Raw genomic sequence first — 144,179 nt, 5'->3', positions numbered from 1 at the left:
GCGAAGCAAGGCTTCACGTTTTTCTCAAATACCATCGTACATTTTGCAAAGGGAACATTTCATAGTCCGACCCTGAAGCTCAGAAACCTCGGACGTTGTCTCTCCTTGTACGTCTCCCTGCGGTGCAAACACACACAGACACGTGCACACACAGACCCCTTACTTTTCCAAAATGCAGCGACAAAACCCCCCCCAAAAACCTAACTCATAATTCTGGTTTTTATTTGTTTTATAAATCAAACATTAAGCACACACCAACCACCACCACACCACACAGCTCTACACCTCTCAGCTCTCCCATTCCTCCTCACGCTGTGCTTTAAATTATAAAAAAAAAAGGCAGTCTGCCCAGCGTAAAAATTTCATCTCTCGCTGTGGCTGAACAGAGCGGCTGCAGACAAGCGGAGGAGTGGAAATGAGGAGAGCAGGGGAGCGCTGATGTCTGGCGTTGAACGTGTTGAGCCAGAGGTCAGCCCAAGTCGGGTGAAACCTAGAAACAATAACACACACTCACACCAACGTATACTACATGTGTGCCTGTAAATTGTTCCGCTCGCTCATTGAAAAACACTGGGATTTAAATAAACCCCCCCCACCCGTGGTCATAAAAAGCAAACTTTATGAACACTGAGAGATTTTGATGCCTTTATTAAAGACCCACTACTCTTTGAGTTCTTCTGAGCTGTCTCGTGTGATGTCCATGAAACTTCTTATGTGTTGTGAATACTAATGGCTTGGTGGGCAGTGTGTGTGATAAGTGATGAAACGCCTTTGAATGCCTGCGTTGTCCTTGGCTGACTGGTGGGTGCCGCTCCATTATGGAGATTCGCTTTGCTTTGAAAATTAGTAAAACCTGCCAGGTATCAACAGCCTCAAAAGCTGTGTCTTTAAGCACTCGCCTGTGTTCTTTTTAGCCCTTGAACATAAAAACACCCCCCTGAAGACTGAAGACTTACAAGACGCTTAAGTGATATTGATGAGAAAAGTAAATTAATATAAAAGTAAAACGCTTAAAATACAAAACTCAGTTGCCAGGGGTACAGAAAGCTGTCAGGGATGGCCCTGTAGCCTAATGACAGGCTGGGCTCATCGCAAGAGAGAAAAACACAAAGACGGCAAATATTTCTATAGATGCACTTTATAAGAGGATGAAAGACAACAAGCGAGAGAGATGGGACTCTACCGTAACACGGTAGATAAAAGATGTAGTATAGCTAAGCCCAAGACAGCAGAGACAAGTGGTGGGAGCACTGAAACAAAGGGAAATAGATATAGTGAATGAAACACTGTAAAAAGGAATTAAATATTAGTCAATTAAAATTATTTTACATCTGAATAGTTACTTCTCAATATTCTGTCATGGTTAAATTTCATCATCATCATTTGACTACTTTTTTTTTGTAGCCAATTTAGCTTAAACATTTTTAATTAGAATTTAGTTGGGTGTTTGTTCAGTCAGCTGTTGCTCTCATTGGTCCAGTGGAGAACAGTTAAGCTGATATGCTTACCTGAGTGGTTTTTAATGATTATATATACTGCTACAAGACTTGGGACTGAGAAAGCCTCTGTGTTGGAGTAAGAGTTTAACCTTGTATAATAGTTTAGCTAGCTTAGCACCAGTCAGACTAATTGCGTTGACGCAGTTCAGTTCAATTAAAAAAGGAAATTAAATGTCTCTATAACTCTCTAAAGAAGACACTGTTGCTATATGACAGTCTCATGACATGAACAGTTAAATGTCCAGGCAGTAGCGACAATATTTCAACAACACTGTCAGTTGTTGGCAAACACTGTTAATCCTCCTGTGTTTTTGTTGCTCCTCTTTAAATCTTTGGCTGTGAGGTTAGAAAGCTGGGCAGGGAGGCGTTGGAGTCAGGGCTGTGATCCTTTCCTAGCTAGTTTAGTGACAAACTTGCTAGCAAATTTAGCTTCTTTAGCTTGAGACAAGCTCAATGTCATAGAATGAAACTTAATAGTTAAACAACAAAGTATTTGTTAAAATAAATTTAAAGAATTTGTGTCCAGTTTTGGCTAATTTCACAATAGCGCTACTGCTAAGGTTAAACCCGCTTTTTAACCATGAGGTAGCTTGTGTCAGGGCACCACACATTGTAGATGTGGCTGTCAGGGAAAAGGTCTGCATGTCTTCCTGTTACAATAGATTAGTCCATCGCTTTCATGTGAGAAAGAGAGGTTTAGTTTCTTACTTGCTGAGGACTGTTCAGAAAATCCTTTGAATCCAAACCAAACTATGGAATGGATCTTCCAAACCCTTGGATGGATTGACCAAGCAGACCCACGTCAGCATTTCTGGTTGAGCCAGTACCATGCTTTTATCCATTTTTGTAAAAAAATATCATGCTTTCATCCATTTTTGTAAAAAAATATCTTGATATTGAGTGTTAAAGTTAAATAATGAAACTAAAACTAAGCATTTAACCTTTCCATCAAGTTTAAGAAAATCAAACAATCTCTTAAAATGATTCGGTATTAACTATGGAAAATATCTATTAATTTAGATATTTATGTCCCTTTTTAGAACAACTACTTGGAGTTACTGGTATTAGGGCTTTATGTTGATTATTTTGTTCAGTTTATTGAGCTAATGTGTTTTTTATATTGGTGATGATCATGGAGTTGATTCTAAACCTGGTTAATCTCTATTACACATTTACTTTTTTTTTACTTTTAATTGTGGGAGGACGTAGCTTATGAGCAAATGCATTAGTTGGATTTTGTCACGTTTCGAGGTGAGCAAATTCAATTATGCTTTTGGAGTAAGAACTAAAATAGTTCTCTATAAATAGTTAAACACATTCGGTTAAATTATAACCGTTTGTTTTTCCAGAGGATTAAAAGTTTGTACGATTGAAGTTAGACAGTGAGGCCGAGGGGGTAAACCAAATATTCCTTGACTTAATGTCTAATTCCGGATCTGAATATTAGCCAGTGAGGTTTTAAATGTAAATATGTCATTATGCTGTCATTACAGTGTTCACATCCACAGGCCCGTGGGTCAGCCCAGCCACTGTTAATTTTGCAGGCAAAAGCTTTTTTTTTTTCTCCCCCCCCTCGCTTCCATGCGCTCTTGAAATGTTAATAACTTTCTATTAGTTAATGTAGCGTGACTAAAATTCCGATTAGATATAATTCATTTTAATATCTGTGACTGGCCCGGCCTGATCATTTTCCGCCGCGTTCTCCCGGCCCACATTACACGATTCTAAATTGGACTCATTTACATTGGCTGGTTAAATCAAGGCCTTCTCTTGCAATTTAGCCGTCATCAAATCAATTTTGTAATTTTCTTTGCTCTTTGAGGTACGACTGTTTCCGAATTGAATAATATCAGCCATCACATTTAATTAGTTGTTATAGCATGTGTCAGGACAAGGGATGCTGCAACACCTCAAATGCAACGAGACAGCTTTAGCAGCCACAACTTGGACCCATTAGATGCAATATTGCATTAGACAAGTGGTAGTCTTTCTCCTTTTAGCTTTAACAACGAACTTTCTAACTTTAGAAAGTTAAGTCCAAGAATGGTGCCCTGATAAAATAGTACAATTCAATCAATTTAACCATATAAATACAGTTTTGTTTGGATAGAATATAAAGGCGATTCTTTTTTTAAGGTAGTGTTTTTCCTTCTCACTCTTTGTAGGAGGTAAGGTGACAAAGGGGGCCACAGGGATTCAGGTTGCATCAAATCAAAGCTCTAAGTTGGAAAATGTACCAAACTATTTATTTATTTCTATGTTTGCCAATTTTGGCAGGATCAGTCTTCTATAGAACAAAAGACGTTATAAAAACTGGCTAAGTTTTGTAGAAATGAAAACTATCCAAAAACGAGATGGAGGCAAGAGCAAAGAAAAGGATGATGCAACTTATAGAGGCAATATTGCAAATAGTTTAGATGATCTCTGATGCTGAATCAGCAAAGATAGAGGTCATGTGACCAACTATTTAAGAAAATAAAGAACCACAGATGTAGCTGTAATAACCAATGCAGAAGAAGATATAAAGTCATCGTAATCGTCTTCAGTTAAAGTAAGACTGTGTCAAAACCTGCTCTTGATTTTGAATAGTTTGAATAGTTCATCTCACAAGTAGTACAATTTCTTTCTGAGCAGGTTTCCGTGTTTACCATCTGTTTTTCCTAAAAGCCCTGTCTTAGTGGAGCAGATGAAGCAGAGGAAACGGGTCAAGTGATGAGGGAAAGCATCCAAAAACACAACAAATTAGATCTATGTGTTGGACAATGTAAGAGCCGGGATCAAGCTCTAAAGTAAGGTCTGCTGTTCATTAGCAACGACTACCTCAATGTTAAGTAGAAGCCTTTCTTGCTAGTAACTTAGCACCTTAGCATTAGCGTCGAAGCTAACCTAGCTAAAGCTGGACTTATCAGAAATGTTTTCTCCAACGCAGACTCTTTCACAACCACAAGCCTCATGGTAGTTCTTAACGTTTAATAAATATATTCATGCAAAATACATTGCATGTAAATGTATTAATCTTACTGTTCTCTGCTAGATACCACAAACATAAGACAATAACTAACCCTTAATGATACCAACATCTTCAGTTGAATTTCAGTTTAAATGCTAGAATTTGTCCACTATTGAACATTGTTTTCACAAGTTGGATTCAAATATATATATATATGGGTAACATTTTATACTTCCAAATTGACTTTTTATAGTGTAGAAGAGTTTGAACAACCAGCTATAGATTTTCTACGGTCTGGATTAAGAGTCTCACCTGGTCCCTTTGGAAAACGATGATTAGAGTTGGATGTGCAAAGGGTGTTTGGTGAAACCATGGTGGGTGAGGCAGTGTAGTGTGTAGCGCTCCCATGTGGCATTGCTCAATGGTGACTGAACCATAAGAACAGAGGGACAGAGGGCTGCCCACAGCAGGGACTCTGGGATAGCTAAGTCTTCTCCAGAGGACCACTGCCTTGGGTAAGTGGTGATGTCGCAACAGATCAGAGGACAGCCAGGCTTTTAAGGGTAAGGTTGAGCAGGCAGAGTGCTGGGAGAAGGTAAGACGAGGCGGTGGGAGAAGTGGGTCAACCCGAGGAAGAGGGTTCTGGGAATTTGAGGGCAGATCACAGTTGGAGTAGATGTGATTAGAAAGGATTCCCCTTTGACTCAAGGTCTCCATGAGAATTACTCACATCCCAACCATTAAATACAGTTAAGATACTTGTTACTTTAGCCCAAATCTAATAAGCCTGTAATGATTGGAGTAGGACTGTAGCTAGTCATAATTTTACTGATGATTAATAAAGATAACAGAAATTGTCACATTATGCAGATTTTACTTGAGCCATTTTTATACAATATTAAAATGTCTTAAAGTATGCAATTAAACTAATTTAAAAATCCCTTTCTTAGATAAAACATTTAATTCCCTAAAATCCATAAACATAACATTTCTTTAGTGAACACTTGATCTTTTGTCAAAATTGTAAACATGTGAATAGCTCAGCCCAGTTTTCTTTTTTGTCTTAAACTGTTTCCTAATTTTCTCTTCTTCGTGGCCTTTTTGAAATACTGTATATGCCAGTTAATGATTAATTGCTTTCTAAATTAGTTGATTATTTCAATAATCAATTAATTCGATTAACCGTTTCACCCCTTGATTGGACTTACTAAACTTGCCATTACTATGTGAGCACCCTAAATGTGCACTGCATGACAATCACAGACTTCGATGTATTGTAATATTTTTTGTGATAGAGCAACACAAACTACTGCATGATTGCACCATTTTACAGTTACGTTTATGGTTGTAACAAGATTTAAAGAGTGTGGTGTTCCACTTCCTGTTTTTCCAGCACCTCTAAGCTTTTCTGAATGGGGATGCACGTCTGGTCAATAACGCACTTGAGGGGAGATTTGCTAGCTAAATCTCCCTAGGCTGAGATACATATCAAAGCCACAAATGTCAAATGAGATAGCAATGTTGCAGCACTGGTAATCCACTAGCTGCTGTAGGTTTAAGCAACTTTATATGGCTCAGAGCTCCTGTAGGTTTTGGGGAATATTAAAGCAGGTCAAACATGTACTTGATGCTAAAGTCCTGAAAGGAAAGAAAAGCGAGATATACACATACACAAAAAAAAAAATACCTGAAGCTCAACGTTTCTTTTGAGGACTTTTCTCTGCTTCCGAAAATAAACAAAGCAGTCTTTTAAGTAGGATCACAGAGAGCTAAAAAAACTACAGCCTCTGTCCCTTCATATTTTTTTTGTTCACCCGTTCCTCCCCCCTCTTCCTGTCAGTGTTGCATAGAGAGTGGCTGATGTTTTAATCATGGCCGCAGGGCTCATTGTGATGTGCAGCCACCTCTGGGGTCTCTAATTGTCTCAGGCCAGGCTGGCTCTGCTGATCACCCTACGTCTGGAATGGCTAATGACTCACAGTGAGGTGGAGAAATAGAGATGCTTCATATAGAGCCCTTTCAGCTTGTCGTGTGTGTGCTCACCTGTTTTTGTTGTGCATGTGTTTTTGTTTTGTTTTTTTTGATAGCTGTGTGTGTTCAACCACAATCATTCACTGTGGGCCTATGTATGTAAGCACATAATGGATCAGAGAATTAACTGCACACAGCTTGATTACCACCTCTCCCCAATCAAGGCCAACATTATCAACCCTGGTTTTCTCGCCAAAGCTCAGTTCTGCTGTCAGTCTGGGTGCTTTTATAAGTTTGCACAGTAAATCTATAGAACACTATTACTAAAACAAAACGTCAATTTTCAGCTCAGGAATAACTGAGCTGACAATACATCAGTTTCAAACCTCCAGAAACTGCAGGCAATTTTTTTCAAACACTGCTTGGGCAATGCATGCTGGTAAAATCAATAAACTCAACATACACAAGTAATAAATCCACAACTTTTACATGCATAAATTGCTGAAATCCCTTTACAATAATAGAGTAATTAACCTAAATTGTAAATTAAGCCACTAAAAGAGAACAGGTTTACTGTAGGATATTAATAAGAGCTTTTACTGTTGACCTTTTTCCTATGTTGTTACACTACCAAAAACATCAATCTTAGATTTTTAAATTATTTTTAATGTGGTGTTGATTTGTGATGAGCTTTTTTCCTATACACCTAAATAAAATCTGTCTTCCGTTTAATCTGGGACCGGGTTGCAGGGATAACAGCCATTGTAAAGAGCTCTAGTATATTCCCTCTCCATAGCCACTTAGAGGAATCTCAAGGCGTTCCCACGTCCCAGCTGAGAAACATAGTCCCAGACACAACCTGGGTCTTCCTCAAATCCAGCCCCTGAGAGTTTATTGATCCATCCTACAACTTTGACATGCATCCCTGCTCCCACACACCTGAATCAAATGAATGGCTCGTTGAAATGCCTTTTCAGAGATGATCATGTCTGTTGGATAAGGATGCTTCTAAAAGTGTCAGGATGGTAGCTCTTGAGGACTGGACTTGAGCACCCTGGCTCTAGGTCTTCTCCTATTGGAATAATCCTGGAACACCTGACCATGGAGGCGTCCATTAGGGATATAAACCAAATGCTAACCCACGTCATTTGGTTCTCAAAGTGGAGAAGCAGCGAATGACCAAGCTTCTGAAGAAGGGCCCGGACACCCTGTAAAAAAATATATATATTTTGGCCTCTTGTATCTGCAATCTCCTTCTTTCGGTCACTACCCAGAGCTCATGACCATAGATAAGTGGTTTTTATAGTGGAGGGAATTTCCGGTAATCTTCGTAGAACTGGTGGATTGTATAAGTCACGAGCAAACGTTTTAGATTGGGTAAAATTTAAAACCTTAACCGATTTCACGCCTCCAGAAGGTAATCGCTTCTCTATTCCCAGAGCCCAGGTACTCTGGACGACGCAAAGTGTAGTACAAGGGGCTGGTTTTTATGCTCAAAACATTTTTTTCCAGTTCAAAAGGATATAATAAAGTAGTAATCCAAATAAATTCAATGCAGCAAGATCTAATGTCATATTTTTCTAATAAATTTTAACTCAGTTCATTTTATTTTAGTTACTCTTACTCTTGCGAAGTGATCGTTAAATAGTGGGCAACTGTATTAAATCTGTTTTGTGTTTTGAAGCCACCTGACGCCTCTTGATGTCCCTTGTAGAGAGGGAAACATTGGTCAGACTTCCTCCTCAAGCGTTCTTTACTCATGTTGCCGTTGGTTGTTGGATGTAATAATGGAAATTACTTAAAAAATAAATCAGGCTTCGTATTAAGCCTTAGTAATTGCCTTAAACAAGCTTGTGAAAGTATTGGTTGGAGACTGCCTTTGGTGGCACATAAATCATCAAATTACATTCTATATGTCCTGGATGTGAATCCCTGTTTTTATTGGATGCCTGTTTGTAACTTTAATGAAGCCTGTAAATTGGTTATTGCTAAAGAAAATTAGCAATATATAGAATTTAAACCATTTTCTAATTACTGAGTTATATTCTGTGTTGATATCACAAATTAATGGTAGATAATTGCTTCTGAGCGTCTTGTAGAACGATGGTGAAGTTTGCTGACCATGAGCATGAAATCATATTAATCTAAAGCCTTTAAAGATGCTATTCCCTTTTCAGACTGAAATGTTTTTACAGAACATAATTCAGTAGATTTTCAAAAATTAGAAAAGTTGTTGCAAATGTTTTTTTATTTTCACATAAAGGCACAAGTAAATCTTTTTATCCAAGCTGTCAAGAAATAGCACTCTTTTTATACCCATCGACAATTATCTAGCATAATTCTAACTGGGTATTTTACTACTTCTGTCAAAAAGGGTGGAGCTTATTTAAATTGGTTGGACTAAGATTTTGGACATAGATCACACATTTTTCATCAGGGTTAATGTCAGGGTAGTTTCAGAAACTTAATGTTATCTTCTTTTAATTATTCTAAAACCAGTTTTGAATAGAAGATGTTGAAATATGGTGACATGGGCCAAAAGGAAGCCAAAAAAGAACAAAAATTAACATCTTTAAGCATAAGTGTAGATTGCAGCTGCCTCAATGGTCAGACTTTGCAAATATTAAGATATTGGACCTTAATGACAAAAGAGAAATGTTTTGAGAGGGACTGTTTTGCTATACTACTGTTGTATTTCAAGTAATGAAGGACATTTTTTTCCAAATTGTTCAACTTTTCCTCAAATCATTAGATTTTAAAACAAGTATTATTGGCTGCTCCAAAATTAAATGAGCTCCACCATTTCTGATTAGCTGAAGCTGTGGTAAAGGGTGGGCCAATGCCAGGTTAAAGCATTTGTATTAAGAACGGCATGTCAATAGAATTCATGTGCATAGAGGCAAGGCGCCCAATACCAAGCCTGTGGCAATAACAGATTTTACTGGGTGATGAATCCCCCCAAAGATTATTGCAATAAACAATAAATTCTGAGACAATTTTCACGTAAAATATTGATAATGGCATAAGAATGCAAGTTTGGCCTTTCAAAGACCTACAAACTAATTTTGTACAGAACACACCACACTGGAACTAGAAGACATTTTCAATATCAAAAATAAAACGCAACAGTCCAGAAACAATAAATAAAAAGAAAATAAAAACCACACACAACCAAAGCCATAAATAAAATGGATTATGCCGTCTTAACAAGATTACCCTTCAAAACAATATCAATCGGAATGGAAATTGAGCTCATTTTAGTCCATCATTTGTTTAACTGAATAACAGGCTTACCCAATACATTTGGGCAATAAATTAATATATTTGAGCCCGTATGGATAGTTCTGAGCCTGGTTTTCCATTTTCTTCCCAAGTTTGTTGCACTGTACACACCGTAACATCATTTAAACTTGGAAAAACATCACAAAACAACTTAAACTGTAGGTTAAACAGCTAAATCCTGTAGCTAGCATGTTGCTTTATGAATGATACATAACATACTTCTTCATGAGATCCTGGCCTTAATCTCCTTGTAAGCTCCGAGTGGCACCCTGGGTCCGCATGGTCGGCCCATGGATGATGTGGACTTAAGGTAAAGAGGCCGATTGCTTATGTTGCTGATTGTACACCTGTGGATAAGGCTTTCAGGTGCTGCAGACAGAGAGCGCTAAATCCCCCTCCCCCAGCGGCCCATGACGATAACACACTGATCTCTTTCCTCCTCCTGCTGCCTTTCATACAGTCATAACCATTCCTCACCATGCACTCGTGTGCTGCGGTTGTGAAAAACGGTGAATCACTTCATAGTCTAAGGTTCGAGTGTTCTTCAAATTAATCTATAAAGATATCGAATGGGTTGAAAAGCTTGAAAAAGCCACAATTCTTACAATAAACTAACTTTAATTCTCTTTTTTAATTTCTTTAAACAATCATGCATAGATAGTAGACATACTGAAGTACTTTGTTAGACTGTCATAATTCAAAGCAGCGCTCAAGTGTAAGGCCCTGAAAATTAATAAGCAGACTCAAGTCTTGCTTAATAACAAAGCACGTCTCCTGCTCCCTTCCCTCTATTCGCTGCCCTTATTTGCATACAATCTGAATGCCTGGAGCGCCAACAATGGCGGGGTCAGTGCCGCCGGATGGGGTCAGCTCTGAGGACGGCTTGGCAACACGCTCTGTATGTGTCTTTGCATACTGTAGGAAATCTATTGTGGTGGGAAGCTAAGTGGCGTTGAATGCCAGTGGTGGACCTTCTTGAAAATACAAAGCATGGCCTCGCCAATGGTGTTCTGTTCCATTTTGCCTTCTGAAGTGGCAATCCAAGTGCTTAACCCCGTAGAACATTATCTCTCCTCCTCCTCCGACGAACAAGGTGGCCAGCACTCATCACCTAGAAAGAAAAAAAAAAAATCTGTTCTGACGGACTGGTCTGGCCTGCGATAATCCAAATCCACTTTTACAGCGCTGATAAGACAACCTATTAAATGTAATTATAAAAAGGGTGGTGTAAATTGTTAGTGCTGTGGCTATCTTCAGAATGCCTTAATGTCTGGAAATAGCCCCGGTGATTTAAATCATTTTAGCATTTCCTTGCAATTAGCGTTCGCATAATAATACTGAAGCTAATTTCAGCAGCACGTTTGACATTATAAATGTAATTGGCTCCCATTCACATCCCCACTGTGACACATCTATCAAGCCTCGTGGGCGACATTTATGTGTGTTTGTGCGGCTGTGTGTATGCTCACTGTAGCATGAGAGTGCCTCATAACCAGTCTGTTTTTTTTTTTTTTCTTTTTTCTTTGATTATTTTTATTTTCCAATAAAAATCTTATCAGTGCGCCTCTTTTAATTAAGCATTCTCAATAAAAATAAGAATTTACAATGCTTTCTAATTACACTTCTTAGGTGACCTATGTAACAAACGGTTCCCAATGAAGGCCCATTAATTGGCCTGTCATAGTTCAGTTGGAGGCTGTTGTGGCATCGTCCTTTGCATAGACGTGCCGACATGACCAACATCACCGAATGCTCATTTATATATATATATACATATATATATATATATATATATATATATATATATATATATATATATATATATATATATATATATATATATATATATATATATATATATATATATATATATATATATATATATATATATATATATATATATATATATATATATATATATATATATATATATATATATATATATATATATATATATATATATATATATATATATATATATATATATATATATATATATATATATATATATATATATATATATATATGAAGCTCCAATAACAGTTAAAATGCTATTAAAGTGGATGAGGCATGGCTATGCTGCTGCTCCCTTTAATTTGAGCCCCTGACTGGAGGGCCGTGCGGACTGCTCTCTGGGGAAAACTATTCCCCAACTGGCTACAACATATGTTGTGACTGCACACACACATATACACTCACCCGTACGCGCCCACAATGCTTAATATATCCACACACACCTGCTAATTTCTGTTCCAGCGTGATGCTTTCTTTTAAGCAAATCTGACTTGTAAAAGTTTATGTTTTCATCTTAGAACTACAAACGTCAGTAGTCCATCGGACGAGTTGGTGATTCTGTTACTTTAAGAAATTAAAGATTTTCTCCTGGTTTGGTGAGAAACGTTTGGATATTTAGAAAACAAAAGTACGTGGCAGCAAAAAAATGGCTGGGCAATATGGACTTAGATTTATTATGCTACTTTATACTTCTATTGTTATAACAATAAAACTGACAATTAGGACTATTTATAACTACTTTTTTCAGGTGGAAAACAGTGGAAAAATAATATAACGAACTATACGGACAGTTTTAGGGGAATTCAAAAAATTGACATTTTTTGTGACAACAATCTAAATTCTTATTAAAAAATATATCACGATGTATGATAAACAGTGCCCACCCCTATATAAAATGGTAAGTTTTTTCATAATTGGATTATAAAAAATCTTATGATGGGGGGGAACTTCAAACTTTGACTTATGAAGAAAACATTTGAATATGTCTTAAAGAGATTTCATATGACGGACCAGAAAATAATATTTTGTAATTATGCAAAAAAGATAAGATACAGTCTTATTGGACTTGAAGCTTCTGTGAACTCCAGTTTTAAAGTCTTGCAACAGATTCAGGTCCTGACTTTAATAAAACCATTCTAATAAATTAATATGCTTTTTTCCCCCTCAAATTTGTAGCTCCATCCATCTTCCCATCTGATCAGCACAGCTTCCCAGTTCTAGGAGATTTTACCCTCTTACTACTTATTGAAACATACACACCATCATTCAACTTCACTTTTAAGAACTGCTTTGTGTTGGTTTATCTCATCGCAGCTCAACGAAATACATTGCAGGGATTGTAACATGGGAGCATTTTAACTAGTTAAGAGGATTGGAATACATTTGTGAGGCACTACATGCTCATAAACCTTTGCTGATGATTTTATTGCTCATAAGGCATTACTTGCATGGCCGTTCATAACCACGCACACACGCACATCCACGTATGTAAACACAGCATTTGCATGGCAAAAACACTCAGCTGCAGATTAATAAATCTATTATTAAAGGACACACTGGCAGAGCTGAATAAACCAAGAATGTATTCACATATAGTTGTTTTTGATGTGTTTTTCTCGATAGCCACGCTAGTTCAGGGACAGCACAAATTGCTGGCTCCTTGTGAGTAAATAACAAATTTTTCTGCACAAGAGCACATCTTTCACCGATTTATATCCTCCAGAAGATTATTATTCTACAGAAATGAATAGTGAAATAATGCAGGAAAATTTGAATAAAAGGCAAGGTAAGCTTTTGATACAAGGTAGAGCCCTCTGAAAAGCAGTGGCTCTTGATTATTTGGTAATTTCAGGCCACTTTGTTGACAGAGGCTAGCCTTGCAAGGGTTAACAAAGCTGCGTTGTTGCCATATGAAAGTTGTTATGTTTAAGGGCAATCTGTGACCAAGTTTTCAAATGAAATGAATGAAAGAATGGAAGGTTATTTTTCTTGGATGGACGCCAGTTTTTAAGTAGCACTCCTTGCTCAGCAAAGCTCAATTCTAAAGGACCGTCTTTTATTTGGGATTTGAATGGCGCTCAAATGAGTGGACGTCAATCGATTTTAACCAAAGGACGTGAATAACTTGCTTCTCACAGAGTGTCCAGGAAAGGAAATTGTGAAAAAAACATGTTTAAGTGCAGAACCAATTAATACTGATAAACATTCAAATCCCACCCTTGTTGTGCTGTCTTTATTCTCAGAAAAACAGAGAACCAATTAATTATTTCTAATGTGCACATGTTAGGACTCATTTCAGGATCATGTTTTAGTAACGTAGATTTAATGGACTAGTGTTTAGAAAAAGGAAATTCTATACATAAGTAATGCCATTATCTGCTAAAATGACCTTGAATAGATCTTGGTTACATTTTGTTGCTTTAGGTTGGACACATCTTTGCATGCAAATGGACATCGGCAGAGTTTCCATACTCTTCTATATTTTCTTTACATTAATGAAGACAAGTGTTTAGTCTACAACAAAGATATCTTTTTAAAAAATGATTATTTTATGTAATATGGCTTTTAATATGATTCTGTCAATAGCTTGATGAGAATGTGTCGGAGTCATAGTCCAATCAATAGTCCAATATTTCTAAAACCCACTGATATTTACAGTCTCAGTGTTTCACAAGCATCTATAGGAGTAATCCTATAGTTTGTGATCCAAAACAACATGCTGTGGGGCACCTCTATAGCCCAACTGGTACAGGTCACCCTCCCTCAAATAGAAAGCAGAGGTCTTTTGAGGCAGTGAAACCATGCTGTCCAAGGTGAACTAGTTTCAGAGAGAAAAACAAACGACACGCGTATCTCTCTTCGCTGCACGGGCAAGAACGGGATTTAGACCTCCTGAATGAAAGCCAAACGTCATTTATTTCTTGTAGTGGGAAACAAATCAAATCACTTGTCATCAGTACAAAAGATTATCTTAACAAAACGTTCCAATATTATATGTCGAATCTAAAAAACTCACGTCAAGCACACAGATGGTTGTTGCCATGTTTGTTGGATATTGTGAAGCCCTAACACAGCAATTGACACGTTGTGACAGGCTCTACAGAAATAGAAACTTGTGGTTCTTGGGTAAAAATCACAAACGCTGTATAAAATAGAAAGTTTTGAGAGGCAGCTTCTTGTGGTGTAACAAGATTCTGTGATATAAGGCCACAGTATTCCTCTTCAAAGTGAAGCATGTCTTGTGAAGCGTTGTCCGGCTGCTATCAGCACGAGACCTTACCCATCCACTGTTTTTATCAGAGATTGGTTTGTGTGGGCAACCATTCCAGGAGGGAGACGGAAAATCCCTCTACCCAGGGCATCCTGGGGCATCCCAGAGTGTTTCCTGAACAGAAAGGATATATTGTCTTGCGGTGTTGTGTCAGTGGGACATAGGCAACTTCAAAATAATGCACCCGGGAAGCATGCTGATCAGATGCTAGAACTTCTTCAAATAACTTCTTCTAAACTCTAAGGAAGATATTTCATGCAAAGTCCTGATTAAATTTTACATGTCCTATATAATTAGGTTTAAAGAATATGTTTACTTGGTAGAAAATAAATGCTGACAATGTTAAAGGAAATGTTGCAAAATTGAAGATTAATATCTGCTAATATAAGGTTGTATATGAACATTTTCAGTTTGAGTTGTTTTAATCTGCTAAAGTTTACCTGAAATATAAGTAAGATACCCGAGTATCTGTTGGCTTCCATGACTAGGATTTATTTACATGTTCATAAAGCTTTAGAAAATATGATATGGCATCTTTCTATCAGTAGGAAGAAAACTATTACTGATAACTTCACAGAACCTCTATTAAAAAGAGCTTTTAATGGATGAAGCATTTATATAGTTAAGATTCTTAGTTTTACCCTGAATAGTGTTGAAAGAGCTTTCTCTACTATAAAAGATTATACAGCACAACAGGAACAGGCAGTATCGGTGTACATCAGCTTCTGCCTGACACCATCCCCTCTGATTAAAATTCACCCCGTGACAATCTCTCAGCTGCCACTCACCCAGTCATCTGTCAGTGTGATTCACTGCTTTACAATATTATTTAAAAGCACACTTGAATTCCAATGAGAATCCCATTGACAACTTTTTGCTGGAGCCGGCGATGAACATTGATTGAAAAGCGGGTCCAGTTTGGAGTGGAGCCCTCTCGATCTCACCTGAACTGGAGCAACATCACACAGAGGATACGGCTCGTCTGGGTGTACAAAGGACAGCCATCAGTTGGATGAGTGCACCAAAACCTCTTATGGGACACTGATTCTCTGTCCATCGAGGGACGTGCACACACCCAATGCAGCGACAATGCTTGTTTGCCCTTCTTTGATGTGTATATGCACATTATGCATTCTTTATCTGTGTATGTGCTTGTCTCAGTTTGTTTATCCCCTCACCAGAAAAGGGTGTGTTCTCATACTTATGGCCCCTTCAAGTCCAAGGCTGGCACGCAATAACGAAGACAGCACTTTCAATAACCTTGACAGACAGATTAAAAAGAGGATTCAATAGCTACTTTTCCCCATGAGCACTCCATCATGAGGCCGCTATCCTTCAACGCTGCTCCTCTTTGCCTTTATCGTCAGCCCCTGTCAATCACTCGGTGTCCTGGCAGAACGGCCTCTGCTGGCTCCAGAGGAACTCTTCGAAGTTCTTCCTTATCCTCTTGTTTGTGGGTTAGAGAGGTGCGGCAACAGCAAGAGGAATCTTATCGTTGAGCAGAAGTGTTGGTGGTGTGTTTTCCTCACCAGGATATTGCCCACCCCCACTTGCCCGAGGAGAATTGGAGGGGGTCGGACGACATTCCCGTGAAAGGGTCCCACTTGCGCGATCACCCTCTTGACAGTCAAGTCCCCTCTTGTGTAGCTGCTTTCCTCTGTCTGAGCAGTCTGTCCTTTCCTCATGTGGGTGGCCATATCAATCCCCGTTACTCCCTGGTGCTTATGTGATTCCTAACGAACCTCAACCTACCTGGCTTCCCTTTCTGCTGCTGAGCTCTCAAGCTTGCAGGTTTTGATATCCCTCTCCCCCTCTCTTGAGTTTTTTACAGTGTCTTTTTCTAGCGGCCTTTGCAAGTTCACAGCCTGGCTTGGAGGCACAGAGAGGAAAATAAAAGTGCTCAAGGCGGGCTTGGATCATAGGTAAATACTTCAGAAAAACAAATAGAATAAAATAACTGATGAGTATTCAGGAGACATGTTGCCTGAAGACGGGGCAAAGAGTTGAAAGATTTCTTCTCAATGCCACACATCATCTCTCAGGTTCCAGAACGTATTTGTTATTTTCTGCCATGACTATTTGTATCAGTTCAGCGCTATTGTATGGAGCATTCAGGGTTATTTGAGGTGGGAGATTTAACCCTAGCAGAAATATTAGGAGGAAGGACAGTTGTCCAGAGGTTATTCTGAGTTTAGTGTACACAGGCAACCCAAACAATAGAGTAAGTGATATATTGGCTAATTAATGGTTCCAACTGCTCCGTAATTGCTGTACCCTCTGACCTGCTGTTACCCCATAGGAGCCTGTCTCCGCCCCAAGGGCATTGGAGACACCTGTGATGGCCCAAGCACACTCCTACATGCACGCGCACAGCGAGCTACCCCTGTGATCCCTGAATGTCAGACTAAGGGCATCCAGAGGCCAGCAGTCCTTTCAGCCTACCATACCAGGAGTTGATAAAGAGCACGAAAGCACACAGTGGGCAGTTTAGCCACTATAATCTTGGGGATTACAGGTCAAAATGTTTCCAGACACAAGAAAAAAAATTGCGTCGACATCCTTTGCTGCAGAAAATTAATATCACATGAGCTACCATATACATTAAGGTCTGACTCTGGATGGTCATGATTGATATAGATCAGAACATAATAAAGGTATGAAGTTGTTGATGCACTAATACTTTTATTCTATATTAACTGATTGTTAAATTAAAATCAATTTGCAATGTATTGCAAAAGTATTCACACTCTTAGAACTTTTTTACATTGTCATGTGAAAATAGCAAATTCAACACATTTTACTAGGGTTCCTCTGCTCTGTGAACATCTCATAGAGCAGTGTTCAATATGTCTTGTGAAAGACATATTGAACATACGTATTGGTGGAGTTGAAGCACAACTTCAACATCACCAAATCTGACAAGCTGGGACACGATGAGGAATAGGAGGTCTCTTTTGTATCCTTATTTTCAGTTAAGCTGAAGTTTCCTCACCCCCACAAGGCCATGTTCTTGGATAAAAAGTTGCTTGCTCTCGAGAGATTGTGATGACAAATAGGAGAATGTGTCTGACGTGTAGATACAGGGTTTGCTTACTGCTGTCATGATCTCCCTTCTTGTTTGCCACTCATTAGCTGCACTCAACAGTCAGTCAGTCAGTCATCTCACTGGCTGATCTGGCAACGATCAACATGCTGAAATGGGGAGTGATAATGGTAGTTTAGGAACAGAAATAAGGAATAAGGTTTGACATTCTCTGGCACTACTAGTTTCACAGGGAGCCAATAGTTGTCTTAAGGGTCATGAAAGTTGGGATTAGAGGATCATGGGTCACAGTTCGGGTTAGAGTTTGAAGGGATGATTATTCATTTTGGCTAGGGTGTACTCCTCAATTTAGTCTCAATTTGAAGCTCAGCATGTCATTTTCTCCTTTGAATGTTGTGCAACATGGTTTAGTGGTAGACTGACACAATGAGAGCAAGGCAATTTGAATATTTACAGAAAGATGTTACCTAATTTTCACAGATCAAAATTAAGGATCAGAGTAAACTACAACCAACATTCTTTTGGTTGTTGCCATTTTTAAATAGTGTTTTTCATACATTCATCTGGTATTAGAATTTCTTTCTTTAGTAGCAAATTGTTCAACCCTCCAACATGTTATTAAGATTATGGGTATGTCTCTAAATTAACTTTAAATTGACTGGGTTGATGACAAACCAAAGTGGTAATCCTTTCCTTACTCGTAATAAAACATTTTTCATTGCAAAACATGATAAACATATAATATTTACAAGTGAAGGCCCATAATTATCAAGTGTAATCATATCTATAAAGCCATTAGCCATGCAACTGAAACTCATTTTGTATGTTGATGAGATGTGTTTAAAGTGAGAAATAAGGCACTTGGTGGTGGCGTTATAGACGTCTATGTCTATTTTCAACTTCATTAGATATCCGCTGACTGATTCCATTCTGCTGTTTATTAGAGCACTCATGGGATTCAACGCATTAAACCATCCTCTCAAAACTTAATCTTTCGTTTAATTAAAGTTGTCCAGTATGAAAACAGAATCAGCCTGCTAAGAATTAACTTCAACCCTCCATTGTCCCTCCATCAGAGCCACAGACACGTGCGCACCAGCTAATGAAGACGTGTTAAGATACAGATTCGGGCCCATTTGCATGCAATTACAGCACACCGCATAAACGCCAGAACTGTCAGCATCCATGCGTCCGCATATCCTGCATCTGCAGTCCTCTGGAGAATTAGGAACGACCCTGCCCTCCCCAACCCCCCCATGTCTCTCCCACCTCCCTTCCCTCAGTTTCACTAAAGTCATTGCTCTGCCTCTGCAGTTTTGTGGCAAATGGCTGAAGTCCATTCAAACGTGTGAAATTGTAATCATAGCTGTCTCTGGATGGGTGTAATTAATGTGCTCTATCACAGAGATTTTGATGGCCAGTGTGGAGTACGCAGGGAGCCAAGCCAGCGAAGTACGTCGGCTAAATGATGTGCTATTATATGGAGTGTTTGGTCATTTGTAATTGCATGCAGTGCGGAATGCACGATGAGCAAAGAGGAATGTCCTCCTGGAGCTATCATCATTGTGTTCATTAATTGCATTGTTGATGGCTAGCTGGCAGCCCAGCAGGTTGGACGCAATGAGTGTTTACGTGACAAGGAAAAGCCCACAAATCAGATTTAGCCAGGAACTCATGTTTTTGAGCAACTTTCAAATTTAGCCTGTACTTTTTCATTCTTTGGACTCTCCCTGGATGCCGGTGATGCCCACAGATTGATAGTTCGTACAACACAGTCATTAGCCAGCAATATATTAGAGGATGTTGTACTTAAGTGATGGTGTCTGTAAACAAGAGGCCAAGTCAGTGATAAGAAACAGCAGCAAGACGACTGATAGCCCTGCAGGAATTCAGCAGGGTGTCCCATCAGTGTGTGTGCTGTTTCTGTCTCCACTCAGATAAATTAGGATATGGAATGCAGGGTTGTGCATCCTGAGATAATGAATAGATCTCCTCATTGGGACGGATTCATCACCCACGGAGCTAAACATGACAAACAAACATTAATGTCAGGAGCGCTTGGAAAGGAATGAGGAGAAAGGGAGGACATGATGGAGGATAATCTTCACATGCGCCCTGCGTGTGGATATTTTTCATGTGAATTAGATTGAGATGCTTTGAAAGATTTGTGTCTCCTTCCTGAGAAAAAGGAATTTGTCGCTGGAAGCTAAACAATGCCCTTCTGAATTTTATAAACTTATAAAACCTTTTACAAAGCAGTTTTAAACATAAGAAGTTCATTTTCAGTAACTTGAATTACTTCAGTGATTCTTCTCAGTGTATCTTTAGTGGTTTTGCTGATTGCATTGTTATTCTTTGTGTGGAGTTAGCATTGCTATTTTAAAACCTTGTGTGTTCACGCCAACATTGAAAAGCATTTTTTTCTACAGATTCTAGGGATTTTAGAGTTATTTACTCTAAAATCTATTTAATTGGTGAAGAGCAATCAAATAATCAATTCAAAGCTAGTTAGATACAATTTTACAAGGCTGAAATTTAGCATAATGTAATACAGTCTGTACTCCCCGGTAACTTCACTGTTGGTTTCTGGAATTCAAGCGAAAAGTAGTAAGGCACTTGAAAAGTGTTTACAGTTTTTAGATGACATGATAATCATAGAAAATAAAAATAAAAAACATGCCATTTAATGCTACGAAAGGAACCGAGTAGGTTTGGAGCAACTGTGACACTTGTTGGCTGTCGAGACCTCATCTCTGTGAGTTTGCTATTAAACTAGCACATGCTATTTTTAACTATTAAGCCCAAACTGTTAGCACTATACTATGAAACACACAAAAAGGCACAGTTTTCTCTTCAAATTAGCTACAGTAATTAAAACTCTAGTTCTTAACCACCTACTTTTTCCATCAGGTAATTCTCAAAGGAAACGAATGAACTTCCAAAGAATGTTCAGTTCCAGCGTAAGCACGGATCAAATGTGAAAAAATTAGTTGAAATAATGAAAAAGCCCTTTTATCCCACAAAAGTGAGATTAAAGCTCCTCAAATTGGTTTCTGAGTGTTTTTTCCTGCCTCTTCTGTGGTCTATTCATTTCTTCATTGTCACTTGATTGTTGCAGCCAAATGATGAGCCACTTTGTATTTAGATGCAGAAATAGTGGGTTTCTAATGACAGTTTATGGTTCATTTGGAGTTTTCTCTGCATGAGAAGCCAATTCCCTAGAAGAAAATTACAAGTTATACTCATCAACTGATTCAGACCAAAATAAACAAACTATAGGTCTGGAAACACCCCTACAATAAATGGACTTGGCAGTTTTTGCATGTGTAAGATTCATAACTCATGCAAAAATATTTAGACATAAATAGGAAACTTATTTCCTGTTTATTAAGTTAAAATTATTAGTTAACTTTTGCTAACTAATATTAATTATTGTTTAAATTCTTACAATCACGTATGATCAATAATCTTTAGTTTTAATTCTCTACCAAACACTACATTTAGCTGTACTATGGTATAGAATCATGTTTTCCTTATCTATTTTTCAGCGTTATTGTAAATATTTATTTTCAATAGAATATTTAGAGACTAAAATACTATAAAAAAGTCTATTTTTATTTATAAAAAAGGAAATGTCCCTATTAACCATCTGTTGAATTCTAGTCAATGTAGTTGTTAATGGGTTATAAATTTATATATTTGTTATATTAAAACATAATTAAGATGCTATGAAATAAAAACAAAACATCAAACCTTATTCTCATGTTAGAACATGGTGGTGGCAGCAGCATGTAGTGGGGGATTTTTTTTTACCACTGAAATTGTTCAATGTAATTTCCATTATTTATTTTTAAGACTTCCACTATATAAACCTACCAAACTTTAGTTGAATTCTAATATTTTTTTTATGTTTGAATGAAGCAATTCTAACTACTCTATGAAACTTCTCTAGAAAAAAATTATTATAAAAATAATTATGTTAGTTTTTATTTCCAACCTAACCTGGACACACCAACCTGAAAACACCATCCCTTCACAGAATAGTAATTAGTCCCATTGGTATGCTAGTTTTATTTTACATTTTTAGACCAAAAAGTGGAGAACCCAGACTATGTTGGAACTGAAATGAAACTAAAGAATGAACGATAAAAAAACAAAACATATCACCATGGCTACACTATCAGATTGACTGGGAGACAGAGTTGGTAGCAGAAGCATGCTTATGGTCCACACGCAATTCAGTGTGGAACAAACATCATACAGTTGCTGCATCCCCTCCTGTAGCTGTTGGAACTGGTGCTTCAGATCAAGGGACCTGACTGACAAGTGAGGGACTTTAACATCATGCAGACAAATCTGTAGATACACACATCAGTGGTGTTGTTTAAGCACTAAATCATTCTCTCCAGATGATGATGTAGTGTGCCACAAGGGTTACCTCAAGTCACTACTATGCCGTACCTCAAGCTATGCCCCGTGTACCTTTGGTTCCCCATTCCATGATGGCAGGAGTACCAACAGTATGTCCCTAAACAACAGGGTTGATCATCTCCTTATCTGCACAACAGATGGTAATGTGTAGTAATGCAGGTGTGATGCAAGGCCAGTATCTCTTTATAAGCTTGAATCCATTAGCAGCTCAGTCAAATCCTCGAGAAGCAGAAGATTAGCTGAAAACTGTTGTTGAGTTAAGTTGCAGGATGACATGCATTGCTGGAAAGAGTCCTTTGCCTTTGGAAGGTTAATGGAAGGTATAGATCAACTCCATAGTACATGGCAGTATGAGGATCGTCCATTGGTACAGCCTGTCTGGTTCAGAACTCCCACAGTGCAGCAACTGCTTGATGATGCATTTAGTCCACACACTGCATTTATGTCCAATAGCGCCTAGTCTAGACAACCCAGGTTCTTGTAAAACAAACCATTTACATACCTGTCTCTAGCAAGCATGTCTGCTGAATTAAGTCCAAATTGGACTATTCCTTCAGGGTACCTTCCCTAAAATCGTGATCTGTTACTCATGTTAATATTTTAAGGAAATGCTTGTGGTGCAGTGTTGTGGCTGGAACCAACTGTCTCCTCACCAGTTTCATCTTGGGCATTAACAAGTGACTGAAATGGCAAAGTCAATTAGGACACCTGATCTCGGTTCCGCTAATAAAGACGGGCTGCGGAAGGTATTTAGACTTCAGTGGGATTAAGGAGATCTTTGTCATGTAAATCTCTGGACTGCCCCTGGCCTCCGAGATAAAATGAAGATGAATCCTAAGCAGAGGAAGGAGAATAAAACAGAGGAAAGGGAATGGAGGACAGAGAGCTCTCAGCTAATGACAGGGCTACTCTGCATCAGTGCACTGACTAATGAGCACTCGAACAAGGGCGAGCCTAAAGACCAGCGCATGAGAGCGGGTTGTGTGGCCGAACGTATGTAAACTCCCCTACAAGGGGAAATGTAGGAAGCTAGAGCGAAAACAAGAGAGGGGGAGGAGGGAGTGCATCCACAGAGCGTAACAGTGAGGAAAGCTCTTAATAATTCACATGATATTGATTTGGGTACTTCCTACCTTACTCCCACGCCCAGATAGAGCGAACCCACCTGTAGGGTTTCTGCTTCCTCCGGCATGTAATAAAGATGCAGAAAACGAGCCGGCAATCAGCTTGATGACCTGCAAACTGCATCGTATGATTTACCATCCAGACAGACGTGATGGGGAAACGATCAAATAACTGCAGCATCCTAATCTATCATTAAGGTGATGATAATTATGTGGACCTTCTTAGTCATCATTTAGTAGGTCATGGCCATTATTCCTAAATTTCTTCACACTAAATTCTGAATCATGGATCTCCTTCACAAAAGCAAACTTTGTGGGTTTTTTTTTTTCAGACTAAACTAGCAACAGTGTTAAATTTGAACTTGGAAGTCAGTTTGTTAAATATTCATAAGTATGCTTAAATTGAAATGCAGTCTTAAATGGATTTCTTAGAATTGTCTTTCACCTTTCCACAGCTTAAAGAGGGATAGAAAAAGTCTTATTCCTCTCATGTATTAATAGCTCTTTAATCATATGGAAAGAAATATTAGGTTGATTTTTAAAATCTGTTTCTTAGACACAACACATATAATCAGGGCTGACGAGGCGTATGCTGAACTTTATCTCCACCTTGTGGCCTTGCGATGCAAAGCTTCTGCCACGATACAGAGGCCTTTACATCACTTTGAAAAACCATTGCCAGTTTCTCAGAAATGCAGCCAAAAAATATTAAACATCATAAATGTATGAGGAATAAAAACGCACATAGAAGTACATTTTCTTTTATATTTAGCTTCATCATGGTTGGATCTCACATTGCTTTGGTGAGAACTTCAGATCTAGTAAAAGCTTTCAGAACTCAAACGCATATATATATATATATATATATATATATATATATATATATATATATATATATATATATATATATATATATATATATATATATATATATATATATACAATGTCTTACAAAATGATTCATAGACTTTAAGCTTTTTTGACATATTCTCAGATTAAAGCCACGAAGTTCAATGTATTTTATCAAGGTTTTTAATGTGATAAGCCAACATAAGGTAGTGTTTAATTGTGAAGTGGATGGAAAAGAATTCCCAAAAGTTTTTCTTTTACATGTAAAAAGCTAAAGAATTGTGGCATGCCATTTTATTCAGCCCTCATTTACACTGTTGCTCTAAAATCTACATTGCAGTTTCACAAGTCATCTAATTTGTAAAAGGGGTCCAGGTGTGTGTGATTCATCTTTTGAATAAGTCAGTCACTTTTTTTTGTCTTTACCAGATTTCAAGATGGCTAAAAATAAATTCCACCATTTTCCTAATTTTCAGAAAACGTATATCTTTTTTGTTTCATTTTACTTATTGGCATGATGGTTAAAAGAGGTAAATATAAATGCTTGCCAAATTTTTTAAGATGTTTGTGAGGACAAAAAGTCATAAAGCCAGGTGGGGGTGAATACAAATGCACACCACATTTTTCATGTCTCTGTTGAATTAAAAAAAATTCAAAATCAAGTGTCTTTACCTCTCCAGGTAATTTTATGAAAACTGAAAATTTGCTGTAATTTCCAACATTTATTTGTTAAAAAACAAACAAAAAAAACCCTCTTTTGCTAATTTTTATTTGCAAAAACTTTTGCAAACCACACATTTTAAGCTGTTTATGCTGGTCTTTTATACAAAAGACAAGTTGAAAATTCAAGCAGTGTGAAAAATTTTGCAAGGCAGGGCATCCGTTGTCCATATTGAGCAAATGAAGGTAGATTTGAGTCACCACTAAGACTGATAGGGGAATATTTTCATTCATTTTGACAACAAAATCTTTAGCTAATGTAATAACATTATCAAAGTCGATGATGATAGTTGGAGATGCTCTTAGTGAAATAAAACCCAGAGCTTGAAGAATTATCCCAGTTTTAGTAAAGAACTTTTGTCTTGCGTAATTTAAACTGCTGCATTAAATTAAGGTCAGGTTTTATTACACTTTACAGTATAAACTGTGATTTGCACTGATTAATAGTGATTAGATGTGCTTAAAGAAGTATCAATGATCATTTAAAATCTGCATCAGACTGATCTATATTCAGTCAGGGATTACCACGACTGTCACAGTTTGTGCAATTACATCAAGGAAAGAATGGATATTTTAAATTTTGTTACTGAAATAATCATACCAAATTTTTGTTGAATACTATTTTTATTACTTTTTCATTATTAACCATTAACAGAGACGTGTCGGCATTGCACCTTTTGAAACTAATTTAACAAAGTGGCATTTAAGGCATTTCCATGACGACCACAGCTAAAATCTGCTGTTCATTATCACCAGGGTGAAGAACCTCTGCTTGCTAGCAAGTTAGACTTAGCATTAGCATTGTAGCTAAACTCTCCACAGATTACAATTCTTCAAAGACCTCATCAATCACAAGTCATACATATGTTTTACATTTTTACATTTTGCTAATAAACAGTGTATTTTTTCTCAAATTACAGTACAGCTCATAGGAACCTGATGGATGCCACACACGATGAGCAAAAATAGCTAACTGCTAACAGAACCGACACCTTTAGATAAAATATAAACCAAAAGTTTAGTTTATCATTTTCTAAGTTCATGCTAAAATTGAATAATTATTAAAAATAAAATGTGCAAACTAGTATGTCTGGTTAAAACTTAAATCATTTTAAAAATAAATATTCTGCACCTCTTTTCATAACATATCCCCCGAAATTTCATACCTCATGTGACGTTTTGGGGACAAAATCTGATTTCTGGTGACTAGCATTCAATGTGCTAGTTTCTACAGTAACAAGCAGACTTTGATCACGATCACTTTAAATATTGTGATAATAAATTCAATAAATATTGAATTTATTTCTTAAATTAAATATGCAGTATTTAATTTATTACACAAATTTTCAAAAATGTATTGTTATTAAGGAGCCTAATAAATAAAGTTGTGTTATTGTGCCTAAATTATATTTTAAAGGAGCATAAATTTTAGTTGTAATTTCCTGCATCTTATTTTTTTAATTTTATAAATTTCTTTCCTTTAGAGTTGGGTATGTGTGTGTGTGTGTGTGTGTGTGTGTGTGTGTGAATGAGAAAATTAAGTGTTCAGTTTGCTGTTGCTGACATACAGAATGCTTCAACACAGGAACCTTCAGTTTTATTTTTGCTAAAGGACTGCCACCTGCTGGCCATGTGTAGCACCATCACATTTAAAATAAGACCTTCTCACTACATTTCATAGTCTTTTTTTTTCTTTTAATTTTTTTTTCCTGTAAATATTTCCATTATAATCCCATGCAGTGTGCTTTTCATGTTATGGTAACAACAACATTTTTAATGCTAAAATTAAAATGCGCAAAAGTGGATGCTATTACAAAGTGCCTTCCATATAATAAATTGATTTTATTTGGATGAAATTCGTAATGATTCGTAAATGAAATGTTTTAGTTTCAGTATAATAGTCATTTTTGAAACGTATATCTTTTTTCTGCAGTTGTTCTTAAATGTGATATAAATCTGAAAAAATGTATTTGATTTGAAAACACTGTATTTTTCTCTCTTTTTCTAGTTTGTGCTTGTTTTTAATTCCTGCATTCCTAAACGCTGAGAGTGATTAATGAGATGTTAAACAATCCAAATGTCAAAATGTTGCTATTATTAGATATTTTTTCCATTAATTTCACCGCCTGACTTTCTTTATTTAGTCCCTGATCATTTAATCTCACTTGTTTGAAATGGTCAGCCTTGTTCTATTTTTGCTTTTATCAAGATATTTAATCACTTTTTAAGCCCCTCGCTGATGACTGCATGAATCATGTCAGGCTGTGATTAGAGCTGCAGGAGGTGCTGATGTGACAGTCGGACGTTAACTCCGCGTTCGCTTCCAGTGCTGTAATTTGATGAATATTTCTGTGGTACTGATGGACAGGCTGAGAGGAAACCTAGCCATTCTCTCCTTATTGAGTTTCCTCAATAATGCAGACAACATGAATATTTTAGATATGTCTGGAAAGTTTGCGACAATTCATTTAACCACTAATACATTAACAGACGCACGTCTGGGAAGAGAGAGAAGTTGCTGGTGAGCAGATCGGATTGGCTTCACCTCCGGCACGAGCACAGATCCTGATCTGCTGGTCTGAAAATCAACTCCTGCAGCCTCCTGTCAGCTGAAGCAGATCTTCTGTATGTGAGGATCTTATCACCAGGTGAGCCAACGGTCTCTTTGATAGGGGGCCACGGTGATTGTCTTAATCCTAACATATTTACCTGCTGACTATGACGAAGACCTGGGCTGGTGTCCTACTATATGGTAACCTTGTGTAAAAGATCATTTTGGTGGCATTTACACTAATAAAGCTGTTTGATATTTAGCTTTATTTGTACTGGAAACTGTAATTATACAATACCTTAACAGAGTGATAGGTGGCACTCTGTCCCCACTAAGACTGTCTATCCTTTCTGCAATCACAACAACTTATAAATAGCCAAGTTTTATTATTTTTCTCAGCTCATACAAGCAGCCAACACCTTTCTCCAAAAATTTCATTTAAAAGACTGTAAATTGTAGGAGAGGCACAAAGGAATTTTTTTTGTGGCTTTCAGACAATTTGTAAAAATCAGTAGCTTTAAAAAAAAGTTAATTGAATGACATTTCTGTAACTATTTTCATACTTTCAGTTTGAGAAGATTTTAGTCAATTTCTTCAAGTGTATAAGCTAAGAGACAAATTAGCAAACATGCTGCGGTTCAACCCACTTTTAAAATGCACTGAAAGAAATCAGATCTTACAAATTAATTTCATGTTTTCTCCTGTGCTAAAAAGAAACTAAAATCATAAGCTGTCTTGTGATTGAGGCATAAAGACCCACTGAAATGGTCAACAATACTGACCGAGTGGCATGTAAACGTAATGTTAGCAGTGTTTGTAAACTAGCTAAGGTTTATGTTCCTGAAATATGAACATTTTTAAATCTAGTCTATCACGGTGGCATGGTTACGTTTTCCCTGACGATTGCAGCAATGAGTTGAGTGCTGCTCAATGGTAAACACTGTGCAGCGTTACAAAGATTAGCATGCTAATCTTTAATGTTACTGCTCAACTGGTCATGAACCTCAATTGTTGCTCCAAGCTATAAACTTTCTTCAGCATAAAGCTTATACCTGTTCAATTTTACAAATTTTATGTATTCATTCATAATCATCACATTAATATAAAATAGCAAGCTTTTGTCAAATACAGTTTAAAAACAAATAAAACAAACATAGCCGTCAGCCTGTTTAAGGAGACACCAATGACCTGCACAGGCAGTGAGACCTGTAGAGCTCCTAACTGTGATAAATGGGGTTTTCAGTGCTCAGCCACTTTGTAGCGAAGGAGAGAAGGAAGTGTGCAGCGTTGGTTAACAGGCTCTTGGGAATTGAGCCTGAAGAGCTGGAGATGGAGTGAACTAACAGGGCACAGGGCTGCTATCTGTGGCTAAACAGAGCCTTCCTCCCTGCAGAATGCTGCGTTAAGAGGTCTGAAGGAGGCTCAGACCACTGCTCATCCTCTAAATGGCTTAGATCCTCCATCCGACGAGAACGTAGACACACACATTCTGACACGCACACGTGAGGATTCAGACTTAGTAACAGAGAAGAGAAAGCGTAGATGGGAATACAGTGAAGCAAATCAGACTGTTTGCTCCTATAGTTTCCGTCTTATCCTACTCTTACCTGACTTGTTGCATATTTAATGATGGAGTGATACGCTGGTACAGTGGCAGCAGGCCTGGGCTTATTCCAGATATATAGTTCTATGAGGTGCTGTAAAGGTATATCGTGAAATCAGCCTCAGGCTTGACCGTACACCGACGATAAAGCGACACCTGTGATCGGGTACTCCCTTTCAGACAATGAGAAACTTCTGGGTCCCCTTACATTGTTCTACAGGTGGAAAGCATAGGATCTGTTTGCAGTTAATGTCTTGAATCTTGAATCTTGGTTAGGTTAGGTTAGTGCAAACATGTACTCAGACCTTTTCATGGTTCTGTATCCGCTGAAAGAACCTTGTCTGTATTCTTATCGACGAGATCTTCAATCAGAGAAACTGTCAACGGGTCACCAATGGCAAAATGTCAATCAATCCACAAATCTGGCATGTATGGAGGAGTCAAAACAAATAGACATGACAGAGACATACATGGTAAAACATGGCATGGCACCATGTTTTACCAAAAACAACTCTGTCCTATTCAAAACAGAAGTGTTTTGAATAGGAATGTGGATGAATCTTGTAGAAAAACCTGTTATAAGAGACTTGAGACTAAAGACTACAACCCCAAACATGCAGTCCTCACAGTTATATACTACTCTGACTTGACTGATCACATAAAATCCCAGTTAAATACATAAAATGTTGTCATTGTAACATAACAAGACTTTTCCAAGGAACTGTAAACTATAATAAAGGTTGCGTTTTAATAAGTCTAGTTTGGGGAAATGTGGTTCAGAGGTTAAAATTGTCGTTTGTGTCCAAACGTTTTAGAATAAATTCCAGCTTCCACATGTTAATGTGCCTCTGGGTGATGTTCTTTAGCCAAATTCATTTAAAATTGAGTGTGTATTCTAGAACAGTGGTCCCCAATCAAGGACGGTGCAGTCCGTGGACCAATTGGTACGGGCAAAGAAATAATTAAATATGTCCGTTCTATGTATTGAGTCTGGAGGAGCTTTTATTTTGAAAATCACGGATGCCGAGGTTGAGTCTTGCGCCAGCTCACAACGCGCCACCCCTTTCGATCCTCACAACGCACGCAGTCTCGCCCCACCCCGGTCCGCAGGAAATTTACGAAGGCTTGGGCCGGTCCGCTGTAACAAAAAGGTTGGGGACCACTGTTCTAGAACATCTAAAGATTGCATGCATCGTTTTTAAAAGGTGAATATTTCCATTTCATGTAAGGGACTTAAAACATATCTAGAAAAAAAGTCTCATGTTATCTAATTACATTGTACAATACTTGCTTTCTAAAGCATGGAAGTCCTATTATTATGTTTAATAAGTGTGTTTAGCTAATATCACCAATAGAGGGCAATACACTCTTGGAGGTTTTCTTTTCTTCTCCATGATCTCTTTGACACTCTAGGTGAAATGAGCAACACTCTTATCTGTTCTGTGAGGGAATTGTCAGCTTGGAGGCTCTGCTGCCACTTCAGAAGTCATTGTCCACATTTCTGGACGACTACTTTAGTTCCCCTTGATCTCGACAGGATCAGCTGAAGCACAGCCTCCTGTTACACTGAAACCTCATAAGGCACACTAGTTGAGTACAGACAGCTCTGATTAGCTCAATTACAGCAGCAGAACTATTGGTGGTGCCAGGTTAGTGTGAGTTTTTGTGGTCTTGTGCAAAAATACTCTAATAAATGCTTGAATTTTTTATTTGTTGGCCAAAAGTAGAGAGAATTCTCATAAGGCACACAAAAACCTAGCAAGTGCTTGTTTGATTTACAAAGGTAAGTATTGTTTAAGGTTCAGCAGCTCTTGTTTGCTAAGTACAAAAACCCCTCCTAAACCTGGAATCGAATCTGCAATGAATAACATCAATCAATCATGCAAGATTTTGAAGGGTTACATTTTCCTAGAGATCTATGGTTGCCATCTGCAATCTGATTACATGTTTAAAACTCTTTTAAGAAATGTAGGAGCAGGTTCTTGAGAGGAGTTGAAGAATTAGACTAATACCTAATGCCACTGTCAGCATTACACATGTTCCTGTTTTTTTTTTTTTTTTAAAGTTACATGGTATATTTAGCATTTCTTAATATCAATTAACAGGCGGGTAGTTTTATCATCTTGGAAAAGGATTCTCATTTGACCATCTGTCATCTGTGCCAGAGCATCAATAAGCTAAATGGAGCTTTTTATAGTCATTTCTCAACATCATTAACCGTACGTCAATGGAGGAGATTGATCAGTGGGAAACTTTGCGTTGCATAACATATTTCAAATGGATTTGCCTGTCAAGATGTTTGGTAGGGTCTATGATTGCTCGGCGTGTGTGTTTGTGTGTGTATTAATGTTTAATGGCAGATCTGCTGGATATTTATCGGAGCAGAGGAGGAGAATCGTTAGCAATTAACCGCTCATGAAAACAGACACCAGCTCACTGGTTTTACCACAAGGAAATTGGTGCAGTGAGTTTTGCTACATGTAACACTGCAGCACTATTAAGTCTGAGTGAAAATTATCTGCTCATTACTTTCCTCTAGAAGCTGTGCTCCACAGGAAGAAAATTCATGGACAATTTATTACCATCAAACAGTCATGAGACTTACTTTTTTGGCCCTCTTGGAGGTAAAACGTAAAACCAGTAGCAAAAACAAAAGGATGATCAGAGACATTGAATATGCAGGTATTAGTAGTGTAGTGTAAGGGTGTTAGAAAATGGATGGATGGAGGTATTAGTAGTAGTTTATTAATTTTCCACCAAAATATGACTGGTATTGTCTTAATGTACCCATGATTTTTTTTTTAAGTTATACAAACATTGCCTTGATATGTATGGTATGAAAAGAGACACTAAAAATATATATTTATCACCTACTCTGCAATAAACAGATTAAATGGGGGGAAATGCATATCGAATGCATCGTTTCTCATCAGTAAATATATTTATCATATTTCTATTCACATAAATTCCACACCAGATGTCAGTAACACATAACTTGGAGATTTGACGCAAACTAATCCGTAAATTCAGTTTTAGGTAAAGAGATGAAAAGGCGCAGGGAATATGTATCGGAAACACTTATAGAAATGTATCAAGTATTTTCGGAAAACATTTCTTTCCAAAAATGGAAAGAATGTGACACATTTCTCCAGCTGGGAATTTTTTTTAATGTGTGAATTTAATGTGAGTAAAACTAAAAAATATATTTACTAAAGGAATTATTGATGCATTTCAAATCAGTAGTAACATTGAGTTTATCCATTGTGTTTCAGATTTTCTATTTGAGTTGTTTGAAAAGAGAAGAAAACAAAGAAAATGTCAAATAAATTAACCTTGCTTCTTTTGGCCTATCATTTTAAGTTGTTTTCTGAACAAATTCAAAGCTGAGTTTAATATTATATTACGCAGGTTGCATCCTCATGTGTCAATGTGACATGGCGTACTAATCCTTTAATATACGTCTTCAATATTGTCTTTCTTAAACAGCCACAAGTTGTCAGTAATAGTCCATGTGAGCATGACTGACGAAACTGAGCCCGACACATTGTACTTGACTTAGAAAACCTAGCAACGAAAAAAATAAAAAAATCCGTCAGAAAGCATGATCCAATCTTATTTGAAGAATCCGGTGTTTGTTGTCGGAGGGTGTTTGTTGCACAGAGTTTGACGTGCTGCTAAACAACGACCCAGGGACGATCTAATCGAGCGATAGGGACAGGACAAGTTGCCACGGCAACGCTGGCTCTTGAGCCCTCCGACCGGCTGGAGCTGGCAGAGAAAAAGAGCAGGCAGGAGACAGACTGAAGGAGATGGAAGGGGGAGGTGAAATGGCTTGCATGGTTGGAGTACTGCCAGGGGTTCTGACAGCAGCGTAGTAATGAACAGGAGGGATTGAGCCATTACACAAGAAATCCTTAGAGGAATAACAATATTGAAGTCGGGTGACGGGAACCTGTCAGGAACTGACAAGACTGACAGCACACACACAGAGGTACACACACATATTTACAAAATGCTGACATTCCTATAGGAGAAAGAACATTCAAAACAATTACGATACTATACATAAAGAATACAATTCTACAGGAGCCCAGCTGTTTACATTTCTTTAGCGAAAAAAAACACACATCATAACTATAAACTAGTATTTTAATGTGATGTCTGAAGAAAAAAAATAGAAATTCAGGCAATGTTTTTCTAATATTTCATTGCAAAATTTTGGTGCAGCTGTGTGTGCTCTAGCCCCAGTGTCCTGTTAGCTGCTGTAGCTCTGCTACCTCAAGGTTCAATGTGTTCAGAGAGGATATTCTTGTCAAATATCATCTCTGTGCTGCATTTTTATAATCTTGAACCAGTCTTGGGTTGAAACAATTAATCAGATTAATCGTTATAAATCAGGTGTTGAAATAATTGTCAACTATCCTAATAGATTAATCATTAACTGGAGTATCCCGAATTAAAAAAGGTCTCTTTTTACCTGAAATTTACTGTACAATGTTTACATACTTATTTAAAATAGGAATTTACTAATTTGTTTATTTGCATTTATGTATTTTTGATTTTGCATAAAATAAGCTCAAGAAAATGAAAACTCTACAAAATGTGCCCGATTTTATCTGATTAATCAATTAATCATCGGGAAAATCAATAGAATAATCGATTACTAAAATAATCATTAGTTCTCATCCATTAAACAGCTGTTTACTAAAAACATTGTCTTTTTTGACATAGTTTTGTTTAAAAGTCCCTGTGGCTCAGCAGTATCTTTGACTAATAAATTTTTTTCTAGTACTGACTGGGGAGTAACAAATCAATCAGCTCACATTGGCTTCATGAAACCGAGACAATACCTTTACAATATTTTTAGAAAAACCAAGTTTTTCACAGAATAAAAAGTTTAGCAAATTTCAAATAGTTGAAAGAAAATCTCTGAACATTTAAATGTAGGTTTAACTCCTGTAATCCACATTATGGTTATTTATTTAAAAAGTGGTCCTAACGCCAAAAACTGCTCTGTTTTGTATTTTCACAAATAGAATAAAGATGTCATGCATCTCAAACTGCTCATTAATGAATCTCTGTGAGTGTTGCCATTTTCTGATTTCTGTCAGTAAAATAGGAAATAAAATAAAAAATCACCTTTTTTCTGTCATGTTACATCACCAGATACCAAGCTCTCTCTTCCCAAAAATAAAAAGAAACACAAAACTAGATCTAAAAATAGCTCCGTCTCTCTTTGCTCTGTCAACATCGATCAGTATTCCTCGTACTTCCACTCTGATTGTGTCTTCACATTGTGTGCATTGTACTGAGCTGCAACGTGATCTTTGTTTTGATCTCTATGAGAATCAGTCAGGAGTTGGACACTTCTGTACGTCCTCTAGCTGTTTCATGTCTCATCTAAGCTTTGCTTGAGTTAGAAACATACGACTATCTGGGATGAAAGTATAGCCCTGCTTCCAAATCAGTGATATTTTCATGAGTTTATTTCTATTAATACTCATAATTACACCAACTCACATTTGTTGCCATATGGTGACTCGTGATTTTTTTTATTTATTTTTTGATCATGTGGCAAAAAACATCCAGCTGCCCTTATGCTACGGAAATCATTTCTGCGTCATTGACTTCCCTAGTTTGAAAAAGTGTTTACAGTCTTAAAAATTACTTTTAATTTAGTGGGTTGTTTTTTTTAAATCATCAACTACAGTACATTACAAGGACAAGGACAGGCAGGTAAATACAAAAGCTGCTAACACATATGAGCTAAAAGCAGCAACAGGTTTGCAACAGACAGCTTTTTTCTGCTGTTACTCAGGTTGTTTTTAAATTTATTCATTGACGTTATACATTTATTACTTTTAAATGCTAGAAAAAAAGCACATTTCTAAAGGGGGAATCATTTCAGTACCTTACACAGAAAGTTAGACTGTGTCCACGTTGAGACCTGTGTGTGTGCGTGTGTGAGCAAATAGCAGCAACAGGCCTGCACTCCACAGCTGACATTTCACAATTGAAAATGGCTGTCCCTGGGGTTCCTCAGCAGGAGTCATTATAGGCCACACCAGGGCTAAAAGCAGAAACAGGACTGAGTGCTGTGCTCATTGCCTCGGTTGTAGGAAATGGCACAAGATGCTGATGTAAGGCCGGCGATTTCCACTGCAAAGCACAATCCGAGACAGAAAACATTATGCTCAACGTTGGGTTTAGAATGTCGCAAAGTTCACTTCTTGCCACGGTGAGTTACCATGGCGACATGGCATGACAATCTAACCAAATAAGAGCAGTGTTAGGTATTCTTTGAAGAATTCAACACAGACAAATGGGACCTCCAAACCAGTCAACATTACAGAACATTATAACTGTATCCTGAGACGTTTCTCATCCTGAAACATTTCATCTGAAGGTAGTAATTATACATTGTGAAAAATTAAATACTGATTACACCTTTTCTTTCAGTGTTTTATTTTTTAAATATTTTTGGAACTATTTCCTACACATAAATACACCTTGCTAGGGTGAATCAGCCTATATTTTTACACATGCAGTGATTAAAGTATTTGTCCAGGTACAGATTTCTCCAGCTTTTTTAACTAGCTGGGCCACCATGAGTGCTAACACCTGACACCCACTAATTAAGATAACTGGCAGTGAGTCTTTTACAACACTTTAAAGCACATATGTCAGAGTCAAGGCCCGCGGGCCACATCCGGCCCGCGAGAAGATTTTCTACGGCCCCTGGGATGATCTTGATTTATTATTAGAACCGGTTCGATCCTCTGGCGCACGTTCGATCCTCTGCAGGGGTCCTCGCGCACGTTCGATCCTCGCACGTTCGATCCTCTGGCGCACCCCGTTCGATCCTCTCGATCCTGCACCCCGGTCCGCAGTAAATTTACGCGAAGGCTTGGGCCGGTCCGCTGCACTAGACGAAATGCGTCATTTAAAAAAATCTCAATGAACATTCGATCAGTCCGGCCCTCGGCTTGTAGCAAAATTTTTAATTTGGCCCTCCGTCCATTTGACTTTGACACCCCTGCTTTAAAGGATTTTCAAACATGTACAGCATCTGTCATTACAAAGCCTCTCAAATGGATTTAAGCCCAGCAAAGGTCATGCAATAATTTGGAACCATTTTGAGATAGACTTTTTCTTTATTGGATAACCCAATTGCTCTTGAGTTTAATTCCACTAATTGATGGCAGAATCTTCCTCCTGGAGTTTTTGTTAGAGAGCAGAGTTCATGGTTTCATCAGTAATATCATGTTATCTAGGTGCTGAAGCTGGAAAGCACCTCTAGACACAACCACCATGTTGGACTGTCAGAATGTTAATTTTCTGAAAGAATGGTGTGTTTCTATTCTTTTTGACCTTGTAACTCTCCAATGGTTTCTATTTTCGTCCAGTCTTTCTCTTAGGTATGTATTATGAACTCTGACTTTATTGGGAAAAGTGAGGCCTGCAGAGTGTTATGTTATTCTGGTTCTTTTGTGATCTCCTGGATTCTTGGAGTAACCTTGGTAGGCAAAACACTCCTAGGCAGGTTGACCACAATTTCATTTTTACTCCATTTGTGGATAATGGCTCTTACTGTGGTTCACTCGAGTACCAGAATCTTAGAAATGGCTCTGTAACAAACATTTCTATAAAAGGGGGCATTAAGTGCTGCTTTTTTAACCTACTTGTTTTTGTAAAAAGGTTTCATTTAAGTGATTTCTTAATCCTTATAGGTCTGCTAGTAATACTGAATGTGGATCATGAAGCTGAACAGCTGATTCATGTAACTTCTTAAAAGCATGCCGAAATGTCTACCTTGAGGCTCTGCAACTCTGCGAGGTGATACTTTTTCAGAACTTCCATCCAACGGGATGATGCTCAAGTCGGTTATTTCAAGGACAGCCCCACACAAAAGGATGTACACACACACAACCATGAGTCAGAGGCGTTTCACTTTGGCACCTCAAGTGGACCAGCAAAGAGACAGGGACATGTACGGGGTGAAACATCTCTGGGATGACACCTCTCTTTGGCGATGAGTTGGGCAGTCACAGGCGTTTAGCTGTGACGGCGACACTGACAGAAGGCAAAGCTGCAGTCAAACGAAGAGCTGCCGGCGGTATCTTGGAGTGACACGTGGGTTATCATTGTCGCACCAACTCTGCGTCCTTGGCGCACATTTTCCATGAATCACCCAGCTCAACTCCACAGCTCCAAAAAGATAGTAAGACTGTAGATGAGGATACACAAGGTTGTTATCTTCGGAAGGGGCCGGCTGTGGAAAAAGTCTGTATACACTGGATCAGTGTATTGTCAGTCTTCATCAGTTGTTCCTCCCTTTCTGTCAACTGCTGCGGCGCTTTACCCTGTCTGAATGAATTCGGCTCAGATCTTTGCAGGATCAAGGTCGAACAAAAACAAGAAGAAGCAGAAATGAGCTCTGAGAATGGAGAAGCAGATGGGGCCATTTCTCCAGTGTGGGTAGCCATTTGCCCTGAAGTGATCTAGAGATTATGAGCCAAGGCCTGGATGCCCAATCTAAATTGCTCCACGTAGTGAACAGATTGAGCTAAAAACGAATGGGCAAACTGAGCTGATAGCCTGGCTTATGGGGAGATATTCTCCTGTCCAATAGTTCCACCTCAGCAGTAGCAAGGTCCTAAAGGCTGCTGAAATGAATAGACTACCTTAGAGAAAGCTGTGTTTTCCCACACACATAACTGTCTCTTTTCCTCTTTAATTAACAGCTATATTTAGCATCATCATTACAGAAATCAATGTCTCTACCAAAACAAAGTCCCATGCAAAAGTCTTCATATCATTAGAATCACACATTTCAATGTATTTTATTTAGCTCTCACATGATAGACCATGAAAAAGAAGGGCGATTATTGATGGTTTTCAAATGGATTTACAAATAAAAACCTGAACGATCTGGATTTAGGTCTTGAATTTGACTAGGTCCTATCACATAATTATGGATTGTTTTAAGGTAACACCCGTCTGTGTGGAGACCCCTGGAATATTATCACTGTGGCAGGATTCCTACTGGGGAATTATTTCATAGAATAAGGTTTAACCCGATTCATTTAAAGACTTTGAGCATATTCTTTCCTCTGTGTAGTCTTGAATGAGATGACGTTGAGTGGATTAGAATGGGCAGAGTTAATTTAATGACTGCTGCACAAGCTAAGCCTCTCTCATAGGCTGAGGAAAAGGGGGAAAAAAAGGAATCATAGTAATGGAGATCCTTTACAACCACCACGGGAAATAAATGCTGGTCTGTTGTTAGCCTATGTAATTAGCCATGTCAGCTTTCTTACGCTAACAAAATGAAGAAGTAAAGCCCTCATTGGCCTAGATCTGTAAATCTGTCGTCACGTAATGTGGACGCCGCCTGGTGTGCAGCTTCTGTAAACTCTGCCTGTCAAAGCCAATTTCAAAGGGACTGATGCCACCATCCGCTGGGGGAAGTTATTGGTTAGTGTTGAATTTTTTATATTACTAAAAATCCCAGGAGAAGGCATTCTGTGTCTTATATTCCTGGAGGATGCATATCTGCTGTCAAAGGAGTCTCTAGGCACTTTTGAAGTGCCAAATCTGGACCTTGGCAACGCAGGAAAGCCACCCTGTCACAATCTTTACAGTTTGTTGTAGTTTAACTAATGAGAAGGATCCAAGGCTAGAGTACCAACCAGCGTTTTAATTTTTATTTTTTATTTTTTTTCAGCCACACTCTTTTAATATGAGCACATTTTACAAACACCATCAAAATGACATCTAACCCCTTTTAATCCAAGTCTTTGCCTGGGAAACACGTCATTGTGCTACACTCAAGAAGCTCCAGTGAGTTAATTTTACCAGACTGCAATGCCAGAGGGAGAGTGACTCCCAAGTTTGATGCTTGTGAACTTTGACTCTAATTTTCAACGCTGACCAATAGCAAAGTGCCGTGACAGTACTGACCTTTGAGAGAGGGGATAGCTGGAGAGTGCATAACAAAGGAAGTGATAGATTTACAATGACTCTGCAAAACGAATGCAAAACTATATATTTAATCTAGTAACTCAAGTTGCATTATTGTATATAAAGACACAATTTTGGAAATATTGCCAAACCCTCTCATGTTATCTTATACCTCCGACTCTCTAAGGCATCATTTAATTTTAAATTATTTATAGCTTTTTTAATAGTCTCATATGCGTCAAATTTCATTTCCTTTTTTCACCATGTCTCATGAACCTGGCCAGCAAGGTACATTTTGATAAAGAGCACAAACAGATAAGTGATCCCTGAGACAAATGGAAAGTAAATATGCTTGTGCCTATTTTTAGCCATCAGTCCTCATAAAACTCATAATGGTTCTGCAAAGAGACACCCAGAAAGCATGGGTTGTGTGTTTCCAGATTTGGGTAAGTGTAGAAAGACGAACACCAAGCATGGGAAAGGTCTTATATATGAATGTACAAAGTGTTTTATCCATCAGTGTTTTCATTTTGATTTGCTAATGAACACTCATTCAAAAACAATGAAATAAATAAATAGACAAAAACAAAGGGCCCCCCCTCTGAAAATCCATTGTTCCCTTATTCATGGAACATGCCTGATCTGATTAGCTCACATGGAGACTCCAGGGCATCACCTGCTTGTCTTTATGGTACCCAAGGAATAAAGTTTTGCAAGTAAAACTTCTAGAGAGTCAAATAGTTGATTTGTTTTGCCGAGTCGTGTGCCATGTTTGAATGCAGGCTGTGTACCTTCATAAAGGTTGTAGGACTGGGCCCCTAAGCAATAAAGTGAATGCTTCCCCCAGGTTTCCAAATCCTTTGTATTGCAAGTGATGAAATAATACAGACCAGAATGGAGGGCTGGATAGATGACATTAGATGGCTTTTAAACTGGGTTATTTTTTCATCTTGTAAAAGACAACAGGCTGCTGCTCGTGTGTTTAACTATAAAAAACTATGTTAAACTATACAGAATTGATTTAATGTGCTCTTATTGTTTGTGACAAACCCAAACAATATAGTGAATTATTGTGAAATGGGAGTTAACTGATATGTGGTTTTAGGGATAGAGAGAGTGGGACATGCATTCAGCCCCCAGTTTTGTTTTTTGGTTAAAATTTGTAAAAAAAAAAAAAAAAAAAAATTGAATTTTGAACATTTTTCTAACTTGAATAAAATGTTCATAAAATTGTGTTTCTTATTTAGATTCACTGCCATATTAATAATAATAAGAAGAAAAAGTATTAATAATAAAATTCTTTTACATTCTAAAGGTAAAAAAACCATATGGAAACAGTTTTTTTGTAGTGCATTTACTCTGATAACCCTAAATAAAAAGCAGTTGGTGTGTTGTTTAATCTCTTGTCTAAATCCAGCTGCTCCATGAAGATCTCAAGTTTGTTTGAGAAAATTCACAGCAGACACTTTAGTGAGAAGGATGATGTTCAGTCCATCTTTCAAACCTTGATTTTAATTCATAAAAATGTTAGAAATCATTCATCATCGTCCTTCCACTTCACAACTATGCACTACCTTATGTTGGGTACGTAAAAACCGCATGTATGCAATATCTCATACAGTAATTAGTATATTTCTGTATTTGATTTTGAATTAAGTTTTTAAAAAAATATGTGCCCATTCAGTGAGCAGGTCAGGAGCTAAAGTACAATTAATTTTGCTGTCACTTCCTCTAATGTGAATATGACTCAAGGGCAGGGCTACCCTTTACTGTTCTACTGCTGAGTGGGTGAGGGCTGCTTACTTTGCAGTGTGGAGAGAAATAAATCATTTACAATTAGGATTTAACTTTTTTAAAAACTATACAAGCTTTTAAAAAAACATAAATTACAACAATGCAAATTAAATACTTCAAAGCAGCTGTTGGCATCGTCCCATATGGCAGCAGACTTGCTCTTCTAGAAGGTGCTAAACATGACAAGAAGTCAGGTCTGTAACTCAGAATACACGGTAGACAAAGATGAAACAAAGAGCTCGCAAAACCAGCAAATGCCACTGACCTTCCACCACGTCTGTGTGTTGTGAGCCATTTTCCCCGAGGACCAGATGGAGAGGAGCAAATGGAAGCGCAAGACAGATGTTTCACAAGACCCTGGCTGAGTTCTTTTGCCCGCGTGCCTCTGAGAGTGCACGTGTGACTGGGAAGGAAATAAATTGAATGCCCGAGTAAAGAAGAAAATTAACTCAAAGGATGTGAGAGAGTGTATTAAAACCCTTCCGGTCTGAGCCTCTGCTACTCCACTTCCTCTGTATGCATGCGAAGCAAAGATTCAAAGCCTCCCTCAGCCTGCTAGTGTATGGAGAAGATTAAAGTTTGATTTAGTTTGTGTTTTACGGTACGGTTCCACCTTTTCAGAGGGCTAATCTAGAGACGTAAGGGTGTGTATTTAAAAAATGCCAAAGATGTTAGCGATGACATTATTAAAACGAATGTCATCAATGTGGTTCAAAAATCATAGATACAAAAACACTTCAAGTCAAACTCTACAGGCCTCACTTAGCAAGTTAAGTCCTAAATTTGGTTTGTTTGGAAGGGTTACCTTTTCTCTCCAAAAATACCATGGTAACACCTGGAGCTGTTTGAAAGACTGTAAATCATGGTGGTGGAGTGATGGTCATATGGGCTTGTTTTTCAGCTATGGAACCTGGGCACCTTGCACTCAGATGCTTGTGAAGGGGAATATTGCTAAAAAAGAAAGAAAACCTATTGGAGAACGCAAAAGCAATAAGACTGCAATGGAATGGTGCGGATCATGGCAAATTTAAGAGTTAAAACTTGAATCCCAAATTAGAATTTCCAGCTAAAATCTGTACATCTTAATATCTTAAGATATTCTGACCTCTATGCAGAGCTGACAGAAACATCCTCCCCTAAAAAGCCTACCAGTTATAAGTTCAGCATTCTGGGTCTTGAATTTGTAGGGGACTTTGAATTAAAAAGATTTATTTAGAAAATAAAAATAACCATTTTCCTTCCCTTTCACAAATATGCACTACTTGTCCCAATAAAATAGATTTACGTTTATGGCTCTGACATAAAAATATAGAAAAGTTTAAGGTTTCTGAATACTTTCGCAGACCTCTGTAAATGATTCCACAACAAGCGAGACCAATGGGGAAAGATTTGAATATTTTCATTTGAATTGTCGCTGAAGCACTTTCTCATAAATATATAGAGAGAAACAGAAAGAAACAGGCAAGGCTGTTTAAACATGGATACCAGAGGGGGAAAGTGAAACGCCCAGGCAGCACCATGGCCAGCGCCTCCGCTGCAGTTACGTTTAGTGGAAACCTCCATAACACAGTCAGGATACCACGGAGAAATCATGAGTCGCCATTTTTTTTTTTTTTTTACTCGAGAGCGTCTGTCTAACTTTAATGACATACACCATAGTGACGCCGCTCCCCACCCTCTTCGACCGTCTGGCACGTGCTGTGCTCGTGACAGGTGCGCGAACCAAAAGTTGTCGCGTTATTTTAACTTCTCAGGTGTAAACCAATATAATTAGCAAGCAGTTTATTTTTACCTCTCGTCATAGTCCAGTACTTGTAAATACTAATATAAATTATACAAATTAAATAAGGTAACTTGACTGAAACGTCACAGCGCTGCCATAGTTAGTTTGCCACTGCCTCTTTGTTCGCGCATCCCTTCTCTCTCTCGCAGTTTCAGTGCCAGGCGTCAAGCTATTGGACTAATAGACCATCAGTCTTCCCATCACGACAGCACCCCCTCTCCACCCTCCACGCGCACAATCTTTTCTCACGCGCCGCCACAAACGCTCGCAGCTCTAGCGAAGGAGCAGCGGTGAGATGTTGGTTCCGCCGCAACCCGCCGGCTCTTCCTTCCTTTCGGGCTACTCCTCGGAGCGGAGCGCAGGGAGGGAAGCCTCTGCTATGCGCTCAGCCGAGGAGCTGAAATAAAAGAAGGGGGAATTCGGTCGGGGCTGGATATCTGTTTATTTTACCCCTTGCGAGGATGACAGAGTGCTGACAAAGAAAACCGGGGGAGCCCTGCTGGCTTCGGTTTACACCCGCGAACTTAAAAGGCACGCGCTTATAGCTCAGCCAAAGATTTTTCTTCATAAACATTTATTTTTGGGGGAGGGGGAAAGGGAACCATGCCTGTTCGGAGAGGTCATGTCGCGCCACAAAACACATTTCTAGGAGTGATTATTCGGAAATTCGAAGGACAAAGTGAGTACCTGTCCAATGTGGAGAGCTATGATGCTACCTTTTGTTTGTGAGAGCAATTCTTAACAGGAAATCGTTCAAAAGCCTAATTAAAATGTTTTATGCTAATTTCCCCTTTATTCTGTATGTTTTTGCTAAAATATAAAGATGTGTATAAAGCCTCCATCTTATTGCGCCATTATCTCTGAAACATACCGAATTTTTTTTTTAACCTTTTAATTGGAGCACAATAGTTCAGAGGGCTGGGAGGGAAATCCCATGTTAAGCAAATATTTTTTGTTCTGTAATATTAAGTCTTTTAACAATTGCACAGATTTTATTCTTTGTGCAGTTCAATGCAGAAGTAGATGTTTCTTTTTTCTTCTTTCTTTTGTTGCACTTTATTATTTTGGCTATCCAAAAATGTTAATATCAGAAACAGCTGGGACAAAATGCAAAGCAGTTTATAAATGAATGGTAAAAAGTTATCCAAATCAACCTGACCAAAGGGGGAAAAATAATCTTGTAAAATCAAGAATCAAATGTGTTTACGGATTTTTAGAGAAAGCATTACTAGCCACACCCAGGAGTGACCATGTTAGACCTGTACAATTAAGCAATCACTTTACTGGAACCAGTATGAAAGCATGAAGTAGCCAATCTGAAGAAATAATAAATGCATCAGTCTGAAAAGGGTTCCAAAGCTATTTATAAGGTTTGAATCTACAGCAAAAATATGAAACATTAGTGAACTGTATCAGGTGTAACTGACTGCTGATATGACTTAACGACTTCATCAATGACTTGCCCAGGAGGTCACGAACATCTAAACCACTGCCCACCTCAATAAGGTGACTCAACGCTATCTACTGGGTTTATTTAGGTTTCAATTAACTTAACTTGACTTCATTCCTGGATAGGATCAGCTGGAATGTACATAACTTTGAATCTTCTTCTTTTTTTGTTAAATGCATTGTGAATTGGCTATATATTAATAAACTGAATTGAATTAAGATCTGTATACAACATTTAACTATCAGAAGCAGGCTGCACAAAAATGGGATTTAAAGGAGAGTTGCAAAGGCTGAAACCAATGCACACTAAAAGTAATACAAAGCCCCATCTCATGTTTGCTGAAATTGAAACTGTCTCAAAGGTGTCCAGCTATGCTGAGTATAAAATTAAAAGCATGAAAGAACGAAAGCCCAAATAGGGTTCTAGCAGTATGATGAACTGGGGCTGCTTCAGGACATAGATGACTTGCTGTATGATTTTTGCTCTCCAGCAAAAATTCCTGAAGGGCCATACCTAGTCATCAGTTTGTGACCTCAGGTCTGCCTAAAACTTAGCTTCAGGGGGACTCTTACCGTTTCACCAAAAGAAGAATTCCCTTGGGCCAACCCAGAACCCAGAGGAGGGTTATGCATCTCTTCAGGAATAGCAGCACCTCAGGATCTCCCAAAAGGAGCTTTTGCTCAAATGACAAAATATGATGCTGAACTAGGCTGGAGAAATTTTTAATAAGCTCAACATAATTTCCACCTACAGTCTCATTGACTTACCTCTACATAAAAGGCATTTTTTTTAATCCCCCAAACAATGATGTAGGATTAATTTAGCTTTCCTAAATGGTAATCTATTTGTCACAGTTCTAGTTGTTTTAGCTTCATTATTGCTCTTAATGTAGCTATGGACAAGTTTAGATAGATGAGGTTAAACGCACGTTCATTTGGGTTAAATTATTTTTACACACTAGAACAGAGTTACGTAGTAGCATAATAAATGCATTGACTTTTTTTACACTCAAAAGTGACTAAAATAGAGAAAAGGTATTTAACTCTACATACCTGAAACCAATTTCTGAAAAAGTTATACATTAATAGCTCATGTCTTGAGATTTTAGAGCAAATTTGTTGAATCTAGCTTTCTCACCCTTGATTGTGGTTTGTTGATGGATTTTAAAATGGAGCAGAATACCAGTTTTGTCTTGCCATTTTTAGGTTTTTAGAAAGCATGACTTAATATATATATATATATATATATATATATATATATATATATATATATATATATATACATATATACATATATGTATTGTGAGAAACAAATTTAAACATTGACATAAAAATATTAAGGAGGTACAAAGAAAATCTGCAAACAATCCACAAAATGTAGACTATCCTCAAAAACAGGCAGAAGCTACTCAGACATCTTGGACTAATAACAAATTGGAAAAATAAAATTCATAAATGACTGATGACATCTGGTCATTTTGTATTTTGATTTGAATGTCTGAACAGTAGGGAGGCCAGAACATTTCTAGGAGTTACCAACCACAACATAAAACAAATTATTTTCACAAATGTGTGTCGCACATTCTCGCACATAATGTTTGCTGTTTTAATGACTGTGTCTTTGTCCATTCCCACAGCAATAACCTTAACACACACACTCTTCTCCTCCCCAACTTTCCAGATAAGAAATTCATCATCGCCAATGCCCGCGTGCAGAACTGCGCCATCATCTACTGCAACGACGGCTTCTGCGAGATGACGGGCTTCTCCCGGCCGGATGTCATGCAGCGGCCGTGCACGTGCGACTTCCTGCACGGCCAGTTCACCAGCCGGCACGCCGTGGCCCAGGTGGCCCAGGCTCTCCTGGGCTCCGAGGAGCGCAAGGTGGAGATCACCTACCACCGCAAGGACGGTGAGTTCGCCGGTCGGGATGCGCCGGTGGTTTTCTTTCTGCTGCCTGCAGACCACCATCTCTGCCCACTTAGAACCCGGAAGCTGTTCATTAGCTCCATCAGGATGGGCCACTTTAGGAAGGATGCAGACCAATGTGAACATGCCGAGGCGTCTGATCTAATCATCCCCACACATCTACAAAGCATTCCGAGCACAAAGGTATCGAATAACTCACTGTGCTGCTCATGGTTTCCTGCTGGAAGCTGTCATAGGTTAAAACCGCAGCCTGCGCCTCTGTTTTAGCCGTACTTTAGATAATCTGATGTGCATATGGTGCTCGTGAGAATACCAAGTGCAGATCATGACTTGCGTGACAGCTGGTATTGTCTTAGTGTGTGACTGGAGAGAAAGTTTAGCTGATTCAGGGATGGTGTGTGACCTGTAGCGACAGCGTCTGTGTCCTGGAAATTAGCCCTCCTCGTGTAACGTTTTGGTGGCGCCAGTCTGGTGCAGGGCAGAGAAACCCCCCAAACATACATAACCAAACCAGAAGTTTACATACACCATTTAAAAAAATAAAAACATCCAATCTAAAGTGTCTAAAATCAGTAACATTATTCCACTTTAGGTTAACGAGGATAAGCAATTTTTTTTTTCTATTTGCCAAATGCCAGAATGATGAGAGAGATTTTAACATTTTATTTATTACTTTCTTCAAAGTTAAAAGTTTAAATACATTTCACTAGTATATTCAAGCTGTATGACTTGGGGCAATAGTTGACCTAAAACTGGAAAACTTGATTCTGATTATGTCAGACCAGAAGTTATAAACTGTGTTATCATAAATAGTATTGCAGGTCATGCATGATTTGTGATTCCCTGAAGTTATCACTTCATCAGAAAACTGCAATAAAATAGTCAATTAGTTTTTATTGTGTGTGTTTTTTTAATTGATTACATTAATGGAGTTAAGGCAATCCTGATAAAAAAAAAAAATCGATAAAACACTCGAGTGATGCCGAGTCGTTTCAGTTTTGTCAGCAGTGTTTTACTGCTTTTATCTTATACATCTATTTATTCTAAATCTGTCCATTGAATATTAGACAGCAGTTAGAAAATGTTTGTGAAGGGAAAGATTTTTCTGTCAGCAACAGAAAAATTTGTTTCTCCAACATCATCAGTCTCCGGAATGTTCCTCATTGTTGCCACGGATATGGATGGATATGTTTACGAAGTCTCAGTCCAGCACCTGCATTGATTACTGTGAACTACTGCAGATTTCATACCAGTATTTTCTTTGCCGCTGCTTCATTCTTCATACAGTTCCTTACTGAACTGTTTATACTCCTTGAACTTTTTAAAGTTACGGCTGGAAACTTTGATGTATTTATCAGATTTTGTGTGAATTAACAAAAATAAACAATGTAGTGTGTATTTATGAAGTGGAAGGGGAGCACATGTATGAACATTTCAGCTAGGGTGAACCTAACCCAACGTTTCAGTTTTTCCACTTCAACCAACAATTAAAACCCCATTTTCGTCAAAAGTGAATTAACTTTGTTATTACCTCTGTACGTCAGTGCCGTTTTCAAGCTGGTTTAACAGAACGCAGGGAATAAGAAAGAGGGTCGGTTTGAAAAAGCTGCTCCAAATGATCGTGTCCTTGGAGATGTAGCCGGGGGTCAAAGGTTGAGAGAGACAGATACAGTAATGCTGGGGGGAATGGGTTGTGAGATGTGGCCTTATGGTTTGTTCTTTTAGTCTGAAGCCTTTCGGAACAGATAAGTAAAGTCTCATTTGTATCTTTGATAAATTTTAGAAATGTATTCCTATATATCCTCCAATATCACCAAAAGTAATTCTGCAATATTGTTTTGCAGTAATTAAACAAACAATAATGTAATTTGTGACAATAATACATCTTATGTAATCACAGGAAACGCTTTTAGCTCTTAGTTTTTAGTCTTTTATGTTTAGCATGGAGACACCTTTATGCTCTTGATGAAAGGAGGACATTCACATATGAGATGTTGAAGTATGTTATACAAACACTCTTCGATGTGAAAGCTGTTACTGAGGGAAGAAGCCTTAACATTAGCTAGTTCCTATGACATGTTTTAAAAGGAAGTCAATCAGAGTGAAGACAGTTGAAAGCATGACTCATTTTGTGTGTTAAAAAAAATGGATGTTGTTTTGAAGCCGGCTTTGTTGAAACTTTAGAGTGAAAGTCAGAGTGTACGTTCTCTGCAACGAATGCAACCAAAGTTTGGATTTAATAAAGCTAACTGTTACCCTCAAATGCTTTAGGCCAGGGCTCTCAAACTCCAGTCCCCGAGGGCCGCAGTCCTGCTACTTTTAGATGTGCCTCTGCTGCACCACAGCTGAATAGAATAATTAAGGCTCTGGAGAACTGATCTACACAAGGTGGAGGTAATTAAGCCATTTCATTCCAGTGTTTTGTACCTGTGGCACATCTAAAAACTGCAGGACTGCGGCCCTCCAGGACTGAAGTTTGAGACCCCTGCTTTAGGCAGTTTTAAAATATCAATTTAAAACAATCTTGCCCTTGTTTTCAATTAGCAATATCCAGTTATGCAGTTGGTCGTCCACCTGTTTTGTATCACAACTTTTCTTCCTTCCACTGAACTTTCCATCAACATGCCTATATAGAGCTCCAGTTCCTTTAGTAATAACCTTTACTGTACACAGGTATGCATGTATATTGGGGAATAAATTAAATACTGTTTACTTACATTGCTGCAGAAATATGCTATTTGCTTTTATTTTGTGTATTACACCAATGCAAAAAGCCTAATTTTCCTTCTTTTGGTGAATTTATTTTTGGGGGGTTTTTGGCGGTTCATAAATTTAGTTTAAAATAAGCAACTCTTAGAGCAGATTCAGCTACATTTGTCCTAACTGTAGCAGGTTTGTCTCTTCCAAAAAGTTCAGCCTGAGTCAATCTGCTGAACAAACAGCATTAATGAGGACACAGAGACCCTCATGCTGCATAAAGCTGGAGCACAGTTGCATTGGACAGAATGGCTGCTCTACAGGGACCTTGAATAAAGCGTTAGATGGAACCCGACTGTCAGACCTTGCCACGGGGGAGAACATTTCTTTCTCCTTCTTGCTCCTCTTCCCCTAATTAACGTGGTTCTGTGGTCGTACCTGATCCACAGCTTCTCCATGAAGGGTCACTTACTCGTTTCTGGCCCCTACAATAGCTTTATTTTAATTAAAAACAATAAAAAGACATAGTTGTCATTGTTCATAGAAGTCAGAGACTATTGTGGGATCAAAAGACAAGACTTGGTGTTAGAAACAATACCCTCAAAAGCATTTCTGGAAGTAGTTTCAGATTGTACCACCACCCCCCCGGTCAGTCGGTTCATGTTTTACAGCTTGAGTTTGCGTGCAGCTTGCTGACTCCTCTCCTCACCGTGAACCGTGGGATTGTCTGTGAAGCAATTTTTTCTTCTTCTTCTTCTTAATCCCCTGACTCAAGTTGAGCAGAGGCTGTTCCCGCTGTCCTTTAACGCCCCTCAAAGAGATTGTGCTTGTCAGCACGATCTCAGGCTCATTCCGAATGCTGAATGATTCGCACCTTCGCCGATGCACACTCCGGTCTGTTTGACCTCCAGGACAAGAAGTGGCTGTTCAAGACCCTCATGTTTTACGTTTTCTGCCCTTGCTTTATGAGTTGCTCTTCTTAGATTTGTTTCAACCCTGCAGTATATTGCAACAGCTTTCATATTTGGCTTTTTACCCAAATAAAAGTGATGTTGTGGCTGAAACTTGAAGGGGTGTGAATATTTTTGCAAGGTACTTCTAAACAGTGGGGGCCATCTGAAGCCCAAGGAGACAATTAGGTTGTGGACGTAATGAAGGTTAGGAACTTAATTTAATGAAAACTCAATTACTCACAATAACAGTTGTTATACTGTCACTGTTTATAATTATCTCTCATGTCAGAAGTTTAATTACTCTAAATAACTCTATGAAGTCCTTTACGTTTTCTTGTGTCGAGCAACAAAATTAAGACATTTACGTTCCATCTTTTGATGGTTCTAAGTAATTATGTTTTAGGTGGAATAATAATGAAATTTGTTTCTGATTATTCCTAAGTCAGACAGAAATCACAGTCACTTGGAGCATTGGTAAAACTTATTGTGCAATATTTTGGCAAAAACAGAAATTTGGATTTACAAAATGCGATTTTCTTCCCACTCAAACTAATGTGAATGATTAGCAAATACAGTCATGTAGATTACAGGAGGTTAGCTTTAAATGGGTCTGGTGCTAAAATAATTAATGTTGTTTTTATACCTGATGATCCGGTAGACTCGGTTTGATTGGCAGTTCACTTTCGCCCTGCAAAACAAAACCTTTAAAAACCCTGTCCACCACCTCGCCTCTGGGGGCGCTGCACCAAAAACCACTGAAGGAAACGACTGGAAAACCTCTGAAGAAGGCATGAACGCAACTTTTTTTTTTTCACAAAAGTACAGGGAGATTTTGGCAGTTGTAGAATTTCTTTTTTGTCTTTGGTTAAAAACTTGAAGCCGTTTCTAACACTTTCACTAGACACATACATCTGTTTGGGTTGTGTTTACCCAGAATACCCTGCGCTTTTGTTCTCGCTTCTTGCTTTTGGAGCAGCTTCTGGTCCGCTTGTCAACCACATATGCACTTGAACTGCGCCAGAGTTCACTTCAACCAAACCGAGACCGAGGTTTGGAGGCAGAGTTGGATTTTTCTTTGGTACACATCAGAGTTAAATGGCACATCATCACCAAAACAAACCGGACTTTCTAGGCAAACAAACTAGTAGTAGATTATTATTATTGATGTTCTGCAGACACATTAGGCGTTACAGTAAACCCTCGTTTGTTGCGGGGGTTGCGTTCCGAAAAGAACCCATGAAAGGTGAAATCCGTGAAGTCGTTACCTTTATTGTTTTACAATCATTATACAGCATAATTAAATACTCTACATTAAAACCAAAGAACAAAACCTGTTTCCAGGCCTAATCTTTTTTTTTTTAACAAATAGAACGCTTTCTTACAAATAACTACAGTAAAATAATCGTTGTAATCATCAATACGAAGTACAGTAGGGCAAATTGTGACTTGCTTATTTCACTGTGACGCTGCAGCCTGACTCCGCTCTCTTGTGTCTTTTTCTTCTGAAGTCTGTGGTGCAGGTGTGTTTTTTGAGAGAAGAACATAGTTATCAAAATTTGCCAAGCTGTATATTTAAATACCGTAACGTTATTGGCACACAGGTAGAGAAAAAGCGCGGAGACTGTTTAGCCAATCAAGACGCAGAACACAATGCACTGTGAAAACCAAAACTGCACAAAAACAGGAAGTTATAGCGAGGGTTCACTGTACTCCAAATTTGAACAGCCAGATTTTTTTTCTGCATCCAACTCTTGGACATTATAGCTGCATTAATAAAAATCTTTTGTACAATTCCCAGCAGACTATGTTTTCATATAAAAGAGGGCCTTCTTTCTACAGCCAATCAACCGTAAGAGCCTAATTTGTGAAGTGCTGCGCTAATGGATGCATAGGAGCCCATCTGTTACTGTCAAAACAAATGGTCTTAATGGATAGGTAAATGGGATATTTCTGTCATTTCTATTTAATAATTTAGAGGAAAACATTAGAAGTGTTTATATATGTGTTCTGGTGTTGTGGTAAACTGCTCACAGTGATGGAAACTAGCAGATCTGAGGAGATAAAAATACTCAATGTTATTGATTGTGAAAACCTTAGAAGGATTAGGAAGGATTGGGACAGATAAATATTCGACAACACATTCCTACAGGATATGTTGCCGTCCAGTCATAAACAGCCTTCTCTTTCTTTAGAGATTACATTAAGCCCAAAATAAGTAACCTCTATTAAAACATATATGTATTTAGTGGTGATTATTTTATGCACATCAGCACATATTCATATTTTTTATAATATCCTAGCAAAATTCACCCATTCGTTTCTTAAAGGTAATGTTTCAGCCATAAGTCTGACACACTGCAAAAGCTTTCAGCTGCAAATGGAAATTGATGCTGAAAATGTCACTGAGTAGATTATAGTTTCTTGTGATTCCTTGATCCTCATTGAGATTTAAAGACCTTTTCCTTTGCATTTGAAATGTGTTGGACAAATGTCTCAATTTCAGCTGGTGATGAAAGTTTGGTGCCACAAAACAAGCTTTTACTTCAACAGAAAAACAAGACTGAGTCACTTTTATAGCTGTTGCTCAAATACATAAAAAAAAAAAAATCCAGAATTGGTGTTTTCAGGTTTATACCGCTTAAAAATTTTCCTCCTTAAAGTCCTGTTTATTTCCTCCAAGGGCGGGTTCAGGATTTTTTCATTCTTCAGCTTTAGCCTTGGCTTGTCATTGCTTCTCCAAAGACTCAGGGTAGACAAGCATGGCTAAGAAACTGATTACATTTCACACGTTATTCTTCTTCCAGCAACATCGTGCAGACGTGTTAACGAGGCGCTAACTAGGAAGCAGATTTAAAATAGAATCACCTGTTAGCCATCTCTCTCTGTCAGTTAGCTAATCCTCTGTATAGGACACGACATTTGTTTGACAGAGAAATGAGCTCATTTGTTTAGACTCATTTTCTGGGTCACTTAGATAAAGTCATCATCTCTTAAAGAGCCATTCTGCTTATTGCCAGAACGGCTCTTCCAGAACTTGGTTAACTTGCTTTAGAATATTTAGCAACTACTGCAGAGAGGGTTATCTTCCCTACAGGAAGCCAGACACACTGAGGAGTGATGGAACAGCCCAGATTGTTTGCCGGACGTAGTTCTGAGTTGGTGTGGTTCCGAAATGGGAAACGTGCTCGGTAAAAAACAGTTCTTGTAGATGCACTGCTGCACACATGAGATGAGCCCTTTTTTTAGCTTGCAGTGTCCTTCATTTTGTCGCATTTAGCTTTGGTCAGAAGCCCTCGTTATGTACCTGCTACGAGAAAAATGTGAGCGCACAACACTAATAGCATAAATATTGTTGCATCACTGCATTAATTATTCCCTGCTCACACACTTGCAAGCCTACTTTCATAAAATTCTTAAGGAATATAGCAGTTAAGCATCGCCTTCATACACATCTGTTACTGTACTATAAGTATTTTGATTGGTGAAACCGTAACATTTTGTTGTGATCCTGCCGGAATACACCACAAGTATGAAAGCACACACTTGTAGGGTTTATATGAAACATTCACAGCAGATAGGAACAAAAATGGTGGACAGCATTGTGCTGTGTTGTGCTAATTAACCTTTTCAGGTTAGCACAATCTCTGATAATGTGTTACATGTATTAGTGTTTACAATGAGGTGGAAACTAGCAAGGTGGAGGTTTTAGAAAAGCACACGTGTGTTTGATGGCATGCCAAAATCACAGTGCCATCTAATGGCCTGGCATGACAACTACAGCTGACTCAAGGTGTCTTGTTGTTGTTTTGTTCCTAGTCAACATCCAAAATTACCTGCAGTTTCCAGGCAGTGATATTGTGTAAACATAGTCTCAGACTGCCACATACGTTTTGGACATGTCACAAAGATTATTTATACTTTACATATCCTCTATTGCCATTATTGGACTTAGTGCTACTCAAATGTCACAATAATTACCCTACTTGAATTTAACCTCATGTTACGCTATGCAGGTGCTCTGTCTGCAATTAACTCACGTTGGCAAGTAATGAATCCATCTAATAATTATTTGACCAATATGGGGCACAGAGAGAGAGTTTAACTGTCATCCTCAAATGGTCAATTGATCCTCTATGAAAAATATATCAAAGTCAAGACTAACACTAAATTTTGTACCGTTTATCCCAATATACACACAACACAAAATTCATACCTTCCAAAGAGTTAATTTTTTGTCTTGCTAGTCCACATAAAAGTCTTTCAGCCATTGTTGGGAAATGTGAGACAGGCTTTTCACTCCACAGTTTTCACCTCACGATTTTGAGTGAATGCCATTTTGTATCGTTTCTCTTCTACTGTCGAATCATCAACGCTGAGCTAAACTGAACAAAGTGTAGCTCGCAGTGCTTCAGATGCTGTTCTGGGTTTCTGTGTGACCTCCTGCATAAGTTGTCGATGCTCTTTTGCAGTAACTCTGTAAGGCTGACATTTTGTAGAAAGTTCAGAACTGTTCTGTATCCAAATTCAAAAATACTTCATTAATCCCTAAGGGAAATTAAATTTCTCTCTTTCTACATAATGGCTGATTTAAATTTCTTCAGGTTGGGTTGCTTTTTGAAGCGTTTTACCATTTTTCAAATTGTCGGACAGGTTCTGTTAAAGTGATTTTTTGATTCTACAAGCATACATCTTTAAATGTGTGTTTGAGGAACAAATGAGCAGATTACAGTAAAGTGGAATGAGAAATAAGATCCAGCTGAATATGAGCCGTTTTTCCCAGAAAGCTGCTTCTGAACAAAATAAAGCCTGTGTGCAGCCTGCATCTGTACACAAAATTCTCTCAACAGACTAAAACGACTATTGCGTTTTTTGTATTTGGGCCAAAGTGCAGCAAGTTATTCATGAATGTTGAGGAGGTGCTTGGAATAAGAGTCACCAGTTCTTATGAGTCACAGAAAAGGTGGATTAATTAACATTTAGCACCATTTATTTTAGGTGACAGACATATCCGTGTGTGTGTGTGGAACGTCTCTCAATGAGTCTGTTTTGTGGTTTTTCGTGTGCTGTTCACATTTACAAATCTTTGTAAGACACAGAAATGCATCTCTGGTTAAACCTGAACGGTTTGAAAGCATTCTGAAAATGTGGCAACACAAGCTGTGCTTGCTTCGTTTTCTGCTCATGAGCACCTCCCCGTCTGTCACACCATCACTTCTCAATCCCTGCACAAAGTCTTTCTGTGCAGTCCAGTATAGTGTTGTCCTGGCAACGGTTGCATCTTTGGAGCTCTCTTGCAATTCCCCCTGCTTTCCTACAATTCAGGCTCAAATAAGGAGAGCAGAAAAGAGGCAGCAAAACCTAATTTTCAACATAAAAATGTTCTTAACTAAAGATTAAAATAAAGACAAATCATCTGATTATTTAAAAATATAGTCAGATAATTTTTTTAAGTGTTATTTTTATCTACTACACTTAAGTGTTTCAAATTGTGCTCAATTGTTAGAACTTGTATTGATCAGACTGCAGTAGAGTTCTGCCAATATGTTGTTTTTATTCAAGAATTGAATATTGACTATCATGTTTTATTCACAAAAACCAAATCAAGTTTTATTTAACGGGATTTAATGGTTTACAGACTATAACTGTGCAACGTGGCGTATTTTCTCACATTTTAACCTCGACTTGTAGCTACGAGTTCTTTGACAGTTGCAGCTTAGCGGCGCCTGTGAATAATGTAGGCCACTCTGAAGTTGCATCTGTGGATTAAACTGACACACTCTGCCATTATCTGATGATATTACACCAACTAGAGTGTAAACAGTATGGCAGCCCCTCCCCCACCCTGCTCTGGCTCAATTTCCTAGCACACCCACCCTGCTATACGACACCAGCTCCATGCAAATAAGACGCCATTCACTTAGTCAGTGAGTGTCATGTGACTTGCATTATGTCTGCCTACTCTCATTCACAGATTGGATATGAAAAAAGGGATGAACAGACATTCACATTTTCCTCCACCCCGTCAGTCTCATTCATTGGTTTGCTTTCATTCTAGAGATTTCGCAATCCTGTTGCAGATTCTCAAATTTTAAAATCCAAAACGAGTACATGCAAAATGCCATTTAAGTTGTTATTGAATTTCTACCTTTGAAACATAAACAGACATATTAAAAAATAAAAATACACATAGAAAAGTGGCACTACTTCCCCTGTCCCCATAAAAAAAAAGAAGATTATACAGTGAACTCTCAGTCTTATTATTTAATAAAAGACATGAATATCTGATTTGTTTTAGGCCAGTCTCTGTCATGACTTAAACCCATTAAACCCAATTTTTTTCCAAATTTACAATGATCTCCATCAGAAAATGAAACACCAGGGGACATTCCCAAAGATATGAAGAAAATGACCATTGTCTTTGCCACATTTACAGCATTTATCCTGCGGTAGACCTGTCCTCAATATCTTTGGTGGGCTTTAATAAAACTGGTGTACAAAATGCCTTTTTTAAAAGGTTGTATTAAGGGAAAAAACTTCCCAAAACCAGCCTGAAGAAAAAAGTAATTGCCTCCTACAGTTAATAAAGGGGTATGATACCCTATCATCAATCAAAACAATATTTTTTCTTTAATAAAATTATACCTGTTTGTATTCATGCAGTTTCTGAAATAAAAATGTATTTTTGATAACCTGAAACATGTAAGAGTGGCAAAAAGCAACAACAAAAGTATAGGGGAAAATACGTCTTCTTTTTTTTTTTTAACAGCCCCTGATATTGTTGGTATTTATGATGTTGCTGCCCACTGGTCTGTTTGACTGTTTAAATCTGATGAATCCAGCAACATGGGAAATCCTACGCACAGAAAGTAGGCCCTCTAGAGCTACCGTCTGCTAAATGCCAGGCCAAGATCAGCACTCTGCTGCGCCACAGGCAAAGCTTTGATGGAGACTGATTCAGCAGACGCTCAGTCAGAAAAGACAACCTCTGGTCTAATATAAAAAGATACTACAATCAACCAAAACCAACATTTGAACAAAGTAAATGAAAAATGTGCATCTTGTAGCTTCTTTTCCTAGACAAAGAAAATCTGTGTACAAAACTGTAGGAGGCCGAATAAACTCCCTCTGAGTTCAGTTATTTCTTTTTAGGAGATTATGTCTCTATTTTTCTTTTACCATAGCCTAATTATCTGTTGCTCATAGCAGAATTATTTCTTTCAGCTTCACACAGACACTTGGTGACTTACTAGTTATTTTCCGTCGTACAGTATTTATTTCCAGTGCGCTGCAAAGCCTTATTACTCATGAACTAAAGGGGTTCCTCACCCTCTGTCAACAGAAGTGCCTGACTCAGACACATGCTGACACAGGGTCAGAGAGCGAGCTGGAGAAGTTGATTTGATGACAATTAACCTCAGCAGGCTGCAGAGGCTGAACACTTCACAGGCAGAGAAAAAGAGAGAGGCGGATTGGGAAATAAGGTGAGAGATGTCACTATAACACCTCAAAGTGCAACAGCTCTTTTCTGCTGGAGGCACAGCTCACACCAGTGTCAGTCATTTAGAAACTCTTACTCATACCTAAACAGTCACGGTGTCTATTAGTGTAGATCATAAAACCCCCGGCTGCAGTTTCAAATTATTGTGACTGCCATGTTCCTGCCGAGATTTCGCCCAAATCCTGACTGTCAACATTCCCAAATATCATTATCTCGCATCACTGGAAGACACAGCCAGTCACCAATGTTACACTCATCTGTGTGTGTGAGAGGGAGTGCGAAGGAAAAGGAAGCAATGTGAAGGATATGTTACAGTGGTGTGAAAAGATGTTTTCCTCCTTCCCGATTTCCAATGTTTGTAAAGTTTCTCACACGCGTTTCAGAACATCAAACCAATTTAAAAATTAGTCAAAGACAACACTGCACAAAATGCAGGTTTTAAATGAAGACGTTTAGGTGAAGGAAGAAAAAATCCAAACCTGTGTGACTAAAATGATCACACAGGTTCACACTTAATAACTTGTTGGGCCAGCCTTAGCAAGAACAACTTAAATCAAGTGTTTGCGATAACTTGGCCCAATCATCTCTGCAGAATTGGAGGGTTTTCCAGGATGAAAAACCTTTTTAACAAGTTGGTTTCAACTTGAGGTCAGTGACCGATGGCCGGACATTCTCCTTCAAGAGGTTTTGGTTCCTTTTATCACAACAAGTCTTTCAGATCAAAAACAGTTTTTCCTAGTGAAAAGCTGTCGTTCATGTTTCAAAATTGGTATGATGATCTTTTTCTGAAATATTACTATTATAGCAGATGGATTGGGGATCTCATGGGGTGTTCTGGAAAAATTGACACAAGCCTTAATGTTATTTTGCCCAGTCTATTTCTTATGACGGAAGCATGAACTCCGACCTTAACTGAGGCAAGTGCAGTTCTTTGGATGGTGTTTTGGGGTCTTTTATGTCCCGTTGGATGAGTCGTCGCTGCGGTTTTGGGGTAACTTTGGTCGGCCAGCCACTCCTTGGAAGATTCACCACTGTTCTATGTTTTGTCCATTTGTGGATAATGACGCTGACTTTTGTTCGCTGGAGTCCCAGAGCTTATGAAATTGCTTAGCAAACCATTTCCAGCATCTTGGAGCTCTGAGCCCATGCCAACTGTGAGCACACACTGTAATGGCCAATAAGTCATCTTACAGCAGTTGTTCAAGTGCCCAATGTAGAACATATTGTAGTGTAATCTTGATGGTTTGGTGTACGTAGATACCACATAAATAAATGATTCTTAAACCTGAATATGTACAAAATGTCTATTTGCAGGATTCTGATTAAGGTTTGCTTTTTCAGTTGAATATGTTTTTCCTAATCAAAGTAATCTGTTTAGGTTGGTTAAATCTGTTTGTTAGGTTTTGGTTAATGCAGCCGAGCTGACCGAAGAAATGTTTTTTGTCAACTGAATGAGTAATTACAGGGTAGATTCACCTGAAACAGTTTTGTCATTTCATTTAGAGTGCTTTTCATTAATTCAACAAGCCTGGCGCAAGCAGCAGAGACGACCTGTTTGTTCATGGAGCGAGAGTTAATTTTGTTTCACTGATGCAGCGTGAATTCAAACAAAGCTGGCAGTTCTCAATAGGACATATTTACAAGGTGAAATTTACTCAGCAAACATAATGAAATGTAAGCGCGTCCAGTACTGATAATAGGTATCATTCTCCCTAATAGATCATGTTGACACAATCTGTCATTTTTGTTCCTTGTTTGAGTTTACTCAATAAGTTGATTTTGGAGTTGCATGTAATTATTGCGAGTTTTAATTCTTCAATACAAATACACAGATGGAGACAACAGAATTTAACAAATCAAACTATTGTAATACTGCATACATTTTTAATTAATAAAAGGTTAATCTAATATTTTTGTGTACAAGGACTAAACTAAAGTATTAAGATAGTTTTTTTCATTTATTTTGTCGTAGCTGAGACAACATCTTCAGCTAAATTCCGATCAAAAGGTTTTGCTGATTATTTTTACCAAATTATTTAATATTGCTTGTACTGACAAATTTACTTCAATTTCAAGAATTTCAATTCTAATTTTAAAATTTGTTTTAGTATACTCTGCTAGCAGTGTAGTGTGATTAAAGCGCATCAAACACGATTTTCTAATCCATAAAATCCAACCAGGATTTCACTGATCCTAGTGCGTTGGATGAAGAGTCATCACCTTCATTTTGATTTATCTGAATCTAAAATAGCTTTAAGTTGTAACATGTTTGGAATTATTGCATTGGATAATTGTGATTTGTACCCAGTATAATTTTAGCAACGCTGTGACTAGAAAGGATGACATTCAGCTGTAGCATTGCACTAAGTCAAATATTTTTCTCAGATCGGTTTATTATTAATAGATTCAAGAGCTGTTAAACTGAAAACATTTTGATTCAGGGGTGTCTTACTTCATTTTTTCTCTCCAAATTTAACTGAGCTCCACAAACTAAATTGAGACTGTCCCCAATAAGGTAGACTCATAAAACGGAGCCGTCTCATTGCTTAGTCAATAACTTGGGAAAAGGAACTGGAACGGTGAATCCTCAAGCTTAAAAAGAGGCACTGCCATACTAGAGTGGAGTGAATGCAATCCCAGAGAGAGTGGGGCGGTGTGAGAGAAGTGATTTTATGGTCATGGGCCTTGCTCCTTTTGTGTGTGTGTGGTGCCTGAACTGTAATTAAGACACAGCTCTGTGGGAACACTTGGCTACTGAGGTAACGTTGTCCTCGTCTCAACTTCGTCCCCCGCGCCAACAGTTGTATGGCTGTTAATCCTCAATCCAAGGTGATATTGGGACCGTGGAATGAAAAAGTGCAGGAACAATTGCTGCTTTTAAAATTGGATTCAATTAAACTACAGTTAAGGCAGTGTCTCCTACCCTCATTAGGAGTTTAACACTGCACTGTGCTACTTCACTGATGGCGTTAGCTCTGCTAGCATGTGTCACTCTGACTCATGGAGAAAGTACCTTATTGTGGAAAATGTTTACATCCATTTATATCAGTTTTGTCACCAATGATTAGGCCTGTCATTTCTCTGAATAAATGGCCTCAGTAATTATTGCGATAAACAATAATATTGTTGTTTTGGAGCTATTTTCAAATATTATATTGACAATGATGTATTAATGAAGACTAATAAAGTTACATTTTGTGCGGAAAACTTAACACTGGAACTGGAAGAAATATCCAAAATAAACACAATTACCAAAAACAATAAATGAAACATGCATACCAGTTGCGTACATGTGAAGCCAATAATCTTTGGTTTATGAGGATAACGGCTGACTCACCGAAGCACCTGAGTGTAACGGAGCCAAAAGACGCGACCCTCCGCACCGCTTTGCTCCCAGGACTTCAAAGAGCTCGTTGGCCCACTGCGATCTGGCATATTTAGTGTTTGCACTCGACAACACACTGTACTGTCATCCTGCCGAGCCATCTGTGTAGCAACAGATTACCAGGTAGCCCCCCCTTAATCCAGGTAGGAAGCACCGCATCAGCAAGGAAACCAAGCCGAGCAGAAAATGTTTAAATCAATAAGTCCTGCGTTTCCTCTTAAGCTTACGGCTTGACCTTGACGCTCTGGGCGACTGCAACAATTCAGCAGCCTTATAACAACGCCGTCGTACATATAGGCTCCTCTTTGACGTCCGGGACGGATGATTGGCAGCTCTGTGTTTATCAGCCGACTTTCACCTTGCCAAAAAGTTTTTCGCTCTTTCTACTTCCTCAAGTCAGCACTTCCTCCCATCCTCTGAGGCTTAGAGACCAGAACAGAACAGATTGTGTTTGTGTCATTGTTCACCCATCCATGACTGTATGTTTGAGTGTGCAAGAGAGCGCAGACTCGCAGCTTTGTCTTTCTCCTGTTTTTTTTCTCATTTTGATGTTTTTAAAGATGTTTTTTTGGCAACGTTAAAACACAGCATTTCCCTAGAAACATTCCAGTCAGAGTTGCTCTGACTGAAGTTGTTTTAGTGCCTTTCAGAGGTGCTTTCTCTCATTACGCTGCAGCATGTAAACCAGCTTCATCGCCCGCTTATTACATTTACTCGGACAGGGAACATTCCGCTAATTAATGCTGCTGGCAGGCCGTGTGTGAGCGACTGACTCAGTTTGGGCCACGCTGAGCCCGCGACGCACGAGTCTCGTTAGTGTTTGCGGCTCGCTCGGCGTGCGGCGGAGAAGTGTAAACGGCTTTCTGTTTGCATGAGGATCCCCTCGTGCAAACGTGAGTGCGCGTGTGTGGTTTCGACCCTTCTCCGAGGCAGGCGGGCAAGAAGAAATTTGCATGGGTAGCAGCAGCGGCTTCTGGGGAGCTGTTTGATCTGTCCAGTTTTAACACATCAGGCGGTCTTCTTGCTGAGAACCTGAGCAGCTATTTTCTTTCTCAGAGCGATGAAGGGGAGGCACATTAGGGCCGGGAGGAAGTGAGTGGAATAACAACAGATAAATAAGACAGGTGCAGACAAGGGTAGCTTAACGACAGAGGAATAGGGCAGACAGCCTGTAGCTGCGTTTTCATTACAAACTTTAACAATATTGCAGTACATTAAATAAGAAACGCAACTAAAATCGCGTGAATGAGTAAACTAAGATTAAAATACCGGTAGGTGAACTTTAACTAAGCATTTTTACAAATAGACTTGGAAACAGTGATGTACAGCATTAAAGGAAGCTGGTAGAAATGCTTTTCAGATGTTTTTTAAATCCACTTCCCCTTCACATTGTGCTGCTTTTGTTGGTCTGTCTGACAAAATACCAATAAATACACTTTCTGGTTGTGACTTAATGTGAAACAGTTCAAGGTGAACAAACACTTTTCCTGGGCTCTGAACCAACCCCTCTGCCTCGCTCTGCGCTGTCACCCATTTTTCATCTTCTGCTGTTTGCTTCTCTTCTAAACTTCTTAGGCAAACCAACCCATCAAATTTAAAAATGAAGGAAAACACATTTGCTTCCCTGAGTAATAATCAGGTGATATATTCTTCCTCCCTCCCCGAGTCTTTGATCATTTGTCAAACTATATTCAAAACGAATTGGGTCAAACCTGATTCATAGTTTGCAGCCCTCAAAATTGGGTTATTTCTCATGTAAACGTGCATCAACAAACATTAAATATGATCCGTTTCTAGTGTAAACAGTTGAACATGATATGTAAGGAAGCACCGATCCTCTAATCTCTATATTGTCCACAGAAGATCCACCACTACGTTCTGCAGAACATAATACTTAGTGGTCATGAATTATAAATGGATGGACTTTAATCATTCTATGAAAAGATGGTGTGTTTCTATTCACAGAGCCACAAACACTGATTCTTTTAAAAAGCTTGAGTTTTCACTTTGTTTGCAGAGATTAGTCTCAGGATGGAAACCAAAACTTCCAGTTCGGAAGCCCCAAAGGTTTAATGCCAGGGAATAAATGCTGAGAAAATTAGATTTGTGGCAAAACGTCGAGGAATTCACTTTTAGTTCTGTGGCAATAATCTCTACAAATAGCTTTTTAGTTAGGGCTGAAGCAGATATGACTTTAAGTTACAGTGTGGTGGAAGCTCTGCCTTTTATCCAATGCGTTTTTATTTTTGTTGCATCTTTTATTGCTTAAAATGAGTCCATAAACTATTGCTTCTACATCGTCGGATGTAGAAGAAGTTTGATACTGTAAATCCACCTATGGTATGTTTGGGGGTTTTATGGGATTTTCTTCTGGAATCGGGATGTTCATGAGTGAAATCGGTTCATGTGGTGTGTTGCTCGTGCTGTGTGTCTGGACACACAAACCGATCGAACTTGTTGTACTTTTATCGGCTCTGTGGTCACAGAGATTTGGAAAATCGGCCGACAATTCTCAAATCGTGTCGTGTGAACCAGACCTAAGACTCACAAGCTCTACTCTCCTTGTCTTGCTATGGTAACGTTTATACATCCCCTCAAAATAAGATACAGATGCGCCACAAAGACGAACATTTTACGCTCATGATAAGACAAGCTCAGTGGGAGCCCTGAGCTTGTTTCTCTGCAACTAGACGGTCCGTCTGGGAGTGATGGGAGAAATGACACCTGAAGTGTTGCTTGTGCACAGGGTGCTTGGTCTCTAGTGGTGAAGCAGTTTGAAGCTTCATTGCCTCATTAACGAGCCGGTCACCACATCATGCAGAGCTTGGAATGTGGGAATCACCTGCTGGGATAAATCCATCCTCCTGTCTCTTTTCTGGGCCTCTTCTCCTTCGCAAAGAAACTTTCCAAAGACATCTGATCTGTTTCTTACTCATTTTGCTGCTTGTGGGCTCAATGTTGGCGCGCAAGACGTAACCGAGAGAATCCGGTTAAAGGATTTTCAAAATAAAAGATCCTCCAGACTCAGATAATAGATAAAACGGAAATATTTAATTATTGGTCCACAGACCGGTACCGGTCCGTGGCCCGGGGTTTGGGGATGACTGCTCTAAAGTAAGTTTCATACTGCAAATAAAGTTCTTTTGTTTTAAATTCTTGTTTCAACTCTTGTGAGTTGATAAAATGCCTCTCCTGGTAAAAGAATAAAGCCATTACCGGACTCCTTGGTGCTACATATGCTCTATATTTTGCACATAGAATAGACATTTCTACAGTATAATGCAACATATTCACTGTCAGGTGCCCATGTACCATTAAACAAACTGCAAAACAAGTAAATATATTTTTGATGCGTCATTTTCTTGTTTTTCCACCTACAACTGAAGCACTTACTCCTATAAAGACTTTTATTTGCAAATGCCAGGTTAGAAGAATTAAATTTGCCTTCGTGTGGACTCTCATGTCAATGCAAATGTGTTGTTGTGTGTGAGCGTACGCGCCCTCGAACAATAATGTTCGACAGCGACATAAGACCCGGATTCATGGTGATTTAAGCCTCTGTGCAGAAACCCAACGGAGGGAACCTGCTTCCAGGACTGGATCATGTAAATTTTCCCTGTGATTTGATTCCAGATAAGGATCTTATTTTGTTATTCAGGAGTTGAAGCCAAATGAACATTTGCTTCTCTCCTGAGCTCCTTCTTGTTTCCATGGAGATGCTCATCATTTTCATTTGCAAACAATGTGAATCAAATTAGTCACGGCGTTAACAGAGTTGCCGTATTGGTTCCCCCTTGGACTTTTTCACATTTCGTTTTAAGTTTGAGGGCTTTCAAATGAAAAAACCTAACTATAAAAACAAAGCAGTGAAGCAATAATGTCAAAGGGACATCAATACAAGGATTGTTAGTATAGATATTCACATCGTAGTTTCTAAGTTTAGTTTTTTTTTTCTCTTTCTTAAGGTATAGAGGCAGACTTCCACGGTGTCGACTTCTGTTTATTCTGTTTTCTCTCCTCTACTTCTGTCTCCTTTCCCTTTAAACCTTTTCACCCCCCGTTCTAAATCAATAAACATTTAACAACTTTAAAACTGAATTTTTTAATGTCTCCAGGCATTAATAAATGTTGCTGTAAAAGTTGTTAAATTCCACTTTTCCAGCTGCTGGTGTGGATGAAGATCAGCTGATTGGGGTTCTTCCTGTCACCTGAAAACAATAAAAACAAACACTCGCTTGCTTCCGGGTTCCTTTATGCAATTGAGAAAAGTTGTGATAACACCTATCCCCCCCTCTCCTACTCCACTGAAAAATAATGGCTTGATCCGTTCATGGTGTTGATGATTTACTATTAGGAGCAGCAAACTGCTTAGCCCAGCAGAACTGCAGCTCCCCGAATCATAAATCAAACTCCAGCCTGGTGGAACTGTTGTTTTAGGGCACAACGCAAAAACGAGACACTGAACTAGTGGAATAAAGGAAGATCACATAACACTGGCTTTCTGCAATTAGTCTGTCATATTGGGGATTTTTGCGCGTTCACACACACACTCGTAGTGTATCAGAAGATGGGATGTAGCTGAGTGTGTGTGTGCAGCAGTTTGTCTGTGTTCCCCCCAAGAAAAGAAACGCAGTGAGCTGGGTGCCTGCTGGGTAAGCTATAAATAGCACTGTGGTGACAGCAAGACTTAGAGCCTAATGCGAGAGGTAGTGTCTTCCAGAGATGTCCATGTTGATTCCTTTTTTTTAATGTTCTTTTTTAAACCTGATATACTTTTTCTGTTGCGGTAAAACCTGGCTGCTGTATTTGTTCCTTTTCTCACAAGTTGATTAGACTTTTGTCATGTTTCATTGTGTTTTATTAGTTAACTTAAGGCTGCAGGAGGTAATGTTTATAAAAAATGATTTTTACATCTTTGTTAAAATTGCCTTTCTGCTCCTAGTTCTCCTAGTGTCATCTGCAGAAATGTACCGCTCTGTCAGAAACAGCCAATCAGAGCCAGGAGGAGGGTCTTAGCGCTGTTAATCAAGCTTGTTTACGCGCAATTAAATGTGCTAATAGCAGAGAAACAAATTCCTGTTCCAGGAAATCTGTTTATCTGCCATCATCATTAGCCATGCTGATTAGCCTTAGCATTCAAGTCAGGCTCTATAGTGGGAACTAGCTTTAGCATAGCAGAGAGCACAGCACTCTGTAACTAGTGGAAAATGTATATTCACCCTTTAAAAACACCTATTGCAGAAAGTATGAAAAGGGTCTTATTTAACTGAAATATCAGGGGGGGTTTTGTTTGTTTTTGTCAGTTCTAGGTCCAGGACAACATATTCAGTTGTTCTCCTTCCTTTGCTGCCATTTTTGAAAGTCAGAGTGATAGCACTCAGACTGTACTCTGAGCACTGAATCAGTTTTAACTCAGTTGTTTTGGGCAAAAAGAGTTTCTACATTTTATCTTGATAAAATGTAGAAACTCAAACTTTATTGTATCTATTGAATTTTATGTGACACAAGAATACAGGTTAGTGCACAATTGTCAAATGAAAGTAAATTTAGTTTTATTTTATTTTATTTTTTTTAATCTTCTGTCTTAGGTTCCAAGTTCCCCTGCACCACCCACATCATCCCGGTAAAGAACGAGGAGGGCGTGGTCATGATGTTCATCCTGAACTTCGATTACATCCTGGACGACATCAGCTGCGACTCGCTGGAGAGACTTAACCACACGTCTCCCTCCAAAGCTGACCAGCGTGAGTAGAGACGGCAAACTCTTCAGGGGGAAAGTCAGATAATGTGATATTTGGTGTTAGCTTGTCATTAAGCTTTATACATAATCAAAGACACTCATACAAGCGTGCAAATTCAAGTTTAGATCTCTCTGCAATTATTGATTGTTCATAAATCACAATGTTGGGCAGCTTGTACTCGTTGCAGCTGCAGGAATTGGTTGCTCGACAAATGCTATGGTATGTTGACACCGGCCTTTAGAAGACACTGATGTTTGCCCTCTATCATCTCTAAGGTCTGGCCCAATTATAGCTCATACCCTGCCAGGAAGGCCTGATGAACTACTTGAAGTGCGCTGTGAGAGTTGCTGTAGTGTAATGGTGTACAATGCCATTCCCCAGAGGTTCATTCCTCCTCCTTCTGATCCTGTAAAAGTCTGTTTCTTTTTGCACTTTCCATCTTTGATACAGAAAACAGCAGTAAGGAGAACCAGAGGTCACCTCAGGATGACTGTAATTGGACAAAGCTCTTAACAAGCTGCTCTGCCTAATGAGGGATGATGTGAAGAACAGGCAGTGTGTTGAGTTTACAGTATAATGAAGAGGTTTTATTGTTGTTGTTGTGCACAGTCTGGTAAATAGTATATATAAATGTGCAGATTTGACTTTGGGAATATGTCCTGCTGGTATATCTCAAAAAATTGTAATATTGTGGAAAAAGTTCTTATTTATTGTTACTCCTTTCAAAAAGTAAAGCTCATATAGATTCATTACTCTTAGAGTGAAACGTTTTAAGCTTTTATTTATTGTAATTTTGATGAGTATGGTGTTCAGATAATGAAAACCTGAAATTTCATGTCTCACAAAATTAGAATATTATATCAGATTAATAAACGATGATATTTTACGGGTTCTTATTATCTGTAAGCCATAATTCTGCACTGGTCAGAGATCATAGGAAGCAAGACGAAGACTCTTTATTACATTGGGTTGAATGGGCCAAACCAAAGTCAAGTTAAGTGTTGGTTTGGAAAACATTTTACGTATATAGACACTGTAAATCTGTTTGATACTATGGTGACTTTTCAAGGTAGTTGGTAGCACTAGATTTTATCTGGAGGTAACAGAATAAAGGGGGTTGAATACAAATGCTCTCAACATTTTTTTGTTCGCAAAAATTTTTAAACCATTTTAAAACCTCCATCCTTATCCTCAACAAAGGAGCTTCAGTGGATGTAAGCTGATATTTTTTTAAGTGTTGCAGTTTTACAGGGTTGCTTCAGTAATGAGCCAAGTGTTACATGATCTCATTTTGTGTGATGCATTAGCTGCACTAATTGATTTTTGCATCCATTCCGCAACCCCCATGGACTCGCATTATATTTGAATGCGGCAAACCGGGACCACTTCCTCAGAGCTACATAATTATGCACTTTGTAAGTACATTGTATTTATATAACACCTTTCACAGGTCAGAAAAGCGCAAAGTTCTTTACAAAAGGAACAAATGTTAAAAACACAAGAACTCATAAAACTGAACACATCAGATAAAGTCATACAGCATAAAAGTACTCAAAAGCACTAAGATTAAGATTAAGGCAAAGCACTGCACAATCTGGGGGCTTCCGCTCCGAAAGATGAATCCCCTCTGGTCTTTCATGATCGAGGAACCTTTAAAAACCTTAGACTGGAAGATCTCAGACCACGAGAAGAGATGTAGGTCTCTAATAGTTCTGAGATGCATACTGGGGCTTGACCGCAAAGCGCTCTGAAAGTAAATACTAAAATTTTAACAGTAATTCTAAAACATACCGGCAGCCGATTTAGAGATCAAAACTGTGCCGTCTCTTTCGTGTGTTGGTTAAAAAGCCTTGCAGCGGTATTTTGAACTGACTGGAGACGGGTCAAGATCTTCCTTATACAAATCAATTTAAAAAAAGCTCTTACAAAAGTCAAGGCACGAACTGAGCTGGGGGCACGGCTGCAGCCAAGATAAGTGGAAAAGAGAGACTTTCATCTGTTCAAGAAACTATAAAGAGAATTTCTTCCCATCATACTGTTAAGGACAGAGGAGGGGACAAAGTGACAAAGATCTTAATTTTTTTAAAGGTGTCTTGTGGTTTGGTAAAGCTAAAATTGAAGTATTTGACCATAACAAACTGTGTTGCATTTGGACAAAAAAAACCAGAGAAGCTTGTAAGCTTGAGAATAAAATCCCAACTGGGAGCAAGGAGGTGGCCCCATCATGTTTCGACTGGTGCAGTTCTCAATATAAATGGCATCATAAGGAATGGACATGAGGAAATGTTGACGTACATCTTAAGACGTCTTGAGAGAGAGGGTGAACAGGTTTTGGTTTGTTAGACAGTGTGCAGTGTGACAGAGAACCACAGCAGCTGAAAATGTCACAACTTTGGTCCCTAATCTAAGCGTTTCTACTGGACTATCAGATGTGAAAACAACCTAAAACATCAAAAGGCAATTCTACCAAATGATGTAAACTTTAGAAATGAAAGAAAGTCATAAAAAATCTCTATAAAATCTGCCCTATTGTAGCATTTCATAAATTGAAGTGTTTGGTGTCCCTTAAGACTTAAAACGTGAAACATTTAAGCTGATTTTATTGTCAGAAAGTTGGGAGAAAATATTTTTTACAGAACGTTTGAATATCTTGATGTACTTTATGCTCATTTCAAACCCTGATAGCTTTATCGCATTGTATTGCCTTTATTCTCATTTGCATTTTCCTGCATTTGGGAAATGTGTAATGAAAGGAAAAGAGTTAAAATTCACTTCCATTACTTCAGGCTCTGTGCAACAACGCCCCTATTTTCTCTCTTAATAAATGAGAGCAGGCCAAAACAGAATAATCTGTGTAATTGGAGGACTGGGAGCTCAGGTAAACACTCCTTTAGGTAAAGTAATGCTTCATGCAAATCATTTAAGCACATTCACTGCACAACTGCTGTAGTTAAGTCCGATGTCAGCAGAAGTCCGAACCAGAGGCAGAAACAAAAGGAGATTAGCCTCTTTTTAAACAGCTTTCCCTTCTTTTTTGGACTTCTCCCATGTCGACTGAATCATGCTCGCATTACAGAAGGACATTTCTCTCCCCAACTGAGGGCCCAATTAATATTCAATGCAAATATTACTCTCTGGTATCATAGCAACAAGGGCCACTGAGTGTCCACTGGTTGTGTAAAGCTGCCTGGTGGAGCAGGAAAAGAATGAGAAGACAGAGGAGGGAAGAGACGCCCTCAAACACTTCATACACCGAAAACCCAGGAAGTGGACTCAGGCCAGCTGTTCCTGCAAGGTTCAAATCGGCTGTTTCCGTATCGTCTTTTGTAAGCAGACGTTATTATTACGTAATAAAAAAATGCGTTTGAAATTGCGCGTGAATACATTTGTTCATGCAATGGGTCATTAAACAACGTAGAAACGACCACTTGTTTCATCTTACTTCAAATGTGCTTCAATATTTGCACAAGAAATTATGCAAAAATTACTTTTTTGCTGTGCATGGCTGTATTTTATGCTTGACGTAGCTGGATATTATAAGGCATACCCATCATCTGTCGCTTCAGCAACTAAAGATGTTTTTATTTTGGAGGAACGCCACAAAACTTAGAAAAACCCAGAACTTAATTTCAGCCGCAAAATAGTAATGCTGCAGCGAAGTCAGGATTTTGGATGCTCAGGTCTTATCTGCATTAGCAGAGTTATTATTGGAACAATTAAATTAATTTGTGCACTAGGAAGTCACACCTCCTCACTGTGCAGGGTTGTAGATCGTTCCCTCCCTTGCTGTTTATTAGAATAAATTAAGCAGAGGTTGAACTAGGCCACACAACGTTGGTTAGCTGCATTTAGTTACTTTTCATATATAATTTGTACATAGAATAATTCCTGTTGGCATGTCTCACTTTGAATGCAAATGGGTTTGGCTTTCATCATGGCAGGAAGACTTGTGTTTGGGAGCTGCAACACAAATGCAATATGTATGCCATATGTTCACGCGGCTAAATGATTCACTAGACGGAGGCCACGATTTGTTGTCCATATGTTTAAATCCGCAAGCGTCACTGTCATAACATGACTGCACATAATGTAAAATGCAGAAAAGTATGATTTGTAAATACTGTTTGTCAGTGAACAGGCAGCTCAGCATTTATTCTAAAGTTAGTCTTATGCTTCACAACTGTTCCTGAGAGCAGAGTTGTCTTACATTTATCCTCTATGACTTTGTAACATTGGGCTTTAACTCTCCAGAGGCTATCAGTCACTCATTAAAACACTGAATGTAATCCTTTAAAGAATCCCCATCTCAGTGCACCGCCGCATTATACAATTTCAGTAAATGTTCCCCCCATACCCCCTTATGAATAATTAAAGGGAAATTGAAGATTGAACTTGAGCCTGAAGCACAATAGGCATTTGTTTTGATCTGAGCTTTTCAGATTGCAGCAGTACCAAGCTTTCTGGTGCCATTAGCCAATACCTAAAATATCAGATCTGGGCACTTTACTCAAGTTCTGTTTTAAGCACCCTGGGAACAGCAGTACAAGGTCAAAACAAGCAATGTTAATCCCAATCCGTTTTCTTCCCTCAGTAGTTAAGTATTGCTCTTGATTTTTAACTTTTTTACTTCTACATTTTACTAGGGTTTGATGTGATAGACCAACCTAAATAGTATATCAGTCAAAATGTTCTAAAACGCTTTTTGTAATCTCACCTGCAGGTTTATTTTAGTATTTATCAACTAGCTTTATGCATCTTGAAACTCAAATCTTTTCCAATTCATCTTTTCAAAATAGGTCAGGATCAGTCAGATAGGATGGAGAGTGTCTTTGCACATTTATTTCAAGTTTTGAAAAAGATTCTCAGTTGGATTTAGGTCTGAACTTTGATTAGGCCGTTTCAACACATGAACACATGCGATCTAAGCCGGTGTTTCTCAGTTCCAATCCTCAGGGATCACAACCCTGCATGTTTTAGATGTTTCCCCTCTGCCACACAAGTGTCTTGAATAGGTGGGTGATTAACAGGCTTCTGCAGCACTAGATGGCATACAGAGGAGGTCATGCATATTTGAATCAAGGGTCCTAGAACAGAGACGCACCTAAAATAAACAGGGCAGTGGTCCCTGAGGACTGGAATTGAAAAACATGGATCTCAGCCTTTTGACTCAAGTGTTGTAGAGCAGGAATGCAGCTGAAAAATTCCTGCTCTACATGCAGGAGCCTTGAGACGTTCTAGCCTTAGCATTTTAGCAAGAGATTGCCAGAACATCTGGATCTTGACAGTGCAGTTCTTCTACCTTTTCTCCCACCAGGTAGAGGGAGGTTCTTCCGCTTCCGTTTCCCAGCCTTACCGCTCCTGGGCATCAGCAAGCAGTCCCTTCCCCAAGAGGACCCAGACGCGGTCATGGTGGACTCTCCTCGACGCAGCGATGGCTCGGTGGTGACACGCGACTACCAACTCCCCACCACTCGCGAGAGCTGCAGTCCATCCTATGCCAACGACACCCGCGCTCTCATCGGCCCCAGCCATTGTTCAACCCCGGTATCGGGCCCCTTAGACCACTCATCCCCCAAGAGCCCCTGGGATCGGACATACCAGGGCCAGGCTGTTGCCCAGACCCAACACCAGAGCCAAGAGGACACACTTACTGCAGCGCCGTCAATCCCAGGCCTCACTCCGACTGCCTCTAGAGAGACCGTGTGCAGTATTCGCAGAGCTTCTTCTGTACATGACATTGAAGGCTTCGGTTCCAAGTACAAAACTACATTCAGGGACAGGCATGCCAGTGAAGGTACGTTTTACCCAACTAAATCCACTACTAGTTGATTGGTTACTAAGGCAGACACAGTAGTTTGTGGAGAGATTTTTAAATCTCAGTAGGAGCTGAATTTTTATGTCTAAACTAGTAACCAGCTCAGTCACAATCAAATTAGCTGCTGCCGTAAGTTAGCGAGTTGGAATATTCACAAGAGTAAAGGGGTGATGGTTCCTTTGTGAGAATACCACCTTGATTACATACAAATGGATCTCCAATAAAGCTTTGTTCTAGTTGAATGTAAAGGCAGTATTCCTCAAGGATGTCCCTTTAAATTCCTCAACATTTGTTACAATACAGCCAAATAAATGCTAAAAAGAACTGGAAACGTAGCTAAGGCGTGTGCTGGTTATTACTTTCGAGAACAACAGAGATGTGCAGAAATTTAGGGAAAAAGTCTATGAAGATATGAGAAGAGGTTGCTGAAGATAGGTCAAGAAGAGAAGTGGCCCTTCTACAGCAGCAGTTAGAGCATCCATGCGAGGTTTGTTTCTCGAGTGTTGATGGAGAGCTGTCAGTCAGTCTCCATTGCGTGTTTGTGGCGTTAGTGAAAGTACATGATAGGGTACTGAGGGAGAAGGTCCTGTGTTCAGAAGCAGGTCTAACAGAGATTGTTTGTGAAGGTGGTGAAAGTCATGTACAAGGACAGCAGTGACATGAGGTAAGATGAGTTGAAAGTGCTTCCTTGTGTGCAATGACGATGTATAAATTGATGAACAACCAGAGGCGGGAGTCCCCATGGATTACAATATTTGCAGACAACATTGTCATCTGCAGTGCGAGTACGTTCTAGAGTTCTAGAAAGAAGTGAGTCAGTGGATAAAATAAGGAAATGATTTGTGAATGAGAGGGAAACACAATGTAGCTTCAAGTGCTAGAGGCATAAAGCATGGATCAGATAAGTGCTGGGGTCAAACATTCATAGCAAGAGGCAGCGCACAGGATGGATCAAGAAGGTGGAGGCAGCATGAAGTGGATAAAGAAAAGTGTTATGGGGTAGTTAAAGAATGATAGCTGCAAGAGTTGGAGTAAAGCTTTACAAGATGCCATTATTATTGGATCACCTGCTGTGCTGTGCTGTTGAAAACATTTTAATAGGTTTAGCTGAGACAGTTTGGGCATGCAAAAAGGACAGATGGTTCATATTTTGTCAAAGGATATTGAGTATGGTGACAGGAGGGTAGAAAAAAGAAGACCACAGAGAAGGTTCAGGGATGCATTGAATGTATGAGAGCAAATAATAATCCTAGTTTTAAAAAGCAACATCAGAATTTCCCTTACAGAAAAAAAGCTCTAAAAGTTAAACAGTAGCAAAGCCCTCTCCGACAGGTGCACATCAAATATTTTCAATATTTTGAGACGACATTGAAATAACACTTTAACTGATGAGTATTAACTAAATTTTGTACATAATAACAATAAATTAGGGTAGGTATGACAGAAGAGAAAGGTAGAAATAGGATGAAATGGAGGCCAGTAATCCACTGGGGAGCCTGGCTGAAGGGGGAAGAAGTAGAAACTCTGTGTGCTTTAAATGAAAGATAATTTAACAATGATTGAACTTAATTTTCATACAAATATGAAGATATCTAAATATTTATTGCCAAAAGAAAATGTGGTAATTTGTCTTCTTTTTTCACCTGCAAAGATGTAAAAGCAAACATACTGTGTGTGTCACCGATCATCTTTAGATTCCTGTCATGGTCATTTCTCCTCTTAAGCTGATAGTTAAAGTGTCAATTCAGCCCAATTACTCTACTTCACCCATAAAGTGTGATTTTCATTGTAGTCTCTGAGAAAGGCTGACACACTAATATGTGCGCTTCATAGGGCGTGATTTCATGCCACGTTTATTCCTATTTCTTTACTCACCTGCAGTTCCCCTGTCTTTTTCCTCCTCACAGACAATGGTCGCAATATCAAAGGTAACCAACAGCAGCTTGCTGCATCCTGGACTTATGCTTCTTTTGGCACGCCTGTTGGACAAGACATGTATAACGCGCAAAGCCTGCTTCTTTGCATGAATTTCTCCACAGAGGATTTCTGTTGAATGCAAATGCCTTTGTGGATGACTGACAGTGTGTTTGTAAGTTCTCGAAGGACTAGCGCAGCACTAATTGACGTAGTGTGAGTGTACATGACCGGGCTGACCCTCGCCAGTCGCTCGGCGAGGGCTCAGTACAGAGAACACACACTGACCCGTGCACGCGCATGCATGAAGCAACTCTTTCTATTTCTCTCCTGCTTGTTGTCTATTGAAGAAAATCAATGAAGCTTTTCACAGTGAAACCTCCCACTGTCTTTAACCTCTGTTTTTGTTTGTTTTTCTTTCTGTGCACCCTTTGAATTTATGCTGCCACATCTAAATGAATAGAAACCTGGCTGTGTTTCCATTTAAAGTTGATACACACACCCCCACACTACACCGTTATTAAAACAAATTCACAAACACACTTCTTATTCTGGATGCTATAGGACATGCTACTTATTTGCTGTCTATGGCAGTTTATTCATACACCCTTTTAGAGGTTCAACATTGTGTCACATTATAACCACAAACTTTAATGCATGTGTTGAGTATTTGTACACGAGAGACAAACAAACTGAAGTGGAAGCAAATGGATACACGGTTTCAAATGGTTATAACAAACTGAAAAGTGTGCCACGCATATGCAATCCCTTGATTTCAGCTTCGGACGTCGAGACACGTTTTGCCCTTAGCTGTTTCCAAAATAGTGGAAGCGCAATCAAATTTGAAGAGTCTGTGAGCAGCAGTTGGATTTATGTTTGTATAAATTCAAACATATGATTATCCTCTAATGTAAACTATCGTAGCCCAGATTATTTGTTTCATCTGGTTGTCCTACTGGAAACAAAACCTTATTCATGGTATCAATTTGTTTGCAACATATAAGATGTTTGATGTTTTTCTCCATGACTGGCCAACAGTATTGAATTATATCAGCCTGCATCTAAAATCTCCAACATAAAATAACAAGTACTCATCTCCAGAGTAAAGTCCAACTCCACATTTTTATCCAGCAGCGCTTATATCTCTCATGTGGATAGTAAATAATAAATCATTCTGCTGTTCTCATATATATGACTTGTATCAGATAAATATCGGTATCGGCCGATATTCAAAGTTACAATATCTATATCGTAGTTGAAATAAAAAAGTTGAATTGGGAAATGGAAACCATGCATCTTACTTACACTTTATACTTATGCCTACATTGAACCGTCACTTAGAATCCCATTAAAGTTCAAAACTTGTGGTTGTAGTGTGGCAAAAGGTAGAAAAAATGGCTATTTCTTTATTAACATTGAAGATTAAGTTATAGTAGTGTACCTGGCAGCATCAGCTCTCTAATCTCGTTCTCGCAGAATCAACCAAGGTGATTGCCTGATAATAGCACGATGTTGATGTTGTTTACACCCATGAGCCTACAGTCCAATCAGCGTCCATAATCCCACTTTCCCCTCTACCTCCTGTTTCTTCTCTCCCCTGGTCTGCTAGTATCGCGCTCCTGGATGGCTGGGGGTATGGCTTCAGCTTTATCTTTTAAGTTATTCTTTATGACTGCTGTGATGTACCCTGACTGTGGCATGCATTGAAGCTGCGCATGCAATCTCTCACCCTCAGCTGTCTGTTTCCCCGTCCTTGACTCTCAATCACTTTAACGTTCTTGGTGAAAAGGGAAGCAAAGCAGAGCAGCCTTCCTTTGCTGGCTCACACAACTGAATCAGCAAGTCTGTTTTTTCACCTTCGATCATTCTCATTGGGCCACATGTCGGTGTGCGTGTCTGTATGATGGCGTCATGTTCTTGAAGAGTTGTATGCTTTCGTAGGAGGCCAGAAACTTCTTGTCTGCTAGGCAGTTCTTTTTTTAAATGCTGTAAAATCCTGGAAAGTATAACACTCTCGGATAAGGAAGCATTACATAATGGAAGTTTACATAATCTCAACTTTGGCATGGTATGGCCTTTAATGATTTATTTGGACTGTTTTTGTTGCTTTTTTTCATGGTGGAATATTATACAGCATTTAATTTTAATGCATTTTAGAAACAACATTAAGCGTGTAAGTTTGAATCTGTGGATTTGTGTAATCCACATAGAGTGAAATACGTACATATTCACCCAAATCACTTAATGAACTTTTTCACATTTCTGTTAACTTCTATTTCCAGATCTTTCACCCAAAGTATCACAGACAAGCCATTTTATAGACCAGGACTGGGTGATTTTTAGCTTCACTAAAATCCAAAAATCCACCGCACCCTAAATGCTTACACATTGCCAAGCAACAACACTCTTCAGTGTGAACGGCGTTGCTGAGGGAAGAATAAGACTCAAAGTTGTGAGGTGTTTAAAATGAAGGCAAATTCTGCTCAAGGTTTAGGAAGCTATTTCAATGTTTGCTGTTGTTGGATGTTTATTTATGCTGCTGCAGAACAGAGACTTGGATGGTAGCTGGAAATTTTGCTCTTTTGTCGTTTTATACTTCGACAGTTTTTGTCGATTAATGTCAGACTTTGTGTGGTACAACAAGAAGTGACACAGGAAGTCAATTTGAACAGAATCTGTTCAAATAAATCAATAAAACCATAAACCATGAAAACCTTCATATCTGTGTTAACTTCTGACTGTAAATGTATGTTAAAGCTCCATCAGACAATGACTTGTTTTCAGTGTTGGGTTGCATTCTTTGATTTTTGTCCTGACAGTTTACATTACCTTTTAATGAGGAGCTTTAAGCAGCCTGTTAATTTGAGATGGGTCAGTCAGAGGGTGTAGAGTTTGTATTTCGGTGTCTGTTTGTAATACCAGTGTTGTGTTGTGGTTCCACATACACCAGCAGCAAGGACCTCTCCATTCTCACTCCCTGTGTCACGACACAAATGACCTACCCCGGCTGTTTTCTGATGTCCACAGTTCACAATCCTAACAAAAACCTGGGTCACTGTTGATCGGCGCGATCCTCACCCCATCACTTTCTCTTTTAGGGCCACTCAGCCACATCAAGTCCAGCCTGCTGGGCTCCACCTCTGACTCCAACCTCAACAGGTACAGCACCATTAACAAGATCCCCCTCATCACCCTCAACTTCTCTGAAGCCAACAATGAAAAGAAGTGTCCCTCACCTCCTTCTTCTGAGAAGACCATCATTGCCCCAAAAGTCAAAGACCGCACGCATAATGTCACAGACAAAGTTACACAGGTAGGGCTATGGCTTTTCTATGTTTTTTAAACAGGGATGGCGTTCCTCTTTATTAAAATCTGTGCTCAGGCAGCAGTAACAATGGATGTCATTATGATACTACAAATTTGAAATCAGATTTTTATGTAACCATCATGTTATAATGTTATTCCCTCATCAAAAGTGTGACATTGATTTTTTTTTTTATGCACATTTGGGAAGTCCTTTAATCTCCCATTGCAACAATTCAGCTGTGCAAAACGCAATGTAGGACTGAGCACCACCTTCAAGGACAAAGCTTCTCCTCTGAGCTCCAGTTTGCAAACTTACGAGCTTCTGCCTTTCAGAGCAGCCCAGTCCCATAACTCCCCCATTAAGCTCCTTCAGACTAGCCAGCAGCAATTAGCAAACAGCTGGTGAAACTGCACTTCTGCTGAGCTAATTATGAGATCTTCTTCTCAATGAAACGCTGGTAAAAACATTAACAGAGGAACGATGCTGTGATGACGTCCTGAAGGGGGAGTGTTGGAAAAAAAGCAAGAGTTTCTTAAAAAGACAGAAGCCTAATTTCAAGGCATGAATTTATGAAGTAAAATTTAATCTAAATTATATTTGATATATGCTGCATTTTTATAAGAACTGAAGGTAATATAGTGTCTTGATTGTGATATAAAATGGCACTTTGTGGCTGGAAAACATAACAATGGCCCTTTAAATGACAGAGGTGTTGAAATTCACAAGATGACAGAATCTGGCCATGAATTTCATTTTTTACTTCAGTTACTTACGAACTAAAGTCAAAGGTAATTAAGTTTGCTTTCTTTTCTATTTCATATACCAACAAACTGTAAATACTTTTTGCTTTCCTATTTTTAGTAGTTTTTGTCATTGGGATTGTGCTTGGCCAGCAAAAAGTACTGCATAGTTGAAGAAAGTGAAAAAATGCCTCATTTTTACATTTTTTTTACTAATAAATCTAAAGAATTGTAGCATGGATTTGCATTCAGCTTTCTTTTCTCTGAATCCACTGGATTTTGTCTTCACCTGATTAGTAAATAGAGGCCATTAGTCTTCCACTCCACAAGTTTGGCCATTTTAAAGGACAAAATGAAAGTCATTGTTGAAAAAAAGCCAGGAAAAGTCCCATTTACAGTTTACCATAAGCTATAAATACATGGAAGAAGCCGGAGTACGCTGAAGGAAACAAACCAGACTACAGTGGGTAATCTGATGTGGGCAGATTGAATCCACAGTCTCATCTGTCCGCTTTTGAGTCTGAGGACACTTAATTGAAACTTAAGGGGGCTAATATGTAAAAACCACAGAGGTGTCTTTCACTTGCAGTGAACAAGTTGGGATACTCTTACAGCTGCCAGACAGCATCCACAGCTTCAGGCAGATTTCTAGAGTTACAGTCGGGTACGGAGGTCATCACCCCGGTTCCTGGCAGGATGGAGACCAAACACCAAGTAGACGGGCAGTGTAAAGCGAAGTATTACAAGGGCTAGGTCAGAGCTTCCTCCAAACCACAAGTTCCATCTCAGTTTTGCATTTTTACCCATCACCAGTGTAACGGATAAAGGATGGAAGACGTTGACCCCTGTATGCACTCAGACCGCCTCTGCTAGAGGCCGTAGACAACATCTAGAGGCAACGAGAGGGCAATCCAGTGTATCGTACTGATCGAGAATTGATTTCATGTCAAACTTAAAAAATAAATGAATAAATTAAAGTTTGACATGTACTTGCATTACATTCTCCTGATTTATTCCCATAGAGTGCCACCTTTCACTTCAATTATCATATTTTCCAGACTATAATCAACATTGGATCATGTTTCCTTCCCTTCAAAGTAATGGATTTTAATTTGTGTTTGGCTATCATGTGAAATCTCAATAAAATAGATTGAGATTTGAATTTGGACTAGTTCAAGGGGGTGTTAATGTCTTTGCCAGACGCTGTTTCTGCATAAGGAGACCTGCCATCAGAGAAACGGTGCTGTGTCGCCATCATCTTGAGTATAAGTGCATAATCAGTTCTCTAGAACCCTGGCTGTGAAGAACACAAAGAGACAGCAGATGTCTTGAAACCAACTCTGGACTCCCGCGTTCATCTGAAGCTACGATCAAGGTTTTGAACAGACATGCTCTCTGCTGGCCTTGGCCGCCTTGCTGATTATCACAGGCAGATGGAGGGTTTACCCAAGAAGCTGGTCAGCAAAGAAAGAAAGCGCCCTCGTAGCATCCCATAATGCTTCCCCACATTTTGAACATCTCAGTTTGTATGTTTCATGCCCACATGAACCTCAGACGCCTACTGCTCTCCAAGTTTAAATTCCTTGGCTTTATCTGAAACTGAATCATTATTGACAAAAGCCATAGGATGAAAGATTCAAATCCTAAGAATCATACATTCTTTCTGACAAAAGAGCCCAAATAGACCCAAAGAGGAAAATCCGTTGTTCATTTGCATTTTCTTAAGCAAGCGGAAACAGAAGCTTTGCGTGATCCCACAAGAGTTTGAGCATAGCTAAACTAGGTACAATAAATAATTAAGGTGGTATCTTTTATTTAGACACAGATTGGCTACAACACCCTAATCTAGAGCTGTAATTCTGCCAACTGGCTGATTCCTCCCAGGGTTTCTACCAGGCAGAGGGATAATGTCTCCAAATATACTGATGGCTAATGGAGTTTAGAGAATTGTGATGTTGTCTTGAATTTGACTTGAATGATTGTTGATTGGAAGGAATTCAATCATTGGTTTAATGAACATAAGCTAATGAAACGTATGACCTTTACCAGACTCTAAATTGTAATTCCTGTTGCATTCAAGTGTTGGGGTGTTTTCTCATAATGTCAAAATAAGAAGATGGCAGAAATTGTCTTGGAGAAGCAATTTTTTCTACTCATCAACCTGAGAACGTTTATAAAGTAAATTTTAAACAGATGACTTGCAAGAATAAAATATTACATACAGACAAACTTCAAAATCACCCTCATGAGTTTCCTTCCACACTATTATCGTGCTAAATGTTAGTTTCTGATTTTAATGCAATGCTTTTATTTTTAAAGAAGGAATAAAATGATAATATAGATTTGCAAAATTGAATCTGAACGAACAAGACATTTGAAGCAATCCTTAACGATTTGGGATCAAACTAGATGTCGTTGGCGAGAATGTGTCGCATCATGCTTGAGGAAAACTAAAAGATTATCAGCCAAAAGACTTTTAACTGTTTGTGTTGGTGGTGGAGGATTCTTGATTTGAGGTGGTTTTTCAGCAACAAGTCATGGAGCCAATAATTCTAGATTTTTTTTTTATGCTAACATTTTGTAAAGAAGACAGAGCTGAAAATATTGTAACATAAATTTAAATTCTCAAATTTTATTGGATGCAAAGTTTTTTGGTGGGCATTTTCTGCACTAGTAGGTTGGACTTTTGATTTGAGCACACTTCCTTTTCTTGTCTCCAGGTTTTAGATGGACCACAAAGCACCAAATCGAACTTCTGGTAGCTTCAATTTGACAAAACAATTATGTTACTTTAATTAAAGCAGCAAGTCTGACTCATAAAATTAGCCCTTATGCTGATGATACATTACACTTTCTACAAAATGTGGAAACCTTTTTGACATTAAAACTTATAAACATGGTCTTATTTACCTTACGTTATTCCATCATTAGACCACTAACCAGTGTTTAATGGTCCAACATTGAACATATAAAAATAGTCCATAAGAAAGCAGCATAATGAGTTATTGCTACTAAAATTGGGATTATTTAAGTGACTTTAGTTATCGCGGACAGAGCAAATTATTTTGATGATATTCCCATTTCGTAGCATGAAGGACTTGGAAAACTGTCCTTTCTTTTTCCCTTAGCTTAGATTTTCCTGCAGCTAAACATTGAGTTGGACCACAATCAAAATGGGCATTTTACACTCCAACCTTTAATAAAGTGGAAGTTTGATGAATAATAGAACACATTCACTTATCTGTCCTTTGGTTTCTGATTGATTTCAAAGGTTATTCCATACAGAGGGTAATAGCTTTTGACCCTGTCCAGCGCGCAGATGGAGAACTTTCTAATGGCCATTTCAGTTAATAACACTTCAGCCGCCTTGGTGCTATACATCATCCCTCCTCCCCATCGACCTTTCTGCCTTTATAATCACTGAAATTATAAAGGTGGCCAGGAATGAGATAAGGAAACATCCGAAGATGATGAATGCGAAATGTATTCGGTTTCAATTCCCAGCTCTATCATTCACAGTAACTGTGACGGTCTTCGTACGTCCCAATCCTCTCTCTTTGTGATCCTACGTTGGACTTCCATAATTACTACTGAAGGAGTCAATGCCTGAGGTTTACTTAGGAAACTTAAATGAATAGTTGTTTCCCCTACTTGAGCAAATTATTACCTCAAACAGAAGAAGATACTAGAGTAAATATTTCAATTACGAAGGTGATCATATTGTCTGATAATTACCGTAATTTCCGGACTATAGAGCGCACCTGATTATAAGCCGCACCCCCTACATTTTTAAAGGAAACACATTTTGTACATACATAAGCCGCAGCGGTGTATAAGCCGCATGTGCCTACATTGAAACATGAGATATTTACACAGAAGGTGTTTTTAAAGTTTTAATAATATGCCGTAGCTTTTCTTTCTGAACAGCAGCAATATAGGAAAACAACACTAACAGGGCTGGTTTAAATAACATACGGTTAAAAGTCACGAGAGCCGTCATCCTCTTCCTCCTGTGCACTGAAACCATGGAAGTCTTCTTCCTCACTGTCTGTTTCCTTCTTTATCGGCTCGATTGATTTTAACTTGAAAGCTGCATCATATGCATTTCTTCTTGCATTCTCGATGATGAGGGTCTGTTCAAGCTACTTTTATTCATGCACAAAGCACGATGTTACATTAGTCTTCCTCTACAGATATATTCCAGCTGTCTCATGCTTACCTTTTCTGCTCCAGCACCCCTACTGGCCGTTAGAAAAAATTCCTAAATAAGCCGCATCATTGTATAAGCCGCAGGGTCGAAAGCGTGAGACAAAAGTCGCGGCTTATAGTCCGGAAATTACGGTACACCTTTGTCTTTCATGCAACCGTCCAGATACAGAACCTTGCTACTGCATTACATCACTACAAAATGGTGCATGTGGAAGTGGAAGGGACTTTCGACATTCTGGAGGAAAAAGTGCAACAAGATATTTCCTTTATACTCTCAAACAAAATCAGTGCCTTAAGAAGTCGCCTTATTGATTTTAAGGTGAAGTTGTCTGCCCTCCATGGCTTGTTGATCACCAGGTGAAAAGTTCAGTTTCATCTAATCAGAACAACTTCTTCCACAGGTTTAATCAAAGTAAAGGAAAATAACAAAAATATAGACTGTTTTTTTAATATATTGTTTTTGTAAGCAGGTTTTAAGGCATGGATCCTGATAATTATGCTGTATTTTCCCATAAAACCGCAATAAAATATGTTGATGTTTGCTGTTATAAAGAGGTTATACCACGTCGCTACTTCAAACAAAATCGTATTCAAATGCGATTTTGTCTTTTCTTCAGTTTTTTTAATCTATTCTTAGAGATAGAACCATAGAGTTCAGTCATAAAATGTTATTGGATAGAAAAGTTCGTCCCACTGGGCCATAAACTGAAACCACTTGAAAAAACCTTGAAAAGCCTCTGTGACTCAGTGTACCAGTTTATTAAAAAGGAAAGTAACATGTCTTTTTATATTTTTGGATGATCATTAAAACATCTTGAACATGTGTACATATGTCAGTTTTATACATGTTTTTGCAAACTCATTTTTATGTTTAATGTAAAAAATCTGAAAACATATTTTGATATCCCACAAAACAATCTACAGAATATTTTGCTTGCCAGATAATTTTTAATTTGCATTTATACTGCACAGCGAGATTCCTCATGAAGAAATGTCTTAACATTTTATTTTTCTGTCCAAATTCTTGCAGTTACTTGTCAGCCTTTTTTTTTTTTTGTGCTATATTTGTGGAAACTGGTGCAAACGATTTACTCTTATAAGAAATCATTGCAGCAAATTGATAAATGATTGTTTCTCCTCAGGTTCTGTCTCTGGGTGCAGATGTGCTGCCTGAGTATAAGCTCCAGACTCCACGCATAGACAAATGGACCATCCTCCATTACAGCCCCTTCAAAGCAGTGTGGGACTGGCTCATCCTGCTGCTGGTCATCTACACCGCCATTTTCACGCCCTACTCTGCTGCCTTTCTCCTCAATGACCTGGAGGAGCGGAAACGACGGGTGTGCGGCTACTCCTGTTCTCCGCTGAACGTGGTCGATCTGATGGTGGACATTATGTTCATCGTGGACATTCTAATAAACTTCAGAACCACTTATGTCAACTCCAACGAGGAAGTGGTGAGCCATCCGGCCAAGATCGCCATCCATTACTTTAAAGGCTGGTTCCTCATAGACATGGTGGCGGCCATCCCATTCGACCTTCTCATCTTTGGCTCAGGATCGGATGAGGTGAGAGCAGAGAGAGGGGCTGGTTAGTAAACAACCAGAGATTACGCTGATTTTGTTCTGGGGTTTGTTTGGTTTTTTTTGCTACATTTTTACAGCAATCTTCTCGACCACAGCTCTAATGTATCCATTAATGACAGCACAACCCACATTAACAGATGTTGCAAACACAGCAGGACTGAAACAATTAATGGGATTGATTGTGATGAATCGATCGATTAAGAAAAGTAAACTAATTTATCGACCGATTAATCGTTAGCCGGATTGTACAGGTTCACAAAAGGCATTGAAAAGGGAGTCCACATTCGTTGTAACATCGATGGCTCTGAGCTGTAATCTTAAGCAGTTAGCCTCCTAAATCAATCTGACACTCAGCTGTCAAATCTGCTTCCCTCTGATATTTTTCAAGAGCCTCAAAGAAATCAGTTCAAAGGTCTCTGTCTTCTGCTGGCAACTCTGCAGTAGAGAAACTATTCTGCTCATGAATGTCTGAGGGGGATGAGTTAGCAAATTATCTGGCTGTCAGAGAGCAATTAAGAGTGCTAAGGTTCTCGCATGTCAACTGGAAAAGGCATGAATACATTGTTCTGAGCCACTTAACCTGAAAATTATATCAACATTTCACTCAGTTTACCTCAAGGTTGTATTCTTAATAGTTATTAGAAATACAATAATACAATATTGTGTTATTGATATTTATTAGTAATAGAATATTAATGACAGTCAGAGATAAGATAATCCTTTATTGGTCTCACAAGTGTAAAATTTAAGCTGTGATGGCAAAAGGTGGACAGAACAGTAACAGAAATGAAAAACAGAATTTAAAAAAATACATTTGATTGACATATTTTACTGATTTTATATATTTATATTTCGGCGAGAACCCTTAGACACTAATCCTTCATTTTAGCCTTAGCTATGACTTTGCAGATAATGTCATTCATGTTTTTACATTACTATCCTTCTACACCTTTTTACATCACAAATAATTAATACCAAAAGTGGTGATAAAATCATAAGTTACTCAAACCTTTTCTGTTTTTCCTAAACTAAAAAAATTCAATTCATATGAGAGGAACTTCTCTGCTTTGACAGTCAAAGCTCAGCCCAGGACACGATGTTTTGACTAGACCTGTGGAAGTTGCCCAACAAAAAGTGGTCAAAGTAGATTTAGTTTCCAGACAACATAAGATTTAGTTTTAATTGATGTGATCTTCTGTGTTGCGGCTAATTCTCTTAGCTAATTAGCCATGGAAGTTCATATTTTTTAACCACATAAAGAATCCCACAGTGTTATCTTGTAGAAAAACACATGAGCTTCAGCCTTAAACTCCTTTGATAAGAGTATGTTTTTTTTAATCTCTTGCTCATATTTTCAAGTCAAGGCAAAAATAAGGCATTTAATTAAGATGCCAGATTCTCCTGCACGTATTTTGCCTCACCCTCAAGCACAGAGCACATTGCGATTGCTGCTCGTAGAAGAAAATGTCAACCATTTGATTCTCGCTCATAATTTGCAATTAGTTATGTGATCCTTGGCGGGAGTCCATAGCTCGGGGGCCGGAGTGAGTGAAAGGTGTTGGAAAAAAAACCCGACAACTGGCATGATGCTGCTGGATGACTTGTGCAGTGACAGAATGTGTGTTCCCGTTGTGTTCTAAGCACACTGTCAAAATGACGGGATGTATTTTTAGCTCCTCCAATCACCAGCAGGAGCTAAAAATAGCAGATCCATGAAGATGTTGTGTTTCAGCTTTTTATATAGCAGCTTGAAATATATTTAGACATTTTATGCACCTTTTGTTGCCTGGAAACAACACATGACATGTGACTCTTGTGTGTTTTTTGGTTTTATTGCTCAGCTATGACAGGATAATATGAAGCGTCTTCTAACTTTGATGGTCTAAAAACGGCTTTTAGCATTACAGGCTGGCAGATTGGAAAAGTAATTTTGTGGCGATAAATTTCCCTACAGGACTCACCGGCATCCGTCCCTTCTTTCCCTACCAATGCCACCTCCTGATCCTTTATGTTTTCAATGTAAACAGATTCATTTGTATAGACGGTGTCTTCTCTGTACCTTCTCTGAATAAGCAGAAACCTAAAATGACTGAAAAACTTAAGCTAATCATTGATTTGTGAAAACATCAGACTTTACTGTAAGTATTTTTGACTAGTCACCTATAGACAATGTGAACATCATTGCATAGCATGAGACAGGAAGCCTCTAAGTAGAACATGATTGGACTTTATGTGAAAGATCATTATATCCAACTGTGGATCAAAGTAGTTATTATATATTTTATTGGCAGATCAGGTTGCTGCCTCTCCACCTTTAGAAATTGAGAGGAAACAAAATTATGCTAGCTCCCTGAGAGCGATATGCTCTGTTGGGGTACGATGGTTTTATGATGCCTCCGAGATAAGATGATGCTTGGTCATTAAGAGCATTACACGAGTCTAATTTCCATTCAGGCTGTTACAGGAAGCGGCATTATAAAAGTTATGAAATCTGGTTACTTAACTGGTGTCATTTTGTAAGATGCTGCCACCACAATGCTTGACGATTTGAATGCTCGACTCGGAGTCACACCAGTCATTCTTAACGACAGAAACCACAAGCTTTAGTCAATCTTGACAAACAAGAAGTCAATAGACCTTCCTTTTCAAATATGTTTACTCCATTTTCTCCAATTCTAATTTGATTTGGTCTTAAATCCTACATGCTTTTCAGTCAACACTCTGCATGTAGTGGATGCGCGCCGTGTCTTCTGTCCAGGTCACTCCGTCAGCTGCGCTACACCTAAGGCGGTGCATGCTCACAGATAATGTGCACTAGATAATTTAGGCCTCATCTGTTTCTATATGACTCATTCGCTGCTCAGTGAGTTGTCAGCACCAAGAGCAGACTCTGCTGGCAGAATGCAATGCAGTGGACGACGGAGGGGATTTCAGGGTGAGATTGGTCGGATGCAGGTTCTGTAACGGACCCATCAGAAAAAACACTCCATTGCTCATAACCAACAGAAATTCAACCATCCATTTATAATACTGGCCACTTAAATCTTTTGCAATAATCTCTCATATTTACTCTTGCATGAGCATGAGGTGTAATTAAACAAGCATAGATGTGAAGAAGCCCTGCTACTGCCGGAGACGGTGGATTACTGATTTCCCCCAGGATATTAGTGTAATTGTCAGGCGTGATAAGGAGTGGTAGGAACAATTAGCTTTCTTTCTTTTTGTGTTTGCAACTGCATGACACTAATGGATTGGGACGAGTATCATAACTGTACTACATGCCCTCCCTCCCAACTTACTCCACTTTGTTCACAATACCTGTTATTTAACCAGGCTCAGATATTCTGAAGCATGAGATTACAGAGCAGGACATCCACAAACAGAAATGCTGCAATAAAAGCAAGCAATTCCCGTCTTTCTCTTCTCACTTTGCAAAAGCGCACACATTCCTTTAACTTTGTCACATTGCAACCACAAATGTAAAGGTATTTTATTGGATTGTTTTATAAATATTTAGTGCCATTAGTGTCCTTTTTTTGAGTCAAAGCCCACAATTAGAAAAGTGAATATACTGCAAAGAAATGCCTTCAAATGTTCAGAGACTTGTCGGTGTTGTAGGAGAGATATCAGGACTGTTTACAAAAAGACAACGGAAAGTTATAAAGACGTAAATCTGTCTGTAGATAACATGTTATTGCCCTGTGCAGCTAAATTTTGATAAACTACTTTGAAATTGTAAAATGGCCACATTACTAAGGAGCAATAATTAAACATCAGGTAATATAACACTAGCAACTGGATTTTCAAAAATCAAACACACAGAAAAACAAATTAGAATAAGTTTATCTGTAGTGGACATCTGAAGTCTAAGTATTTACAGTCAGTTTGATGTGATAATAGATCCAAAGTAGATAATTTAGAGCAATGTGACCCAGCATGTTCACCCACACAACCACACAAATATGAACTCAGACATACATCTAAAAAATTATATTCTGAAAAAGTTCAATAGCTTTTGTCACTAATTTCAAAAAAGTGAAACTTGTATAGATCCGTTACACATAGAGTGAAATATTTCAGGCCTTTCTCATCATTTTAATGATTATGCACATCTGTCAAGTCAGCAGTCTTCCCCCTATGCAGGCCATAATGTGGCCGTTATATAACATTTATAAATAAGATTCATGCAAAAAGAGGTCCAACCAAGTATTGAGTGGATAGAAATGAGCAGAAATCATTCTGAAGTATAAAACATACGCTATACTATAATAGCTGTCAGCTATACAGCAACTGAGGACTCTGACTCACAATCTCACAAAGAGGACACTCAGTGTTGTCCATAATTTACTTGATTTTATGAAGAGTTGTTCTTTGCACCATTGTCTCCTGTGGTTCATGCTACTCCACCTCCTTTTATTTCCCCTTTCCTATTTAAATTTCTGTCTGCTTGTATAGTCAAGAAGCCCTGGGATATTGATGTTGGATCCAGTCCGACAGCCAAACATATAATACTGCTTTTCTGATACTCTGAGTCCTGATAGGGCTCAGAGTTCATCCAAATTGGTAGCCAGCTATCGCACATTGCTTCCTTCTTCTGTCTCTCAACTCATCTGGGATTCAACCCAGTTGAGATTTCAGCTTTTGCGCTGTTAATCAGATGCTTCTGGTTGTAGATCACCTTATTCACTATGGGTGCACGTCATAATAAATGGCCAAAAGCAAAAATGTAGCATCAGCAAAAATTCTTCTAGCTGCACAGCAAACTAGGGTGTATAAAGGTAAAGGAATTAAGACAATACAACCACACAGTAAAGGGGAAAACATCAACTTTTTGATCATTTTTCCATGTCTGAGTCTCTCTTGTTCTGTTTTTTCTAGACCACCACTCTGATCGGCCTGCTAAAGACGGCCCGTTTGCTACGCCTGGTGCGAGTTGCTCGTAAGCTGGACCGCTACTCAGAGTACGGTGCCGCTGTTCTCATGCTGCTCATGTGTATATTTGCCCTAATCGCCCACTGGTTGGCCTGCATCTGGTATGCAATCGGCAACGTGGAAAAGCCTTACCTGGAGCATAAGATCGGCTGGCTGGACAATCTCGGCGTGTCAATAGGTACTTTCTGGTAATGCAACCTTCACCACACAGTTAAAATGCACAATCAAATAAAAATTCTTGATGTTATTCCCCTTAAGGAAAGAAATATAACTACAGTGACCCCAGCTCAGGCCCTTCCATCAAAGATAAGTACGTCACAGCTCTTTACTTCACCTTCAGTAGTCTGACCAGTGTGGGCTTTGGGAACGTCTCCCCCAATACCAACTCTGAGAAGATCTTCTCCATCTGTGTCATGCTCATTGGATGTAAGTCACCATGCCTCTCCCTAAAGTTTCATTTATTCACTTACGTATTCAACCCTCAGTGTATGCACCTACCGGTATTTATCACAGAACTTTGGGTTTGTTTGCCAGCTCTAATGTACGCCAGCATCTTTGGGAATGTGTCTGCCATCATCCAGAGGTTGTACTCTGGCACGGCCCGGTATCACCTCCAAATGCTACGAGTCAAAGAATTCATCCGCTTCCATCAGATCCCCAACCCGCTCAGACAGAGGCTGGAGGAGTATTTCCAACACGCGTGGACATACACCAATGGCATCGACATGAATATGGTAGGAGTTGGAGTGTTTTGGTTTATTACGTTTAGCACAAAGAAAAGTATGAAGAGTTTGTTTTTGCTTCCCATTGTTCTTTCTCTCTCTCCTCCAGTTTCATTTGTGAGTTGGAAATTTTGAACCCAATTTTTTGCTGAATGTCAACTAGCCTGTCCTGAACAATACTCTTACCAAATCAGTGTGATGCTCCCTTGCTATGTCAGTGGCATAGTATAATGTTTTAATTTGTTACACCACTCAATATTCAGCCATAGCCACAGTTAAAACAAAACTTTGGATGCAGGCAGTAACTCGGCTTTACTTATCATAATGATGCTCACGGTACTTATACAAGTTTGTTTTTTCCATGTCTGCCATGTCAAATGGATTGACCCCACCACTCTGGTAAGAGCAGGAGGTACATGTGCTAACTCACCTCATGTTTTTCTCTGTCCTTCACTAGTACATCTTCTGTGTATCACAGTTGTAGTGAAATGCTTTGAGTGTTTTTGTACTTTTTGATTTTTTTTTTAAATTTAATTTGCTGTATTTTTCATTGTTGCCCCAGATATGCACGTTACTAAAAGCCATATTTTTGTCACTTAAGTCACATAACTTAAGGTGTCTTTCGACTGTAAATACCCTGGCAAGAATCTCTGCATTTTTCAAAGAACCAAACATCTTACCAGGCCAGTAGTATTTCTGATGAAACGGTCCTTGAGATGTTACCCTAAACCTTCAGGGTGGAGTCTGCTGACTGGTTAACTGTTCCCAGTATTTTTCAGTTTCAAGTATCAAAATGTAGTTCAGAAATAACTTGGATTGTTTACAAATCCTTTAACATAGTTACATTCTAACATACATTAAGAGTAATTAATATTTACAGTCTCGTTGTCCTGATTCCATACTGATATCGGAAATGGGTTCAATATCAGCCAAAAAAAAACAAATATTGGATTACATAAGCACGCTGTTAGAAGCACTCCACTCCAGGTTTTAGTCCGCCCCAGCTTTTTTAACCAGCAGTGGTTGTATCCTCCATGCAGACCCATTGATTAATTGATTAATTGACCCATTGATTAGTTGTTCTCATACGTATTCTGCTCTGAGTAATATCACTTGATGAAGCCTTTCACATTTCACACTACAAAATAAGTAATATATAAGAGTATATATATATGATTTATGCCGATATCGTATCGGGTCAATATTTGTATCGGCTGATGCTCAAAGCTGCAATATCAGTATCGGATCGGGACACCCCTAATTTATAGTAATTTTTAATGTTAAACTAATACAAAATTTTAACGGCTGCAGGAATAAATTAGTCAGTGATCAATGCTATATTTTAAGGTTTTAAACTATATTATAGTATAATGTTTTATCTGCATATTTTGAGATGCAGATAAAATCATCTCAACACGCCTAGGATTGGATATTAATAAGAGTTTAAGTGTATCAGAGTTACATTTGTCTGCTTGATTTGTTAAGGATCAAAAGTTAATATCTGTAAAATTAATTGGAAATCTATTTTCTACAAAGTTAGCAGTGATTTCACACATGCTATAGGTTGTAGCCACCGTTGGAGAGTCTTTGATTATAGTTCCACGGCTGTGAAACAGCCTTCTATTGTTATTTGTATTATAACTTTTCAGAAACATCTGATAGCTCCATTTAATTATTGGTGTAACTGATAAGGTGATCCATCTTTCCAGATGATTAAGTAGTTCTGAGAGAGAGAGGTTCTGGGTTGGAAATAGTTGAAACACAGCTTACCCTGTAAATTCACTGTTAGAACATCTACTTAATGCATGTCTTTGTTTAAAAAAAACCCCAAAACAAAATAAAACACCCATGACAGTAATTGTCTTAAATAGGCCAACTAATAAGTCTACCACTGATAGGCTTGCATGTGGCCTGAAGGAGGTGCCTTCTGCATGAAGTCTGTGTATCCATACACAACCCCATGATATTCATTGGATATCAGAGACGGAGTGAGTCATGCCTAGAAGAGTGGGCACTGCCTCGCCTTCCACTGCCAGGTTTCCCTCCCACTGTGGGACACTTGGCTGTAGACGCCGTGGTGGCACCTGCGTCTGCCAAATGTTGTTCAGTCTTTCTTTTTCAAATCAGAAGCCATTTTCCTTTATATACATATTTTTTTTTTTGGTAAGGAGCAACAAAAGGTTTGTTAGAGCCAGAAAATCAGTTCAGGCAACATTTCTTTTGCGCTGCTCGTCTTTCCGGCACATTGGATTTTAGATGTGAAAACAACAGAGGGAAGAATTGCGTTTACTCATGTGAACTGTCACTTACGTGTCCCCGAGAAGTTTTTTTGTCTTTGCCTTCCAGTGTCTGATCACGTGGTGCTTATTTACAGTCAGCTCAAGCTGTCCGAGGAATATCAGTTGTTTTGTGTTCTCTGTAGTTTTGCCTTTAAATGGTAAGTGTACTATAAGTTACTGACTTTCAGTAGTCCATTTAAAAAAGTAAAAGCAAAAAAATTATGTTATTTAAACTAAAACTGCGAGGCTAACCTCCTAAGAAGAGTTTTTAAGATGATTTGTGATTTTATTGATACTCTTTGAACCTTTTCTAATTTTATTATATTGCAGACACAAATTTATTGTTTGGATTTTTGTGCTACACCAACACAAAGTAAGTACTTGGTAGAACTACATCTACCAGCTTTTTGGGACCGACTCTAGAGACCAACATAATCTGTTTTTAGAAATAATTGGCAAGATTCTACACAGATACATAGACTTTTTTTAAGACTAATCTTCCACCAAATCAGACAGGAATTTTCAGAAAAAGTGTGAAAATGTCTGAATTTGAAAAGTTTACATTTTGCATCTGATTTTGGTATCAATCCCAGAAATTTTTTGAGAAGTTTGAAAAGTCAAAAAAAAATAGGCCTGTGAGAATTTTCTGAGTTTTAAAAGTAGAAAATGTAAATCTTTTCAAACTTTGAAATTTTCTTGTCTTTTCTAGAAAATTTCAGAGACTTTTAATGAAAATTTATTCTTTTTAAAAAAAATGTATCTACTTTGGTCCTGATATGCTGTTATAATATTCTTTCGTCAGGCCTGATAAGAAATAAACAAAAAAGAAACAAGTTCACTTCACATTTATTTATTACCTTGTTTGTTTGTCGCATAAAGTCCATCATAAAATACACAATGTCTGTGTTTGCAATTTGATAAAATATGGAGAAGTTCAAATGTTCTTTTTTTCATGTTCATGTTAAGATTTAACTTTCAAATACAGAACATTATTCAGTCTGTGCTCCTAATTTCTGCTGTCATTTAGATGAATCTGTGAATGTTCTGTCTTATCCACTCTAACTCTGTGAAGGAGCTTGTGTTGTTTAGTTTTTTGTTTTTTTTAAGTTTTGTTTTGGTTTTTTTTAACTGTGCGGTTTAGGTTTTGAGAAGAAGGGAGGCGCACGCATGGCACCTGTAGCACATTTCTCTGGAAAAACCTTTCAAATTGACACGCAAACATCCACCTGAACGAAAATCACAAGCAAGTCGCAGTTTGAAAACACTTCCACAGCGATTCACACGTTCTTTGACCTTTAACTCCTTCCCAGGTGCTGAAGGGCTTCCCAGAGTGCCTGCAGGCGGATATTTGCCTCCACCTGAACAAGAGCCTCCTCCAGGGGTGCAAGGCGTTCCACGGGGCCACCAAGGGCTGCCTCCGCGCCCTGGCCATGAGGTTTAAGACCACCCACGCGCCTCCCGGAGACACGCTGGTCCACAGCGGAGACGTGCTGACGGCGCTCTACTTTGTGTCGCGCGGCTCCATCGAGATCCTGAAAGACGACATTGTGGTGGCCATTCTAGGTGAGTTGTCGCTTAATCCTTAAACCCCAGCAGCGCTTTGTAATGACGGGCAATCAGTGATGTATGACAGAGTATCAGTGCTTTTGTAGACGGAAAATAAATAAACGGTGAAGGTCCTCCCGAAAATCTACATTTTTGTAGAAAAATCACGGGATTTTCAGAATTTCACAAGTGGAAAACGTTTGACTTTTGGAAATTGTTTGTGTTTTAAAAGTCAACAATTGTATTTTTTTCTCCATTGTTTTTTTTTTATTTTTTTATGTCTATTCAAAACACAAAAATACTCTTGAAAATAAGTAAGCAGTAAAGTAACTGGATTCCTTTCTTGAAGAAGTAGCTAGTAACTAATTGCTAGTTCCAGGTAACTTGAAAAAACACCAATAGCATTTCATATCTTCAATAAACCAACTGCTCAGTTAGTTTTGAGTATTTTTCTGGGTTTTTGTTTATGTTTGGTGTATAATTGTGAAAGGAAAGGAAATAAATACACAATTTACAAAATCTTTTCCAAAAAACTGTAAAGTTGTGCACCAATAAATCAAATCCTGTACAACCTTTACAGCTTACCTAACTCGTGATGACTCTGCATCAGTTCTACAGCGTGGTTGCTGCAACTGAATCCTTGGTCGTAGTGGCGTCACCCACACAGACAGATTCATAATTCAAAAATTAAAGCAGAAATGCACATTGTTTTTAATTAGCCTTGTTAATGAGTCACTGTGACACATCAAAAGAAGCACAAATTGACAGTCCCATCAGTGCAGGCTGCTTAGCTTTGAACTCCCTTCCTTTTAGCACTAAGTGCAGATGGCTATGTGACGCTGCGATACGACTGGGTTCGCTGCTGTTTTGTGTAAAGTTTCCCAAGATGAAGTGAACAGAAAAGAGTGGGGGCGGACACATAATGGAATGAAAGCAACAGGAAATTCAGTGTTTTTGCTAATGGAGAAAAAAGAAAAAAAGAGCCAGGCTGCAGATAGAGACGGATAAAAATAGAAGGTAGGAAGGAGAAGAAGTGATGATGAAAGTAAAATGACAAAAGATAAAAGGGTTAGAGAGATTTTTTTATGGGTGTGTGTGATTGTCTCTGTGTTGGGATGCCAAGCATGACCACAGCTGCAGCCGAAGGATAAATTGCTATCGACATCTTCCAGATATAATTAGAGCATTTTTCATTTGCTCTCCTTTCCCCTCATCCCATAAAACCAGCAGGTGTATCCCACTTTACGAGTTTTCTCTCCTCACAACGGAGTCCCAGTTTGAAGCTGTAATGAAACGTCTCCAGTGCCCAAACTGGTTTTCTGATTCGGTTTCCAACACCAAAGTGCAAACATAGAAAAAAGGTTTTCAGATCCTAAAACTAGTAATATTCTCAAATTACTTTCACCATGTTAGTAATATAACAAACACAGATCAATAACCTAAATAAAGTCTGATTATCATCAATGTTTGTATTAAAATGTCATAAAGTTCTCATTATTTACTAGCTTTGACTAGATCTGCTTTAATAACCACTGGACTTAAAAACCTTCTTTCTCTTTCTCTTAGCTACTAACAGCTAATGAAAACACATTTAAAATTAGAATAGTACAATAAAACAAATTTACAAAAAACAGAAATGTGGTTTTAATTAAAAGCATGTGTAATACCAACTTAAAGGTTATTTTAAAAAGAAATTTTAATCTGACAAACGAGACTTTTGAACTTACAGAGGGAGGTTTCTGCACCTCTACCATCGGTTTCAGATCGACAAGATCAACAACCAGGAGTGACGATAAGTGCGTCCGGACTCGTGTTTCCTTATCTTATCTGTCGTCCTCCTATGCGCTCTTCAGGTAAAAACGACATCTTCGGCGAGATGATCCACCTGTTCGCCAAGCCGGGGAAGTCGTGCGCGGACGTCCGCGCGCTCAGCTACTGCGACCTGCACACGATCCAGAGGGAGGAGATCCTGGAGGTGCTCGACATGTACCCGGAGTTCGCCGACCACTTCTTCACCAACCTGGAGCTGACCTTTGATCTTCGGGGTGAAAACGCAAAGGTAGCCAGCATGAAGGTGAAACCAGCGACCGAAAGACGGTCTGATCAAAGAGATTCAAAGGGATTTGAGACCTTTGAAGTAAAAACCACAGATTCTGCTTTACTTCAAAAGACCATTGACTGGAATGAAAGCTTTTCTTGATTAATTCTGCTTAGCCCCTCTTCACTTAATTCAGTCATTCTATTCCGAAACGTTCTCGCTGAGTTGCACATTTTTCTTTTCGCTGCTGTTTTACTTGAAGACGGAGAAAGACGGAGCATGTCTCCAGTTTCCATGATGGACACAGTGGAAGAGTCGTTAGTCTGCATTACTGTGTCGTTTTATCTTTTAACTAGAGAGCGCTAGAACGCAGGTCGTAGTTGTCTTCACTTATTTATTTAAAGAGGCCGGAGGAGATCAGACACATGAGAAACACGGTGAGATTACGGCGAAAACAGGACAGACACGGTGACCTAACGAGACCGGCAGCAGTTCCTGTTACTCACCTTAAAAACCAAAAGCGGCAACGGCCACAACCTCTTCACGTTCTTCAGGATAAAGATACTCGGACAAGTTAAACCTTTAAACATTTTGTCACAACCACAAACTTTAATGCATTTCATTGGGTTTCTGAAAAGTGTGGTGTGCTTTTATGCCAATTAAAAAAAAAAGCCAGTAGCCTTAAAATTGACTTGATTTTAGTTTTAAGGTTGTTGGGATAATGTGCAGCTGTGATTGTAGTTTAGATTTAGAAATGAGGGATCATCAAAGTGAATGAACTAATCTGATTATATTTTACTTTGTCTTGTGAAAAGATATTATTAATTTAAAGTTTTAAATTTGTTGCTTTGGGTTTAAATGTCTTCCAGTTCCAATGTTAAAACAACAATATCATCAATTCTCGCAGTAACTTCTGGAACAACTAATCGTCCAGAATAATTAATGTATCATTACAGACCCAGTAGAATCATGTGTCGGTCTCTGCATAAATTTCCTAACTAGAACATTGACGTTGTGGTTTTTCCATGGAATATTGTAATAAAGTTTTAAAAGTTGTGAGTGTTTTTGCTGGGCAAAACGTTTGAACCTGTTGACATGTTCCCTGCTGTGCAGACGACCTGCCCCAGTGACTCTGACATGGCTGAGGTGAAGAGCTGCAGACGGGTTTCATACAAGAGAAAATCCTCCGCAGGTAAATCTGAATTATAATACAAATCTGAAAATAACTGCAAAGATTACAAGAATAAAAAATAGAAGAGTATCCTAACATGCATGTTAAATAATTCAAATTTTTTTGTGTCTTTGTCCTAAATGTATATATTTTAAAGACCATCTCCTTTTTTTAATCTTCTAAATTTGTTGTTTGTTCTTTTTTCTCTTTTGTTATTCATCAATTTGTAGATCAATACTTCTGTTTGTAAGCCTGTCATCTTTGTTTTATATGCCCTAATTGATTAATTAATATTTATTTGCTATAAAGACTAAATCCTAAGTCACACTGATGTCCTAATATCTGTTTGTAATATCTGAACAAAAACACAGATTTACTTATTTTATCATTGATCTAATTAAATGCTCTCTAACTGGATGTCTGAACAAGTTCTCTGCTGACTCGACTCATCCAAAATATCAAGATGGGACCCAGATAGTAGGTCAGAGTCTCATATTCAAAGTTCACAGGATACAGTTTCTGACCTCTTATTGCACAGCTGCTATCAACAAGCTACGCTCGCTTTGACAAGCTTTACTTTAGGAAGAATTACTCTACAGGTTTTGAGAACCCACATGGGTGTTTATACATCAGTCGGTGTCTTTTGTGGCCACAAGCATTTGTTGAACGCCAGGTCATCTGTTGTAACAAGGACATTTCCCTCCACCTGTGCACCGAGAACAGGTGGAGCAGAGTCAAAAAAAGACGCTCCTCTGTGGGCCTAAAAATGGTTCAGCACACCAAGGCCTGCAGCACAACGCAGCACACCGCTCAGCTCCCCCGTTAGCAGGTCAGAGCTGCAGCATGAGCGATGCTGGCTGAACACCGGCATCATGTGGAGTTTTTTCTCACTGCAGACTGTCCTCAGCTAAAACAAGCAGCTGGTTTTCCACCTGCTGTTATTCATTACACTGTAATCTGCTATTCCAGGGGAAAGTAAAATCTGCACAGGCTATAAATGTGTCATAGATGAGATGTGTAGTATCAGAGAAGTATTGATTTTGATTTGATCCTGAGCTCCTAATTGACATTATTGTGTTGGCGTCGCTGATGGACTCACTTCAGGAGGTTCTGCCGTCTCTCAGCACATCTGACTCAGTCAGATTAGAGTCAGAGGAATTTGTTAGACGTTCAACTTGTCAGCCCCGAGACAGGAGCGGCTGTAATTTGACTGGCTTTACACAAAGATGAGTCCGCACAGCAGAACTCAGCATTCGGCTCGGCTTCAGAATAATTTAACCGGTCACCATGGCTACAAGCTGTTTGAATACAGCCGCTATCTGTGAGTTTACCACCACAGATTGAGCAAACTGATCATTTTATAACCAGAACACAGTGAAAAAATTCACATGATTAACACAAAACAAAGTAGAGCATGATTATGAAAGTTACTCATTACCACTTTCTAGATCTAGAATCGTTGTTCTTTGCTAAATTGTTCAAGCTCAGTTATATTGGATTGGGAGCATCTATGAATGTAGTTTTTATTTCTTGAAGTCTTAGATATTAACCCTACTTTAAACTTTTGCATAAAATCTCAAAAACAGTCATTTCTTGTCTTCATAATATAAAAACAAAGTGTATGATTGTCTGAGTTCTAAGGATATTTAGTCGATGTAAACCTAAAAGGTTCAATCTGTTTGTCCTCAGTTTAACCCCCACAGCAAAGCCAGTCTCCCAGAGGAAGTCTGAGCGTACAACTTCCTGTTCCCTGATTACCGTTTCTCCCTACAGGCTCGCACAACAAGGAGCCGGCGGCCCCGCACTGCGACGCCAAGAAGGGCCGCGGCGTCTACGCCTCTTCACCGGCCGAGGACGGGAGAGAGTCTGCCGAGGAGGGGGAGGAAGACGAGGATGAGGAAGAGGAGGAAGGCAGGGAAGAGGAGGAGGAGCAGAGGCCCTTGTGTTCTGGTGTGCTTGGTTACCCGGTTGTTAGGGACCACACCTTGGGTCTTGGGCTGAGCGGGGCTCCTGAGGCACAGGCTGAAGGAAGCGCACAGAACCAGGAATATAAAGGTGATTCTTTCCTTCATTCAGGCTCATTTAAATAGTAAAAAGTAAATAAGTTTTAAGCAAAGACAATCAGCGTTACTCACTATGGGTACTTTTAAAAAATATCTGATTGGACACCGGTAAAGACTAAGTTGTACTAAAAGCAGTTAGCCTACCAGCAAAGTGTTAATTTCTGAAGTAGCATCTCAATGGTAAACCTGACGTAGCAGCAGACGTCCCCAATGCTAATGGTAGCCTCCTCTGTTCCTGAAACACTATAATGGTTGAATAATATAAAAAATTAAACAGATCACTATTTATGTCCATTTATTTCTAATTTAGCAACAAAAAGTGTTTTTGAATTGAAAATGTTGCTTATTTGTAGATATCTAGTTTTCAAATAAATTCATTAGACCTGCAATTACAATTTTTAATCTGGTCCCAGCACTAATATGGTTAATATTAATTCAGATTAAACTTGTATAAAATCAGAAGTTATTTATCTTTGTACAATTTACTGAGAATAAGCTAAAATTATTGCCGCACTTTACTCATGTGATGACTGTAGATAATGATTAGTGTTAAAATGAACAGTAACTCACTGCTGCACAGGACAGAAGGAACAAAATAACATCTTCAATGTTTGATTGATTTGTAATGGGAGATCTGGGCAGAACTTCTCCGGGTTCCCACAGCAACCACGTTGTGTCTGCTGCTTCATTTTCTCCAAACGCTACGGCGCCGCCGCCTTCAGTCGCCCCACAGAAAGCCGCAGCTCGCATGCCGTAACGCCGCCGGCATGCCAGATGAGGAAACGGTGTCAGCGTGTTGATTTCATAGTAATATCCCATAATTCAGCCGTTACAGCTGAAAGAGGATTACTGCCAAGGTAGAGAGCAGTGATATTGATTACAGCCCAGGAAGGGAATGTCAATTTAATCTCTAGACATTCATTTCTGAAAGGAGGCAGAAGAAATTTTCTGCTGACAGCCCGACTGGCTGTGTGGGACCTCTGGTGCAGCAGAGAGATTCAGAGAAAAATCAGAAAGATTTATGGAAAGTATTTATACTTTTTCAACTTTTACAAAGTTTGTCACATTGGCCTTGCACAAGACAGGCATGCCACAGTTTTGAGATTTTTTTTCTTAAAAGCTCAAGATTTTTTCTTTTTTTAATTGTGAAAAAACGTGTTCCATTTTCTTCTCTATGCTAAAATGTCAAAAGTTCAATATGTCCAACACCCCCCCAATGACCTCCCATCTCCTCCCAGAGCTAGAGGCAGAGGACTGGGTGCAGCCTCATCCCGGCGCGGCGGCTGAGGAGTCGGCACAAAATCGAGACACAGCCGAGGAGGACGACAGCGACACGGACCTCACCTACGGAGAGGTGGAGCAACGGCTGGACCTGCTGCAGCAGCACCTGAACAGGTGGGAGCGGGGACTCTCTGTGCTCCTTTCAGAAATCAGGATCTTCACCTGACAGCCCACTGCTGCATTTGACTCCATTTCCTGCAATAGGCCTTTTTATTTTTCATCACCTTCCTCTGCAGCTCACAGAGCGGGGCCCATAATTTAGACTCTTAATTGGCTGAGAACTTGCACATACATTTGAGAGCAGACAGTGGATGCTAATGCAGGGGGAGCAGTGAGATGCTGGCTGGCCTCCTGACTGCTGCTCTGATCCAGAGGAGGGAGAAGCAACCAGGCAGAGGCTATTAATAGAACGCTGCTACAAGATGCAGACTTCTAAATCACAACAAACTCACATAGACCTACGTAGGTAGGCACGTACTTGGGTACGTACGTACGTACTTAGGTAAGTACTTGGGTACGTAGGTACATATGTACTTGGGTACGTACATACTTAGGGACGTACTTAGTAGGTACGACGTACTTAGTAGGTACTACGTACTTGGTACATAGCTTGTACGTACTTGGTACGTACATGGTACTTTCTTGATACGTAGTACGTACTTTGTAGTTACTTGATACTTAGTACGTACTTTGTAATTACTTAGGTACTTAGTACGTACTTTGTACTTACTTAGGTGTATAGTACTTTCTTTGTACTAACTTAAGTACATAGTACTTTCTTTGTACTTTCTTAGATACTTAGTACTTTCTTTGTACTTACTTAGGTACATACTACTTGGTACTTACTTAGGTACGTAGTACTTAGTACATACTTAGGTACTTAGTACTTATTACGTACTTAGTACTTATTATGTACTTAGATACTTAGTACGTAATTAGTACGTATTACGTACTTAGGTACGTAGTACGTACTTTGTACTTACTTGGTACTTAGTACATACATTTTCGACATCATAGTATAGTATGTCGTTTTTTCGACATTTTCGACATCATAGTATAGTATGTCGTTTTTTCGACGCCATAGTATAGTATGTCGTTTTTTGCACATTTTCGACGCCATAGTATAGTATGTCGTTTTTTCGACATCGTAGTATAGTATGTCGTTTTTTCGACATTTTCGACGTCATAGTATAGTATGTCGTTTTTTCGACGTCATAGTATAGTATGTCGTTTTTTGCACATTTTCGACGCCATAGTATAGTATGTCGTTTTTTGCACATTTTCGACGCCATAGTATAGTATGTCGTTTTTTGCACATTTTCGACGCCATAGTATAGTATGTCATTTTTTGCACATTTTCGACGCCATAGTATAGTATGTCGTTTTTTGCACATTTTCGACGCCATAGTATAGTATGTCGTTTTTTGCACATTTTCGACGCCATAGTATAGTATGTCGTTTTTTGCACATTTTCGACGCCATAGTATAGTATGTCGTTTTTTCGACGCCATAGTATAGTATGTCGTTTTTTGCACATTTTCGACGCCATAGTATAGTATGTCGTTTTTTTGACATCATAGTATAGTATGTCGTTTTTTGGACATTTTCGACACCATAGTATAGTATGTCGTTTTTTGCACATTTTCAACGCCATAGTATAGTATGTCGTTTTTTGGACACTTTCGACGCCATAGTATTGTATGTCGTTTTTTGGACACTTTCGACGCCATAGTATTGTATGTCGTTTTTTGGACATTTTTCGGTAGTATAGTATGTCGTTTTTTGCACATTTTCGACACCATAGTATAGTATGTCGTTTTTTGGACACTTTCGACGCCATAGAATAGTATGTCATTTTTTGGACACTTTCGACGCCATAGTATTGTATGTCGTTTTTTGCACATTTTCAATGTCATAGTATAGTATGTCGTTTTTTTGACATCATAGTATAGTATGTCGTTTTTTGGACATTTTCGACACCATAGTATAGTATGTCGTTTTTTGGACACTTTCAACGTCATAGTATAGTATGTCGTTTTTTTGACGTCATAGCATAGTATGTCGTTTTTTGCACATTTTCGACGTCATAGTATAGTATGTCGTTTTTTTGACATCATAGTATAGTATGTCGTTTTTTGGACATTTTCGACACCATAGTATAGTATGTCGTTTTTTGGACACTTTCAACGTCATAGTATAGTATGTCGTTTTTTCGACGCCATAGTATTGTATGTCGTTTTTTGGACATTTTCGACGTCATAGTATAGTATGTCAATTTTTGGACATTTTCGACACCATAGTATAGTATGTCGTTTTTTTGCACATTTCCGACGCCATAGTATAGTATGTCATTTTTTGCACATTTTCGACATCATAGTATAGTATGTCGTTTTTTCGACATCATACTTTAGTCGTTTTTTGCACATTTTCGACGTCATAGTATGTCAATTTTTGGACATTTCCGACACCATAGTATAGTATGTCGTTTTTTGCACATTTCCGACGCCATAGTATTGTATGTCATTTTTTGCACATTTTCGACATCATAGTATTGTATGTCGTTTTTTTGGACATTTTCGACGTCATAGTATAGTATGTCGTTTTTTCGACGCCATAGTATAGTATGTCGTTTTTTGCACATTTTCGACGCCATAGTATAGTATGTCGTTTTTTCGACATCATATTATAGTATGTTTTTTGCACATTTTCGACGACATAGTATAGTATGTCGTTTTTTGCACATTTTCGACGCCATAGTATAGTATGTCGTTTTTTGCACATTTTCGACGCCATAGTATAGTATGTCATTTTTTGCACATTTTCGACACCATAGTATAGTATGTCGTTTTTTTGACGTCATAGTATAGTATGTCGTTTTTTGCACATTTTCGATGTCATAGTATAGTATGTCGTTTTTTTGACATCATAGTATAGTATGTCGTTTTTTGGACATTTTCGACACCATAGTATAGTATGTCGTTTTTTGCACATTTTCAACGCCATAGTATAGTATGTCGTTTTTTGGACACTTTCGACGCCATAGTATTGTATGTCGTTTTTTGGACACTTTCGACGCCATAGTATTGTATGTCGTTTTTTGGACATTTTCGACGCCATAGTATAGTATGTCGTTTTTTGCACATTTTCGACACCATAGTATAGTATGTCGTTTTTTGGACACTTTCGACGCCATAGAATAGTATGTCATTTTTTGGACACTTTCGACGCCATAGTATTGTATGTCGTTTTTTGCACATTTTCAATGTCATAGTATAGTATGTCGTTTTTTTGACATCATAGTATAGTATGTCGTTTTTTGGACATTTTCGACACCATAGTATAGTATGTCGTTTTTTGGACACTTTCAACGTCATAGTATAGTATGTCGTTTTTTTGACGTCATAGCATAGTATGTCGTTTTTTGCACATTTTCGACGTCATAGTATAGTATGTCGTTTTTTTGACATCATAGTATAGTATGTCGTTTTTTGGACATTTTCGACACCATAGTATAGTATGTCGTTTTTTGGACACTTTCAACGTCATAGTATAGTATGTCGTTTTTTCGACGCCATAGTATTGTATGTCGTTTTTTGGACATTTTCGACGTCATAGTATAGTATGTCAATTTTTGGACATTTTCGACACCATAGTATAGTATGTCGTTTTTTTGCACATTTCCGACGCCATAGTATAGTATGTCATTTTTTGCACATTTTCGACATCATAGTATAGTATGTCGTTTTTTCGACATCATACTTTAGTCGTTTTTTGCACATTTTCGACGTCATAGTATGTCAATTTTTGGACATTTCCGACACCATAGTATAGTATGTCGTTTTTTGCACATTTCCGACGCCATAGTATTGTATGTCATTTTTTGCACATTTTCGACATCATAGTATTGTATGTCGTTTTTTTGGACATTTTCGACGTCATAGTATAGTATGTCGTTTTTTTGCACATTTTCGACGCCATAGTATAGTATGTCGTTTTTTGCACATTTTCGACGCCATAGTATAGTATGTCGTTTTTTCGACATCATAGTATAGTCGTTTTTTGCACATTTTCGACGTCATAGTATAGTATGTCGTTTTTTTGGACATTTTCGACGTCATAGTATAGTATGTCGTTTTTTGCACATTTCCGACGCCATAGTATAGTATGTCGTTTTTTGCACATTTCCGACGCCATAGTATAGTATGTCATTTTTTGCACATTTTCGACATCATAGTATAGTATGTCGTTTTTTGGACATTTTCGACGCCATAGTATAGTATGTCGTTTTTTGCACATTTTCGACGCCATAGTATAGTATGTCGTTTTTTGCACATTTTCGACGCCATAGTATAGTATGTCGTTTTTTCGACCTCATAGTATAGTATGTCATTTTTTGCACTTTTTTTTTTTTTTGCACATTTCCGACGCCATAGTATAGTATGTCATTTTTTGCACATTTTCGACATCATAGTATAGTATGTCGTTTTTTGGACATTTTCGACGCCATAGTATAGTATGTCGTTTTTTGCACATTTTCGACGTCATAGTATAGTATGTCAATTTTTGGACATTTTCGACACCATAGTATAGTATGTCGTTTTTTGGACACTTTCAACGTCATAGTATAGTATGTCGTTTTTTGCACATTTTCGACGTCATAGTATAGTATGTCGTTTTTTGCACATTTCCGACGCCATAGTATAGTATGTCGTTTTTTTGACATCATAGTATAGTATGTCATTTTTTGCACATTTTCGACATCATAGTATAGTATGTCATTTTTTGCACATTTTCGACATCATAGTATAGTATGTCATTTTTTGCACATTTTCAACACCATAGTATAGTATGTCGTTTTTTGGACACTTTCGACGCCATAGTATTGTATGTCGTTTTTTGGACATTTTCGACGTCATAGTATAGTATGTCAATTTTTGGACATTTTCGACACCATAGTATAGTATGTCGTTTTTTGGACACTTTCAACGTCATAGTATAGTATGTCGTTTTTTTGACGTCATAGCATAGTATGTCGTTTTTTGCACATTTTCGACGTCATAGTATAGTATGTCGTTTTTTTGACATCATAGTATAGTATGTCGTTTTTTGGACATTTTCGACACCATAGTATAGTATGTCGTTTTTTGGACACTTTCAACGTCATAGTATAGTATGTCGTTTTTTTGACGTCATAGCATAGTATGTCGTTTTTTGCACATTTTCGACGTCATAGTATAGTATGTCGTTTTTTTGACATCATAGTATAGTATGTCATTTTTTGCACATTTTCGACATCATAGTATAGTATGTCATTTTTTGCACATTTTCGACATCATAGTATAGTATGTCGTTTTTTGCACATTTTCGACATCATAGTATAGTATGTCGTTTTTTTGGACATTTTCGACATCATAGTATAGTATGTCGTTTTTTGCACATTTTCGACATCATAGTATAGTATGTCGTTTTTTTGCACATTTTCGACGCCATAGTATAGTATGTCGTTTTTTGCACATTTTCGACGCCATAGTATAGTATGTCGTTTTTTCGGACATTTCCGACACCATAGTATAGTATGTCGTTTTTTGCACATTTTCGACGTCATAGTATAGTATGTCGTTTTTTGCACATTTCCGACGCCATAGTATAGTATGTCGTTTTTTGCACATTTCCGACGCCATAGTATAGTATGTCATTTTTTGCACATTTTCGACATCATAGTATAGTATGTCGTTTTTTGGACATTTTCGACGCCATAGTATAGTATGTCGTTTTTTGCACATTTACGACACCATAGTATAGTATGTCGTTTTTTGCACATTTTCAACGCCATAGTATAGTATGTCATTTTTTGCACATTTTCAACACCATAGTATAGTATGTCGTTTTTTGGACACTTTCGACGCCATAGTATTGTATGTCGTTTTTTGGACATTTTCGACGTCATAGTATAGTATGTCAATTTTTGGACATTTTCGACACCATAGTATAGTATGTCGTTTTTTTGCACATTTCCGACGCCATAGTATAGTATGTCATTTTTTGCACATTTTCGACATCATAGTATAGTATGTCGTTTTTTGCACATTTTCGACATCATAGTATAGTATGTCGTTTTTTTGGACATTTCCGACACCATAGTATAGTATGTCGTTTTTTGCACATTTTCGACGCCATAGTATAGTATGTCGTTTTTTGCACATTTTCGACGCCATAGTATAGTATGTCGTTTTTTCGACATCGTAGTATAGTCGTTTTTTGCACATTTTCGACGTCCTAGTATAGTATGTCGTTTTTTGCACATTTCAGACGCCATAGTATAGTATGTCGTTTTTTGCACATTTCCGACGCCATAGTATAGTATGTCGTTTTTTCCATATTTTCGACGTCATAGTATAGTATGTCGTTTTTTCACATTTTCGACGTCATAGTATTGTATGTCGTTTTTTGCACATTTTCATAGTAGTAGTAGTATGTCGCTTTTTGCACATTTGACGCCATAGTATAGTATGTAGTTTTATGCACATTTTCGACGCCATAGTATAGTATGTCATTTTTTGGACATTTTCAATGTCATAGTATAGTATGTATTTCGATGCCATAGTATAGTATGTCGCTTTTTGCACATTTTCACATCATAGTATAGTATGTCGCTTTTTTTGCACATTTTCGACGCCATAGTATAGTATTGCACATTTTCGACGCCATAGTATAGTATGTCGTTTTTTGACATCATAGTATAGTCGTTTTTTCCATTTTTTCGACGTCATAGTATAGTATGTCGTTTTTTGCAAATTTCCGACGCCATAGTATAGTATGTCGTTTTTTGCACATTTTCGACGCCATAGTATAGTATGTCATTTTTTGCACATTTTCGACATCATAGTATAGTATGTCGTTTTTTGGACATTTTCGACGCCATAGTATAGTATGTCGTTTTTTGCACATTTTCGACGCCATAGTATAGTATGTCGTTTTTTGCACATTTTCGACGCCATAGTATAGTATGTCGTTTTTTTGCACATTTTCAACTCCATAGTATAGTATATCGTTTTTTCGACACTTTCGACGCCATAGTATAGTATGTCGTTTTTTCACATTTTCAACGCCATAGTATAGTATGTCAATTTTTGGACATTTTCGACACCATAGTATAGTATGTCGTTTTTTTGCACATTTCCGACGCCATAGTATAGTATGTCATTTTTTGCACATTTTCGACATCATAGTATAGTATGTCGTTTTTTGCACATTTTCGACATCATAGTATAGTATGTCGTTTTTTTGGACATTTCCGACACCATAGTATAGTATGTCGTTTTTTGCACATTTTCGACATCATAGTATAGTATGTCGTTTTTTTGCACATTTTCAACGCCATAGTATAGTATGTCGTTTTTTGCACATTTTCGACGCCATAGTATAGTATGTCGTTTTTTCGACATCGTAGTATAGTCGTTTTTTGCACATTTTCGACGTCATAGTATAGTATGTCGTATTTTGCACATTTCCGACGCCATAGTATAGTATGTCGTTTTTTGCACATTTCCGACGCCATAGTATAGTATGTCGTTTTTTGCACATTTTCGACGCCATAGTATAGTATGTCGTTTTTTGCACATTTTCAATGTCATAGTATAGTATGTCGTTTTTTCGATGCCATAGTATAGTATGTCGTTTTTTGCACATTTTCGACGCCATAGTATAGTATGTCGTTTTTTGCACATTTTCGACGCCATAGTATAGTATGTCGTTTTTTGCACATTTTCAACGCCATAGTATAGTATGTCGTTTTTTTGACGCCATAGTATAGTATGTCATTTTTTGCACATTTTCAACACCATAGTATAGTATGTCGTTTTTTGGACACTTTCGACGCCATAGTATTGTATGTCGTTTTTTGGACATTTTCGACGTCATAGTATAGTATGTCAATTTTTGGACATTTTCGACACCATAGTATAGTATGTCGTTTTTTTGCACATTTCCGACGCCATAGTATAGTATGTCGTTTTTTGCAGATTTTCGACGTCATAGTATAGTATGTCGTTTTTTGCACATTTTCGACATCATAGTATAGTATTTCGTTTTTTGCACATTTTCGACATCATAGTATAGTATGTCGTTTTTTTCGACATTTTCGACATCATAGTATAGTATGTCGTTTTTTGCACATTTTCGACGTCATAGTATAGTATGTCGTTTTTTGCACATTTTCGACGTCATAGTATAGTATGTCGTTTTTTCGACATCGTAGTATAGTCGTTTTTTGCACATTTTCGACGTCATAGTATAGTCGTTTTTTGCACATTTTCGACGTCATAGTATAGTATGTCGTTTTTTGCACATTTCCGACGCCATAGTATAGTATGTCGTTTTTTTGCACATTTCCGACGCCATAGTATAGTATGTCGTTTTTTGCACATTTTCGACGCCATAGTATAGTATGTCGTTTTTTGCACATTTTCGACGCCATAGTATAGTATGTCGTTTTTTGGACACTTTCGGCGCCATAGTATTGTATGTCGTTTTTTGGACATTTTCGACGTCATAGTATAGTATGTCGTTTTTTGGACATTTTCGACGCCATAGTATTGTATGTCGTTTTTTGGACATTTTCGACACCATAGTATAGTATGTCGTTTTTTGCACATTTTCAACGCCATAGTATAGTATGTCGTTTTTTGCACATTTTCGACGCCATAGTATAGTATGTCATTTTTTGCACATTTTCAATGTCATAGTATAGTATGTCGTTTTTTCGATGCCATAGTATAGTATGTCGTTTTTTGCACATTTTCGACGCCATAGTATAGTATGTCGTTTTTTGCACATTTTCGACACCATAGTATAGTATGTCGTTTTTTGCACATTTTCAACGCCATAGTATAGTATGTCGTTTTTTTGACGCCATAGTATAGTATGTCATTTTTTGCACATTTTCAACACCATAGTATAGTATGTCGTTTTTTGGACACTTTCGACGCCATAGTATTGTATGTCGTTTTTTGGACATTTTCGACGTCATAGTATAGTATGTCAACTTTTGGACATTTTCGACACCATAGTATAGTATGTCGTTTTTTTGCACATTTCCGACGCCATAGTATAGTATGTCATTTTTTGCACATTTTCGACATCATAGTATAGTATGTCGTTTTTTTGGACATTTCCGACACCATAGTATAGTATGTCGTTTTTTGTACATTTTCGACGCCATAGTATAGTATGTCATTTTTTGCACATTTTCGACATCATCGTATAGTATGTCATTTTTTGCACATTTTCGACATCATAGTATAGTATGTCGTTTTTTGCACATTTTCGACGCCATAGTATAGTATGTCGTTTTTTGTACATTTTCGACGCCATAGTATAGTATGTCATTTTTTGCACATTTTCGACATCATCGTATAGTATGTCTTTCTTTGCACATTTTCGACGCCATAGTATTGTATGTCGTTTTTTGGACACTTTCGACGCCATAGTATAGTATGTCGTTTTTTGCACATTTTCGACGCCATAGTATAGTATGTCGTTTTTTGCACATTTCCGACGCCATAGTATAGTATGTCGTTTTTTGCACATTTTCGACGCCATAGTATAGTATGTCGTTTTTTTGGACACTTTCGACACCATAGTATAGTATGTCGTTTTTTGGACACTTTCAACGTCATAGTATAGTATAGTATGTTGTTTTTTGGACATCATAGTATAGTCGTTTTTTGCACATTTTCGACGTCATAGTAGTATGTCAATTTTTGGACATTTTCGACACCATAGTATAGTATGTCGTTTTTTGCACATTTTCGACGCCATAGTATAGTATGTCGTTTTTTAGTACGTACAAAGTTCCTATTAGGTACTAAGTACATACTTAGTACTTACTAAGTACCTAATAACGTACTTAGTACCTAATTAGGTACTTAGTACTTAGTACGTTATTAAGTACCTAATAACAAACTAAGTACGTTATTAGTACCTAGTAGGTACCTATTAGGTACTAATAACGTACTAAGTACCTTATTGGGTACTAAGTACCTTATTGGGTGCTAAGTACCTCATTGGGTGCTAAGTACCTCATTGGGTGCTAAGTACCTCATTGGGTGCTAAGTACCTCATTGGGTGCTAAGTACCTCATTGGGTGCTAAGTACCTCATTGGGTGCTAAGTACCTCATTGGGTGCTAAGTACCTCATTGGGTGCTAAGTACCTCATTGGGTGCTAAGTACCTCATTGGGTGCTAAGTACCTCATTGAGTGCTAAGTACCTCATTGGGTGCTAAAGTACCTCATTGGGTGCTAAGTACCTCATTGGTGCTAAGTACCTCATTGCTGCTAATACCTCATTGGGTGCTAAGTACCTCATTGGTGCTAAGTACCTCATTGGGTGCTAAGTACCTCATTGGGTGCTAAAATACCTCATTGGTGCTAAGTACCTCATTGGGTGCTAAAGTACCTCATTAGGTGCTAAGTACCTCATTGGGTGCTACCTCATTGGGTGCTAAGTACCTCATTGGGTGCTAAGTACCTCATTGGGTGCTAAGTACCTCATTGGGTGCTAAGTACCTCATTGGGTGCTAAGTACCTCATTGGGTGCTAAGTACCTCATTGGGTACTAAGTACCTCATTGGGTACTAAGTACCTCATTGGGTACTAAGTACCTCATTGGGTACTAAGTACCTCATTGGGTACTAAGTACCTCATTGGGTACTAAGTACCTCATTGGGTACTAAGTACCTCATTGGGTACTAAGTACCTCATTGGGTACTAAGTACCTCATTGGGTACTAAGTACCTCATTGGGTACTAAGTACCTCATTGGGTACTAAGTACCTCATTGGGTACTAAGTACCTCATTGGGTACTAAGTACCTCATTGGGTACTAAGTACCTCATTGGGTACTAAGTACCTCATTAGTACTAAGTACCTCATTAGTACTAAGTACCTCATTAAGTACTATACCTCATTGGGTACTAAGTACCTCATTGGGTACTAAGTACCTCATTGGGTACTAAGTACCTCATTGGGTACTAAGTACCTCATTGGGTACTAAGTACCTCATTGGGTACTAAGTACCTCATTGGGTACTAAGTACCTCATTGGGTACTAAGTACCTCATTGGGTACTAAGTACCTCATTGGGTACTAAGTACCTCATTGGGTACTATCTTCCCAACTACCGACCCACCATCCAACCACCAACAACTAACTACCGACCCACCATCCAACCACCAACAACTAACTACCGACCCACCATCCAACCACCAACAACTAACTACCGACCCACCATCCAACCACCAACAACTAACTACCGACCCACCATCCAACCACCAACTACCGACCCACCATCCAACAACCAACACCCGACCCACCATCCAACCACCAACAACTAACTACCGACCCACCATCCAACCACCAACAACAAACTACCGACCCACCATCCAACCACTAACAACTAACTACCACCATCCAACAACTAACCTACCGACCCACCATCCAACAACTACCGACCCACCATCCAACAACTAACTACCGACCCACCATCCAACAACTAACTACCGACCCACCATCCAACAACTAACTACCGACCCACCATCCAACAACTAACTACCGACCCACCATCCAACAACTAACTACCGACCCACCATCCAACAACTAACTACCGACCCACCATCCAACAACTAACTACCGACCCACCATCCAACAACTAACTACCGACCCACCATCCAACAACTAACTACCGACCCACCATCCAACAACTAACTACCGACCCACCATCCAACAACTAACTACCGACCCACCATCCAACAACTAACTACCGACCCACCATCCAACCACCACCAACTAACTACCGACCCACCATCCAACAACTAACTACCGACCCACCATCCAACCACCAACAACTAACTACCGACCCACCATCCAACCACCACCAACTAACTACCGATCCACCATCCAACCACCACCAACTAACTACCGATCCACCATCCAACCACCACCAACTAACTACCGATCCACCATCCAACCACCACCAACTAACTACCGATCCACCATCCAACCACCACCAACAACTAACTACCGATCCACCATCCAACCACCACCAACAACTAACTACCGATCCACCATCCAACCACCACCAACAACTAACTACCGACCCACCATCCAACCACCACCAACAACTAACTACCGACCCACCATCCAACCACCACCAACAACTAACTACCGACCCACCATCCAACCACCACCAACAACTAACTACCGACCCACCATCCAACCACCACCAACAACTAACTACCGACCCACCATCCAACCACCACCAACAACTAACTACCGACCCACCATCCAACCACCAACAACTAACTACCGACCCACCATCCAACCACCAACAACTAACTACCGACCCACCATCCAACCACCAACAACAACTAACCACCGACCCACCATCCAACCACCAACAACTAACCACCGACCCACCATCCAACCACCAACAACAACTAACCACCGACCCACCATCCAACCACCAACAACTAACTACCGACCCACCATCCAACCACCAACAACCGACCCACCATCCAACCACCAACAACCGACCCACCATCCAACCACCAACAACTAACCACCGACCCACCATCCAACCACCAACAACTAACCACCGACCCACCATCCAACCACCAACAACTAACCACCGACCCACCATCCAACCACCAACAACTAACCACCGACCCACCATCCAACCACCAACAACTAACCGACGACCCACCATCCCACCACCAACAACCAACCACCGACCCACCATCCAACCACCAACAACTAACCACCGACCCACCATCCAACCACCAACAACTAACCACCGACCCACCATCCAACCACCAACAACTAACCACCGACCCACCATCCAACCACCAACAACTAACCACCGACCCACCATCCAACCACCAACAACTAACCACCGACCCACCATCCACCCACCAACAACTAACCACCGACCCACCATCCAACCACCAACAACTAACCACCGACCCACCATCCAACCACGTACTAACCACCGACCCACCATCCAACCACGTACTAACCACGTACTAACCACCGACCCACCATCCAACCACGTACTAACCACGTACTAACCACCGACCCACCATCCAACCACGTACTAACCACGTACTAACCACCGACCCACCATCCAACCACGTACTAACCACGTACTAACCACCGACCCACCATCCAACCACGTACTAACCACCAACTAACCACCGACCCACCATCCAACCACGTACTAACCACCAACTAACTACCGACCCACCATCCAACCACGGACTAACCACCAACTAACAACCTACCCACCATCCAACCAATGACTAACCACCAACTAACTACCGACCCACCATCCAACCACGCACTAACCACCAACTAACTACCGACCCACCATCCAACCAATGCACTAACCAACAACTAACTAACGACCCACCCTCCAACCAAGTACTAACCACCAACTAACTACCGACCCACCATCCAACCACGTACTAACCACCAACTAACTACCGACCCACCATCCAACCCACGTACTAACCACCAACTAACTACCGACCCACCATCCAACCAATGCACTAACCACCAACTAACTACCGACCCACCATCCAACCACACTAACCACCAACTAACTACCGACCCACCATCCAACCAATGTGACTAACCACCAACTAACTACCGACCCACCATCCAACCACGTACTAACCACCAACTAACTACCGACCCACCATCCAACCACGTACTAACCACCAACTAACCACCGACCCACCATCCAACCACGTACTAACCACCAACTAACTACCGACCCACCATCCAACCACGTACTAACCACCAACTAACTACCGACCCACCATCCAACCACGTACTAACCACCAACTAACTACCGACCCACCATCCAACCACGTACTAACCACCAACTAACTACCGACCCACCATCCAACCACGTACTAACCACCAACTAACTACCGACCCACCATCCAACCACGTACTAACCACCAACTAACTACCGACCCACCATCCAACCACGTACTAACCACCAACTAACTACCGACCCACCATCCAACCACGTACTAACCACCAACTAACTACCGACCCACCATCCAACCACCAACTAACCACCAACTAACTACCGACCTACCATCCAACCAATGACTAACCACCAACTAACTACCGACCCACCATCCAACCACCTACTAACCACCAACTAACTACCGACCCACCATCCAACCACGTACTAACCACCAACTAACTACCGACCTACCATCCAACCACGTACTAACCACCAACTAACTACCGACCTACCATCCAACCACGTACTAACCACCAACTAACTACCGACCTACCATCCAACCACGTACTAACCACCAACTAACTACCGACCTACCATCCAACCACGTACTAACTACCGACCTACCACGTACTAACCACCAACTAACTACCGACCTACCATCCAACCAACCATGACTAACCACCAACTAACTAACCACCGACCTACCATCCAACCAATGACTAACCACCAACTAACTAACCAACCTACCATCCAACCACGTACTAACCACCAACTAACTACCGACCTACCATCCAACCACGTACTAACCACCAACTAACTACCGACCTACCATCCAACCACGTACTAACCACCAACTAACTACCGACCTACCATCCAACCACGTACTAACCACCAACTACCAACCACCGACTAACCACCATCCAACCACGTACTAACCACCAACTAACTACCGACCTACCATCCAACCACGTACTAACCACCAACTAACTACCGACCTACCATCCAACCACGTACTAACCACCAACTAACTACCGACCTACCATCCAACCACGAACTAACAACCGACCTACCATCCAACCACGTACTAACCACCAACTAACTACCGACCTACCATCCAACCACGTACTAACCACCAACTAACTACCGACCTACCATCCAACCACGTACTAACCACCAACTAACTACCGACCTACCATCCAACCACGTACTAACCACCAACTAACTACCGACCTACCATCCAACCCAATGACTAACCACCAACTAACTAACCGACCTACCATCCAACCAATTTACTAACCACCAACTAACTACCGACCTACCATCCAACCACGTACTAACCACCAACTAACTACCGACCTACCATCCAACCACGTACTAACCACCAACAACTTACTACCTAGAAAGTACTTACTACCAACCTACCATCCAAGTACAACCCACCAACAACTACAAGCCACTAACTTCCCACCTACCATGTACTAACTAACTACCTAGAAAGTACTAACTTCTTACCTACCAACCTACCATCCAAGTACTACCTAACAACCTAGCAAGTACTAACGTCCCACCTACCTACCTACCAACCAAGTACTACCAACAACTAACTACCAACTTAGTACTACACACCACCTCCTACCAATTACGTACTTAGGTTTACTCATTAAGTTAACTAATGAAACCCAGACTGATGGATTTCCTCACAGAAGATCAACTCTGTATCATCTGTGTGATCAGACTGGAGTCCCAGATGACTGCAGACATCCAGGCCATCCTGCAGCTCCTCCAAAGGCAGACCGCTGCCGGCCCCCCCGCCTACAGCACCGTCACCTCCAGCCCAGAGTACCACAGCCCACCCGTCAGTGTCCAGCCGGCACCAGCCAACCAGACGCACCTCAGCCTGGACCCGGCTCCGCCTCTTCCTCAGGTAAACCAGAATGGGACAGTGTCTAACACTTTGTCTTAAAACTTTTGTGTTGCCTTTATTTTTCTATCACAGCTTTTCAGTATTCACTCAATTGAAATCTGTAGAAGTGGTGCTCTTGTTTTCTAAAAAAAAATCTGTCTGCTTTCAAAAACGTAACCTTTTCGCTGTTCCTCAGGGCCCTGACTCGGAGAGCTCTGCTATGAAATCCAAAGACCCCTCTCCAGTTGTCCACAAGCAGACTTTTCCAGCAGGGCTGCTGGACAGCGCCCCCTATCCAGAGCAGAGACACACAATTAGCGGCGACAGCAGTCCGGCCACGCCGGTGCGGCAGGCTTCCCTCCCCGATGTCAACGGCAGCTCAGGAACGTTGGGGCTCCACAGACCCGTGTCCGACCCGGGCCTTCCAGGACAGTAGCCCCACCCACAACGCTTCAAGACTAAAGGTCTTCTTAAGCTTGACTCAGGGTCTAAGAAAGAGACTGAATTATGCAAAGGATTAAAAACTGTAGATTTTCTTCCATTCCTTTTGAGAACATCTCTGAAGCCCAGCCCTCCCCAGCTCTGATCTAGATGTACAAAATCCATTTATACTGAGGTATTTATACTCTACATTATTAAACATATGTAAAGTCATCAGCTATTCTGTACATAGTTCAAATAGACCACTGCCAGCAACACAAAGCACCTAATGTGCTACTTCTAGATATGCATGATCTACATTCTCACGTTTTCCATTCTGTTGCATGTTCCTCACACAGGCTGCAACTCCTGAGGCATTCAGGTGTGATCGGCATGCTCAGAATACCGTAGCTAGAGTTTTCTACATCTATACCCACTGCATAGGGAACAAAGCTACTTGAAACTCGCTGAGGCATTACCGCAAAATAATACAGGCCCTACTTTACTAGAGCTTAGAGGTTACGTTATTAGCGCTTATACTTTCTGGAACTTATCGGCTAACCTCAAAGTTCAGAGAAAATATGGCATGTATTATGTGACGCTGCCCTGTATTGTAAATTTTACGCCACTGCTTTAAAGTTGGAACCTATTTTTCCCCGTGAGATCTGTGTGTATATTTAGCGTGCCTACTGTCCACCACAACTGGAAGATCAAGACCTCTCCTTTTGAGAGCAATAATGACGGGCAAGCAACACTAGGGAGCGTTTCTAAAACATTAATTGGCTTCGTCATTCACATGTCATGTAGGACAAATGAGTTAAAATCGACAACATCCAATTAAGTGAGAACTTCAGTTAAATTGGTGGTTTTCAGTACATTGCAACACTTAAAGGAAAAGGACGCGACGGTAATAGCTAGAGGCCAGGGCACTCCGATACCCTTAAATCAATTTTCTTTTCTGCCGTTGAGAGCAGGAAGGTACCTGGTCCTGCTGGGGACGGTGCACGCTTTAGGTCTTCCATTGTTTTCTGAAAAACTAGCGATAAAAACAGTTTGGCCTTAGCTTTACTCACTTGCTCTAGCCTTCATAAACAGTAGGGTTAACCGACTGATGCGTAACCATCATTTTAACTTAATGTGCATGCTGGAGTGGATTTGCTTCCTGTTCTAGAACAGCATCAACCCCAATAACGGCTCGCGTATCTCAGAGACGACAGCAGTGGATTCTGGGTCTCTGTTAAACAAACATTCAGCACAACATCTGTAGAACCCACTAAGACCTATTTTTCTAAACTCTATCCATTTCATTGGTTGTTTGTGTTTTATGATTTCTGAGCCTGCTGTGAGAATGCAATACATCACCTCTAAATGTAGCAAGGCAGAAAGATGTTTATCCTATACAGCAGTGAGAAGAAGATGTTTTGCATCTTGTTTCTATTTTTGGATGTTTAATTTTGTATCAAACTAATTTTATTTTCAAACATATAAAAAGAGTAAATACAAAATGCAGTCCTCAATTTCATTTGTCAAAGTTAAAAACCGTCATTTTCCTCAAATGGTTGGTTTGGTCCTTTCATTCTTGTAACAAATGAAAACTGCCTTTTGTATTAACTCATGTTATATTTTCCATTAAAATTAGTTTGATCTAAAAGTAACAAACATGCAAAAATAAAAAGCTGCAAGGAGACCAACCTTTTCCCAGCACTGTAGAGTTTTTCCGTTTCTCCATCCACTTATTCTGCATGCAGAATCAGGCGAGTTCTTACCGACCCCTCAACTCATACCGGCAAAATATCTAAAATTATAAACAGACAAACTAAATACATCAAACAGACCTAAAGAGAAATTGTTCAAGTATTTCCAGCCTCCTACCTTTGATCATCTGTCTTGAGACGCAGAATAAAAGTTTCCGGCTTTTGATGGGATTTGCAAACTTTTGCACAGAGATAAGCAACCTTGCTGTACTGGATCTAAATGTCACTTTTTAAATCTAGTGCTGTTCACAATTGTTTTTATGCATTTTTTTAAACGTTTGCCACTGTATTTTATACAATGCGACACTTAACAGCTACTCTGAATGTTTCTGTTCTTAACTATATTTAAAGAAATGAAGTATATTATGTAAATAGACTGAGAAATGATGCACAATTGTATAAATGAATAAAGAAAAATTAATGATTGTAATGTGTTTATTTTAACAAAAATATGAATTTGTTACAGAAGTGGGAGTGTTTGGCTTTGAGTACGGGATTTCAGGCACTACCGATAATCTCGGGTAAACACGAATAACAAATATCTAATGTGATATTTTAAAATAAACATTGCTGAAAATGGTCATTTTAAATTAAATCACCACTTTAGGATAATTTCTTCTACAATCATGATTCACAACATGCACTGTTAACTAACTATAAAAAAAGATATACTTCAGCATATATTCTGATTATAATGGCACAACAGGTAAGCAACTTAATGCATTAGTTCATTACACGTATTCCAAAGTAAAGGTAAATTAGATTAGCAGGTGTACAGTGAATTGTCCAAAATCCCCCCTCTAATGTCAATAATGCTGTATCTGTGTTTGCATTATAAATATCCAGCGCAAACCAAAGTGTTACAACATGGAGTTGTTTCCTGCTGTATGATGTACTGGCCGGCTCATGGTGCTGACCTGACCGTCCTGGACGCTCTGACCTCTGGTTGTGGGACAGGAGGCGGGGCTTAGATGGCCATTGTGCACAGAATGAACTGTAGACAGAAGACACAGAGGGAGAGAACGTGTAAAGCACATTCAGCAACAATCTGACAGATAAAGCTGCTCTGTTGTCTTTAATCAGAGCACAAAGTCCAAGTATTGCACCATCAGATAACATAGCAGGTGTGTGCATGGAATCATGGGAAAGCCTTTATACCCTACTGATCCAAATACTGGCTGCCCAGGACTACAACCATCAAAGTCTGTATTAAACCACATGCAAAAATGACTCAGATATTTACTTAGAAAAAAAAACAGTTGGGAGTCAAAAGTTTTAAAGGGCCAGTATTCCAGGCACAGTGCCATTTTATAACTCAAATATGACATAAAAGAAACGTGACTTTGTAATTTAACAAATTGGGCCTCTGTCTCTTTTAACCCTTTGAAGTCCACGCCCGCCCTGTGGCGGGCATAACGCTATGCATTTAAAATACGTCTGAAAAAAAGAAAAAGACGCCGTGCGAAGTGTGCATTTCATTTCTGTTGGACAGTAGAGACTTCAAACTTTGTAAAAGTAGTGGTTTTATATTGATTTTGTTTTATATTTACTTCCAAATAAGACCAGGAATATGATCGATCATGTTAGCCATAGCATAGTGCGCATTTTACGCATGGACTCGAAAAAATGGCTTTCGTGTTGCATTCGTTCACTTTTTGGTCATAAAACAACTACTGATTGCACTCAACGTGCGTAAAATGCGCACTATGCTATGGCTAACATGATCGATCATATTCCTGGTTTTATTTGGAAGTAAATATAAAACAAAATCAATATAAAACCACTACTTTTACAAAGTTTGAAGTCTCCACTGTCCAACAGAAATGAAATGCACACTTCGCACGGCGTCTTTTCTTTATACAGAAGTCTTTTAAATGCATGACGTCATGCCCGCCACAGGGCGGGCGTCGACCTCAGAGGGCTAAAAAAAAAAAAACCTGCTGAAGACATTCAGGAAGTCACAGGGAAGTGCTGCTCAGAGAAGGAGCTGTGCCTTGAAGGGGCGCCAGGTCCAAACAAGAGTTTCACAGAGCTGAATGGTTGCCATGAAAGATTACAGGATTTCTCAAATCCTTGTCCTTCATTATAACATAATGAAAACCTCTGAAAAGTGAACTTTTTATAATGCTGCTCCTTTTACAAATATATTTAGAATTTTATGCTATTGACAAAACAAAACATAACTGTAGGACTAGAAGAGAAATAATGCAGATTATCAAAATCCAATACCCCTGAAGAAAACCTTGTAGCCAGTTCCCTTATTAGCATTGTAAAGCTAGCTTGATCAAAATCCAACCTTACTGAGCTGCAGCTCAGTCACTTTGTGTGTCGTTCTCCCACAAAATTCCCCAAACAAAATGTGTTGAAATATGTGGCCATAAGTTGACTGTGCAAGCTTCTTTACTTGCACAAACTACATACTGAAGAAGAAGTGATAGCACTTACATCATCATACTGGAAAGTGACTGACCCCTGCTGCATGGTGTCTCTCTGTCTGAAGTTGTCTGCAACAGGAAAAGGAAGCGGTGACTACATGAAATCAGTTAACAGTGTTTCAAAGCAGAGGTAGTAAAGTAAAGACTCTGTGAGAAAAACTGAACCAATCAGACGCTGCTTACTAACCTGTTAGAGCTCGCAGTTTAACGCAGCAGGCCACGTAGTCGTCAAAGTAGATTCTGCCTCCTTTGTTGTAGCGCTTTATGATTGCATTCAAGCCCTGAGGACTGATGCGGTAACCTAATGCAGAATAAATTGGGGTTGGGGGGTAGAGCACACATTGAGTTCTAGTAAACTAAACCTTGACTCATTTTAAACCAAGTGCATCTATTGAAACAGGAAGAAAAAAAGTCATGACGGTTTCCTCTGCAGTGATAAATGGAAGATAAGCTCAGCGCTCATTTAGCTCTAAATGACTTTAATTAAGAGCCGTCCTTCAGGTGCTGTCTGGCTATCCATCATCGTGAACGCTTCCTGCTCTCACCCATGGCGTTGATTGCCTGGGACATCTCATGAGGTTCTACGGTTCCACTGCGGTCCTGGTCGAACATCATGAAGTTCTGCTTCCAGCCGCTCAGAGCCGCGAACAGCTCCTTGAATTCGTTGAAGCCCATCTTGCCTGTGAAGTCCCGCTGGAGATGGCCCGGTTAAGGTTTCATAAACGAGTCACATGTCCAGATGGAGGTGGGGAGAGGGGGGAGTGAACTCATCACACAAAGGATACATCCAGCATCGCAATCATGATCCTGCAGGTCTCCAGGCTAAATGCTGCACAGATAAAACACGAAAAGGTATTCATTACAAATGCATCAAATTTACAGTTTAATTTTCAATAATAGTACATTTTTATGTCCTGGTCATTTCTTTTTCTAATATTTTGACATTTTGATTAAAGTGATGCCTGAGCTGCAAACATCGGAAAAAAGTCTCGCAAATTTTTCTTGCAGTTGTTGGAAACTTTCCAGGTCAGTTCCAGAAGAGATCACACAGTAAGAGTCAATTCTTTGAATCCTAAGTCCGGTTGTGCTGGCAAAAAATCCTTATTGTGCTCAATCCATCTTAATAACCGTGTTTTCCTCTTTAGAAAAGGGTTATGAAACTCTCTGAACCAGATGCCAAGAGTGATTTTTCTAGAAACACACAACTCATCAGAACCTGTGGTCTTCAGACTATGCAGTCTGAAGACCACAGGTTCAGATGAGTTGTGTGTTTCTAGAAAACACACAACTCAGAGTGTTTTCTAGAAGTAGAGTAGACCTCTACTTCTATCTAGAAGTAGAGGTCAATTTGACTTCATTCTAGTTCTTCCCATTTTGCGTTATCCCATCTTCACACCAGTAAACCAACATGCTGCAGTTGTGCTGCTCTGTACATAATTTTCCTAACATGGCAGTGGCATTCCTCCTTTGTCTCTTGGTAATTGTAATGTTTTATAGCCTGAAAACACATTTTAAATCAAATATATTATTATTGTAAATACTTCTACTGCTACAAGAAAGGACTGTTGCCATGGTCATTGCTTGACGTGGTGGCAGACCTCCGGGTATTTATACTATTTCACATATGAATTTATGGGTGACGACAGAGCGGACCAGCAGCTGCGCTCTTATTATTTATATTATTATCTATGAAGGAAAGGTTTGCAGGAATGTACGTGCGCACGGCTTTATATATCCAAATTTTTTGTGCGTCGCACTTTTTAAAATTTATTTGTATGCAAAGTGTGAAAACTGCATACTCTTTTATACACGAAGCCCCAGGCTTCTGTCATTTATTTATAAAGGTAAGGTAATCTTAGCTAAGCCATGGCTCTTATGATTCTGGCACTGAACAAACAGAAACGCATCCTGCAATCCCCAGTGATCTAAAACAGAAAATGTTCCTTCATATCTAATGTCAGACCGTGAGAAAATGAGTCTGTTTTTATTTTCAGTGTTTGCAAGTATCTGGTTTCAGCCGTCATACAGAAGCATAAAAAAACTTACGGTTGTAGCTGCCAGTGAATCCAGCCTGACTCAAACACCTCTGGAGCTCTTCTGCATCCACCTCGCCATCCTGTTCAGACAGTAGAGACAGGCTCATGTGAGACACTACAGGTATAAAGAACTGAAGATGCCTCTTATGTTTAGAGGTTTGGTTGAAGCCATTAGTCGTGGATGCAGCTGTTTGACCCCTGACTGCAGGTCTTCCTTCTCCTCTCTCTGCCCATTTCCTGTCTGATTACTGTGAATAAAAGACACTAGTTTTTTTTTTTTTATCCATCAGTTATTTCCATTGATTATATCCAGGGGATTCAAATACAAAGGTATTGATAATTTTTAACTAGAAAATTCCGGAAGAAATTTAACTGGGGCCTGACAAAGTATCCCCGTCGGTTTGGACCCAGCGTTCTGATGCTAAAAATTAGCATTAATACTAATACTAAATAGTGGTTATTAGCTTGCGGAAAGTCACAAGTATGTTAAGTAAGCTGGACGGGCACCATTGAGTATATTAATGGTGCCCCACATGCTACCTTTAGTAGCATGTGGGGCACCATTAGAATGGTCTCTGTAATTTACTTACTTTATTCAGTATACTAAACATGGCTAATAAGTAAGAAAAATAGGTAATAGCTTATTTAAGCTAAAAGGCTAATGCTAAGTTCCCTAACCTGAGACACACAGATAATGCAGAATCATATTATTGCACCGCCACTGGACTAAACCAGTCACATAAAGCTAAAAAGAGCAATTACATGATGTAAAAATTGTCAAGGCTTTTATTTTGAAATTTTTCATAAGCTTGATTTCAAAGGGCCAAACTCATCCCATGTATAAGAGTCATTGGATTAAATCAGTCATATGACGCTCATAAAAGCAATTACCGGATGTAAAAATATTCAAGGCAATAGAAAAATAGGTAATTTAAGTTAAAGGCTAAGGCTTCTCTAACCTGAGAAAAGAAGATAATGCTGAATCATATTACTGCACCGCCTAGAGTGGTGCACTAACCTGAAGGGTTAGAGCTTTTATTTTGAAAAGAAACATAAGCTTCATATTAAATGGCCACAGTAATCCAATGTCAAACAGTGGTTTGTTTAAACCAGTCACATAAAGCCCCAAATAGTTATTTACTATTTAATGTTTGAGTAAAATGAACATTGTTTATTCTATGAATTACTGACATGTCTCTTAATTTTGTTTGTGAATATTTGTAAATAAATAGATTTATAAAACTGCACCAAATATCTTTTCATGGGTTTTAGCCCTGCTGGGGGCTCAGCAGCCCTAAAGATCAGATCTAAGACCCGCCCCTGCATAGCAGGTTCTATTAGGGTGCCGGCCATGCAGTGCATTGCTATGGGCAGGCCCCAAAAAAACAATTAGTGTTCTAATGCTTTTTCATAACTGTAACTTCCCCAGAAAATAAAACCCACCTCTGTGATTCCAAGAACTTCTCTTTGTTTAAAATTTTAACCCCCCCCCACACTCACCTGTCCAGCGATAGCGGTGAAGTAACCCCACATTGGATCGTTGGCAGCTGGGGTCGGGGCGCCGTATCCGCCTGGGTAGCCGGCTCCGCCGTATGAACCGTATCCTGGCTGGGGTCCTCGGCCTCCCATCTGACCTCCCATCTGACCTCCCATCGGACCTCCCATGTGTCCACCCATCTGCCCGGGCATGGGGCCTCCCATGGGGCCTCCAGGCATCCCTTGCTGTGGCATCCCTGGCATGGGGCCACCATACTGAGGAAATGGATCAAACAGGAGAGAAATTCAACCTCTAAACATGCATTATAGAGCAGGGTCTGAACTTCAGACAATAATGATAGTCAGACATAAGTGAAAAGAATAATTGAGAGATGAAATGATGACAGGAGAGACAGATGATTGGAGGCTTGGAATGATGACTGATTTGGTAACAACCCACATGGCTAAACAAATGGATCAATGTACGGACAGATATGCCTAACTTTGATTTGTGATTTTCTTTGCTATCTGCAAAACAAACCATCTCCTGAGGTCAAAGTTCATCCTAAATCAATTGGCCTACTTGTTCAGACCTGACAAATCCTAAATGTGAAATCCAGACATTCCACACCAGTAGAAACAAATGAGAAGAGGAGCTTGACGCTGCATTTAAGTTACATTTTGAAATGGGAAATTTCAACTTCCTGGCAGGAAAAAAGAACCAACTCAAACACCCGAATCTTGGAAGTCAGATTTCTATGACGGCATATTAGGGCTGCTAAAGCAATACCAAAATAAACAAAAAAAGAACATGTAAAAACATAATTTGTTGTCAAAAAAGAAGTTTTTTTAGAATAATGTCAGAAAATTTGAAGAAAAAAAAACGATTTTCTTGTACACATTTGACTTTTGAAACTCTGAAAATTCCTTGTTTTTTAGGGTAAACTTCTGAGTTTTTCTGTTTTGAGTAGCCCGAATACACCGTAGTAAATTTTCCACTGGGAGCTCTCCCACTACCACCAGTGGGCAGTGGGAGAAGTTTACGTGAAGTTAATAATATAACGTTCCAATATGGCCGCTCCTCCCCTTAAACAGTAACAAGGTATTTTGGAAACGTGGTTATTTTACAAGACACATATGCAAGAGTGCATCCTAAAGAAATGTTCTAAACTGAACAAGTTATCATTGGCGTTTGCCTTTACCGGAAAGCTTTTCATTTCCAGTAAAATTAAGTTTGCAAGCGGTGCTTTTACAGTATGTTAATGGACGTCGCCCAGTTTAAATTCCAACTTCTTAACTAGAATGCTGTTACCTCGTGTATGACGTCAAACCCAACATGGGTTGTGGCATCTGAGGTAAATGGAAAGCTTGATAAGCATTAACTCTGACCTATGCGTCACTCAAAGTGCGTTAAACCACGTCCGACTGCACCTGGTCTACGCCTTTCACCTAGTCACGTGACACCTTCATTAACAACACCTGGTACAGATGTTGTAATGGAGCTATTCTATACTATACCTTTATTATCAAATTCTCCAGGGGATTTAGGCTAAACATAATTAGCCGAAAAATGTATATAACGCACTATACTGTTTCCTACAAGCTAAATATCAAAATAAAACCCCTTTAATGACGCAGCGTTAACGTAACGGGATTTTTTTTCCCCAACCGGAAGTCAGCATTTAATTTTTAACACACAGCAAATACCAGAACTGCTGCTTATTTAGTCTCCTCAACATGAAATACTCCCATTTGTCCTACAGAACAATTGAGGCTCAAAACTTTCACAGGAGACTACGGGCTTTTCTACCCAACTAGAGTTGGAGACTTGTGAAAAATAAAACAAAAACACCTTCGGACATGTTTTTTTACTCACCCCGCCGTATCCTGGATAAGCCATTTGATTATACCAATTAAACTCCTTCAAGTTTAATGCTTTCAGGTAATAACTAGCACTGCTGTTTCGAGGCGTAACAACTTCCGAGAAGTGAGAGTAGTTTCTGCATCACTTCCGCCCTGCGAAAGTCGAACGTGACTGATGGCGCGGCGAACCAATGAGAGAGGAGAATCATTTTAAAGACCCGCCTGTCTGCTGTTTTAATTTTTATGGTCCAGAACTGAAACTAGCAGCTTTACTAGAACGAATTCGCTATCATATAAACCATAACTCATTTAACACGCTAACATGACTGAAATAAAGTGTCGGCAGCATGATGCTGTGGGAGCGCTTTTCGTTAGCTGGCCGTATAAACCTATATAGTTGAATTATAAATATTGATGTCTAAATGTATCTAACAGGTTGATAATGGGCTAACAAAGCTTTTACCTAAAATATATTTTTCCAAATTGCTATAAAATTGGAAAAAGAAGTCATAGGCAATTTTTTTTAAAAACAATCAACATATCTCAGCTGTCAGGATAATGAGTGATAAGCTCCTTTCGCAAAAAAATACACGTTGTAAAAGATTCGAGTCACAAATATGCATTTGGCTGATAGAAATACATTTATGAATAAATGTCTTTCATTTTAAGAGAAATTGAAGGCTTGCTGTCCATTAACCACTAGATGGTGCTATTGCAATCTGACTGAAGGCTTACAAACAGAACTCAGATTTTAATTTCCTCACTGAAGAATTTAAAAAAAGAGGAACCCATCTTCACAGCAATCATTACACAGGTTACAGCGATTTCCTATGGTATGATTCCTCAAGGCAACAAGACAAATCATTTTTAGTACACAGAAACACATTATTACAGACATTTCAATTCAATTGGAATTATTTTAATTAAATTCCAGATATAAAATAATTCCAGATGTAACCCTAAAGCCAACTGGTGTAAGGGTTCTCTAAGAGCAAGCCAACTACATAAAGTAACTAACCACTCAATCAAGAAGCAAGCGGTGACAGTGGAAAGGAAATACTTCCTTTCAACAAGAAGAATCCAAGAGCAGATTTCCTTCCTGTTGCTACCAGTTTATTAGAAACCAACACAAAGTAAAGTATAATTGTGAATTGGAAGGTGAATGAGACATGGTTTTTAACGTTTTTACAAGTAAAAATCTGAAAAGTGTGGCATGCATTTGTATTCAACCGCCTCAAGTCGGTACAGCTTTACAACATGTACATGTCTACCAGTCTATCAGCTCTGGCCAGCATCACTGAACCTGATAAAGCCTCTCCACAACATGATGCTGCCATCACCATGTTTCACCCACAGGACTGTTTGCTTAGCTGAATGTGCACCATTAGTTTCAGTCACACTTAGTATTCTGCTACAAAGTTCTATTTTGGTTTCATCTAGCTAGTGCTAGCACCTTTTTCCACATGTTTGCCAAAGGTTTGAAATACAACACTTGAAAGGCACAAGTAAAAAAAAAAAAAAAAAAAAAAAAGAATAGAAAAACAAACTTTGTACTCTCCCTGACCAATCTACAATCAAAGCAAAAAGCATCAAATTGATGCAGCAGGTACATTATGTCCTACTCCTCAGTGCACAGGCTGTAACTTCCTGTTCCTGTTAGCTTTGTGGTTTTATCTGAATTCAGCTCCATTACTGGGAGCTTACCGCTTTCTCCACACAGGGGGATTCCAGCACTTCTGCACTGACGGCTGCAGGAACCGTGGACATGAACCGTGATAAGAACACGAGCAGGCAGCTAACAGGGTTAGTTTATTGAACCGTTAAACTTTCTTTTTTTTCTAAGTGACAGTGCATATGCTATATTTGAATGGAAAACAGTGTTTAGTTTCTTTCAAGTTATTCTAGCTTTCTCTACCTCTTTTACCAATAAAAACACCCAACACTTGCAACAAGGTAATGACAAAGAAAGAGTTACCATGCCAACCCTCTGGTTCTCTCAAAAGTATTACGTTTACAATTTCTATGTGTTGTGCTAAAAAATACATGTGATCGTTGGACATACCAAACTATGTCTATGAAGCATTCTCTGCTCCTCTCCTATGAAGGGAGTCAATTTTAGGCCCAGTCATTTGTTTTCTCAGTAAATCGTCCCGCCTAAAAAATAAAAACACAAAATATGATATTTATTTTTCTTTTCACACCAATGACATACAAAGGTATCTCCCTGTGGTAAGTACAGACTCCATGCGGTCGCCGTTTATCTGCCTGGGAGTAAGTCTCAGTTCAGATAACTTCTTCGTTCAAAGGACTCGGGGAACGTCTGAAGGAGGTTGGGTTTTGATAAGGTTCGTCCAAAAAAAATAATTGCAAAATGTGTTCTTTTCAATCCACTTAACAGTAGTCACATGTGTTGTGTTGGTCTATCACCTAAAACCCAATAAAATCCATTAAAGTTTGTGGCTTAAACAGACTGAAATATGAGTGCAATGCTTGAGGAAACCGTGTTTGCTACTCTGAACCATACAGATGTGCTATAAGGATGTAAACATAAGCTTTAGCGGCTCATTACAAACACAAGTCTCCCCTCTAATAACTCTCAAACCTAAACAAAATCACGCCCCGAAGCCAAGAATGCCATAACAGCTCTGACCCTTGCACCACATCTGCTGAAGTGACAGCCAAGCTTCCCTGTTTATGCCTGAGAATAAACACTGAAGTGGAGGATTTTGCTATTCCTTACATAATACAGCAAGGACTATTGAGATACAACGTTAACTTTTGTGATATATGATTGGTAACATACTCTAAAAGTACATCAAGACGGTAAAAATGACTTTCCTTCATCGTCTTGTTTTTGCTCTAGCTCAGTGACATCGGCCCCCTGATTGTCCAATGAGACCAAATGCATTCAGAGTGACAACTATAAACAGCCCCGGCCAGCTTAAGCGTCTGGTAAACTGATTTATCTGCAAAGCACCACTCCTCAAACAGAGCCACGCCGCATTAGAGAAGACATCCACTGTCTGTTTGTTTGCTGAGGATGTCCGGTGTGAGGCGGACGAGTGCGGAATAATACGACGTCTGATCCTCGTAAAGACACAGCTCTGTGTTTGTTAAGCTTTTAACAGGCTGTTAACATTTACAGTTGGCTCTTACACTATGTACAAAAAGACTAACTTCCACAATCTGTGAAAACAGGGGCAAAAATACATTCAGTCTCCTTGTTTTGAGCGTATTCAATGCTTTCATAGACTTCATTTTAATTGCATGTGGATTAAATGGTAAAGCTTACTTTGGGTTTACCATTCTACAGTCGAGTACATAATTTCCCTCCCCCTTCAGCAATGGAGAGCCATTAATGATTTTGTAAATATTGGGTATTAATTCAGGGACATTTATGGTGGGCAGTTTGTTGGCTTTGTAATATTGTACTTCACATTACGATTCAACAGGAATGCAGAGTCGTCATGACAGTAGACAGATCTATCTTGTGTTTCTGTCATGACAGGAGGTACGTAGCGTCTACAAATTACAAAGTCCCCACAGTTCGGTTTATTGTTCATTCTCAGTTATGTAGACAAAAACAGGTAAGATTTTTTATGCATTAAGCAGCTTGTCAGATGCTTCTGTTAGCAGGCGCTGTTACCCTTTTGTCTAAATGTTAAGTGTTGTGGCAATGAACAGTTTAAAGTCCAATACATGTAGTCATGTTTTTCAATTAGAATATTACTTTATGACAGTAAATTTACCTGGTGGTGGTCGGACTCTTGCGACTGGCTGGCGTTTATATATTGGATCCTTTTGATCTGGGTTTTCTAGAAAATATCTTCTATGGTCTAGCACACCATCCCCATGGTGGTGGCAGGCTGACGCTGTGTGACCATTTTTCTTCAGCAGCTCAGGGAGGTTGGCTTGAGCCAATGGGAAGATGGATGAAGGTTAATAAGAGGCAATCCAGGAGGAATACCTGCTAAAAGAATGAAAAATGAAATTAGCTTCCCTGCACAATTTATTCTCCAGATTTTCAGATCTTGACTTGCAAAATACATTTACTTTCCTCTGAAAAGAGGGCTTTTGACATTGAAAAACTGTTACTCTTTAAAACAATTAACATTCTTCTGACATCTGACGGTTAAGTCAACACAAGCAAGGTAACAGCTGTGGCCTGAAGTCTTGGTTACATCGGTCTGTTGAAGTCCTTGAAACTTTAACTCTAGGCACAATCTTGAAAATCTCCCCCAAAACTAAACCGTACTCCACAATACTCTTAAAGCATTGTCTTTGTTGCTTGTGTTGAGACAACTGGTAGCTCAGCAGTCTTCTCCATCATTATGTAGGCCATGATATTTGTGAGGATAGCCCTGCATAACATATTTCATTGTTTTGTGGACCTTAGAGGTTATTTTCAGGAATTTTCGTGGAACTCACCAGGAACCTACTGGGTACGTTTTTAGTATACTTTCCAGAACTTTCATGGGACTTAAAAACTAAATTAATTAATGTAACTGTCCAGTATCCTATCAAGTACTTTATTGGAACTTTAATGGATCTCAACAGGTGTGTTGATGAAACTTTGTAGAGTTTACTGGGTACCTTCTGAAACATTCATGTCATTTTCTTAAAACTTTCATGGAACTCACCAGAAACCTTGAAGTATATAGTGCTTACTTTCTGGGATTTTATTTGATTAATAATAAATCAAAGGTTCTGAGTAGTTTCTCAGAACTCACAGGGTACTCTCAGAAACTGAGCAGTACTATGCCATGACTTGTACTTTGAGACTTTTCCAAAACGCCTACAAAACTGAGTTTGCTAAAGGTTACAGAGAGTACTAGATATATGTAGGGAAAGCTACAGAAAGTAACTTCTAAGTTCCTTTAAACCCTGAGCCATATTATGCTGCTGAATACACTCATGTATGCAAATTATTTTAATGGTCTAAATCTGTTTTGGTATTTTTTTTTTTTTTAAGGAAAGTTAATTTTTTAATTCTAATCACCAAAAATAATCAAAACAAACATCCGTATATATCACTACGTATTTAATAAATCTGAGTTTCACCTTATGTATTAAATTACCGCAGTAAATAAATATTTTCTTAATTCAGTATCGAAACCGACGTTTTGACGTAGTTTTAACAAGAATTGAAACTCTGTATCTATAGGAAAGCTGAAAGGTGTTTCAACAATGCAAATTCAGCATAAAATAATCAGTTATTCTGGAAGAGGCTGACGCCTGGTCGGCACGCTGTTTCCACATGTGAGTGTGTTGTGGCGGTGGACAGTTTGGGAAAGCCACTTCCTCAAATGCTGAAGAACTTTACACCGCAGACTTACTGTCCCACCTTTGAAACTTCCACTGAGATAATGTTTAACTCCAAAGCATGACTTTCGCGTTACTTTGCAGTCCTCCGTGTTTGTAGCCTTGTGGATATTGATGCGGTTGTGATTTGGACGGGTAGTACTCACAGAAGCAATGGTCAGTATTTTTGTTCACACTTACACATTTCTGTGTTTTGACTCCTTTAAAAGCGGGCTTCTCGTCTTTCATTCCTGGCCAGGTTTCCATCGCCAAAGTGCTGCTCGGAGTCTTAGCAACTACGGTGGTCGTTGTGTTGATAGTGGTGCCCACGGTTATATTCTTGAAGGGTGAGTGTTTGCTATTAAAAGGTCCTGCTATGGCACGCGCCGCTGACAGAACCGCGCGCGTCATTACGCACGACGAGTTAAATGTCAATATTCGGTTCAGATATTGACGGTTTCAGTCAAAAACAAATGCGAGCACTCTGTACGATTTAGGAGTTTATAAGTGAAACCATACCGTTTTTTCTCCACCATTTCCCCGGCAGAACAACGAAACGAGAACACCCATAACACAAATCTAAAGTTTTGGTCAGTTTGGATTTGGATATGTATTTTAAAAATACGTGACTCATCCGAAAAGACTGACGCTAATAAAACACAGCCGCGACGTAACAGGAGAAACACAGCAAAATCCTCCAGGCATTAATCTGTATGATGGACATCCATCCACCCAGACATCCATTTTCTAACACCCTTGTCCTTACTGGGGTCTATCTCCAGCTAACGTTTCGGGTGAGAGGCGCGGTCACCCTGACAGATCGCCAGTCTGTCGCAGCTGTGTGATGGACACAAAAAATATAATATTGTCTTACATGTAAACTGTGTGTGACAGTTTAGTTGAATCAGTACGTTAAAAGACATCAATATAGAAACGTCTATGAGAGTTTGAATGTGGTTGAAAAGGTAACTAATTCTCAAAGATTTGAGTCTGAATTTTGGCTAAAGTTTGAGAATTTACATGTTTTTCTAGACTGACAAGAATTAAAAACACATCCATGTTTGCCCAGTGTTGGAGGCAATTCAGTGTCTGACAGTTGTAGAAAAAATCGCGTCAGTTCACATTTAAATCTGAAAACAATTTCTTACTGTTCTGATTTACAGATGTTTTGGTTCTGATATTGGGATAGTTGACTGTTATGAAACAGAGTAGTATTGGAACTAAAGATGAAACTCAAATGACTTTAAGTAACCCAGTGTTGGTAGATGTGTTAAAGTAGTGACTACAAAATAAAATAAAGTGAAGCCAATGTGTGGATCTTATCCATCACAGTAGATATTTATTACAGAAGAATTTTAATAACATAAGTAAAATATAGAAAATTACTTTCAATGGGTTTAAGTTGACGCTTGTGTGTGTTAGAAATGTCTAAATGTGGTTGGAAAAGTGTTGTGGGCTAATCAAGTCCGACTTTCTGTCTTTAAGATAAAATTTGGGTGGGATTTTTGAGCTAAAATGCATTTTCCTGAACTAAATAAGGAGAGGGACTGAGTTAGAAATCCCTAATGAAAGCTAATTCGGTAACAACTGTGTTTCAGACGATGGAAACGCTGAGGACATGAAAACGTACGGCCTACTGGACGTCTTCAACTCCTCTCTGAAACCAGCGTCCTACAACATGAGATGGATTTCAGGTGTGTGTGTGGAGGGGGAGGGGGACTTTAAAGAAACGAGATTGGAATATTATGATACTGATAACACCTAGGCTTGTGCCATTGTGTAAAGCCATAAATGCATCATTGAATACTTTTATTATGTAATCTTTCTAGTGGTTGTGCTTTTAGTTACTGTTTCACCAGACTGAACTTCTAATACAGTCTCTTTAACTGTTGCAGTACTTTGAAATGTTGACTTTCAGTATCTTTAGTACTTTTTCATATTTTGTCACATTCCAACTATAGAGCTTAGGATACAGTATTTTATGTGATATACCAACACGGATGGAGGTTCAGTCTCCAACAGAAGAACAACTCAGACATTCAACATAGGAATGATTTATGTTAAGTTATATTCATTCTCTACAATGTTCCAGAACTACAAACTCTTCACACTTTTCATTGATAAAAATACTGAACAAGTTTAAGGAGTGTAGCATTGTCTTTCTTGCTCGCTGGAAAATGCGACATGCACCATTACTCATGCTTCCACGTTGTTTTCTTCTCTTTTTGTGACTCACTATAAGGGAGTTCCTCCTCGACTGTCCTGTGTTTCATACTGAATGTACACAGATGTCTGTCTCTTCCACAACAGATTATGAGTACCTGCATAAAGAAACCGATGACTCCGTCTCCCTCGTCAACTTGAAAACAAACGTTTCTGAAGTATTTCTGACAAAAGACATGTTTGTAAGTCGTCCTGGTGTGATTAAAACAAAGATAATGTCAATCTTAACAAATGCGGTGTTGTTTCCGAGATAATGCATTCGTACTTAAGTCTTTCTTTGAACAAGACAGATCGAACGCCACGCTTTTGACTACAAGCTGTCTGCTGATCGCAAATATGTTGCCTTCATGAGCAACTACAATAAGGTACATGAAGCTTCTATTTACCCGTTTAGAGTCAAACCTGACACATTGGAGGCTTTTGACCCTTTCTGTTTTCCTCCAATCAGGTGTGGAGACATTCGTTCACAGCTTCTTATTCGCTGTATGATCGCGAGTCAGGGTAAGTCACTTGTTGAGCCACCAATATTCTGGTAAATACATGCAACTGCAAGAAAATCCAAAATATTTCCTGACAATACATACCCCACAAATTTCAGCAACTATACCGAACATATAAATATATGTATAACAAAATCACTGATTCGCAACAATCTCTTTCAGAACAAATATCCCTTCCTCTGGCATTCCAGATGTAGTCCAGTACTTTGCATGGGCCCCAGCAGGGAGCAAACTGGTAAGCCTGCAGGAGACAGTCGTGTTGAAAAGAAAGCGCAGTACTAAACAAAAACAAACAGTCAAAATGAAAAAAAGCTTGTGTGAAAACCAAACTTTGCCTTCACGAGTAGCTACAATAAGCAGGTACTGGGATCAAGTAGCGTTTAGAAACATTTAGCAGCAATAACTCTCCTCCAACACTGGACAAACATTGGATATGTTGAGTAGAGTTTAGATTGGGCCTAAAAATTCCAACTTGACCCAGTTTTTTGCATTTGGTTCAGATCTTCCAGCTCCATTTTCGTCACTTGTGGTAACCGCACAGTGATTCAAGTGGAAATCATCTGAGATGTGTGATTAATATGAGCAAAGCACTGTGGGGTGCGTGCGCAATACTCTACTTTCAGTAACTGTTTTTTGTGTTTTTTTGAGGAATTTAAACTTGCAGGAATTTAAATCCTGCAAACTGCAAAGTTATTATTTTTGCATAACTTTGGAAAAATAATAACTTTCTCTTGACCATTGCAACACCTTGATCCGTTTCTGTGTTGGCTATTCTTCTGTTTGGGATCATGATTCATTTCGCTCAGTATGCAGAGCAGTTTGTGGTTAGTGACAAGCCCAGATCATCAACCCCCCACTACCGTGCACATGTCTACTTTGGTCACATCTGGCTATATTTAGAAGATGGACCGCCTTTAGATGTGGTTTTATTAAACTTAGTTTGACAACTTTTTTTTTTTTTTTCCACCATTTTTGTGTTTAATAAATAGCAACTAAATCAAAATATTTTTAGAACCTGATAACGATTAGATTGTCTTTTTTTTTACGCCTTAACGTTTTCTGTACTGAAGTGAATTACCATTTACTACCATACTGGAGTAATTAGCAACATTTCAGGAGAAATCTGTGTATTTTTACATTTGCATCCCCTTTCTGTTTGATTTCCAGGCTTATGTTTGGGACAACAACGTGTTTCTGAAGACCAGCCCCGAGTCACTACCAAAGCCAATCACTTCCAACGGAGGGCCAAACAAGATATTAAACGGGATTCCAGACTGGGTGTATGAGGGTAATAAAGAATCACATTCATTTTTTCCATGAGGAACCTCCCCACTTATGACTGCACTGCCAGATTTTCCAGCCCTGCTGTCAAAATAGCTACCATTGCTGGCTTTCTGATATTCTTTAAAAAATATATATATAAAATTGTCAAGAATGCAGTCAGGCATTTCCTTCTGGCATTTTATCATGAGGCTGATTTCTTCCAGATGGGGGATTTCTGCTACAACTCGACCCCATATGGCACACCCCACCGCAAATATTAATTTAATGTCACCTCTGAATCAGGTGACATTCAGAGGTGAATGTCACCTCTACATGAAGTATAGCCAAATACTTCATGTAGTATTTAGCAACTTCAAATACTGCATGAAGTCAACCAGAACAAAAAGTTGAATTAGTGTTCAAAAAGTTGAACATGTGGGTTTTTGCTTCTACATTTCCTTTATATTTTCTACTTCCAGAGGAGATGTTCTCGTCCAACCAGGGCTTGTGGTGGTCACCCGGTGGGAAGTATTTGGCATATGCTGAATTCAATGACACCCTGGTGCACAATATTGAGTACCCTTGGTATGGCGAGGGCCAGTACCCCAGCACTATTTCAATTCCTTATCCTAAGGTGGGTCTTTGTTTTTGTCACTGCCTCTCTTGTATTATGGACTTCCTGGTTCATCTTTCATGTTGTGCTTTGTTGCAGCCAGGTACTCCCAACCCGGTTGTGAAGCTGTTTGTTGTGGACACTGACAACACCACAATAGTCACAGAAGTTGTTGTTCCAGACTCATACAAATCAATGTAATACATGATATGTAATGCATGAGATCATCCACCTAAAGGAATATGACAGAAATAGAGAATTTGATTAACTTTTTTTCCCCTCCATCCACAGTGAACACTACTTGGCTACCGTAACCTGGGTGACTGACACCCGGATAGCTGTTCAGTGGTTAAAGAGACAACAGAACCAACTCATCCTTCAGATTTATGACCTCAATGGAACTAGCTGGGATCCTGTTGAGGTCAGTCCTAAATCATGTGTACATGTGTAAAATTCACACGTGATAAACTTTTCACATTTCCTCCAACTTCATTGTATTTTATTGTGGCGTCATGTTAGTGTGGAACTGAAATGCTACAAGGTTTTAAAGGGGATCTATTATGCTTTCTTGAATAAGTCAGGATATAAGTCTGTGGGACACACAAAATAAGTTAATTGAATTTTTTTGCACAAAATTATTCTCTGATAACGAGATTTCAACTGCTATGTTCTGCCTATTTTGACCTCCTTTCAGAATGAGATGGTTGAGGATTCTGTCACTTTTATGCAAATAAGCTGCTGCTGGCCACGCCCTCCAGCTCCTTGCTTTCGCTCACACTAACTACAAGTCAAAATGGCTGCAAACAGATCTGCAGTATCTTTGATACTGACTGAGAGCAAGAAGCAGAAGAAATGTAGCCACCAGCTGAGGTTCCGCTCAGGTTGCTAGGTAACAACACTAGTGAATTCACAGCACTGACCCATATAACACGATGGCCCATGTAAGACAAAACTTTATCCCACTTACTCTGGGATAAATATCCAAGGTTTCACAAGCCAGTGAAAGGTTTTAATAAAAAAAATTAATATGTGCAGCAGAATTTGGTGTTTCAGTTCAGTAAAAAAAAAAAAAAAAAGTGAGTGTATGGATCATGAGTGACCCATACACTGACCTATAGTCAGCTCAGGTCCCGCAAGTAGTTACTTTTATAAAGATTTTATAGTTAAACGAACTTAAAAAGTCGGCATCAATGGGAAAGCCAAAATATATTGAAGGGGGGATGAAAAATTGACTACCAAGAGAAATTCTGTTTGTTACCTTTTACCACCTTTTACTGGCCTTTATTATCGCGCAGAAACCCCACATCACCATTTACAGTAACTCTTTAATTAAAAGAGTTACAACAACATTCATTTCCCCTTTGGGATCAATAAATTAATTTTGGCTTGAACTGAATTTAGAGAAAGACTGATGCTAATCCTGATGATTTCTGCTAACAGCTGGTGAAAACATTACATTTCAATTTAGAATACTACATAAGATTAATAAAAAAAAACTATTTTGAAAAACAGAAATTTGTGCTAACTAAAAAGTATGTTTAATACCTTCCTAAAAGGTGTTTGCTTGTTAGTAGAGCCCTACTTCCAACAAAGTCTACATCATCTGGAAACATTTTTCCTAAATTCTTTTCTGTTTTGAGGCGTCTCTCTGCTTCAAGCTGCTGAGATAAAGGTTCGTGCATTTCAATGAAATGTGACTTACGACAGCCATAAACCCACTGTTATCTTATTACAGCATCTGGAGCTGACAAGTCCGGGCTGGATTGGACGGGTGAGTTAACTCCCTTTGGTAAAATGTAAATTATTTTTCCTCTAATCTACAAATTCCATGATAAGACCATCATGACCTGCGGTGTCAGGCACTGCAGGTCATTTAAAACATATGCAACTTCTCTGTGATTGCACAAGCCTGCTGTTGGGCGGAGCTACATGTTACTGTATATGATCTATGTTTAAATGGTTTCAATTATGATTTCAAATCAGGGGGTGGCTTTATGTCAAACTACATTTTTTTAATATTTTCTCCTAGTTTTCTCCACCAGAGCCAGTTTTTGCGCCTGACGGGAACAGTTACTACCTGATCATGACTGATTCGACAATGTACAAGCACATTCATCATGTGGTTAGGGTGAGTAGAATGATTTAAAAAAAAAACCCCAACAACTTAGAAGTAAAAAAATAACATACTTCTTGCTCTGGCTTGTCATTCAGGGAAAGGCAACGCCCATCTCACCTGGCTACTGGGAAGACATTGAAATTCTGAAAGTCAGTGAAGACAGCGTGTAAGTTTTAAATTGGACGCAGCTGTTAATGTCTCTTCAAATATAGTCCCTCTGAATGTGACTTTTAAATCATTTTTCTCATAGAAAAAGGTCTAAATTGTTGGACTGCACATGTGTGTGCCATCACCAGTTGCCCACATCTAGCTAGCTCTTGTAGCTAAAAGCTAAAACACATGGTCCCACTTTCTGGACCAGGTTCTGCCCAGATTATTATTATTTTATTATTATTATTTATGTTGGGCTTTTTGTTGAAGTTTTTTGGGGCATCTACAACAATAGTCTGTTCCCCTCCAAATATAAAGAGACGTCATTTAACTTTGCCGTTAAAAAACATCTCTTGGGCTTTAAGTGACATGATGGTGGAATTTGACCAAATGTTCATACTGTAAAATGCAGGATTGTTCTTCCTAAAGGTAAGTCTAGCAATACACATCTAGCCACTTGTTGCTACTTCTTGGCCAGGTTCTGGCCTTTAGGCTAGCATTCACTACTGCTAGCTATAAATGCTAGCAGTAGCACAGGAAATGTCTTGCATATACATATTGAGAAATCCTTAGAAAACATCTAGAATTGGGACCCCAACTTTTGAAGTTTGCCCAAGCTCCCCTCTGTTTCTTATTTTACTCTAAGTTTTTCTAAATTAGAAAAAAAAAAGAAAGAAAAACTTGCTGTGTTTGTCTTTCCTGAGTTGTTTCCACCAATACACAGCAAGACCTTCAAAGTTCTAGCTGATGTAATCACATTATAAGACTGTGTCAGTCTAAGTGTGAATAGGCTCTAAAGCCAGGCAAAGTCCCAAAAGCTAGACAATTAAAAAAAAATAAGTAATACCACTTGAAACCAAATGTTTTCAGGTACTTTACTCTATTTCCAGCAGTATTGATCCCTGTAAAAACTAATTCCACATTCAGAAAACCTTTCTGGATTGCATTTTCTCCTCAGGTATTATTCGAACAACGAAAAGAGCCGCAAGCCAGGAGGGAGGAACGTCTACCAGTGAGAATTTGGATTTCACTCTTATAGGAAGTATCATTTCCATAAGGAAAACTTATTAACATTTACATGTTGCATGTTTGGACGCCAGGTGGACAAAAAACCTTAGCTATAAGTGTCTCACCTGCACTCTTCAAAAAGAATGTGAATATAACACGGCCTACTTCAGCCACAATGCTTCTTACTACCGCTTCAGCTGCCACGGTCAGTTATACCTCATTTTGAAAAAGTTGCCACTCTATGTATTTTTATATTTTTATAACAATGACAGTGGATTTATTTTTATTTTATTTTTTTGCTTTAAGGTCCCAGAATTCCACAGCACTTTCTTGTAGAAACTAGCAGTTTTAAAAGTAAGCTACAGTTGAGATAAATTATCTTCAAATGACATGAAAGGACAGAAAACATATATTTACTTGTTCTTATTTCTAGAGATCAAGGTTTTGGAGGACAACAAGGTATTTAGCGATGCAATAGCCGCCTTCCAGATGCCCACTATGCGCCAAGGGACCCTTAAGATCGGCAAATACAGTAAGTAAATGAATCTGCGTCTGGTAGACATTTATTACATACTTCCCTTTGTAGCTGTCGAGTCTTGCAACGCAAAAGTTCTGGGTTCAACTCCAGCTTCCCGCTGCAATACAGTGGTATTCTGTGCATGGACTACTGATCCATGCATCAGTGTAGGAATGTGTCTGTATGTTTGTGAGCGGCTCTAGTGTAAAAGTGCTTTGAGCGGTGAGTAGGACTGCTCAAAGAAGTCGTAAGCTTAGCATCTATTTCTCTGGAAAAGGGTTAGAGCCATTGGAAAAAAATAATTCTGACTTTAATCTCAGAATTCTGAGAACAAATTCGGATTTGAAAGAATTCTGAAACGCTGAGAAGAAAAAAAAAAGCCAGAAATCTGAGATTGAAGTCAGAGTCCTGGCTATGATGGCGCATTAGGGCCATTGTAGACATAGAAAAAAATGAGTAGTACATTTCTGGGGGAAAAAGAAACTCAAAATTTTGAGATTAAACTCAGAAATTTTCTAGAAAAAACCCCATAAAGTTTTGAAAAAATTTCTTGAATCAAATTTCTGAGATTTTGGCAGAAAAAAGTTCTGTCTTTTTTTCTCCAGTGGTTCTAATCCTCTTCCGTACCTCTAGGAGTGTGTGAGTTGTTTGAAGCAGTAAGAAATTTTGTTTACAATTGTGAATTGATCAATGATTATTTTTTTACATTGTTTTTTGGAAAAATACATAATTGTTGCCTTAAACTGTCAATTTCTATTTCCAATGAAAAAAAAACAACATTTCTCTTTATTCACAGATCTTTGGTATCAGATGTATTTACCCCCAGGCTTCGATGAGTCCAAGAAGTACCCTTTGCTAATTGATGTGTAAGGATCCACTGTATTAAATAAATAACTAAAATACATAGAAACTTAATTCACTAATAATAATAATAATAATAATAATAATAATAATAATAATAATAATAACAAACCTGCACACCCTTCCAGGTATGCAGGTCCTTGCAGCCAGAAAGTAGACTTCAGGTACAGAGTAGGCTGGTCCACCTTCCTGGCCAGCACCGAGAAAGTCATCGTTGCCAGCTTTGACGGACGAGGAAGCGGTTACCAGGGTGACCAGCTGATGTTCGAAATCTACAAACGCCTAGGAACCTATGAGGTGGAAGACCAGATAACGGCAGCTAAGTAAGAGAATCTCACGCAAACATCTCGCCTCGCCTGAACAGTCTCAATCAAAATACATTTTGTCGTAGTGCAATGCCGTTCTCATGAATTCCACAAACTAATTACCTTTTATCGTCCTTTCTCTAAAGGGAGTTCATCAAAATGGGGTTCATTGATAAAGATAGGGTTGCTATATGGGGATGGGTAAGTAGTCAAGATTTAGAAAACAAACATGGACAGTATAAGAACAGGATTGGAGCTGTTGATGTGTAACATTTTATAGTACAAAGGCCAAGTCGTGGCTCTAAAAATAAGTTAATGTTCCACTTTGACGTCAGTGTGTTTTATAGTACGGATGAGCTGATGTAATGAGACGTCTTATCTTTCACAGTCCTACGGTGGATATGTATCTTCGATGGTCTTGGGCTCTAACAGCGGCGTTTTCAAATGTGGGATGGCAGTGGCGCCGGTGTCCAAATGGGAATACTATGGTATTTTAATTGGTGTTGATAGTCGTCCTACTTCGGACCGCTGTAATAACGGGACATTACAAGATCTGCATCGATCTGTTTGTTCCAGACACCATCTACACAGAGCGCTACATGATGCAGCCCTCAGAGAACCATGACGGATACAACGTAAGCTCCACCATCCGTTGTCAGTCATCACATCTGTTATCTCATCGCCTAACCATAAATCTGGCTGTTTAGAACTCGACAGTAATGGCCAGAGCCAAGAATTTCCATTCAGTGCAGTACCTTCTGGTTCACGGAACAGCCGACGGTGAGTTCCTGTGGTTGTTCTAACCCCCTCAGTGTCCAAATGTTTTGCAACTAAGTCCTGCAAGAGTAGTCCTGGGCCACGAAAATGTACATTTTCATCCCCTAGGTCATAAAAAAATGCAAAAACGATTCTATTGTAAAAACAAATATATAATATTTTGAAGCGTACTAGCCTAATTTAATTTAGTGTTTGGTATTTTTTCTAGATAATGTCCACTTCCAGCAGGCTGCTGAGATCTCAGAAGCCTTGGTAAATGAACAAGTGGACTTTGATGCTATGGTGAGTATCCCTTAAAATCCAAATGATTATTTAACGAACAAATCTGCCAAATATGTTCTTTAAGTTCTTTTTTTTAATGTTTTCTTTCAGTGGTACACGGACAAGGATCATGGACTGGATGGCTTTGCCAACATGCATGTCTACATTCACATGACTAAATTCCTGAAAAAATGCTTTGAATAAGATTATGTATGTTTTCATTTTCTCATGTGAATAAGACATTGTTGTAATAAAAACTGTATTAAATTATCATATCTCCTCCTTTAGGAGTTCTATTACAAAGTCCTTACCAAAATGTATTTACCGCTTCGTAGGCTAATGCCTGAAAGTAGAGAATATAAATAAAGATGCACACCCAAAATACACACATACAAAGAAAACTCTTTCTCATCAGAACAGTAATGTCAAACTAAATATTCCTTCAAAATGTATGTTGCAGAAACCACACATAACACATAACAATGTTGTAAAACTCATAAAAACGAGGTCAGTGCAACCCTGTCAGACTGCGCACAGGGTAAAAAAACAAACCCTTGCAGGGTTTTCAAGCTACAGGGTAGCATGTCTGTTAGGCTAGCTACTGGAGCTAACACCAGCTACTTAGACTTAATCTACAACATAAGAATGACAAAACAGTTGACATTCAAAATGTCCACCATTTTTTTGTTTCAGTTAGAGCATCTTATATATTTTTGCTATAAATTATGTATGAATACTATGAAATTGTGATATTTTTGCTTAGGGTGGTCATACTGTGAGAGTCATAACATTGCTAGAAGCAGCTGGTCTTACATTGCCGTTTGCTTATAGCGGATGCACAATGACCTGAGGAACACCCAAAGATGTCTGAAAATATTCATGCAAGTGTTTTCTCTTGGAAATAAAGTGTTGCATTCTGTTAAATTTGTATATTAGTTATTTTAAGTTGTTTTACCTTGAATTATCTCCACACATATGATAAAAACGGAATCAAAATGTATCTGAAATAAGTTTACTGTTTATATGATTCCATGAGAAATAAAGAAATAAATAATTTTTCTTTGTAAAATTCTTGATGTTTTGTGATCTATTTTTGGCGTGTTTGGTTTTGTCTTTTATACTTAATGGTACAATGTTGAAGTTTTGCATCTGCTGTAACTGAACCAAAAAAAAAAAAAGCAGCTAAATTACTTAGTCACATTTTCAGCTTTGTCTTGATTCATGATAAGTAGCATCATTTTGGCTTTTGCAGCTTAAGATGTTCTGGTTTCAGACGAAAAGTAGAAATTGTTTTGGATTTTGTCATAACTTTAGAAATATTAAGCTCATGCTAGATCATAATGCAATAAATAGTTTATTTCAGCTTGTATTTCAACCTAACTAAAAGAAAAGGAATAGCAGCGGAGACGTTTCCTGAACATCACCAGGCACTCTGCTCGTAAAACCCAAACTGCCGCTGAGGCAAAAACTGATCAATATTTCCAATTCTCTGCCTCTGATTGGCGAGAAGCCTCAAATACTGACTCACTGTCCAAATACACCGTCACACGTACTGCTTCCCATCGTGATGACACAGTAGCGCATTAAAGCGTCTCCCTGACTGTCTATTTGACAGGATGAGCAGCAGTTGTTTGATCTTAACACCTAAGTACAAGAAGGTATCACGCATGAACGGCGTCTTTCCACCTGCACCTTTCAAATGAACAAACGCATGGCTCGTTTACTTGCCCGTCACTGAGGGGTCCTGTGTGTAATGGGTCGAGAGTAATGGGACGGTAAAGCAGATCCGCCTGAGGAGATGGGACCTCCTCTTCCAGTATATAAAGCTGGAAGGGAGAAGCAAGTGGTTACACCAAGCAGAGGAACTAACAACACTGTTTGGAAGGAAACAACACAAGGTGAGTTGAATCTTCTCGCCTTTAGACTATCTTACCTTCAGCTGATGAACTGTCCGTGTTTATGCCTTGTTTCATGTCGCAGCTTGGAACCATGAGAAGCATCCACTGCTTGGCCGGCATCCTTTTGGTCCTGGGCTTCGTGCAAGTCAGCTGGCAGGTTCCTCTACTTGGCACTGAGGACAGCTCAAGGTAAAGTTTCTCTAGGTTTAGAACAATTTAACTCAAGAGACTGCAGTCTGTGACATACAAGAGTATGGAGATAGGATATAAATGTGTTACGCTATAGATTTATACAGTCTGTACTTCTAAACGCAAATACTTTGAGATATCAGAGCACTTTAACAAAATAACTCTACAACAAGTAAAAGGTCTAACGTGAATGATAGTACAACAGAAATAAAAATGTTTCCTCAGAGAATCCTATGGGAAGAAAATCAACATACAAAACAACAGTTGCTTTGTTTTTAACATGCAACGTTGTTTAAACCTTCCACAATCTGGCGGGGTTGCACTGATTTATGGGGGTTTTTTCTGTGTGTGTGTATGTGATCTCGGGAATTGACAGTCTGATGGGACACTAACCGCGCCCTCCCTGGTGTCCGACCGTGACATCTGCCACGCTCCTCCTGAGCATCGCACTAAGACTGGAGGATGCACCGTCATTGTAAACTTGATTAGAATATTTAAACCAGTGTTGAGCTTAAAGGCTGTGAGCAGGTAAACACTTTACCTGCTGTAGGTATCACTCTTCATTCGGTACACATCCAGGATTGGTGGAGTTAATGGCTTGTTCGAGGGCACC

The 144,179-nt window shown here is 38.9% G+C and overlaps 5 protein-coding genes across 8 annotated transcripts in view; 3 read left to right on the top strand and 2 right to left on the bottom strand.

Annotated features, from left to right (window-relative positions):
- Window positions 1-42,700: 42,700 nt before the first annotated feature.
- On the top strand, window positions 42,701-118,186 carry kcnh7 (potassium channel, voltage gated eag related subfamily H, member 7). 4 transcript variants are annotated; one of them, XM_044110314.1, is made up of 18 exons: window positions 42,701-43,307; window positions 45,759-45,989; window positions 66,128-66,283; window positions 71,595-72,074; window positions 74,003-74,023; window positions 75,619-75,642; window positions 77,108-77,322; window positions 83,408-83,833; window positions 88,730-88,961; window positions 89,042-89,209; window positions 89,318-89,517; window positions 93,095-93,347; window positions 95,183-95,388; window positions 96,481-96,559; window positions 98,312-98,593; window positions 99,840-99,996; window positions 115,432-115,621; window positions 115,797-118,186. In XM_044110314.1, exons 1-18 carry the CDS (start codon window positions 43,232-43,234, stop codon window positions 116,034-116,036), a joined length of 3,636 nt encoding a protein of 1,211 aa, XP_043966249.1. In that variant the 5' UTR covers window positions 42,701-43,231; the 3' UTR covers window positions 116,037-118,186. The 4 variants fall into 4 exon arrangements, with proteins under 4 accessions (XP_043966249.1, XP_043966250.1, XP_043966251.1 ...); XM_044110315.1 differs by having other exon boundaries at window positions 42,702-43,307; window positions 93,104-93,347; XM_044110316.1 differs by lacking the exon at window positions 75,619-75,642 and having other exon boundaries at window positions 42,702-43,307.
- A 5-nt stretch (window positions 118,187-118,191) lies between these two features.
- On the bottom strand, window positions 118,192-125,879 carry gca (grancalcin). Its single transcript, XM_044110318.1, has 8 exons — window positions 125,598-125,879; window positions 123,746-123,997; window positions 122,256-122,325; window positions 120,995-121,038; window positions 120,755-120,902; window positions 120,397-120,510; window positions 120,220-120,278; window positions 118,192-118,768 (listed from the first exon to the last, which is right to left on the bottom strand). Exons 1-8 carry the CDS (start codon window positions 125,619-125,621, stop codon window positions 118,742-118,744), a joined length of 738 nt encoding a protein of 245 aa, XP_043966253.1. The 5' UTR covers window positions 125,622-125,879; the 3' UTR covers window positions 118,192-118,741.
- A 4,961-nt stretch (window positions 125,880-130,840) lies between these two features.
- On the top strand, window positions 130,841-142,540 carry dpp4 (dipeptidyl-peptidase 4). Its single transcript, XM_044110307.1, has 26 exons — window positions 130,841-131,062; window positions 131,145-131,232; window positions 132,484-132,579; window positions 133,196-133,290; window positions 133,399-133,473; window positions 133,557-133,609; window positions 133,771-133,843; window positions 134,776-134,896; window positions 135,351-135,505; window positions 135,584-135,681; window positions 135,776-135,905; window positions 137,220-137,255; window positions 137,514-137,612; window positions 137,696-137,766; window positions 138,709-138,762; window positions 138,851-138,963; window positions 139,065-139,112; window positions 139,192-139,290; window positions 140,072-140,141; window positions 140,265-140,459; window positions 140,588-140,642; window positions 140,830-140,929; window positions 141,018-141,076; window positions 141,149-141,221; window positions 141,427-141,500; window positions 141,591-142,540. Exons 1-26 carry the CDS (start codon window positions 131,060-131,062, stop codon window positions 141,681-141,683), a joined length of 2,226 nt encoding a protein of 741 aa, XP_043966242.1. The 5' UTR covers window positions 130,841-131,059; the 3' UTR covers window positions 141,684-142,540.
- A 737-nt stretch (window positions 142,541-143,277) lies between these two features.
- LOC122827407 (glucagon-1-like) overlaps window positions 143,278-144,179 on the top strand; it is a 3,148-nt gene continuing 2,246 nt past the window's right edge. Inside the window, 3 exon segments of the mRNA XM_044110313.1 lie at window positions 143,278-143,327; window positions 143,329-143,377; window positions 143,460-143,566. Of these exon segments, the coding sequence (XP_043966248.1) occupies window positions 143,278-143,327; window positions 143,329-143,377; window positions 143,460-143,566 (206 nt within the window).
- LOC122827403 (sodium-driven chloride bicarbonate exchanger-like) overlaps window positions 143,443-144,179 on the bottom strand; it is a 61,004-nt gene continuing 60,267 nt past the window's right edge. The window contains exons 29-30 of the transcript XR_006370057.1: window positions 144,108-144,179; window positions 143,443-143,550 (exon numbers count right to left, since the gene is read on the bottom strand). The exon at window positions 144,108-144,179 is cut by the window's right edge and continues 24 nt beyond it. The gene's annotated coding sequence lies outside the window, so the exon portion shown is untranslated. The remainder of the gene's footprint in view (window positions 143,551-144,107) is intronic.

Source organism: Gambusia affinis, linkage group LG24 (assembly GCF_019740435.1).
Source record: "Gambusia affinis linkage group LG24, SWU_Gaff_1.0, whole genome shotgun sequence".
Taxonomy (NCBI): Eukaryota; Metazoa; Chordata; class Actinopteri; order Cyprinodontiformes; family Poeciliidae; genus Gambusia; species Gambusia affinis.
Note: the sequence above shows the minus strand (reverse complement) of the source record. Positions and strands in the feature narration are given on the sequence as shown.

Excerpts from the sequence above, each read along its gene's own strand:
- dpp4 (XM_044110307.1), top strand. Across the intron at positions 135,682-135,775 it reads CCAGACTCATACAAATCAAT|TGAACACTACTTGGCTACCG; the intron begins GTAATACATGAT and ends CTCCATCCACAG. Across the intron at positions 135,906-137,219 it reads CTAGCTGGGATCCTGTTGAG|CATCTGGAGCTGACAAGTCC; the intron begins GTCAGTCCTAAA and ends ATCTTATTACAG.
- kcnh7 (XM_044110314.1), top strand. The coding sequence starts at position 43,232 with ATGCCTGTTCGGAGAGGTCATGTCGCGCCACAAAACACATTTCTAGGA. Across the intron at positions 74,024-75,618 it reads CAATGGTCGCAATATCAAAG|TATCGCGCTCCTGGATGGCT; the intron begins GTAACCAACAGC and ends CTGGTCTGCTAG. Across the intron at positions 88,962-89,041 it reads CAATCTCGGCGTGTCAATAG|GAAAGAAATATAACTACAGT; the intron begins GTACTTTCTGGT and ends ATTCCCCTTAAG.
- gca (XM_044110318.1), bottom strand. The coding sequence starts at position 125,621 with ATGGCTTATCCAGGATACGGCGGG. Across the intron at positions 123,998-125,597 it reads CTTATCCAGGATACGGCGGG|TATGGTGGCCCCATGCCAGG; the intron begins GTGAGTAAAAAA and ends CCATTTCCTCAG. Across the intron at positions 122,326-123,745 it reads TCACCGCTATCGCTGGACAG|GATGGCGAGGTGGATGCAGA; the intron begins GTGAGTGTGGGG and ends CTGTCTGAACAG.